General features: G+C 46.8%; 1 long non-coding RNA gene across 1 annotated transcript; it reads right to left on the bottom strand.

Annotated features, from left to right (window-relative positions):
• Positions 1-18,144: 18,144 nt before the first annotated feature.
• Positions 18,145-131,796, bottom strand: LOC120938010. Its single transcript, XR_005748773.1, has 2 exons — positions 131,622-131,796; positions 18,145-18,484 (listed from the first exon to the last, which is right to left on the bottom strand). It is a non-coding gene; the product is annotated as an uncharacterized LOC120938010 (long non-coding RNA).
• Positions 131,797-136,140: the final 4,344 nt, after the last annotated feature.

Genomic DNA, 136,140 nt, shown 5'->3' with positions numbered 1-136,140 from the left:
CATTTTGCTTTTAAATGTCCTCATTTTTTCTGAGAAATCCTCACTCTCCAACCACGGCTGATCACGATGTAAACAGGAAGAGCCGTTGATCTGATCTGACAGACGCGAGTAGAGGAGAGCCGATCGGTGGCTCTCCTGACAGGGGGGGTTTGCGCTGATTGTTTATCAGTGCAGCCCCCCCTCGTATGCCAACACTGGACCACCAGGGAGTGCCCCCCAGTGCTCAATAGAGCACAAAACGAAGAAAAAAAAAAAACACCAATAAAAATAAAAAAATGACACAATCGATGCCAATCGGTGCCCACAAATGGGCACTGACTGGCGACATGGGCACTGGCTAAAATGATGCCCAGCAATGCCATCAGTGCCACCCCTCAGTGTCCATCAGTGCCACCCAGTGTCCATCAGTGCCACCTTAGTGCCCATCTATGCCCAGTGCCCACCTATCAGTGCCCATCTGTGCCACCCATAAGTACCCATAATTGCCACCCATGAGTGCCCATCAGTGCCGCCAAAGAGTGCCCATCAGTGCCGCCTATGAGTGCCCATCAGTGCCGCCTATGAATGCCCATCAGTGCAGCATACCAGCCCCGCCTATCAGTGCCCATCAGTACCACCTTATCGGTGCCCATCAGTGCAGCCATATCAGTGCTTATCACTGCCGCCTATCGGTGCCCATCAGTGCCACCTCATCGGTGCCCATCAGAGCCACCTCATCGGTGCCCATCAGTGCCGCCATATCAGTGCCCATAATTGAAGAAGAAAACGTACTTATTTCCAAAAAAAAAATAACAGAAAAAAATAAAAAATATTTTTTTTTCAAAAATGTCGGTCTTTTTTTAGTTGTTGCGCAAAAAAATAAAAATCGCAGAGGTGATCAAATACCGCCAAAATAAAGCTCTATTTGTGGGAACAAAATGATAAAAATGTCATTTGGGTACAGTGTAGCGTGACCGCGCAATTATCATTCAAATTGCGACAGCGCTGAAAGCTAAAAATTGGCTTGGGCAGGAAGATGCGTAAGTGCCTGGTATGGAAGTGGTTAAGGGAAGGTCACCCCTGACATGCAACATTTGGCATGTACTTTTTTTGGGGGGTGAGCGGAAACCCTCTTTTCTTCTGCCTTGGCTCAAGTCCCGGCCAGCCGCCTGCCTGTTTATCTTCTTGCCTTCCCTAGTAGAGTGATATTCCTCTGCACTCCACCCAGTAGTAGCCGGGGCCCGGAGACTTGACAGGTTGTGAGGCGGGGGCGGGGGCGGCAACGGGAAGAGAGTCGCTGATTGCTGCTGTGCCGCCCAATAGGCATATTATTTGTTATGTATACATATTGGGCCTGATTCCCAAAAGAGATACGCAGACTTAACTGCTGTTCAGTCTGTGCCTAACTTTGGAAACGATCCTCAAAAGGCTTTTTCCAAAGTTAGGCAGAAAATCTGACATGTGTAAGACACTTACACGGTCAGATCTTAGGATGCAGTACCGCATCCGCCACTGGGGGCATTTCTCATTGAAATGCAGCTTTGAGTATGCAAATGAGGACTTAAGCAGATCCACAACGCTTTTCAGCACTGTGATTTCTGCGTAAGTTCCGAATTTGCTTGCGCAAAACTAGGGCTGGTTTTATAATGTGTAAAGTTAGTCACACCTTGTAAAAGCCCATTCAAGCGACGGCATTTGGTATGCATTCCTGAGGGAGAACTCCACGGCAATTTTTAAATTCAAAACCGGCATGGGTTCCCCCCCAGGAGCATACCAGGCCCTTAGGTCTGGTATGGGTTGTAAGGAGACCCCCCCACGCCGAAAAATCGACGTAGGGGGTCCCCCTACAATCCATACCAGACCCGTATCCAAAGCACGCTACCCGGCCGGTCAGGAATGGGAGTGGGGACGAGCGAGCGCCCCCCCCCCTCCTGAGCCGTGCCAGGCCGCATGCCCTCAACATGGGGGGGTTGGGTGCTCTGGGGCAGGGGGGCGCACTGCGGGCCCCCCCACCCCAGAGCACCCTGTCCCCATGTTGATGAGGACAGGACCTCTTCCCGACAACCCTTGCCGTTGGTTGTCGGGGTCTGCGGGCGGGGGGCTTATCGGAATCTGGGAGTCCCCTCAAATAAGGGGGCCCCCAGATACCGGCCCCCCACCCTAAGTGAATGGATATGGGGTACATCGTACCCCTACCCATTCACCTGTAGGCAAAAAGTAAAAGTTATTAAACACACAACACAAGGGTTTTTAAAATAATTTATTAATCTGCTCCGGAGGCCCCCCCTGTCTTCTTTATTAGCTCTAATACCAGGGGGGGCTTCTTCTTCCGCTCTCCGGGGGGGGTTTCTTCTTCCGCTCTCCGGGGGGGGCTTCTCCGCTCTCCGGGGGTCTTCTTCTCTCTCCGGGGGTCTTCTTCTATCTTCGCCGCTCTCCGCTGTTGACTCGGCGCACCCCGGTTCTTCTGCAGATGTCCGGTGCCTTCTCCTTCAGCGCTGGCTGTCTGCTATCTTTGTGTGTTAGCTCAATTACTAGCAGGCAGCCATCGCGGTCTTCTGTGACGTCAGGTTCTTCTTCTCCCCTCTTCCGATGTTGACTCGTCGCCTCTTGACACTGCAATGATGGAAGCGCGCCTTGCATCCCATTTATATAGGCATCACCGTCCCATCATGCTCCGTTAGGTACCCACGTGGTGGGTGCACGTGGGTAGGCACCCACCACGTGGGTACCTGCCGGAGCATGATGGGACGGTGATGCCTATATAAATGGGATGCAAGGCGCGCTTCCATCATTGCAGTGACAAGAGGCGACGAGTCAACATCGGAAGAGGGGAGAAGAAGAACCTGACGTCACAGAAGACCGCGATGGCTGCCTGCTAGTAATTGAGCTAACACACAAAGATAGCAGGCAGCCAGCGCTGAAGGAGAAGGCACCGGACATCTGCAGAAGAACCGGGGTTCGCCGAGTCAACAGCGGAAGAGGGGAGAAGATGGAAGAAGCCCCCCGGAGTCCGGAGAAGCCCCCCCCGGAGAGCGAAGACCCCCGGAGAGTGGAAGACCCCTGGAGAGCGGAAGAAGAAGCCCCCCCTGGTAATTGAGCTAATAACGAAGACAGGGGGGGCATCCGGAGCAGAATAATAAAATATTTTAAAAAGCCTTGTGTTGTGTGTTTATTAACTTTTACTTTTTGCCTACAGGTGAATGGATAGGGGTACGATGTACCCCATATCCATTCACTTAGGGTGGGGGGCCGGTATCTGGGGGCCCCCTTATTAAAGGGGACTCCCAGATTCCGATAAGCCTCCGCCCGCAGACCCCGACAACCAATGGCAAGGGTTGTCGGGAAGAGGTCCTGTCCTCATCAACATGGGGACAGGGTGCTCTGGGGTGGGGGGGCCCGTAGTGCGCCCCCCTGCCCCAGAGCACCCAACCCCCCCATGTTGAGGGCATGCGGCCTGGCACGGCTCAGGAGGGGGGGGGGCGCTCGCTCGTCCCCACTCCCATTCCTGACCGGCCGGGTAGCGTGCTTTGGATACGGGTCTGGTATGGATTGTAGGGGGACCCCCTACGTCGATTTTTCGACGTAGGGGGGTCTCCTTACAACCCATAACAGACCTAAGGGCCTGGTATGCTCCTGGGGGGGAACCCATGCCGGTTTTGTTTTTACAAATTGCCGTGGAGTTCTCCCTCGGGAAAGCATACCAAATGCCGTCGCTGGAATGGGCTTTTACAAGGTGTGACTAGTTTACACTTTGTAGAACCAGCCCTAATTTTACACTTGCAAAATAACACTTACGGCGCAAAAAGGAAGCTGGAAAGCTTTGTGGATCGCCTTAAGTGCTAATTTGCATACTAGAAACGGCATTTCGACTCGAAATGCCCCCAGCGGCGGATGCGGTACTGCATCCTAAGATTCGGCAGTGTAATTCAATTACACATGCCTGATCTTCTGCCTAACTTTGGAAAAAGCCTTTTGAGGATCGTTTCCAAAGTTACACACAGACTGAACAGCAGTTAAGTCGGAGTATCTCTTTTGTGGATCTGGCCCCTTATGTTTTGTTTACATGCTGCCATCTAGCGACCTTTTGTGGTAATGCATAGTTTTCTGTATTTCTTTTGTCTGATCTCTAGACACACTTCCTTTCTGTGTAATGTTCCACCCTTCTTGCTGAGTTTGTACTTCCTGTCTAATGGACACAGCTTAACAGGCCTCATGTAACATGGGCACATGTATTCTGCATAAGTAAGCTACAGACAATATCATCTTTTGAACGCACAATACTACAACCTGTTCATCTGCTGTAACCTGTCATATGTGTATTCTGATGTTTTGGATTAAAGCAACTTCTGCGAATAGAATCGGTATTGGTGAATCAAGCTATCTGATAAGGATTGTCCTCAGTGATTATATTTACTTATACAGGCCAGGCATAAAGGTCTCACAAGGGATAAATCGCTTCACAACAATCGGAGTCAGAATAGTCGCCATTACTAGTAAAAAAAAAAATATATATGTCCTAGGATTTCATTTTAAAAATCTGGTCACCGTAGTCTATAGCAACCATCACATTTCCTCTAGCATTCTACATAAAGGGTTAGCCATGCCTTCCTTCTTCTATAAACTTCGGGCCAGATCCACAAAGATCTGCCTATCTTTAGGCAGGCGTAGCGTATCTAAGATACACTACGCCGCCGTAACTTAGAGCGTACTTTCCGTATCCAGAAAGAATTTGCGCCGTAAGTTACGGCGGCGTAGTGTAAATGTGTCGGCGTAAGGGCGCGCAATTCAAATGACTAAGATGTGGGCGTGTTTTATGTTAATTCAACTTGACCCCACGTAAATGACGTTTTTTTTTAACGGCGCATGCGCCGTCCATGGGGGTATCCCAGTGCGCATGCTCGAAATGACGTCGCAAATAGTCAATGCTTTTGACATGAACGTAATTTCCGCAAAGCCCTATTCGCAAACGTTTGACGTAAACAACGGAAAATTTGACGCTGTCCCGACGTCCATACTTAACATTGCGTACGCCTCATAGACCCAGGGGTAACGTTACGCTGAAAAAAGCATTACGTAAACGACGTAAAAAAATGCGCCGGGCAGACATACGTTTGAGGATCGGCGTATCTAGCTAATTTGCATACTCTACGTGGAAATTAACGGAAGCGCCACCTAGCGGCCAGAGTAAATATGCACCTAAGATCCGATGGCGTACTAAGACGTACGTCAGTCGGATCGAGCCCACATTCAGTCGTATCTTGTTTTGTGGATACAAAACAAAGATACGACGGGGCATCGTAGAACTTACGCGGCGTATCAATAGATACGCCAGCGTAAGTTCTTTGTGGATCTGGCCCTTCTTCTTTAAACTGTAATATACTATTTTCAATGTCCACAAAGCAAGCAGTTCCACCCTTAATTTCAGATTTCCAAGTTAGAGTCCTTCTTGGACCTTGAAGAAGGGGACACCCCCGAAAGCTCGTCCATGAAAAATTATGTTAGTGCAAATAAAAAAAGTATCACAGACAGTACTCAATTTTCTCTGTCAGATTTCCAAAGAAAAGAATTAACTGGAAATTATAAAAAGACAACTACAGTTGGCAGAGATGGTTTACTTGACTGAAGGAAACACGGCAGAAGGGGATAGCGGTGGTCTCCTCTGCTCTCCATAGCTCAGCCCTGCTTCTAAAATCTCAGATGTGGGTTCTGCAGATGACCCGACCAATATATCACACTGTGGCTTCTAAAAGACTGCTATAGTTTGCTGACACTTTAAAAACAAACTGATGACTAGTGACTAATGTGCCTTCATAACAATGAATAAGAGAGCGGATGAATAGGGCTAAATGCAGCATTTGTCACGGCTAATCCTCAGCCTGAAAGCTGGAGTGCTGATTGCCTAAATTCATTATATGTGCCGTAACATCCAGTATTTTGCAAGGTACATGTGAGAAGGAATGGCTTTTTTTCTTGGATGTCTGACAAGTCATTGACCTGATCAGGGCCGCTGATAGGGGGGGACCACCATCCCTCCTGTAGGGGGCCCAGGCAACAGGGGACCGGACAGAAGAGGGAATCTTTGTGATCGGATGGAGGGGCAATTACAGAATTACTTCCCCGCACCAATCCCCCTCCCTGTTCTGCCTACTTCTGATCCCCCTCTGTGCCCCCTGTCACTGTGCTGACCTCCCCCCCCCCCACACGACACTGCTGGCTTACCTGTCTCGGAAAAAAATAACAAATTATAAAATTAAATAAATTTTAATACATTTTAGCATTCTTTAAAAAATTATATAAAAAAAGTTTAAAGATTTTTAAAAACTATTTTAAAAGGGGCAAATTCACACAGGTTCTCTGTTATGTTTGTGTCCGCTAATAATGATTTTGTTTGTGAAAATATTGTTTTGATATATTTTGGGGGGGCCCTGTCAGGTAGGCTGTACGGGGCCCCGTGATTTCCAACAGCTGCCCTGGACCTGATCACTGCTTTGGTGCAATTTATTGATACGGGTTTGCTATTAAGATATTTTTATATTACACCTGCCTTGAAAGAAACATGGAGGCTTCCATTCATCATTCTTATGTAGCGCCACCTTACTTTCAGTATGGGCACCACGCTAAAGTTAGTGGGGAATAGGAAAGGTATTTTGCTCCCATTCACAATTTTCTAAATTGGGCTGCTGTCATTCCTGAACTGTCCTGTAGGTCAGTCTGCGCTCCAGGGGTGTTGTTTCCACCCCTGGGCGACAGTTGGCGCTAGAGGGGTTCTGACAGAGCCGCTTTTCCCCAGCAGCCAACTGGAGGAGTTTTCCCTCGCGGGGCATGCTGGGGGAGAGTATATCTGTGGCAGACGCCATTTTGTGTGGTTCTTCGCGGGTTCCAGGTGCGGCACCCACCTTTAGGGTGTGCGCATCCAACGGACCCTGGCGATGGCCTTCCGGGCCGGGGTCGCATTCTACGTGGAGCTCCATATTCCTGAGAGGGGCCCTAGTGACTTACTGGGTCCCCCACTTTGCTGAGAAGATCCCAGGCTGTATGCCGTTCGATGGGGGGTCAGCTTGAGGAGAACCCGGAGGCAGGTTGTCCAACAGGGCTTGAACGAACCATCGGGGATATGGTGACTGGAATGTTGACAGGTACACTATTGCTGTCATCCGGTGACCTATGCTTAATCTACTGGGAGGATTCGCTCAATCTCAATCTGTTCATTTAGCTCATTCAAGTAATTGGCCTGTGGCAGAGGCCCTAGAGCCAGGTCTGTGGCAGAGGCCTGTTCCTCTCAGAAACCTAAAGTGACACTTGGGCTGCCAGGCTCGTGACATAAGTCTGTCCGGGGGGCACTTCACCCACTCTGGCTAGAGTGGCGACGGATTGCAATTGATACTACTGAGAGCAGGATTGCTCGGTTCATGTCTAGGCCTGATACTGCAAAGTTCTCTCTTGCTTCATCAACCTTTTCTCCTCATTTGATGTTGATGTTGGCCATGTTGGGCCTGGAAATAAAGCATTTGAAAACCTTTATTCAATGACTGGACATTCGCTCACTACTTTAAAGTGGATGTAAACCCAAAAATGTTTTGTTTTTGTTTTTGATGTCACAATGTAGAGTATAAGATTCCCTATCATCTGTGCCCAGTCTTGCCACACAGAGTTAATCCAGCTCTGAGCAATCCTCTTTTAATGTTCAGTGAAAATTAACAGACTTCCAGATAAAAACTTGCCAAATTATAAAGTCTGTTTCTCTGTTCTTGCTTTGTGTTACAGGTTATTTACATATCCTGCTAATATACAATGAACTTTGGATCACCTCATATTATGATAAACATAACATAACATATGATAAACATGTCCAAGCTCTAGATATGTAAATAATCTGTAACACAAAGCAAGAACAGAGAAACGGACTTTATAATTTGGCAAGTTTTTATCTGGAATTCTGTTAATTTTCACTGAACATTAAAAGAGGATTGCTCAGCGCTGGATTAACTCTGTGTGGCAAGACTGGGCACAGATGATAGGGAATCTTATACTCTACATTGTGACATCAAAAACAATTTTTTGGGTTTACATCCACTTTAAGCTACTCTACTTATCAACCGCACCCCTAGACAACACTGAAAGGGTAACTTAATATGCCTATCCCAACAACAATGAGGGGGTAGCGATACACTTACAATTCATCTGCAGATGCCAATTTCTTGTTTGTTATGTTGACTCTCTTGCTTCAATACTGTAAGTCTGTCGGGAGGGGCATGCCAGTGTATACCTGTGTGCAGGTTATGGCCGGCACAAAGTCAGGCATATGCGTATGATGCACGAGGACGTGCATATGTGTCTGTCACTAATGCTAGCGCCAAGTGGATTATTTAAACTGACCAGTGCTGTCTTGTCTACAGCGTCCCTGTGTAATCTGCTATTTTCAATTCTGTATCTGACTATCCATTATGGACCCGGCCTGCATCGACTGATCCAGTTATCCACCTGTACCGACTCTGGCCTGAATTCCGACTACGCTTCTGCCTACATGATTAGACCCCTTTCACACTGGGGGCATTTGCAGGCGCTATAGCGTTAAAAATAGTGCTCCCCAGTCATTCTTAGTTGGTCATCCCCTTGCTGCCCAGCCAGTCTCCACTGATCTTTTGCCTGCTGCCCAGCCAGTCTCTGCTGATCTTCTGTCTGCTCCCCAGTCATTCTTAGTTGGTCATCCCCTTGCTGCCCAGCCAGTCTTCACTGATCTTTTGCCTGCTGCCCAGCCAGTCTCTGCTGATCTTCTGTCTGCTCCCCAGTCATTCTTAGTTGGCCATCCCCTTGCTGCCCATCCAGTCCCCGCTGATCTTCTGCCTGCTGCCCAGCCAGTCTTCACTGATTCTCTGCCTGCTGCCCAGCCAGTCTTCACTGATTCTCTGCCTGCTGCCCAGCCAGTCTTCACTGATTCTCTGCCTGCTGCCCAGCCAGTCTTCACTGATTCTCTGCCTGCTGCCCAGCCAGTCTTCACTGATTCTCTGCCTGCTGCCCAGCCAGTCTTCACTGATCTTCTGCCTGCTGCCCAGCCAGTCTCTGCTGATCTTCTGTCTGCTCCCCAGTCATTCTTAGTTGGTCATCCACTTGCTGCCCATCCAGTCCCCGCTGAATTTATGCCTGCTGCCCAGCCAGTCTTCACTGATTCTCTGCCTGCTGCCCAGCCAGTCTTCACTGATTCTCTGCCTGCTGCCCAGCCAGTCTTCACTGATCTTCTGCCTGCTGCCCAGCCAGTCTCTGCTGATCTTCTGTCTGCTCCCCAGTCATTCTTAGTTGGTCATCCGCTTGCTGCCCATCCAGTCCCCGCTGATCTTCTGCCTGCTGCCCAGCCAGTCTTCACTGATCTTCTGCCTGCTGCCCAGCCAATCTTCACTGATCTTCTGCCTGTTGCCCAGCCAGTCTTCACTGATCTTCTGCCTGCTGCCCAGCCAGTCTTCACTGATCTTCTGCCTGCTGCCCAGCCAGTCTTCACTGATCTTCTGCCTGCTGCCCAGCCAGTCTTCACTGATCTTCTGCCTGCTGCCCAGCCAGTCTCCACTGATCTTTTGCCTGCTGCTCAGTCTCTGCTAAAACTCTGCTTGCTGCAGGGCTTGACTCTGTTGACGTTCAGCCTATCTACCTATACCAACTGTTGGCAAGAACTATGAGGCATTAAAGCGGGGGTTCACCCGTACATAACACTTTTTCCCCTTAGATTCCTGCTCGTTTTGTCTAGGGGAATCGGCTAGTTGTTTTAAAATATGAGCTGTACTTACCGTTTACCAGATGCATCTTCTCCGCCGCTTCCGGGTATGGGCTGCGGGACTGGGCGTTCCTATTTTGATTGACAGTCTTCCGAGGGGCTTCCGACGGTCGCATCCATCGTGTCACGATTTTTCGAAAGAAGCCGAACGTCGGTGCGCAGTATAAAGCCGCACCGACGTTCGGCTTCTTTCGGCTACTAGTGACGCGATGGATGCGACCGTCGGAAGCCTCTCGGAAGACTGTCAATCAAGAAGGAACGCCCACTCCCGAAGACCCATACCCGGAAGCGACGGAGAAGATGCATCTCGAAAACGGTAAGTACGGCTCATATTTTAAATCAACTAGCCGATTCCCCTACGGCCATAGACACACCATAGAATCTATCCGCAGATAAATCCCATCGAATGGGTTTCAGCGGATAGATTCTATGGTGTGTACACTCCGGCGGATATTTATCCGCGGATAAATCTCCCCTGGGATGGATTTCCAGCAGATGAATATTTGCTGACATGCTCAACAAATCCATCTGCTGAAGTCCATCCCAACGGATGGATCCGCTCGTCTGTACAGACTCACCGGATCCATCCGTCCAAAGGGATTCCCCGCACGCGTCGTAATGATTTGACGCATGCGTGGAATTCCTTATATGACAGCGTCGCGCCCGTCGCCGCGTCATAATCGCGGCGGCGGCGCAACACGTCATCGCCAGAGGATTTCGGCACGGATTTCAATGCGATGGTGTGTACACGCCATCGCATAGAAATCTGCTGAAATCCTCGAGAGGATTTATCCGCGGATACGGTCCGCTGGACCGTATCCGCGGATAAATCCTCTCGTGTGTATGGGGCCTACGACAAAACGAGCAGGAATCTAAGGGGAAAAATTGTTTTATGGGTGAACTCCCGCTTTAATGCCACTCTGTGTGCCTGAGACAGCTATTCCCTTTACAAGGGGCCCTGAGCCAGAGGTGTAAGAGAGGCCGTCTTCATCACTTCAGGCTCCTCCACCAAGAACGTGACAAAGTCACTGCAATGGGTCAAGTATGTACACATAGGTGTGTGCAAACTATTGTATTAGCTTGTGGGTATGTGTATTTTAAGCAAATGTAAACAGACATTTTGAAATTAATAAAATAGTTTTTTAATGTTTTAATACATTTTACATCTTATGGCAGAGCAGGTCAGAGGGAGATAGAGGGAGGTGGGGGAGAGAGTGAAGGGGGAGGTAAGAGAGAGAGTGGGATAGGAGAGGGAGAAGGGGTGAGAGAGAGAGGGGGTGAGAGAGAGAGGGTGAGAGAGAGAGGGGAGGGGATAGGAGAGGGAGAGGAGGTGAGAGAGAGGGGGGGGGGTTAAAAAGAAAGGGGGGAGAGAGGGGATGTATGTACACAAGGAGTTCTGCTTTTACTATGACTTCTCTAAGCTGAAAACTGGCTGCTGTAATAAAAGCCAATACAATGTGTTGGAGAACTTGATTTATTGCTTCTTCTAATTTTGAAGTCTTTACAACATCTATTTAAAGTATATTGCATAGCCAAAACGTTCTTTTTAGTTTAGATAGAGTAGAAAATTGTAAAACCCCTGTAAGTTTATTTATTGCTGTCTGTTGAGGAAATGTAAATTCCGGTCCTAGAGAAGGAACAGCAAGCAAAAGGAAACCTATGTTTGGGGGTTTAATACTTTATTCCGCTTAGTCATTACAACTATGACTGTAGTAACGATTAGCGCTTTTGGTGTGCTGGTCATTTTATGGTATCACCATGGCCATATGCTATCAACATTCATCATGCACCCTTTTCAACCCTTTTAAAGGTGAATATACAGGGTGGCTTACCAATGCTATCAAAAACAATTGATGAAAGACAGAAAGATGTTGATGTCACTGGAGGTTTCGAACTCTAGAGTAGAGTCTGAGTTATGGTGGCATTGTGGTGTGCGGAAGTGGAATTTAGCGGCATAGAGCGGAATTTAGTGCCTGATTGGTCAAGAATTCTGGCAGCAGAGCAATATAGTACAGAATAAGGTACACTGATTAGGGGTAAGGATTGGAACAGATGAAAGAAAATGTTTGTGTCAATGTGCGTAGACACCGTAATATATATACGGTATGGCAAACAAGTACCGTTATTTGATACACTGCCGATTTTGCAGGTTTTCCTACTTACAAAGCCGGTAGTCTTCAGTTGTGAGAGACAGAATCTAAAACAAAAATCCAGAAAATAACATTGTATGATTTTTAAGTAATTAGGGCCAGATCCACAAAGAGCCGCCGTAACTTAAATATTCTGATTTAAGTTACACTGCCGCAAAATTTCTACCTAAGTGCCCGATCCACAAAGCACTTACCTAGAAATTTTCGGCTGTGTAACTTAAATTCGGCCGGCGCAAGGCGTTCCCAATTCAAATGGGGCTAGTCCCATTTAAATTAGGCGCGCTCCCGCGCCGGACGTACTGCGCATGCTCGTGACGTCATTTTCCCGACGGGCATAGGGCGAAATTACGTTACGCCGTGTTTTGTGAATCGCGCCTGGGTAAAAAAAGTTGTGTCGGGAAAAAAAAAAGATACGGCGGGAAAAAAAAAAAAAAATCAGCGTCGCTGCAAAGAAGGGTCTACTTTTACAAGGTGTAAACAGTTTACACTTTGTAAAAGCAGCCCTAATTTTACGATTGCAACGTAAGTATTTACGGAGATTTCACGAAGCTAAACCGCTTTGTGGATCTCCGTAAGTGCTCATTTGCATACGCGAAGCGGCATTTCAACTCGAAATGCCCCCAGCGGCGGATGCGGTACTGCATCCTAAGATCCGGCAGTGTAAGTCCCTTACACATGTCGGATCTTCTGCCTATCTTTGGGAAACTGATTCTGTGGATCAGTTCCAAAGATAGAAACAGGGATACGACGGCGTATCAGTAGATACGCCGGCGTATCCCTTTTGAGGATCTGGCCCTTAATTTGCATTTTATTGCATGACATAAGTATTTAATATTTCAGAAAAGCAGAACTTAATATTTGGTGCAGAAAACTTTGTTTGCAATTACAGAGATCATACACTATCTGTAGTTCTTGACCAGGCTTGCACACACTGCAGCAGGGATTTTGGCCAACTCCTCCATAAAGAGGTTCTCTAGAATCCTTCAGGTTTTGGGGCTGTCGCTGGGCAATACAGACTTTCAGCTCCCTCCAAAGATTTTCTATTGGGTTCAGGTCTGGAGATTGGCTAGGCCACTCCAGGACCTTGGGATGCTTCTTAAGGAGCCACTCTTTAGTTGCCCTGGCTGTGTGTTTCGGGTCGTTGTCATGCTGGAAGACCCAGTCATGACCCATCTTCAATGCTTTTACTGAGGGAAGGAGGTTGTCTGCCAAGATCTCGCAATACATGTGTAGCGCCTGGTTATATTCAGATCCGGTGCTATTGGAAATTTAGGGGAAAGTTCAGAGAAATAGTTGGCTCTGAACCAGTCTAATTGTTCAAATTTGGGGCCTCTGCTCTAGCTTTGGCTGTGCTGATTGTACATGCTGTCATTGCCAGGGAGTGAGTTCCGCCCCGGGACGATAGGTGGCAGCAGTGGAGTCAAGTGCGTTTGGATATTTCTCCCCAGCAGTCAATCAGGAGGGTGTTCGCCTCGCTGTGTATGCTGGGGAGGGGTATAAAAGGGCAGACGCCATTTTTCTCGGGATCTTTCCTCGTGTGACGCCCACCATTGGGGTAGCCATTCCACAACACCCCCGCAAATGGCCCTCCTGGCCAGGGTGTGCATGTGTCGCAGTGTTCCTGGTTCCAGGACCACGTTGGCCCGGAGCAATTGATCTGCTGTGCGGACACAGTGATCGACTAGGTACCCAATCTGAAGGTGGTCCTGAGCTGTCTGTCCAATTGGAGGAAGCTGACCGATGAGGAGTCTGTCTGAAGGATACCAAGCACAAGGCTGGTGTTCCAGGAGGGGCCTGTCCATTCATCGGAGGACAACCTTGGTTCTAAAGAGGCTGGATGTTGGACGCCTGTCAGTTTCTAACTTGACTAAAATTACCCGAAGGAGATCCGGGTGCTGAATCTACTAAAAAAGGATTCCGGACCATAATTGTCTCCAACCTTTGGGAGGGTCTGTGGCAGAGAAATAATCCTAAGTTCAAGTGACACTCTGGCTGCCAGGCTGGGGAGAGAGGCCTGTCCAGATGCACTACACCCACTCCGGCTAGAGTGGTGATGTGGAATTGTCGTTGGAAGCAGGACTGTTTCCCTATCCAGTTACACCTGAATTTGCTATCTTCCATTCTGCTATCTCTTCACCTTCCATTTACTTCTATCATTTTACCCTGTTGGGTAATAAAAGCACAGAAAAGACACTTGTCGTGTGAACATTCCCTTTACTGCAGCTCTCATCAAGTCCCCTTGATGGCGGATATACAGAGGTAACGTTCCACCCAAAACAAACCAGCAGCTCTTTCGGGGGTAGTGCTACAGATGGCCCCATCTATACTCCCCTCAATACGGTGCAGTTGTCCTATCCCCTTTGCAGAAAAGCAACCCCCAATGAATGATGTTTCTACCTCCATGCTTCACGGTTGGGATGGTGTTCTTGGGGTTGTACTCATCCTTTTTCTTCCTCCAAACACAGCGAGTGGAGTTTAGGCCAAAAAGCTCTATTTTTGTCTCATCAGACACCATGACCTCCTCCCATTCCTCCTCTATCATCCAGATGGTCATTGACAAACTTCAGACAGGCCTGGACATGCGCTGGCTTGAGCAGGGGGACCTTGCGTGCGCTGCAGGATTTTAATCCATGAAGGCGTAGTGTGTTACTAATGGTTTTCTTTGAGATTGTGGTCCCAGCTCTCCATGTCATTGACCAGGTCCTGTCGTGTAGTTCTGGGCTGATCCCTCACCTTCCTCATGATGCCCCACGAGGTGAGATCTTGCATGGAGCCCTAAGACCAAGGGAGATTGACCGTCATCTCGAACTTTTTCTTTTTTCTAATAATTGTGCCAACAGTTGTTGCCTTCTCACCAAGCTGCTTGCCTATTGTCCTGTAGCCCATCCCAGCCTTGTGCAGGTCTACAATTTTATCCCTGATGTCCTTAAACAGCTCTCTGGTCTTGGCCATTGTGGAGAGGTTGTAGTCTGTTTGATTGAGTGGGTGGACAGGTGTCTTTTATACAGGTAACAAGTTCGAACAGGTGCAGTTAATACAGGTAATGAGTGGAGAACAGGAGGGCTTCTTAAAGAAAAAATAACAGGTCTGTGAGAGCCAGAATTCTTACTGATTGGTAGGTGATCAAATACTTGTCATGCAATAAAATGCTAATTAATTATTAAAAAAATCATTCAATGTGATTTTCTGGATTTCTGTTTTAGATTCCGTCTCTCGCGGTTGAAGAGTACATATGATACAAAATACAGACCTCTACATGCTTTGTAAGTAGGAAAACCTGCAAAATTGGTAGTGTATCAAATACTTGTTCTCCCCACTGTAATTAACGCTTGCTGTAGATGCGAACATCTCACCAGTTTTACGGTGGCTTAATGGTTTGGCTGAAATTTACATGCACATGTGTTATAGAAGGGCATTGTGATGGGGTTCTATTGATTGTACAGCACCTAAGCCTTTATACAGTATATGTCTTATGTAAGAGAATGTACTACCGTGAGCGTGAGCTGGGAGACCCTGGGGGCCACGACCTGGAGTCAGCTGCAGCGAAGTCCATCCACACCACTAGAGGCTCTGGTGAACACCCGCTGGCTCTTAGACTCCGCACCCTGGGGAATCTTACGTTCTAGCTCCCTATGGGATTCGTGTTGGCGCCCCCAGTGCACCTGCCTTCCTGCACCACCCAGGGTTCCAACCACAGCAGTCAGCCATAGGGTCCACTATCATAGCGATCCTGACCCAACGGTGTGCATCTGTTACCTGGACTCAGGTCACCTGACAATAGGGGCTGAGGGGGCGATGCTGACAACTTCAATTTTTTTACCTTGAAGTAGAGTTTCACCCACCCCTTTAAAAATTAAAAGCCAGCAGCTACACATATTGTAACTGCTGACTTTTAACATTAGGACACTTACCTGTCCTGGAGTCAAGTGATGTCGGCATCGCAGCCAATGTTTCTATCGGCCGGTCAGGTGCTGCTGCCGCTATTGCTGGTAACCTCAACCTTTCGGCTTCACAGCTGGGTCCCTACTGCGTATACGTGAAGTGCGCTGCACTCTCTCACTGGCCCGGCAGAAGGGGAGGGAGGAGGGGGGCCGAGCAGCTGACGTAATTTGCCACGGCCCGGTCTCCCGGAAGTGGTGCTAGGGTACCTGTAAAAAACAGGTACACGCTCCCCCCTCCCCCCTGAACGGTGCCAAATAGTGCACCGGAGGGGGGGGGGAATCAGATAGGAGGATCTAGTCTGGCATCACAGGGTGAAAGTGTCTGGAGGATATTGGAAGGAGGCAACCAATTTTCCATTTGTGAGTACAGACTGGTGAGAGAGATCCTAGAGACCGTGTACAGTTGCCATCATTCTTGTGCAAGGCTTTGGCTCATAATTCTACAACAGAAAGTTTAGTGTTCTCAAATTGTTACTAAGGGTTACTTAAGTATCCTACCATTACCCACCACCTATCCAAGTTCTTATTAAAGAGGAAGTAAACTCTACTACAGAACTTTACCTATAGGTAAGCCTATAATAAGGCTTACCTATAGGTCAGGGGTGTCAAACTCGATTTCATTGGGGGCCGCATCAGCATTATGATTGCCCTCAAAATGAACGGTTGTATCTGTATGTGCATCCCCTCCCCTTTACATTAGATGTCAAGAGCCACCCCACCATCAGAATATGAGTTCCCCACTCTCCCTTACATCACAGTGCACCCCCCTTTCCTTATGTTGCTGCTGTGAAGAAGCTGGATGCATTGCTTGAAAGCAGAAAGTAGGGGTCTGGAGTAGGACCAGAGGAGGGCTGGAGTGCTCCTGCAGCTAAGGATTTGGCACGCGGGCCTTGTGTTTGACACTTGTGCTATAGGTAGTGTAAATATCTCCTAAGCATGCACCGTTTAGGGATACGGGCTGCCAGTGAAATCACTGGTGCATGCGCTCTGAAGAAACGGCTGCCCGTGTCATGCGCGAGAGTGACATCTTCGTTGCTCCGGCCACTCACAGCGCCAGAGCCCGCGAACCCGGAAGAAACACCGGGGAAGATGTCAGCCATCTCAGTGGTGTGCGTGAGCCGCTGGAGGGCTTTATTCTAAGGTAAGTATTTCTTAATTAGTTAGTGTGCGATGCATACTAGCTCATTATGCCTTTGTCTTACAGGGTTTTTTTGTTTTACAAGAGTTTACTTCCTCTTTAAAGCATCATATAAGCATACCCCTAGACTGGTTAATGAGCCTGAAAAAGTGATTGGAAGCGTGTGCTTGGCTGCGAGGAAACTACTAGGAAAAGGATCCAGGCATCTACTTAGCGATTCCCAGGGGGCTGGAAGGGTAGTATTTAGATGGAACTGTTACTTCACCTTGCATGGTTCATTAAGCAATCTTTTCAATAAAAAATGCATTTTTTGTGACACCATCTGTTTAATATAACACTATGCCGCATACCTCCCAACCCGCCCGGATTCTGCGGGAACTTTCCGCACAGACTGCATCCTCCCGCAGTCCCGCGCAGGGGTTAATTTTCCCGCACAGGAAGAAGAACAGCACAGGAAGAAGAACAAGGTCAGAGAGGAGACATGCTTACCGGAGCGGTGTGTGGTTTGCGGCAGCTGAAGGGAAGAGGAGAACCCGACTGGCTGTGTGCACAGGTAGGAGACAACTACTGCACCAATCAGCGCCACCCCCCCCCGCGGCAAGCACCCACCCCGCTCAACAACTTCGAGATCTGCGGCAACCCCCCCTGCTCAACAACTTCGATCATGGCAATCACCCCCCCGCTCAAAAACTTTGATAGCGTCAAGGTAGGTAGGAGACAACTACTGCACCAATCAGCGCCACCCTTTCAACAACTTAGATCGCGGCAATCACCCCTCCCGCTCAAAAACTTTGATAGCGTCAAGGTAGGTAGGAGACAACTACTGCACCAATCAGCGCCACCCTTTCAACAACTTTGATCGCGGCAATCACCCCTCCCGCTCAAAAACTTTGACCGTGGCAATCCCCCCCGCTCAACAACTTCGAGATCCGCGGGAAACCCCCCCCCCCCCCCCGCTCAACAACTTAGAGATCCATTCAACAAGAATGTCCCGCAGTGGATTTTAGAAATGTTGGGAGGTATGATCTATGAACATCACAAATTTTCCTAAAGAGACTTTATATCCAGTATTTACAATTCACACATTTTTCAATCCAATGTTGGCACTTTATCTCAGACACACTGTGAACTTTTGTCCTAGTTTGGTACATAACTCCAGTCTAACCATAGCAATGCAGTATTAAGCTTTTATTAGAACAATTAGATTAATCACACCATGCCAAACATTGGAATCTAGGGTAATACTTGCTATGCAAATATGGGTCATAACTAGAAACACAACAACTTTTGTGCGAATTTTCAGTTCGTTATTCAGAGATTATCAATGTGATATCATGTTTTATATAGATCAGTGACAATTTGCTAATTGTGTATCCACCAGTTGCAGACGCCATTGCTTTAGTGTCTGGTGCTGAATCCCTTGTACTGAAGTTGAGAGATATCCTTTTCATCAGAAAATACAGTTCGATCAATCCGGGAACTGGGACTGCCCACTTTGCTCAGCCAGGACTTCCTGAAAGAGAAAAGTATATAGAGGTAATGTAAGCATGTTAGTGGCCTTATGACTATCATTACTATTAACAGATAATAATTGTTAGGAGGAATGGCCAATAAAAAAAAGAGTTGCTAAGGCCAGAGGTCAGTATGTAGAGAGATCAGGGGTCAGGAGGTAGGTGCAATCTGTATTCCCCACTGTAGGTAGCGATCGACCAAAGGGGCATTGCAGAAGGAGAAGGAAGTTGTGAGGGGCTCGGTTTTTTTATGACTTCCTGCAGTTACGGGGAGACAACTGCCTGGTTGCTGGTGCCCCACATGACCTGAGTGGCCATATTGGGCCAGGCAGAGTCTATTTAGGGTTCTGGCTCCCGGAGTGGTTGAGAGTGGTTAGTGTAGGGACAGGTTCCCTGTCTGGCAGGGACTGATCACACGACCAGGAGAATGTGATCTTATGTCTATGAGAATCTATCACATTTTGTTTTAGTTATTTAAAAAAAAAGTGTTATAACCTCGGTCAGATTATAGCTGTTATAGCTCTCTGCGCCCCCATTGGGAAGATTTCTCATCATTTTCTGTTACCTTTACTAATGCCCTCTGGAACAGGGAGTTAAAGCGGGAGTTCACCCTAAAAAAAAAATTTAACATTAGATTGATGCTCATTTTGTCAAGGGGAATCGTGTAGTTTTTTTTAAAAACGAAGCTGTACTTACCGTTGTAGAGAGCGATCTTCTCCGCCGCTTCTGGGTATGGGTCTTCGGGACTGGGCGTTCCTATTTTGATTGACAGTCTTCCGACAGGCTTCCGACGGTCGCATCCATCGCGTCACGAGTAGCCGAAAGAAGCCGAACGTCGGTGTGGCTCTATACGGCGCCTGCGCACCGACGTTCGGCTACTTTCGGAAAATCGTGACCCGATAGATGCGACCGTTGGAAGCCTGTCGAAAGACTTCAATCAAATAGGAATGCCCAGTCCCGCAGCCCATACCTGGAAGCGGCGGAGAAGATCGCTCTCTAAAACGGTAAGTACGGCTTCGATTTTAAAAATACTACCCGATTCCCCTTCACAAAATGAGCATAAATCTAATGTCAAAAATTTTCATTTCTGGGTGAACCTCCACTTTAAAGCCCTAGCAGGGATATGCAATTAGCGGACCTCCAGCTGTTGCAAAACTACAAGTCCCATCATGCCTCTGGGTGTCATGCTTGTGGCTGTGAGAGTCTTGCTATGCCTCATGGGAATTGTAGATTTGCAACAGCTGGAGGTCCACTAATTGCCTATCCCGGGCCCTAATGCCCCATACACGCAAGCGGAATTTCCGCCAGCAAAAGTTTGAGAGCAGGTTCTCAATTTTTCAGACGGAAAAAAATTCCTATTGGAAAATCCGTTCGTCTGTATGCAATTCCGACTGGAAAAAAAACATGCGTGCTCGGAAACAATTGAACTTCTATTTCTCGCCTCGTCACCGCGTTCTTAATGCTTGAAAGTTCAGAGAATTTTTGTGTGACCGTGTGTATGCAAGCTAAGCTTGAGTGGAATTCTGTCGGAAAAACCATCCAACTTTTTTCCAACGGAAATTCTGCTCGCGTGTACAGGGCATAATGCAACCCATGTGTGTTACAATGAGCTGCGATGAAAACGCACCATAGTGTGTTATGGCAAAACGCACCATAGTGTGTTATGGCAAAACTTTTGCAACATGTCCAATTTGTGGAACGTTTTGGTGATTCAGAAACCAAGAGCCTTAAAGTATTACTAAACCCAGTCATTCACTATATCTGGTCTGCCACAGTACACAGAACATGGGAACGCAATTATTTTAGTAAATATAAACTGCTAAATACACTTTCTCATCAGCAGTTAGACTAGACTAGCAGTTAGTTGACTTCTATCCGTGTCTGGTTAAAGCTTGTAGGAGGAGTTTTCATTTCCCCCCGATCCTCTGTCTGGACAGTGCTAAATGGCCCTGTGCTGATCACATGCACCCTCCCAAGAAAAAAAATCTCTCTAGCAGTACAGACCAAACTGAGCATGTGCAGAGTGTCCCCACGGCTCTGTATTATCAGGAGAAGGATTGGGGACTGTGGAAGAAGGGGAGGATCAGAGAAGACAGAATCAGACCCCATTTTTTTCACACAATGTAGAGGATTAACCCTTTAGGTTCCACAGTGAGTATAATGAGCATGCTTTACTGAATATACAGACTGATAGGTAGATTCAGTAAGAGTTAGGCCAGCTTATCAGTAGAAAAGCCGACCTATCTCAGAATCGACTCCGACTTATGTTTAAGCGTATGCTCAAACAGAGATACGCTTAAACATATCTAAGATAAGACAGCTTGCGCCGTCCTATCTTAGGTTGCAATTTTTCGGATGGCCGCTAGGTGGCGCTTCCATTGCGGTCGGCGTAGAATAAGTAAATGAGTTGATACGCCGATTCACGAATGTACGCCCGGCCGCTGCAGTAGTTTTACGCCGTTTCCGTAAGGCATTAGCAGGCCTAAAGTTATTCCATCTATTAGGTGGAATAACGATGTTAAAGTATGGCCGCCGTTCCCGCCGCGAGATTCAAATTTTTTACGTCGTTTGCGTAAGTCGTCCGCGAACCGGGATTTACGTCATTTACGTCCACGTCGAAATCAATAGGCCTGTGCGGCGTACTTAGCCGCAATGCACACTGGGAAATGTAGGCGGCCGGCGCATGCGCAGTAACAAAAAAACGTAAGGTCAAGCCTGATTAGCATTAAACACGCCCCCCTTCCACACATTTGAATTCGGCACCCTTACACCCGCCCGCTTTAGGCTACGCCGCCGTATATTAGCAGGCAAGTACATTGAGAATCATGTACTTGCCTAGCTAACTTACGGCGGCGTAGCCTAAACAGGCTAAGCTACGCCGCCGCAAGTTTGCACCCATGTTCCTGAATCTACCTATGAGTTTACTGTTGTGGGTTTAGTAACACTTTAATGCATAGATTCTATCTCTCGGCTAAAGCTGATTTCTCCACTCGTGTACTTGAATCTTGTCCTATCACTTTGTGAATACAGCACACAATCGGGAGGGGGGGTAGCCAACGTGTCTTTGGCTGGACCAGTAACTGATATATTGGATATATAATACTAAAGTCTTGGGTCACTTGATTAATGCTGGCTTTGTAATACAGAGAAGTAGCCCTTTATCACAAAGTGACCTGTAGAAAGGGTGCGCATAGACCTGGTCTCTCTAATTTGAAAAGGTTGTGCCTCTATTAGTGCCAGTTTACTGTCTCTTGTTACCCATTATATGAGCGAGACAATTGTTCTCCATCGTTTCTCAAGGCTTTTCTTTGCACCTTCCCAACTACTTTATTAGGTTGCATTGCTAAAAAAAACAGCTTTCACCGGGCCTTTGTCCCATTCAAAGCAGTAGGCTTTGAAGGTAATGATTTATATATATTTTTACCTCTCTGATTATGGAATATGGATATATGAGTTTGTGTGCAGGGCTTTTGCTTGCTATTTTGGAGAAAATACCATTTGTGCCAAAAGAGAGAGACATTATTTATTCCCTTATAGTATCTAATCACTAGTCCCACATGTCCCCCCCCCCCCCACCAGATGTCTTCTGCGTCCTCTACAGTCATACGTAGCAAAGGAAACCTATCACTAGGGAATTGTGATAGTTATTACTGTATTGTTGACCATTTGTTTTTAACATGCTAGTTGCCTGGCTGCCTTTCTGATCCATTGGCTTCAATGCCTCCAGAGTCACTGACCTAAATCTTGTATAGAGATACAGTGCTTTAAAAAAGTATTTATACCTCTTCAAATATTTCACATTTTGTTATGTTACAACCAAAAACGTAAATTTATTTTATTGGGATTTTATGTGATAGACCAGGCATCACTAAATGACGGACCCATTAGCAGTCCGTTCCGGATCGCAACCTCTGCAAATAGTTGCTTGAGTATCCTCTCCCCCACATAAATGCGCACCGCCACACCAGTTCCTTGACCTCACACTCAAGCCTCGTACACACGGCCGGGATTCTCGTCAGGAAAAAAAACGTTGTTTTTCCTGATTCGATGTCAGCAGACAGCGAACTTCAGCCCGCAGTCTGCGGAATTGGATCACAGGAGAGCAGAATGAACTTCACTCCTGTGATTAACAGAAAGACAGCCAATTGAGCTTTGGCTGTACTTCTCCTTTAAATATAACACTGGTTGGGATTTTGGAATGGAGTAACATAATACATGCTACTGCACTGTAAGTCTGAATAGAGAAAGGCACATACTTTTTCAGTGTAGTGTATAATACACCAGTACCAGTCTGAATGACAAAGGTCGCCCGTTGTTGGGTTTCAGTGCTGGAACTGTAAATGCAGACTGGTAACAGGTGCACAGAACAATGATGAATGGGTCCTCTGCTACTTACATTTGAGAGAATCTCACAGACAAAGACCCTATTTATTCTTGTGAAGAAATTAACATCAATTTTGTCAATAGTACAAAGGCATAGCAATTACATTACACAAGTTCTCACATGCCAGTAAAGAGACTCGCTTAGAAAACAAGCTGGGGATTTTATAGTATCATTGTTTCATGTTACGAAAGGGCAATACATTGATCTTCGAAAAATAGTTTATAGATACATGAGACAGACTAAAACTGGCAAGAGACACCAGACATGAAATGGAAAATCCCTCAAGGGTTTTATTCTTTTTAGCAGCGAAATTTATGTTTGAAAAGAGAAGTAATACATTTTTATAAAAAATTATATTTATTTATTTGTGTCATGGTATAAAAAAGTATTTCCATAAATACACAGGAGTCATAAAAAGCAATTCTGGCCTTAACATAAGCGACACGACTCATCAAAGATAGAGAAAATACACATAACTCATGTTATATAAACTCTTTGTGCTTTTATAGGGTTTCACATGATATCCCTACGCGTTTCGACCTTTTAATTATTGGTCTTCTTCAGGGGGATTTTTTTAATGCGGAAAAGGAAAGAGGAAAGATTCATAGATTATTTTATTTGTAAGTACATCATCATTCTTTATAGTCAATATATTGTATTACAACAGAGCAGTATATATCTACCACTTTTTGATGAGAAAACTGTGTTCTATGGCCAAAGGAATTGCTGTTTCTCTAAAAGCAAACCAAGCCTTGATGATCCCAAGATGTCCACATGCAGTTCTCCTGCCCTCCACGGACGAACCCCCACCTCCACACCACTTGCAAGAAGTCACCCTTCTATTGGACTGGGGACTGGATGGGGGGAAAGAGAGACCAGACATGACTAAGGGGTCTTTAGTGAAGTTCATCACCCCATGTAAAGGCAACCAAATTGTCTTGTGATGGTTTGAGGGTTTTCGCTCAATGGTAGTGTTTCTCAGTACGTTCAGTCCACTCCAGAAATGCTGTTTGATGCCCACTTTTATTAGTAAAACAAAAAAGACGTTTATACAGAAAGTCAGTTTCACACTCAGGGGTTTCTACCATTAACACAAACTAGTGGGTCTCTAAGCACCGCTGCTCAGGCCTGTTGCCTTGGTCCTCCAGGCCATCAAACACAGAACCTCAGTGCTCCTGTACACACATGCTGTACCTCAGCACTTTTCCAGCTCAGTCTGCTTCTACACTGTGTGTAGTGTTACCCCTGTAAGGGCCACTGTGTTTTTGGGTCTCCCCTTTCATGCCCATCCAGGCAACATGAATTGTCCAGTGCTCACAGGATTCAAGAATCAGACCAGGGTGTTTGGTTTTGTTTAGGTTTGTTAGAGGATAAACTTAGACTTCCAGGATGGCTTCAGCTAAGCCTAGCTGAGGCTGGAAAGGGATGAGTCTTCAGCTTCTCCTGACCCATCTCTCTCTGGTTTTCCTGCTTTGTCCTCTGTCCAGGGGCAGAGCCCCCCAGCACAGGAGTCCCCTCAAGGCAACTGGAAGCATTACAGCAGTAACATCATCCAAAACTGTTGCGTTTCGGCCTTAGGCCTTCATCAAAGCATCAAGATGAAGGCCTCGTACACACGATAGGTTAACCAGAGGACAACGGTCTGAAGGACCGTTGTCATAGGTTACCGACTGATGGTCCGTCACTCCTACATACCATAGGTTAAATAGGTTACACACCATAGGTTAAATAACCGATCGTGTCAGAACGCGGTGACGTAAAACACGACGTGCTGAAAAAAACGAAGTTCAATGCTTCCAAGCATGCGTCAACTTGATTCTGAGAATGCGTGGATTTTTAACCGATGGTCGTGCCTACTAACAATTGTTTTTGACCTATTGGTTAGGAATCCATAGGTTAATTTTAAAGCAAGTTGGCTTTTTTTTAACCTATGGTTAAATAACCTATGGGGCCCACACACGATTGGTTTTGACCGATGAAAACGGTCCTTCAGACCGTTGTCCTCTGGTTAACCTATCGTGTGTACGAGGCCTAAGGCCGAAACACGTCAGCATTTTTGGATGATGTTACTGCTGTAATGCTTCAAAAAATATTTTCTATAGAGAAGTTGTCGAGTTGCCGGCCTGTACTTTCTATGAATTACATGTGAGCTAAATTAGCCAGAGCACCGACTACTCCACACACCAACTATACTATATAGCGCTAGAGCTTGGATGAGTTCCCTCTTCTTCCTGTGTATGTTTGAGTTTCGTTCGGGTACACCTGTTTCCTCAAGAATTCCGAAAACTTGCCGTCACCTTAATTGACTGCTGAAAAATATTGGCCAAGGTTTGTATATGGAAGAGACTTTAGGCTGCTTCCTGCCTGGGAACTAAATATATCAATCTATAGAACAAATAATAGGAGCTTAAGGACAGTTGTAAGCTCAACATGGCGATGTTACATTCAAAATACGCCTGTGCTCCAGGTCAGGGCACAGGTACCGGGGGCTCATCGGAGAAACACATTTTTCCATCATCTTCACAAGGTTGTGTGAAAGCCAGCAGATCTACGGCGGTCACACGGGGACATGGTATAAATAACGAAGGGGCACGGCCCCAAGACAGATTACGCTACTCAATGCCCGTGGATTTCCAGGATTAATATTTAACAAAGTGAATTAATTAAATTACAAAAATAGCCATGGATTAAATCTGTGGGTTCTATTTGTATCATAAGAAAACTTGCATGGAGGTTCGGCGTGGAATGTTATGTTACTCGGCGCTCTGTCATCACATCGCCGACTCATGAAAGCTCGGCTTCCTTTTGTTTCTATTTGGTCCTGTGAACATGTTATGCTTTTCCTCTCGGTAGACTTCCGGTCTCATTGTTACTGAATAATTCCATTAGCACCAGCAGAGGTAACTGGAGCATGCACTGTTCAGCAGAGACGGGGGGATTGTAAACTACAACACAGCTACTGGGATAACATTCATTCACTTACTGAACGCACACAGCGACAACACAATAAATCAGTGTGTTGTGTCAATATTTAAGCTCCTTTCTACAATATACTGTTGGTATAGAGTAGTTATTTTCAATCAGGGTGCCTTGAGGCTTCATCAGGGGTGCCTTTTCAAAATGCCTACACATTGATCAAAAATTGTATACAAGCCAGCAGGGGCATTAAAGTTATTGTAAACCCCCCTTTTTTTAAATAACAAACATAGTTACATAGTAAGTAAGGTTGAAAAAAAGACACAAATCCATCAAGTCCAACCTATGTGTGTGATTATATGTCAGTATTACATTGTATATCCCTGTATGTTGTGTCGTTCAGGTGCTTATCTAATAGTTTCTTGAAACCATCGATGCCCCCGTTGAGACCACCGCCTGTGGAAGGGAATTCCACATCCTTGCCGCTCTTACAGTAAAGAACCCTCTACGCAGAGTTAAACCTCTTTTCTTCTCATTTTAATCAGTGGCCACGAGTCTTGTTAAACTCCCTTCTGTGAAAAAGTTTTATCCTTATTGTGGGGTCACCAGTATGGTATTGTAAATCATATCCCCTCTCAAGTGTCTTTTCTCCAGAGAGAATAAGTTCAGTGCTCGCAACCTTTTCTCATAACTAATATCCTCTAGACCATTTATTAGCTTTGTTGCCCTTCTTTGTACTCGCTCAATTTCCAGTACATCCTTTCTGAGGACTGGTGCCCAAAACTGGACAGCATACTCCAGGTGTGGCCGGACCAGAGTCCTGTAGAGCGGAAGAATATTGGGCCATATTCTCAAACAAGTTACGCCGGTGTATCTACTGATACACCGGCGTAAATCGAATTTCCCGCCGGCGTATCATTGTTTTGTATTCACAAAACAAGATACGCCGGATTTAGGCTAGGATCCGACTAGTGTAAGTCACTTACACTGTCGGATCCTAAATGTAATTCGCCACCGGCCGCTAGATGGCGTTTACGTTCAGGTCTCATTTGTTTATGCAAATGAGCCTGATACGCCGATTCCCGAACGAAATCGCGTCGCGTAACCGTCGTTTGCGTAAGCATAAGGTTACCCCTGCTATATGAGGGGTAACCTTACGCCAGTCCCATGTATGCCATGTTAAGTATGGCGTCGGGTCCGCGTCGTCTTTTCCCGTCGGGTACGTCGTTTTACTAAGTCGTTCTTGAATACGACTTTACGTCAATGACGCACACGTCGCCGTCATTGACGTTTTCCGTCGAGAACTGGAGCATGCGCACTGGTCTATTTTAAGCCCGACGCATGCGCAGTTCGAACGGCACGGGGGCGCGCTTAATTTAAATACAAGCCGCCCCCTTGGAATTACGCGGGGATACGCCGGGCCATTTACACTACGCCGCCCCAAACTACGGAGCAAGTGTTTGGTGAATACAGCACTTGCTCCTGTAAGTTGGGGCGGCGTAGTGTAAATGGCTTACGCGACGCCGCCGCAGGATCTACGAGAATATGGCCCTATCATTTTATCTCTGGAGTTAATACCCTTTTTAATGCATGCCAATATTCAGTTTGCTTTGTTAGCAGCAGCTTGGCTTTGCATGCCATTGCTGAGCCTATCATCTACTAGGACCCCCAGGTAATTTTCCATCCTAGATTCCCCCAGAGGTTCTCTTCCCAGTGTATAAATTGCATTCGTATTTTTTCCTCCCAAATGCAATATTTAACACATCATACTTACCTCCACTTGTTTTGCACAGGGTGGCCCCAATCATCGTCTTCTAGGGTCCCCCGACGGCGCTCACTGCTACTCCTCACATCGTTAAACCCCCTGGGGGTTACCTTGTGGGCGGGCTCCCGAGTCAAGCATTTGCATCCATAGACACAGAATGACAGACTCGGCCCCTCCCCCTGATGCCCGCGTCATTGGATTTGATTGACAGCATTGGGAGCCAATGGCTGCACTGCTATCAATCTATCCAATCAAGAGCCGACACAAGTATAATATGTGCGTTTTAGCATAACACCCAATTAATGGGAGACAATAGGAGAGACGGAAAAAGGGCCATCCCCAAAAAACGTACTAATTTTCAGCATGTGAGGATGTGCAAACTGGAACGCACGGGTCGATAAAGTTGTCTGCAACCGGGAACTGAGGTAGGGCCAGTGGGAAAACCGAGAGCATAAACATGTATCCCAGATGAATGTATGTTCAACTGGCAGGTGACTGGGGCTCCAATCTAAATTAGATAATTAATGACATTAGTAAAACCCAAATGGGCAAGTAGTGAATGGGGTATGGTAAAAGCCCTTAACCCAAGTAGTGAATGAATGAATGACTTGTATAGCGCAACTCATGCGAACTGAATCGCCTCTGGGCGCTTTTTCCAGCCAGGGTCTGCTTGGCTGATGCGGTCATTTTACCCCGTAGGATCGTGACACGCTTGGGACACACAGTCATACACACAGATAAACATATATATACTCGGCCAATTTGGACAAGATCCAATTTACCTACCAGCATGTCTTTAGAGTGTGGGAGGAAACCGGAGTACCCGGAGGAATCCCACACATGCACAGGGAGAACATGCAAACTCCAGGCAGATGGTGTCGTGGTCGGGATTCAAACCAGCGACCCTTTTGCTGTTAGGCGAAAGTGCTACTCACTGCACCACTGTGCTGCCCGTAGTAGCTGGGGATAATAAAGAGGCATCTCCTGTATGGAGATGACGCCCAGTAAATAAGTATGTGTAGAGCAGGATTAACCTGCAGCTGATAGCCTAAGTGAATATTCCCGATATTATCCATCCAGCCCAACCAGCTTCACGCTGGCATGACAACAGGAAGTGGTGTCCGGATCACAGTGGCAGCCGCGGCTCATTTGAAACCGGACGGAGCTTCCCATTGGTCAGCCAAGATGACATGACTCGTCTACATGTTTAGAGAATAAAGATATTCAGTGTCACTTTAAGAGACTGTGTGTACTTGCGTTGGATTCAACTTCTGTGTCTTATTGAAGAGTTAAGCTGCCTGTGGATGGCGCCAAGTCAGCCGGTGACCATACTGTCTGGACCTATCTGACTGATAGGTAGATTCAGGTAGGGACGCGCAAATCTAAGGCGGCGTAGCCTAGCGTGTTTACACTACGCCGCCTTAAGTAAGAGAGGCAAGTACTGCATTCTCAAAGTACTTGCCTCCTTACTTAGGGCGGCGTAGCGTAAATGCGGCGGGCGTAAGGGCGCCTAATTCAAATGTCTTTGAGGGGGGCGTGTTTTATGCTAATGAGGCTTGACCTCACGTTTTTTACGTTTTTATCCAACTGCGCCGGGCGCCTACATTTCCCAGTGTACATTGTGGCTAAGTACGCCGCACGGGCCTATTGATTTCGACGTGGACGTAAACGACGTAAATCCCGATTCGCGGATGACTTACGCAAACGACGTAAAAAATTTGAATCTCGCGGCGGGAACGGCGGCCATACTTTAACATTGTTATTCCACCTAATAGATGGAATAACTTTAGGCCTGTAAATGCCTTACGGAAACGGCGTAAATCTACTGCGGCGGCCGGGCGTACGTTCGTGAATCGGCGTATCAACTCATTTACATATTCCACGCCGACCGCAATGGAAGCGCCACCTAGCGGCCATCCGAAAAATTGCAACCTAAGATAGGACGACGCAAGCCGTCTTATCTTAGATATGTTTAAGCGTATCTCTGTTTAAGCATACGCTTAAACATAAGTCGGCGTAGATTCTGAGTTAGGTCGGCTTATCTACTTATAAGCCGGCCTAACTCTTACTGAATCTACCTATGAGTCTATAAGGAGGTATATGAATGCCTAAAGTGGCATCTGAAACAGAGCAACGTGAGACCAGGCTGAAATGGTGTCAGACGTTGAGAGGGTGTGTCCATGACAACCTGGGCTCACAGTAGGTGGGGTTGAGTAATGCTGGCAATCAAAGTATTGAAGCAAATGTTTTTATTAATTTTTTTAATTTCCGACCTGCCTAGTTATTTTTTATTTTTTTAAACTCGAGTTCCACTTTAAGTCCGAACCATTATATTCTAAAAAAAACCTTGCAGAGAAGATTGTAGCCCAAGTTCTGTTTCAGCATAATGTTCTTCTAAAATACAAAATCTCTCGGACATCTAAAATAAACTATGAATGTTCAGTGCTGCTTACTGCTAATTAATCATTCATAAGCAGCATTTTTTTTTTTGTGTGAAGACTGATGGTCAAAGAGAGCCGAGAATAACCGAGACTGGAGGAATTGTGCTCCGCGCCGAGAAGAGACAGAGCGCGGTTACCTGGAGAGCTGATGAAAGGGAACAAATCAAAACACTTGTCCTAATGAAAGGAACGCTGAAGATTTTGTGCCATTATTTCAATGCCAAATGGAAGTCCTTGGCCCAGATTCAGGTAGCCTTGCGCTTTTTTTACGGACTGTTTTGCCGCTGCGCCTCTGTAAATTAACTGCGCTACGCTCAATTCACGGAGCAGTAGCTCCGTAAATTGCGTGTGCGCACCGGAAAACTGCCCGGCGTAGGCGCGTGCAATTTAAATGATCCCATAGGGGGCGTGGATCATTTAAATTAGGCGCGTTCCCGCGCCGAGCGTAGTGCGCATGCTCCGTCGGGAAACTTTCCCGACGTGCATTGCGGTATATGACGTCGCAAGGACGTCATTTGCTTCAAAGTGAACGTGAATGGCGTCCAGCGCCATTCACGATTCACTTACGCAAACAACGTAAATTTCAAATTTCGCCACGCGGGAACGACGGGTATACGTAGCATTGGCTGCCCCTGCTAATAGCAGGGGCAGCCATACGCAAAAAACGACGTACGCAAACGACGTAAACTGCGTACGCAGGGCTCGCGTAGGGTTGTGAATCGCCGTTAGTATGCAATTTGCATACTATACGCTGACCACAACGGGAACGCCACCTAGCGGCCTGCGTAAGAATGCAGCCTAAGATATGACGGCATAATGCCAGTCATTTCTTAGGCTGCAGTCGGCGTATCGAGGTTCCTGAATCAGGAGCATTCGATACGCCGGGGCAAGTAAGCAATTGCGCTGCGTAACTATGGTTACGCAGATGCAATTGCTCTTTGAATCTACCCCAGTGTTGTGTGTAGAGAAACCCAAACTTAGAGCAGCAATGAGAGATTGTGCCTTTTATTGATAAGGAGGAACATGGCCTTATGGTTGTCATGATGACATAATGTCACAGTCACGATAAAAATCGCTGATCGCTGCCATTACTAGTTAAAAAAAATTATTATTAAAAATGCCATAAAACTATCCCCTATTTTGTAGACGCTATAACTTCTGCGCAAACCGATCAAAAAAAGCTTATTGCGATTTGTTTACCAAAATTATGTAGAAGAATACGTATCGGCCTAAACTGAGGAAAAAAATGTTTTTTATATGTAGCGCTACCCCCGGAGGAGCCGCTGGTTAGATTTGGGATCGGCGTATTTAAGTTACCTCTATACTGTGTCTAGGGGTGATGGTAAAGATGAGAGCAGTAATAGAATGTCCAGACCGTTGGTTGACGTTTTCAATGCTTTATTTTCTGGTCAAACACGACCAACATGTCAACTTGAGGTAGACAGGATAGGTTGGTGAAAGAAGAATAACTTCGCAGAATCGGGCTATGTATAGAGAAAGCAGTCCTGCCTTCAACAGTTGTATTTGTCTCGTCGCCACTCCAGCCGAAGTGGGTAAAGTACCCCTGGACAAACCTCTCTCACAGGTCTGGCAGCCAGAGCGCAACTTAGAACCTCTGGGAAGGAACAACTCTCTGCCACCGACTTGGCTCTAAATAAATTGGGATGTTGAGATACCTCTGCCACAGGCCTAGTGCTGGAAAGTTTATCCTCCCAGTATGTCTTTTTGGGGTCACCGATTGACAGTTTGAATATGACCTGTCAGTGTCCGGTCACCCAGATCCCCAATGGTTCGTTCGAACCCTATTGGATCACCTGCCTCCGGGTTCTCCTCAGACCGATCCCCCACCGAACAGCACCCAGCTTGGGATCTTCTCAATAGGAATGGGAACCCAGTAAGTCACTGGGATCCCCTGGCAGCATCGGTTGCTCCGGGCTATGAGAGCCCAGAGTCAGGAACTCCGCGTAGCATGTGACCCTGGCCTGGTAGGCCATATTGGTGGGGCCCGTGATGTGCGCACACCCTAAAGGTGGGTGCCGCACCTGGAACCAGGAACACACGAAGAACCCCGAACGGCCTCCGCCACAGAAATACCCCTCCCCAGCATGCCCTGCGAGGGAAAACTCCTCGAATTGGCTGCTGGGAAGAATTGGCTCCGCCTGGACCTCTCTGGCGCCACCTGCCGTCCAGAGATAGAACTGCATCTCTGGAGTACAGACTGACCCACAGGACAAATTCAAAATTGGCGACAGACAATTTTAACAAATCAATGAATGAGAGCAATAGAACTCTCTCATTCCCCCACTAAATTTAACCATAGCACCTGTACTGAAAAGTACACAGGCGCTACATACTCCCCCGACTTGAAATTACACTGTCCCCAGTGTCCTAAGGCATTCAAGCCTGAATGCCGGCCTGATATCTGCTAAACAGTAAAAAGTAGGAAGAGAGTGAAACTTAAGTGCAAACTTTGAATTACAAATATTAGTGTCCTTGAACACTACAGTAAGAACTATGGTATCACACAACACTATAATCACATACACAACCCTATCTATCTATGCTGCCCATTCTCCGACAGTGTTGATTGTAGGTGGGTCCAATAACCTGCAGAGGAAATATATAAAAAAACATACATACAAAATATATATACACTGATATATTAATAATGTTACTATTTACAAATCTCCAAGGTCAGAATTGAAAATGCACCCTCCCGTCAGAGAGTGAAATTTCCCTTCCTCCCAGGGAGTTTAACCATAAGTGCTGAGCATTACTTTTCCCTTTGATTGCAAGAAATAAAACACAATATGTACATTTCAGTCCTGCAATAAGAACCTTGCAGAACACTGTCCCTAGCGGTCAGTGCGCTGGTATCACATGGCAGTTCTAGTTTGATTCAAAAGATATAGCAGCAAGAGAGAAATGAAAAATAAAGCATTCCCCTCGCTGAGTCTTCTTTTGATGCTGTGAAGAAGTTGGCAAGGCCCCACTCTAACTGGCTGAACCCACCCCCAGAAGTTTTTCACATGTAGAATAATGTGGACCCGGAAAGGCCCAAAAAAAAAAAAAACGCAAACTTGAGCGGGGGCGAGTACCCTTGTCCAAAAACTTCTTAAAAGGAGTAGGTCAGGTAACACAGGCATGAGGCCTACTTGTAGAACCGAGGGTCTGGTAAAGAAACAATGTCACCCCTGGCAGTTGTGGATGTCACAGAAAAAGTCTGGTCTTCCTTCCCTGGGCACTTCATGACCACCCGATCACTGAAAATGTGGCGACCCCAACTCCATTCATTGAGACAATACTCAAATTTGGGTCTAAGGCCAGCAAGGTCAAAGTCTGTGCCGCATACAAATCTGGGTGCCTTCAAATGGGACCAGATCTCGTCATGGCCGCCAACTTTCTCGTTCCCGATCAACCTGGTAGAGGAGAGCGGGTGGCATGTATGGGTGTTCGTACCCGTAATTAGCAGCAACTTTTCGGATTACCACGCGCTGCAATCTGGCTAGGTTGGGCAGCGTGCGTGGGTCTTTGCGTCCCGGCAGCACAATTGCGTCCGGTGCCCTTCTGAGAGCAGGCACAGCAGGGGGCATGGGAGCGGTGAGTGAAAGAACGGAAACTGACTCACCGTCTCCCCAGGTCAGCTGCGGGACGTCCCGAGACGATACTTCAGACCCACGCGGTGTGCCCCGCCCCGAGCGTTTCTTCCTTCTCGTAGTGTTGGGGGCTCGAAATCCTCCGAACCCCTGCTGCTCAGGGAACATGGGCTCAAAAAGATGATCGATCGTGTCGTCATCCTCCGAGATAAGGGAGTCCAAGTCTGAGGAATTCAATTCTTCTGCTGGTGGGTAACCTCGGGGCTTGGCTGATGGGTCCTTTGGCCAGTCCGGTAAGGAGCGACGGGCAGGTAGGCCTCGACCGCAGCCGCGGGAAGCCTGAGCAGGGCCCTCTCCTATAGCAGTAAGCCACACTGAAACCGCTGTAGTTGAGTTGGCCTCAGGTATGGCCTCGGTCTGAGCTCTCGTCACACTGGTTGCTTAAACCATATAGTGAAGAACTTTCCCGTATTCTTTTTCTGCAGTCTAGAGCAACCCCCCCCGGCGGTCGGTCAGGCCTCCTGTGACCACCCCCCCCCCCCACGGTCGGTCGATCGGTCCCAGCACTTACCCAATCTAGGTTGTGTGCTTCCTCCGGGTGACGGCTTCACACTGGGTCTCCTTCTTTGGCTTCACAGCAGCACGGCTTCCCCTGCGTCTACTCCCTCCTCCTTGGTGGCCAATAGGATCGCTTCTCCTCTTAGTCAATCTGATCTCAGGACCGGCTTCCTGAGCCGGGATTGGCCTGGAGGAGAATCAGGAAGACAATAGTGAATTTTCATTCGCTATTGTCACACAACTGGGTGATCTGCGCCCCGAGCCCGCCCTTTTCTGAAGCCAATTAGAGCCTCAGGCTCTAGTCACATGCTTCTAAAAAAAAAAAAAAACCCTATTGGAATCTATGTGTCTAGTGCCCTGCTAGTAAATTTGGGGCCCTTGCGCATGGGTTCAGGGGGGCGTCGGCCCTGCGTCCCCGTATGCACAGGCCGCCGCTGGTCTAGAACATTTCAGCCAACTCTCCCAAGTTAAAGTCCTACTGCTGGCCAATTTTACAACGTATTATCACCTGTAGTCTCGTAAATTCTTAACCGCTTAATGACTGCCGCATGTACATATACGTCCACAGAATGGCACGTACAGGCAGAAGGGCGTACATGTACGATCGGTTCTTCCGTGGGAGCGATCCGGGATGAGGGCGCGGCTATTCGTTTCTAGCCGCCCCCTCGCGATCGCTCCAAGGAGCTAAAGAACGGGGAGAGCCGTATGTAAACACGGCTTCCCCGCACTTCACTGTGGCGGCTGCATCGATCGTGTGATCCCTTTTATAGGGAGACACGATCGATGACATCAGACCTACAGCCACACCCCCCTACAGTTGTAAACACACACTAGGTGAAACATAACTCCTTCAGCGCCCCCCTGTGGTTAAATCCCAAACTGCAACTGTCATTTTCACAATAAACAATGCAATTTAAATGCATTTTTTGCTGTGAAAATTACAATGGTCCCAAAAATGTGTCAAAATTGTCCGAAGTGTCCGCCATAATGTCGCAGTCACGAAAAAAAATCACTGATCGCCGCCATTAGTAGTAAAAAATAAATAAATAATAAAAATGCATTAAAAATATCCCCTTTTGTAAACGCTATAAATTTTGCGCAAACCAATCGATAAACGCTTATTGCGATTTTTTTTACCAAAAATAGGTAGAAGAATACGTATCGGCCTAAACTGAGGAAAAACAAAATTTTATATATGTTTTTGGGGGATATTTATTATAGCAAAAATTAAAAAATATTGCATTTTTTTCAAAATTGTCGCTCTATTTTTGTTTATAGCGCAAAAAATAAAAACCGCAGAGGTGATCAAATACCACCAAAAGAAAGCTCTATTTGTGGGGTAAAAAGGAAGCCAATTTTGTTTGGGAGCTACGTCGCACGACCGCGCAATTGTCTGTTAAAGCGACGCAGTGCCGAATCGCAAAACCTGGCCTGGGCATTTAGCTGCCTAAAGATCCGGGGCTTAAGTGGTTAATGAGAGTTTGATAGAAATGTGCTCATGACAGGAGAATGTTGCATATCAGTGAGAACAGGAACAATCACCTTATAGCAATACAAACCTAACAGAGGTTCTAACTCTTCCCTGCTCTATTAAAAGCTAAAAAAAATAACGTTGCTCTATTTTGTTGCATTGGCCATTACTGCATTGCACCACTAAACGTGTACACAAATCACAGACATTACAATCATTGCGACATACTACAGAAAACGTAACTATATGTCATGCAATTTATTTCATTTTATAAAACTTGGCACAATTGAATTTGTGCGTTCTTGGCATCCATCCATCAGACTCGTGTAGCTCACATAACAATGCATGGCTTGTTGTACTATTTATTAATTTGACTTTGTTGTGGAGTGGGTGTAGGATATATTAGCCATTGTTCTAGCATTTACCCTTTCCTCAAATTCAGGCTGTAATTATATTATACTGCAATTAATTTATAGTACAAGGACAAGTCTGCATGTTTAGCTTTAACAGAAGCACATGAAAAATGCATGAAGGATGTACGAAGAAGCATGTAAAAAAGCAATTCCTGCATTCAGTGTGCGATTCCAAATGCACATTTACATGCGTTTACAGTTTCTTTGCAAAACATTTGTGGTTTGATTTCTAGGCATAATTTTTTCTACTGAGTTGCATTTACATGCGTATAGGTGGGAAAAAAAATGCAGCATGCTGTACTTTTTTTTAAAACTTGCATGAAAGCACAACAATGGTGTAGACCGGTGGTCTCCAAACTTTGCTTGCTTTTATCCAGCCCTTGAGGTCCTATTTCATCAACTGATACCTACAAAGGGGCATAATTCCCCTCACTGACACCAAGGAAGGGTCACATTTCCTCCAAATGACAGCAACGATGAGGCAAAATTCCTCCCATTGACACCAACAATGGTGCAACATTCCTCCCAATAACACCAACAATGGGGCCCAATGACAACAACAATGTGGCATCATTTGTTTCACTCACACAAATAATGGGGCACAATTACTCTCACTAATACCAACAATGGGGCAATATTTTTCCCACTGACGCTGGGACCGTTTCTACTGCTACTGGGCACAGTCTGGCCCTCCTAAAGTCTGAAGGACAGTAAACTGGACCTAGAAAGTCTGGAGACCCGTGGTGTAGACTACGCTCACTGAAATACATTAGGCCCCTTTCACACAGGGGTGGATCAGTAATGATCCGCCCCGTGAACCTCCGCTTGCTAAGTGGGGATCGCTCCGTTGATCCCCGCTGAGCCGGCGGATGACAGGGCGGTCCCCGCACACTGTGCAGGGACCGCCCTGTCTTTTCTCCGCTCTCCCCTATGGGGGGATCGGATGAACATGGACCGTCTGTCTGTGTTCACCCAATCCGATAGACGGATGGAAAAGTAGGTTTTTCCTCCGTCACACTTTGGCGGATCGGAGCGGGTCGGATGTCAACGGGCATGTCACTGCTGACATCTGCGGCTCCATAGAGGAGCATGGAGCGCCTGTTCAGGTCCGCCTAAAAAACTGGCAGGCGGACCTGAACGGACCGCCCGTGTGAAAGAGCCCTAAGTTGTTCCTGCATATTTATTCATACTGCATCTAAAAATGCACTTGATTACATCTGGTGTAAATGAACCTTATTAACACCTGAGCAATTTGAAGCACATTTCGTGAAGTGCTTAAAAGCTTAACATCAAGATTCCCATTATATTCAATGGTGCCTGCTCACACCTGAGCATCATGACACTTGTCACTCAATGCTCCAAAAAATACACAAGCTTCTTTGGTGCAGGTGTTGCTCCTGTGACACTGCGAGGCCCTGTCACTGTGAAAATGTAGGAGAAAATGACACAGGATTTGCATTGTGGCCCCAGCCAAGAGTCAAGAGACAGGAGGTCTCACCCAGTGGTCAGAGGAGCCCCAACCAGGAGTCAAGCGACAGGGGGTCTCACCCAGTGGTCAGAGGAGCCCCAGCCAGGAGTCAAGAGACAGGAGGTCTCACCCAGTGGCCAGAGGAGCCCCAGCCATAAGTCAAGAGACAGGAGGTCTCACCCAGTGGTCAGAGGAGCCCCAACCAGGAGTATAGAGACAGTGGGTCTCACTCAGTGGTCAGAGGAGCCCCAGCGAGGAGACAGGAGGTCTCACCCAGTGGTCAGAGGAGCCCCAGCCAGGAGTCAAGAGACAGGAGGTCTCACCCAGTGGTCAGAGGAGCCCCAGCCAGGAGTCAAGAGACAGGAGGTCTCACTCAGTGGTCAGAGGAGCCCCAGCCAGGAGTCAAGAGACAGGAGGTCTCACCCAGTGGTCAATGGAGCCCCAACCAATAGTCAAGAGACAGGAGGTCTCACCCAGTGGTCAGAGGAGCCCCAGCCAGGAGTCAAGAGACAGGAGGTATCATCCAGTGGTCAGAGGAGCTCCAGCCAGAAGTCAAGAGACAGGAGGTCTCACCCAGTGGTCAACGGAGCTCCAACCAATAGTCAAGAGACAGGAGGTCTCACCCAGTGGTTAGAGAAGCCCCAGCCAGGAGTCAAGAGACAAGAGGTCTCACCCATTGGCCAGAGGAGCCCTGGCCAGGAGTCAAAGAGACAAGAGGTCTCACCCAGTGGTCAGAGGAGCTCCAACCAAGAGTCAAGAGACAGGAGGTCTCACCCAGGGGTCAGAGCTCCAGCCAGGAAACAGAAGGTTGTCAGGAGAACCCTTATCCCGAGGCCAGGAGTGGACTGTTCAGCAGGGCACCGCAACTAATGACTAAGTGAGCCAAGTGAATCAAAAGAGCTGAGCAACACAGGCAGAGGGACCGGTAAGAAAATCAGGGGTGCAGCTAACAAGGGAGCCAGGTGACTCTGCATTTTCAGTTGACTATTCATGTTGATGTGGAAGAACCCCTACATGGGCAACTGATGTTTATGTGAACTTTCCATTTTGTTCAATAAAACTGGACTGCCATACCCTAAAATACAGTTTTGACTAGCACAACTCATTGGGAAAAAGCACCTACCATGGGTATGATCATCCCAATACCAAAGTCCCTATAGACTTCAAGAGGAGCACCTGAAAACATGCATAACTCATGTTTTTGTGAAATTTCTTTCTGCCCTTTCTTTTAGTAACTAGCTTTTCATTGGCTAAAATAAAAATGCTCAAGCCTGGAAAAGCCCAAAAATGAGTATAAGCAAAAAAAAAAAAAAAATACACCAAAATTGCCTAAAAATGCTCATGCTAGGTGTGAATGGGGACTGTCAGAGACTTACCTTCCGATCCCGCCAATCCATCATTCAGGGGAAACAGCAACGTTCCCCTGTGTTTCCGCGCCATCGCGCGTCCCATGCTCGTGCGCGCGCATGCACAACGGGCGTGCACGGTAGCAGGAGCGCGCGTGTGTACGCTAATTTGGCTTGGCGCCAAATCCACTTTAAAACCCCACTGCTGTGTCCTGCACATTGCTGCCTGATCTGCAGTTTGTGAGTGAACTTGTATCTGAGACCTGATTATCTGCCTGAACTTTTGATTGAACCTTTTGACCCAGCTTGCTGACCACCCGTACCTCTCCAACCCTTGACCCGGCTTCTGTTGACTATCCTTCTGATTGATCCACCGCTGCCAGACCCACCTGCCTGCACCACGACTACGCTTCAGCCTTCCGCATTTAACCATCTGATTATACGTTGTGACCCAGCTTGCCTGACCCTGCTGTTTCCAGTTACCTACTAACCTGCTTACCCCATCAGCTTGTGCCGCTGTAGCCGCAACTCTAGTTCGGGGTTTGCTGACCCCATCCTCTGCTCCAGTGTCTTCAGCATTTCCACATCAGAGGGACTCATCTGCCTGCGTCTACTCTTCGCTACCCTGGCACTCCTACCCCGCTGTGCTCCGAGTCCGCTGTTCCTACTTCAGCAGCTCGCGAGCCAGAGCCGTAAGAGAGGCCCTCCTGCATCTAGAATCTGCTAACCAGGTACGTAACAGGGACACAAAAACAGACTCCGGCGGGAATCCATAGTTACAGTAGAAATTCTTCAACTGCTCATTCGTAGAACTGAATATTTGTACAGTTTTGCCAGGTTGGGCTTGCAGTAATTTCTGCTGACACTGAACCTTGCTCCATGCAGAGAAGTCTAGATCCGGAGAACAAGCAGAGAGGTTTTTCTGCAGCATGGACTCGCATTATAAATTATTCAGACACTGAGTGCATTAGGCTTCTCTAGTTCTCTAGCGGAGGCAAACAGAAATGGCAGAGAACTAGATGGAAGAGTGTGCAGGATGTCTGTGGATACTCTTCTAGCTGTACAAACATTGTCCTGTAGACCCTGGTGGACACCAGTAGACCCCTGATATCTCTGCTACCTAAGCTTCCGTAAAGGTTCTTGTACATATTTATATTCTGTGGGGCAGATCCACAAAGAAATTACGCCGGCGTATCTATTGATACGCCGGTGTAATTTCAAAATTCCCGCGTCATATCGTTGTTTTGAATCCTCAAAACAAGATACGACGGCATCTCGGCTAGATCCGACAGGCGTACGTCTTAGTACGCCGTCGGATCTTAGATGCAATTTTTCGGCGGCCGCTAGGTGGCGTTTCCGTCAAAATCCGCGTTGAGTATGCAAATTAGCTATTTACGGCGATCCACGAACGTACGTCCGGCCGGCGCATTTTTTACATTGTTTTCGTTCGGCTTTTTCCGGCGTATAGTTAAAGCTGCTATTATAATGCGTACTCATTGTTAAGTATGGCCGTCCTTCCCGCGTACAATTTAGAATTTTTTACGTCATTTGCGTAAGTCGTTCGCGAATAGGAATTTGCGTAGAATAAGGTCACCGTCGTAAGCATTGGCTGGTTCTGGTTTAATTTCGAGCATGCGCACTGGGATACCCCCAGGAACGGCGCATGCGCAGTTCCAAAAAAACGTTGTTTACGTCGGGTCACAACGTATTAACATAATACGTCTTTTGCCTGACGAAGAGGTCCTGTGCGACCTCGAAACGTTGCTTTTTTGGATCGCTAAATATGCAATAAATTTTTGGACGTTTTTTTAAATGATCCTTGGTGTGCTGGCGAATATGTGTGTATAGTATTAACTAGGGTTGTCCAGATACCGATACCAGTATCGGTATCGGGACCGATACCGAGTATTTGCGGGAGTACTCGTACTCGCGCAAATACCCCCGATACCTAAATAGAATACTTTCCCCCCGCCGCTGCCGCCGCGCCGCGGCATCGAGGGATATGGCTAGAGGGACATTGCTGCATATGTGAGGGACATGGCTAGAGGGACATTGCTGCATATGTGAGGGACATGGCTGCATATGTGAGGGACATGGCTAGAGGGACATGGCTGCATATGTGAGGGACATGGCTAGAGGGACATTGCTGCATATGTGAGGGACATGGCTAGAGGGACATTGCTGCATATGTGAGGGACATGGCTAGAGGGACATGGCTGCATATGTGAGGGACATGGCTAGAGGGACATGGCTGCATATGTGGGGGACATGGCTGCATTTGGGGACACATTTAAAAAAAGTATCGGTATTCGGTATCGGCGACTACTTGAAAAAAAGTATCGGTACTTGTACTCGGTCCTAAAAAAGTGGTATCGGGACAACCCTAGTATTAACATAAAACACGCCCCCATTAGATCCATTTGAATTCTTTGTGGATTAAAAAAAAAAAAGATAAGTTACGGCGGTGTAGCGTATCTTAGATACGCTGCGCCCGGCGCAGATGTATGTGGATCTGCCCCTGTATCTCTTTAGGTAACTGGGTCAAAAAACTGTAGTGATGTTGTGCCCAAAATAGCCGGTAAGCTGAAGAAATAGAAACCTATAGGAATAAAGGTGACCTGAGCTTTGTATTTTCTGTTTACATGGATCTTGTTACGATGGTCACCTTGTGATAACCAATCCAGTGGCGACTGGTGCTCACAATTTTTGGGGGGGCGCAAACAAACTTAAAAAAAAAAACATCAATTGCAGCCACTGTGCCCATCAAATGCAGCTTCTGTGCCCATCAATTGCAGCCACTGTGCCATCAAATGCAGCCACTGTGCCCATCAATTTCCGCCAGTTTGCCCCATCAAATTATGCCAGTTTGCTCCATCCTTTGTTTCAAGTTTGCCCCATCAAATGATGCCAGTTTGCCCCATCAAATTATGGCAGTTTGCCCCATCATTTGTTTCAAGTTTGCCCCATCAAATGATGCCAGTTTGCCCCATCAAATGATCCCATTTTGCCCCATCAATTGCCGCCAATTTGCCCCATCAAATGATGCCAGTTTGCCCCATCAAATGATCCCATTTTGCCCCATCAATTGCCGCCAATTTGCCCCATCAAATGATGCCAGTTTGCCCCATCAATTGCCGCCAGTTTGCCCCATCAAATGATGCCAGTTTCCCCCCCTGCCCTGCACTTACCTTTCTCGGGTCAACACCGTCCTCCACGCTCCCTCCGAGTCCTCGATATCTTCTCCCGTGCTCTTCATGTCAGAGATGCTATGATTGGACGCCTAGCGCCTGTCGCTTCAGCCAGTCAGGTGACCGGTAACCAGACCACCTGATTGGTTGAGAGGCGGGTCAGTGTTAGGGAAGTGATTCCCCAACACAGCACTGTTTAAACAGGAAAACGCACAGCAGTGCGCCAGCTGTTTAACAATTTGGAAGCCTATCAGAGCCCATAGGCTCTAATCAGGAAGCCTATTGCTCTAATAGGCACTTCCAAAACACCCCCACTGCTGTAATTAAGATGGCCGGCGCTCAACAAGGGGCCGGACACCTGAATAGTGGGCAGCAGTGGCGAAAATAGATAGATTCATGCAATGCATGAATCTATCTATTGGAGATTGACGGGTGTAGGAGAGAGGGGGCGGAGCCCCAGTGCCCACTATGGACGCACTGCCACTGAACCAATCTATCATCCCAGCACATGTTTGTTTCATTGCTTCGTCTAAAATCAGCCTTCTGAAGAAGATGGGAGTGATCAAGCTCTGATCATGTGCAGCAAAAAATGTAAAGATGGACATCTTGATATCTTACTTAAATATTTTCCATATATTTTAGGTGACTTTCTTCTATGGTCACAACACGTCCCATAAGGTTCTGTGTTTACTGGAACTCACGCACTTAACTGATCCGTCAAGTCCTGACTTTTAAGCATCTGGTAGGCCTGTCCTTTGAATTCAATATATAAATATATGTGTAGAATTATACACAACATTTGTAAATATTCATAAATGTTTTTCTTCTTCACTTATAGCACCAACTATATGCAGCACTCTTAAGTCTCTGTCAGGTCACCTGTGGCCAGGTGACAAGTGCACCCCGTGGGGGTCAGGGATGCACCACAGGGTAGTGAACCCTATAGCCGACTGCTGCAATCAGAGAGGAAGCGAAACCAAGATCGCCCAGGGCGCGGAGTCTAAGACCCAGCTTTGTGTTCACCAGAGCCTCTAGTGGTGAGGATGGCCTTCGCCACAGCTGCATCCAGGTCGCGACCCCTGGGATCCTCCGCAGAGAGAGAGAGGAAGCAGCAGGCAGGACAAACGGTAGTGATGGGTAAGCCGAGGTCAGGGCAACAGGCAGACTAGGGTAACTGAGGGACAGGCAAAAGGTCAAGGGCACAGGCAAACAGGAGAAGTCAGGGACGAGCCAAAAAACAGTACACAGGAAGATAATCGTAGCACACTGCAGACAGGAACTTGAGCAAACAACACTGCAGGCCTGTAGTGCAATGGGATGGGATGGCCTGGGTGGGGCCATACAGGAAGCAGAGGAAATAAGAAGGTAACCAGAACAGAGTCAGGCCTCTTAATGGACAGATGGAGACAGGTAAGCTACCAGACTATTGCATATCCATGACAGTCTTCTGATGAAGCTCTTCTGGGCGGAACATCTAGAGCAGAAGTGGCTGCACTCTTGTATGAATTGCATGTTGATGTGATACATTTTTATCAATTTATTAAAATTGGTTATGAAATAACAATTATGAATCTATTTTATCATGTGTGATTTCTGTTTGGCACCTTAAAAGTCCCTGCCTTTTTGTCTCCTCAATTTATCCAATTTGGGATGTGGTGCCTAATTTGGCCCTTCACTGCCCAACTTTTCCGTCTATACACAAATGTTTTGCCTTTCATTTCAATTTTAAACTGAATGGGTTGTTTTACAATCACTTTAATAATTACTATATCTACAGTTCACAGTAGTTCACAGTAGTAGGGTGATGGTCAATAAGAAGAATGCCCTTTACATTGGTGGTCAGTGGGAAGAATATTCCTTACATTGGTGGTCAATGGAAAGAATGCCCCTTACATTGGTGGACAATGGGAATAATGCTCCCTACATTGGTGGTTAGTGTAAAGAATGCTCCTTACATTGGGGGTCAATGGGTAGAATACCCCCTACATTGGTGGTCAATGTGAGAAATGCTCCTTACATTGGTGGTCAATGGAAAGAATGCCCCTTACATTGGTGGTCATGGGGAAGAATGTTCCTTACATTGGGGGTCAATGGGAAGAATGCCCCCTACATTGGTGGTCAGTGGGAAGAATGCTCCTTACATTGGGGGTCAATGGGTAGAATACCCCTTACATTGGTGGTCAATGGGAAGAATGTTCCTTACATTGGGGGTCAATGGGAAGAATGCCCCCTACATTGGTGGTCAATGGGAAGAATGCCCCTTACATTGGTGGTCAATGGGAAGAATGTTCCTTACATTGGGGGTCAATGGGAAGAATGCCCCCTACATTGGTGGTCAGTGAGAAGAATGCTCCTTACATTGGGGGTCAATGGGTAGAATACCCCTTACATTGGTGGTCAATGGGAAGAATGCTTCTTTCGTTGTTGGTAAATGGGAAGAATGCCTTTTACATTGGTGATCAGTGGGAAGAATGATGCCTACATTGGTGGTCAGTGGGAAGAATGATCCCTACGTTGGTGGTCAGTGTGAAGAATAAGAATAATCCCTACGTTGGTGGTCAGTGTGAAGAATAAGAATATACCCTACATTGGTGGTCAGTGGGAAGAATAATCCCTACATTGGTGGTCAATGGAAAAAATGTCCCTCTAAGGCCGGGTACACACGGGCAAACATGTACGATGAAACCGGTCCGTCGGACCGTTTTCACCGTACATGTCTGCCCGGGGACTTCTGTACTATGGCTGTACTAACCATCGTACAGAAGTCCGCGCGTAAACAATACGAGAGGCGTGTCCGCGCCGTCGCCGCGACGATGACGCGGCGACGTGGGCGGGCCTGCCTTTTAAATGCTTCCACGCATGCGCCAAAGTCATTCGACGCATGCGAGGGACGGCGGGTGCTCAGACATGTACGGTAGGTCTGTACTGACGACCATACATGTCCGAGCGGGCAGGATTCCAGCGGACGGTTTTAAAACAAGTCCAGGAATATTTGTCTGCTGGGAAAAGGCCCGGCGGGCAAATGTTTGCTGGAATTCTGCCCGCTCGCGCCTACACATGACCGAACATGTATGCTGAAACTGGTCCGCAGACCAGTTTCAGCATACATGTTTGGTCGTGTGTACGGGGCCTTACAGATAGGTCAAAAGACCATTGGTGTCAGTGGTTACTTCGCTGAGAGACAGGAACCCTGGTTAACAAAAGCTGCCATAGAGTATTCAGAAACTGTTGTGATTTAAATGTATTTTCTTAATTTCGCCCCAACACCCCCACCCTATCTCCAGAGACAGCTGTCTAATCTCATTACTAGCTGGAGTTAGTAGCTGGAATTTTTACTTTACTAGTACCTGGCACCTACCATGCATGCTTTCTACTCCTACAGATTGCAATTTGCTGTTATGTAATATCACGATGAGCAAAAAAACAGCAATAGTATTTCTAATTTAATAACTAAATAAATAAATAAAGGGGATTTAAGTGAGCCCATTGCTTTGCCCTGCATCATCAAGGTAAAGGTTCACTTTAAAGAGGAACTAAACTCTCTAAATTAACATGAACTATTTTTAATATTTAAGCTGCTAGCATTAGTAAAAATATAGGAAAGTATATCATATTTACTTGTTTTCAACTTTTTCAGTTGCTTCCTGGTTTCATACATCCCAGGAACTTCAAGGGCATTTTTTCTTGTCTTATCTGGAGGTGGGCTTTCTCAGCTAAGCACACCCCCCTGCCGGTGTTCTGTCAGATATGGCGACCCCGTCAGAATTGGTAACGGAAGTGACGTTCTGTCACCGCTATCTTGCTACACCCCACACTCCTCCACTGTAATGATACACCAAGAAGGGGGCAAGCAGACATCTTGTTACACCCACCGGAGTTTTGCATTTCACTGTTATTTTTAACAGTAAACAGAGCTTATAAGGTGAAATAGAGTATATAGAAATCTGACGGACTGTTTAGATGTTGAGTTTAAAAAGCAGCGGCAAACCAGCTGATATCTCAGGTTTTCTAATGTGACAGAACACCACTACTTTTATAATAGAACATATAAACGGTCCGAGGGATTTCTAAATACTATACTTCACCTTATATGCTCCATTTCCAGTTAAAATAACTGTGAAATGCAAAACTCCGGTGGGTGTAACAAGTGGTCCACTTGCCCCCCACTTGGTGTATCATTACTGTTGAGGAGTGCGGGGTGTAGCAAGATGGCGGCGACGAAACATCACTTCCGTTACCAATTCTGACGGGTCGCCTAATCTGGCGGAACACCTGCATGCCTAGGCTAAGAGGAGATGCATGCTAGGAAGTAATGATACATAAATCCTCTGCCCTTACTCAAGATGGCTGCATCTAGAAATGCTAGGGGGTTGTTTTTCAAAGTGATTTCTCAACAAAATAAAACATGGAGACATGGATGGATGGGGGAGTTTGCTTTGATTAGAAATGAATAAAATTGTGTTTTCAGTTTGTGGTGCACGGATACCATTACGTTTTGCTTTAACCACTTCCCATCCGATGTACAATTATAAATGTTCTGATGGTTAATGGTCAATACCAGGCGCAGCCATGATCCTGGTACGATTCTTTTCAGCCGGTGATCGGCTGTCATGTAAAAAGTAATCCAATCAATTTTCCAACATTCCGAAGGGCTGCGCCCCCCTCCCACTGCCACCCACGTTGGTCCTCAAACTCTCCCGATTCTCCGAAGAACCTGGAACCATAGTAAGCGGTCAGGATGTTCCCAAATCTCCTCTGTGACAAAAGTGAGGATTTTGACACTTCCGGTTTCAAAGCTGTCATTTCCTGGCTGTTACTGCCAGGGAAGCATCTAACCAAGCACAATATGTGCTTCGTTAGTTGCGTTAGATGGCAGGGAAGACATCAGGGGTCTAAAAGACCCCTGATGTCTCCATAAAGAGTGCCTGTCACTTGACCAGTTATCACCAAGGAGCTTGTTAGATTTAAAAGAAAAATGAAAAACCCCATAAAAACAATTAAAAGAAAATTAAAGCCCCCCCCCCACGCATATACACAAATGCAACTGCATACGTTGGTCCAGCACACATATGTAAATGGTGATTGCACCACACTTCACTGCAAACGTTGAAGTGACAGCAATAATTCTGAGGCCATAATTCACGATTAAGGCCCCTTTCAGACGGGGCGGATCAGTAATGATCCGCCCCGTGAACCTCCGCTTGCTCAGCGGAGATCGCTCCGTTGATCGCCGCTGAGCCGGCGGATGACAGGGCGGTCCCCGCACACTGTGCAGGGACCGCCCTATCTTTTCTCCGCACTCCCTTATGGGGGGGATCGGATGAACACGGACCGTCTGTCCGTGTTCACCCGATCCGCCAGACGGATGGAAAAGTAGGTTTTTCCTCCGTCACACTTTGGCGGATCGGAGCAGATTGGGTCGGCTCCATATAGGAGCACGGAGCGCCCGTTCAGGTCCGCCAAAAAAACTGGCAGGCGGACCTGTGAAAGAGCCCTAACTCTAATCTGATGACCTGCAGAGGCTTTTAAGGCATCACCTATGGACAATTTTAGGTACTGTAGTTTGTTGCCATTTCATAGGTGTGCACAATTTAAAATCTTAACACGTTTGGTATCTATTTACTCGATGCAACATCATCTTTTTATGTTTTACCAAAAATTGGGTGTTATATTGTGTTTGTGTGTACTGAAATTCAACTTAGTGTATATCTACCTGGAAATTTGCCTTTGATAAATAGCTCTGCTATCTCATGACAAAAAGTTAGGTCCATATATATTTGGACACAGGCACAATGTTCATACTCTTGGCTCTGTATGCCACCAGAATAAAATTAAAACAAAACAATCCAAATTAATTTGAAGTACAGACTTTCATCTTTAATTCAAGGGGTTGAACATAAATATCAAGTACAAATTTTAGGAACTGCTAACATTTTTATACACAGACCCCCCCCCCCCCATTTTCAGGGGCTCAAATGTAATTGGATAAATGAATATAATCATAAATAAAATGTTAATTTTTTATATTTTGTTGAGAATCATTTACTGGCAATGGCTGCCTGAAGTCTGGAACCCATGGACATTACCAAAGATGGTTTTCCTACTTTCTGATGCGTTGCCAGGCTCTAACTGCAGCTCAATTGGGTTGAGATTAGGTGATTGACTCGGCCATTGCAGAATATTTCACTTCTTTACCTTCAAAAGTTCCTGGGTTGCTTTTTCAGTGTGTTTTGGATCATTGTCCATCTGTACTGTGAAGCGCCATCCAATAAACTTTGCTGCATTTGGCTGAATCTGGGCTGACAGTATATCTCTAAACATTGCAGAATTCATCCGGCTGGTTCTGTCCTCTGTCACATCATCAATAGACACCAATGCCCCAGTGCCACTGGAAGCCATGCATGCCCATGCCATCACACTGCAAGCTCCACCATGTTTTACAGATGATGTTGTGTGCTTTGGATCATGAGCTGTTCTAAGCCTTCTCCTCACTTATTTCTTCCCGTCATTCTGGTACAGATTCATCTTAGTTTCATACGTCCAAAGAATGCTTTTCCAGAACTGGTCTGACTTTTTTAGATTTTTTTTTGGCAAAGTCTAATCTGACTTTTCTATTCTTCAGGCTTATGAATGGTTTGCACCTAGTGGGAACCCCCTGTATTTGCTCTGGTGAAGTCTTCTCTTGATTGTAGACTTTGACAATGATACGCCCACCTTCTGGAGAGTGTCCTTCACTTGTCCTGATGTTGTGAATGGGTTTTTCTTTACCATAGAGAGGATCCTGCGATTATCCACCACTGTTGTCTTCTGTGGACGTCCAGGCCTTTTTAGGTTGCTGAGCTCACCAGTGCGTTCTTCTTTCCTCAGAATGTACCAAACTGTTGATTTGACCACTTCTAATGTTGCTGCGATCTCTCTGATGGATTTGTTTCCTTTTTGAAACCTTTCAATGGCCTGTTTCACTTGCATGGACAGCTCCTTTGAACACATGATCTAGGTTCACGGCAATAGATTCCAAATGCAAATACCACACCCAGACCGTTTACCTGCTTAATTGATAAAGAATAACGAATGAGTAGCCCACACCTGGCTATGAAACAGCTTTTTATTCAAATGTTCAATTACTTTTGGTCCCTTGAAAAAGGGGGGTTGGCTATTCTTAAAGGGGTTGTAAAGGTTCATGTTTTTTCCCCTTAATGCATCCTATGCATTAAGGTGAAAAAACATCTGGCGATTGCAGGCCCCCCAGCCCCCCCATTTACTTACCTGAGCCCTCGAAAGTCCCGCGTCGAGAACGTGCTTGATGTTGGCCCGGTCTTCTCGGTTCTTCATTGGATAGATTGATGGCAGCGCAGCCATTAGCTTGCGCTGCTGTCAATCAACTCCAATGACATGAGGGGCGGGACCGAGTCCTGTAGTCATCGGCTTATGGACGCGGGATACAGGACTCGGGAGCGCGCCCGCAAGCTAACCCCCTTGGGAGAGCGCTTCCCATAGGGGGTTAGCTGATGCAGGGAGGAGCTGAGAGAGCCACCGAGGGACCCCAGAAGACGAGGATCGGGGGCCACTCTGTGCTTTGGATCATGAGCTGTTCTAAGCCTTCTCCTCACTTATTTCTTCCCGTCATTCTGGTACAGATTCATCTTAGTTTCATACGTCCAAAGAATGCTTTTACAGAACTGGTCTGACTTTTTTTGATTTTTTTTTTGGCAAAGTCTAATCTGACTTTTCTATTCTTCAGGCTTATGAATGGTTTGCACCTAGTGGGAACCCCCTGTATTTGCTCTGGTGAAGTCTTCTCTTGATTGTAGACTTTGACAATGATACACCCACCTTCTGGAGAGTGTCCTTCACTTGTCCTGATGTTGTGAATGGGTTTTTCTTTACCATAGAGAGGATCCTGCGATTATCCACCACTGTTGTCTTCTGTGGACGTCCAGGCCTTTTTAGGTTGCTGAGCTCACCAGTGCGTTCTTCTTTCCTCAGAATGTACCAAACTGTTGATTTGACCACTTCTAATGTTGCTGCGATCTCTCTGATGGATTTGTTTCCTTTTTGAAACCTTTCAATGGCCTGTTTCACTTGCATTGACATCTCCTTTGAACACATGATCTAGGTTAACAGCAATAGATTCCAAATGCAAATACCACACCCAGACCTTTTACCTGCTTAATTGATAAAGAATAACGAATGAGTAGCCCACACCTGGCTATGAAACAGCTTTTTATTCAAATGTTCAATTACTTTTGGTCCCTTGAAAAAGGGGGGTTGGCTATTCTTAAAGGGGTTGTAAAGGTTCATGTTTTTTCCCCTTAATGCATCCTATGCATTAAGGTGAAAAAACATCTGGCGATTGCAGGCCCCCCAGCCCCCCCATTTACTTACCTGAGCCCTCGAAAGTCCCGCGTCGAGAACGTGCTTGATGTTGGCCCGGTCTTCTCGGCTCTTCATTGGATAGATTGATGGCAGCGCAGCCATTGGCTTGCGCTGCTGTCAATCAACTCCAATGACATGAGGGGCGGGACCGAGTCCTGTAGTCATCAGCTTATGGACGCGGGATACAGGACTCGGGAGCGCGCCCGCAAGCTAACCCCCTTGGGAGAGCGCTTCCCATAGGGGGTTAGCTGATGCAGGGAGGAGCTGAGAGAGCCACCGAGGGACCCCAGAAGACGAGGATCGGGGGCCACTCTGTGCTTTGGATCATGAGCTGTTCTAAGCCTTCTCCTCACTTATTTCTTCCCATCATTCTGGTACAGATTCATCTTAGTTTCATACGTCCAAAGAATGCTTTTACAGAACTGGTCTGACTTTTTTTGATTTTTTTTTTTGGCAAAGTCTAATCTGACTTTTCTATTCTTCAGGCTTATGAATGGTTTGCACCTAGTGGGAACCCCCTGTATTTGCTCTGGTGAAGTCTTCTCTTGATTGTAGACTTTGACAATGATACGCCCACCTTCTGGAGAGTGTCCTTCACTTGTCCTGATGTTGTGAATGGGTTTTTCTTTACCATAGAGAGGATCCTGCGATTATCCACCACTGTTGTCTTCTGTGAATGTCCAGGCCTTTTTATGTTGCTGAGCTCACCAGTGCGTTATTCTTTCCTCAGAATGTACCAAACTGTTGATTTGGCCACTTCTAATGTTGCTGCTATCTCTCTGATGGATTTGTTTAGTTTTTGAAACCTTTCAATGGCCTGTTTCACTTGCATGGGCAGCTCCTTTGAACACATGATCTAGGTTCACAGCAATAGATTCCAAATGCAAATACCACACCCAGACCTTTTGCCTGCTTAATTGATGAAGAAATAACAAAGCAGTAGCCCACACCTGGCTATGAAACAGCTTTTGATTTAAATGTCCAATTACTTTTGGTCCCTTGAAAAAGGGGGGTTGGCTATTCTTAAAGGGGTTGTAATGGTTCATGTTTTTTCAGCTTAATGCATCCTATGCATCCTTTTAGCCCATATCCATTATATAACTATAGCTTGAATATGTTTGGGTAAATATCTGAAAAAAAACTAAATTGTGCCTGTGTCCAAATATACAATATTTCACAAAAGTGAGTACACCCCTCACATTTTTGTAAATATTTTATTCTATCTTTATGTGACACTGAAGAAATTACACTTTGCTACGATGTAAAGTAGTGAGCGTACAACTTGTATAACAGTGTAAAATTGTTGTCCCCTCAACACACAGCCATTAATGTCTAAACTGCTGGCAACAAAAGTGAGTACACCCCTAAGTGAAAATGGCAGAATTGGGCCCAATTAGCCATTTTCCCTCTCCGGTGTCATGTGACTCATTAGTGTTACAAGGTCTTCAAATGTGAATGGGGAGTAGGTGTGTTAAATTTGGTGTTATTGCTCTCACTCTCTCATACTGATCACTGGAAGTTCAACATGGCACCTCATGGCAAAGAACTCTCTGAGGATTTGAAAAAAAGAATACTTGCTCTACATAAAGATGGCCTAGGCTATAAGAAGATTGCCAAGACCCTGAAACTGAGCTGCAGCACGGTGGCCAAGACCATACAGCGGTTTAACAGGACGAGTTCCACTCAGAACAGTTCCCGCCATGGTCCACCAAAGAAGATAAAGTGTACGTGCTCAGCGTCATATCCAGAGGTTGTCTTTGGGAAATAGACATGTGAATGCTGCCAGCATTGCTGCAGAGGTTGAAGGGGTGGGGGGTCAGCCTGTCAGTGCTCAGACCATACGCCGCACACTGCATCAAATTGGTCTGCATGGCTGTCATCCCAGAAGGAAGCCTCTTCTAAAAATGATGCACAAGAAAGCCTGCAAACAGTTCGCTGAAGACAAGCAGATTAAGGACATAAATTACTGGAACCATGTCCTGTGGTCTGATGAGACCAAGATAAACTTATTTGCTTCAGATGGTGTCAGGCATGTGTGGCGGCAACCAGGTGAGGAGTACAAAGACAAGTGTGTCTTGCCTACAGTCAAGCATGATGGTGACAGAGTCATGGTCTGTTGCTGCATGAGTGCTGCCGGCACTGGGGAGCTACAGATCATTGAGGGAACCATGAATGCCAACATGTACTGTGACATACTGAAGCAGAGCATGATCCCCTCCCTTCAGAGACTGGGCCGCAGGGCAGTATTCCAACATGATAACGACCCCAAACACACCTCCAAGATGACCACTGCCTTGCTAAAGAAGCTGAGGGTAAATGTGATGGACTGGCCAAGCATGTCTCCAGACCTAAACCCTGTTTAACATCTGTGGGAAATCCTCAAATGGAAGGTGGAGGAGCGCAAGGTCTCTAACATCCACCAGCTCCGTGATGTCGCCATGGAGAAGTGGAAGAGGACTCCAGTGGCAACCTGTGAAGCTCTGGTGAACTCCATGCCCAAGAGGGTTAAGGCAGTGCTGGAAACTAATGGGGGTCACACAAAATATTGACACTTTGGGCCCAATTTGGACATTTTTACTTAGGGGTGTACTCACTTTTGTTGCCAGCGGTTTAGACATTAATGGCTGTGTGCTGAGTTATTTTGAGGGGACAGCAAATGTACACTGTTATACAAGCTGTACACTCACTACACAACATTGTAGCAAAGTGTTATTTCTTCAGTGTTGTCACATGGAAAGATAGAAGAAAATATTTACAAAAATGTGAGGGGTGTACTCACTTTTGTGAGATACTGTCTATGGACTTAACTGTAAAAATTTGCAACAGCTACTATTTTATTCTTCGGGGCCTCTGCTTTCAGAAAATATATAATAGTTGGGGGTCCCAATAAATTTTCTAGCAAAAATGCAAATTTTATAAAAAAAATATAATAAATTGCCCCGGTAGGCAAACGGTTAAAGAGTATTAGGTAGATTCACAAAGAGTTAGGCCGGCTTATCAGTAGATAAGCCGACCTAACTCTGAATCTACGCCGCCGTATGTTTAAGCGTATGCTCAAACAGAGATACGCTTAAACATATCTAAGATAGGCCGGCTTGCGCCGTTCTATCTTAGATTGCAATGTTTCTGTTGGCCGCTAGATGGCGCTTCCATTGCGGCCGGCGTAGATTATGTAAATGAGGGGATACGCCGATTCACGAACGAACGCAAATGTACGCCAGGCCAACGCCGTCGAGTTACGTAGTTTCCGTAAGGGATAGGCCGCCTAAAGTTAGAGCTATGCTCTAGTGGAATAACAATGTTAAGTATGGCCGCCGTTCCCGCCGCGAGGTTTGAATTTTTTACATCGTTTGCGCAAGTCGTCCGTGAATCGGGAGTTACGTCGTTTACGTCCACGTCAAAATCAATAGGCCCGCACGGCGTACTTAGTCGCAATGCGCACTGGGAAATGTAGTCGTCCGGCGCATGCGCAGTGTAAAAAAACTTCAAAAAACATGAGGTCAAGCCTCATTTCAATACTACACGCCCCCCTCCCAGTCATTTGAATTAGGCGCCCTTACGCCCGCCCGTTTTAGGCTACGCCGCCGTAGATTAGCAGGTAAGTGGTTTAAAAACCACTACTAGCCTAACTAATTTACGGCGGTGTAGCCTAAAAAGGCTAGGCTAGGCCGTCCTAAAGTTAGGCAAATGTGTGTGAATCTACCTATATGATTTTTATTTTAACTGTAATTTTTTATTTTTATTTTATTTTAGATCAATAGATCAGATAGTATGGGAGGGCTTCCCGTATTGCTACACACATTTTGCTAAAACTAAACATTAAGATTCTATTAACCTCCCTGGCGGTATGATTCTGTCAGAAAAAAGGTGCTGAAAGCGGTACCATTATTTGCAAGGAAATTTGGTGTTTTATATTGTAGGTCTGTAATTTTTAGAAATAACTCACTTAAATCTGACCAAACAAGATTCTAATAGGCATCCCGGGTATGACATTTTTTTAAAAACAAAATTATAAATTATAATATAATAAATAATTATAAATAATTATAACAAATAATAATATAATTATAATAAAAATTATTCAATAATGTAATCAAATTAAAATCACTGAAATTTGCTCAGTTGCAGAATTGTTGCTGTCATTATTTTTTTTTTTTTATGACGAATTTCCCCACAAATCGCTATCGCACAATTCTGCAAGTGATTATAATTTATTATCGCTGTTTTTTAGCTGATCTAAAACTATTTTTGACATAAAGGGACACTTTTGGTTGCTATGGACAATCTACAGTTTGCAGGGAGAAAGAAACGTTTTTATTATATAAAATGACATGCATGACACAGGACAGACCACTAGGGACAAGGGGGGTGTGTTTTTTTTACATACAGTACTGTAATCTATAAGATTACAGTATACTGTATGTAAAGTGTTTGTTTACGTTTTTAAATTTGGCGCCGTTCTCCGTCCCCGTGCGTCGTAACGTCGCAGGGAACGGAGATCGGCGTCACACGGAAGCACTATGTGAATCGAGCGAGGTCCTGCTCGCTCACACAGCGCGGTGGCATCGCTGGATCCAGGGACAAGGTAAGTAAAAAGTGCCTGTGGATTCAGCGAGGCGAGCCCGAGACTGACTCGGGGTTACCGATCGTAGCAGGAAAATCAAACCCCGAGTCAGTCTCGGGAAGACCGCCAGGGAGGTTAATAAATACAATTAAATAAAGGAAATGTTTCACAAAAGTCACATCGGGGGGGGTTTTGGGGGCCCGGGGGGGGGCCCTAATTAAAAGTCAATGGAACAATAACCAGCTCTGGTAAAACACGTTCATTTTAAGTTTTACAGGACCTGAGATAAATCAAGAGAGCGATCTCAAAGTACACCGGGTTATGTTTATGTATGTAGAAATTCTCATACGTTCGTGACGGGGATTCAGTAATTATTGTTTGATTTGCCGCCAGCCATTGTTTTAGAAAGTGTAACATTCTGTGCTGAGCTGCCTGGAAATCCATCGCTAACAAGGGCAGGGCGACGGGGGAAAACGCACACAGGGCCGACTTAATTATTACACGTTTCTGATTTTTAAACAAATTGCATCTTTGTACTTTTCATAAAATTATTCTTTAATTAAAGGAATTGTCGACTATGGGATGATTGAAAGTAGATCTAAATCTCATATAAACTTTAACATGTTAAAGTGGATGTAAACCCACAATGTCACATGTAGAGAATAAAATTTCCTACCATCTGTGCCCAGTCTTGCCACACAGAGTTAATCCAGCGCTGAGCAATCCTTTTTTTATTGTTCAGTGACAGGTTATTTACATATCTCGTGCACTAGCTTGCAGACATGCACGGCTTCTTGTCTATGTATATTCTGATGGCTGTTTACACTGAACTGTGGATCACCCCATATTTTGAAAACATATAATCAAAACACAGGAAAGAAAGCCAATCCTGGGAGAGCTGGACGGGAGAGGAGAGGAGGAGAGGGGGATGTGAATTTTGCACTTTACAGAAGCTGTGCATGTCTGCAAGCTAGTGCACGAGATATGTAAATAACCTGTCACTCAAGCAAGGACTTTGGTCTTTTTCTGGAAGTCTGTTTTATTTCACTGAACAATATGCCAGCTGAGGAGCACGATACCTCCGAGCTAGACTCCCTGTCGGGCTACGGGGATGACCACTGGTTCGAGCCCGAATTTCCCGAGTCTCAGTTTGGTGGAGGTCCCCGAGGTAACAAGTCTCGGAGGAGGAAGAAACGCTCCGGCCGGAGCGCACCGAGTCAAAGTGTCCCGCAGCTGACATGGGGAGTTGATGAGTCCAGTACCAGTGTTGCCAATCCCATGCCTGCCGTCATGCCTGTACTAAAAAGGACTTGGAGATCCCCGTGTTTTGCCTAGATTAGCCCGCTTGCAGCGCATTGTTATGCGGAAGGTCGCATGCGCCTTTAAAAAAAAACGTCATTTACGTGGGGTCAAGTTGAATTTACATAAAACACACCCACATCTTTGTCATTTGAATTCCGCTCCCTTACGCCGACACATTTACGATACGCCGCCGTAACTTTAGACGCAAGTGCTTTGTGAATACAGCACTTGCCTCTCAAAGTAGCAGCACTACGATATGCTACGCCTGCTTAAAATTACGACGATCTACGTGGATCTGGCCCTATAACTTTTGCGCAAACCAATCAGGATTTGCATATTGGTGATTTTTTTGTACCAATAATATGTAGCAGAATACATATTTACCTAAAGTGATGAAGAAATTCGATTTTTTTAATTGGATGTCTTTTATAGCAGAAAGTAAAAATATTTTCTTTTTTCTTTTAAATTGTCTTCTTTTTTCGTTTATAGTGCAAAAAATAATCAAATACCACCAAAGGAAAGCGCTATTTGTGGGGGAAAAAAAAGAACAATAATTTTATAAAGTTCCATAGATATACAGTATATGATACCAGTGGCCCAGATTCAGTAAGATTTGCGCATAAATTACGGAGGCACAGGGCCCTGCGCCCCCACAAATTTGCACCGCTGCCCTCGATTCACGGAGCAGTAGCTCCGTAAATTGCGAGGGCGCGCCGGCAAAATTGCCCGGCCTAAGCAATTTAAATGATCCCGCAGGGGGCGGGAATCATTTAAATTAGGCGCGTTCCCGCGCCGATCGTAAAGCGCATGCGCCGTCGGGAAACTTTCCCGACGTGCATTGCGGCAAATGACGTCGCAAGGACGTCATTTGCTTCAAAGTGAACGTGAATGGCGTCCAGCGCCATTCACGAATCACTTACGCAAACGACGTGAAATTCAAATTTCACGACGCGGGAACGGCGGGTATACTTTAGCATTGGCTGCCCCTACTATTAGAAGGGGCAGCCTTACGCTAAACACGCCGTACGGAAACGACGTAACTTGCGTACGCAGGGCTCCGCAACATTGTGAATCGGTGTTAGTATGCAATTTGCATACTATACACTGAGCACAATGGGAGCGCCCCCTAGCGGTCATCGCAAGAATGCAGCCTAAAATCTGCGTGGCATAAGAGCCTTATGCCACGCAGATTTTAGGCTGCAGTCGGCGTTACGATGTTCCTGAATCAGGAGCATTCGTAACGCCGGCGCAAGCAAGCAATTGCGCTGCGTAACTATGGTTACGCAGGCGCAATTGCTCTCTGAATCCGGGCGTTCTTTTTCTGCTTCAGATCCCAAAGCAATATAAAGTATATCATTGTATTATTAGAAATTCAGACTTAAATTGTCCCATGTTTGTATGTGGAAATTGAGAACATTTTTCTGGAAGGTGTGTTAGGGATGAAGCAGACAACACATGGTGGCAGGGAAGGATTGTGGGTGCGGTGTCACAGAGCAGAAGTTTTTCTCATTTTATTTTGTATCAATTCATTATGGGACACATCAATATGTTCTACATGACATCCATATGGTTAAAATAACATTGAAATATTGTTGCAATTGATATATTCTAAGCATATTTTTTAAATATATTTAACCACTTCAGCCCCGGACCATTATGCAGCTAAAAGGACCTGGCCCCATTTTGCGATTCGGCACTGCGTCGCTTTAACTGACAATTGCGCGGTCGTGCGACGTGGCTCCCAAACAAAATTGACATCCTTTTTTTCCCACAAATTGAGCTTTCTTTTGGTGGTATTTGATCACCTCTGCGGTTTTTTATTTTTTTGCGCTATAAACAAAGATAGAGCAACAATTTTGAAAAAAAATCTATATTTTTTACTTTTTGCTGTAATAAATATCCCCCAAAAATATATAACGAAACATATTTTTTCCTCAGTTTAGGCCGATACGTATTCTTCTATAACAAGCGTTTATTGATTGGTTTGCGCAAAAGTTATATCATCTACATAATAGGGGATAGTTTTATGGCATTTTTATTAATAATTCATTTTTTACTAGTAATGGTGGCAATCAGCGATTTTTATCGTGACTGCGACATTATGGAGGACACATCGAACTAGGGGTGCAACGGATCAAAAAACTCACGGTTTGGATCGTTCCTCGGATCAGGAGTCACGGATCGGATCATTTTTTCGATCGGCAAAAAAAAAATTCTCCCCCACTGTAATATACACATCTCCCGCGGCTCCGGAGCTAGGCTGAAGCCATGGCCTTTCCTAGCGTTATGGCCGCGGCTCCGGAGGTAGGCCGAAGCCGCGGCCATAACGTTAGGAAAGGCCACGGCTTCGGGCCTAGCTCCGGAGCCGTGGCCATAACATTAGGAAAGGCCGCGGCTTCGGCCTAGCTCCGGAGCCGCGGCAATCCGCGGATCACAGTGTTTTCCGATCCGAAGGGGGATCAACTGTGGGCTGGGCATGTTACGTCACTGATCGTCGTTCCCTATGACGGAACAGACGATCAGTGACAGGCTCACTAGGAAGCACGGGGAGAGGTTTGTTTACAGCTCTGTGACCCGATCACGGGACACCGGCGGCAATCAGGTCCGCGGGCACGGTCACGGATGACAGGACTGGGTCGCGAGCGCGTGTGCCCAGCCGTGCCATTCTGCCGACGTAAATAGTCGTGCGGCGGTCCTTAAGCGGTTAAAAGGAAAATAGAGTCTTTTTTCGTTAATTGTTTTACGTGTAAAACAGCTTGATGTAATATTATTTATATTAACCACTTCAGCCCCGGAAGGTTTACCCCCCGTCATGAAGGTCATTTTTTTCGATACGGCACTGCGTTACTTTAAGTGACAATTGCGTGGTCGTGCGACGTTGTACCCAAATAAAATTGATGTCCTTTTTTTCCCCACAAATATGGCTTTCTTTTGGTGGTATTTGATACCAGGAAGTGCCCATGACTTAGCGCAGATTGAAACGTGTCGGGTCATGGCCTGGCGGGAGCCCAGGCTGAGGTTGTCTCTCTCTCATACCCATAGGTGTGCGCAGCCTATTGCATTAGGGTGTGCACCCCAAAGCAATAGGGCAATGTACAGTGTCGGTAGAGCAGTGGACGATGTTCAAAGGGCAGAGACTGGTGTCAGTTTATTTTTTTATTATGACCTTTTTACAATTTTAGTATTTATTACAATATATTCAGTTTTTTTACAATATTATAATTTTTTTTGGGAGCCCCATGGGGGCCTAGGTGAAATATAAGGGGTCTAAACCGACCCCTGATGTCTCACTTTTGAGATAGAGAAAGGGACCGAGGACAGAGATTCCATAGTTCCTCTCTCTGCAGTAGCAGAGGGAATTTGCCCAGCACAGGGTCATTAGGGTGTGCCCAGGCACACCCTGTGCGCACCCCTACCCCCATAGGACTTGGTGGCCTTGCAGAACCAGGGATCTTTCCTCTCTGCCTTCCAGGAAAAAGGTATCACCGCTCCCTAAACTCACCAGAACAGATGTAGCAGCAGTTTAGAGCGAGGAAAGTCCTCCTCTCGGCTCAGTCATATGACCAGAAGAGGGAAGGAGGCTTCCCCTCACTCTGAACTGCCACTGTCAGGGGAGCACCAGGCACCGACGCGCGCTGTGTCCACCCAACATTTTTTTTTGCTTTTGTGTTGCATGCAGGGGTGCACTGACCATTCGGGCACTCGGGCACTGCCCGAGGGCCCCATACCACTAGGGGGCCCCATCAGGGTTGCCAGCCTCAGTAAAACCAGGGACAGTATGTCCCTGAAATGTCCCTTACCAGCATCCTTTTTGTCTAAAAATCCCAAGATGATTGCTGCACCGCCTCTCCAGTACCTCAGTGTGTGTATGTATACTGTGTGTATATGTGTGTGTACTGTGCGTCTGTATGTGTATTCTGTGTGTGTGTGTATATGTGTGTGTACTGTGAGTCTGTATGTATACTGTGTGTGTATATTGTGTGTCTGTGTGTATATACTGTGTATTAGGGTGACCTTGTGTCCTGTATTGCCCGGGACAGTCCCGCATTCTGCAGGTCTGTCCCGGGCAGCTTCACTCTGGGACAATACAGTGTCCCGGAATGAAACTGACACAGGTCCCAGCATGAACCCCTCAGAGCTTAAGATGTGACACCCCCCCCCCCCAACTAGTGACGAACTACAGATCACCAGCATGAACCCCTCAGAGCTGAAGATGTGACCCCCGCCCCCAAATAGTGAAGAACTACAGGTCTCAGCATAGATCTGTGAAATCTATGGGATCACACTCTAGATCTCATAGGTTCATGCTGGGAGTTTCAAATTGGGGGGGGGGGGGTCACATCCTTAGATCTCAGGGGTTCATGCTGGGACAGGTAGTGTTTTATCTTGGGGGGTGTGACCCCCTGTGAAATCAATGGGATCACACCCTTAAATTTCAGGGGTTCATGCTGGGTGTTGTAGTCCTTCAAATTTGGGGGGGTCACATCTTTAGATATTATGTGACCCCAAAAAGTGAAGGACTACAGGTCCCACCATGAACCCCTCAGAGCTGAAAATGTGACCCCCCCAAGGTGAAGAACAACAGGTCCCAGGATGAACCAGTGAAATCTATGGGGCCACAAAAAAAGGTATAAAACATTTTTTTTTTAGGAAGGGGGGTGGGGGTGTCCCTGAATGGCAGTTTGGAAATGTGTTCACCCTATTGTATGTATACTGTATGTGTGTGTGTGTATACAGTACTATGTGGCCCCATAATCTATTGCCTGGGGGCCACATAATCTCCTATTGCCGGGGGCCTCATAATCTCTATTGCCCAGGGGCCCCATAATCTCCTATTACCCGGGGGCCCCATAATCTCCTATTGCCAGGGGCCCCATAATCTACTATTGCCGGAGGCCCCATAATCTCCTATTGCCCGGGGGGGCCCCATAATCTTCTATTGCCGGGGGCCCCATAATCTTCTATTGCTGGGGGCTCCATAATCTCCTATTGCCCGGGGGCCCCATAATCTCCTGTTGCCTGAGGGCCCCATAATCTCCTATTGCCTGAGGGCCCCATAATCTCCTATTGCCCAGGGACCCCATAATCTACTATTGCCTGAGGGCCCCATAATCTCCTATTGCCCAGGGACCCCATAATCTACTATTGCCTGAGGGCCCCATAATCTCCTATTGCCGGGGGGCCCATAATTTCCTATTGCCCGGGGGCCCCATAATCTCCTATTGCCCAGGCAGGGGCCCCATAATCTCCTATTGCCCGGGGGCCCCATAATCTCCTGTTGCCTGAGGGCCCCATAATCTCCTATTGCCTGAGGGCCCCATAATCTCCTATTGCCCAGGGACCCCATAATCTACTATTGCCTGAGGGCCCCATAATCTCCTATTGCCCAGGGACCCCATAATCTACTATTGCCTGAGGGCCCCATAATCTCCTATTGCCGGGGGGCCCATAATTTCCTATTGCCCGGGGGCCCCATAATCTCCTATTGCCCAGGCAGGGGCCCCATAATCTCCTATTGCCCGGGGGCCCCATAATCTACTATTGCCGGGGGCCCCATAATCTCCTATTGCCTGAGGACCCCATAATCTCCTATTGCCTGAGGGCCCCATAATCTACTATTGCCTGAGGACCCCATAATCTCCTATTGCCTGAGGGCCCCATAATCTACTATTGCCTGAGGACCCCATAATCTCCTATTCTCTGAGGGCCCCATAATCTACTATTGCCTGAGGGCCCCATAATCTCCTATTGCCTGAGGACCCCATAATCTCCTATTGCCTGAGGGCCCCATAATCTCCTATTGCCTGAGGGCCCCATAATCTACTATTGCCTGAGGACCCCATAATCTCCTATTCTCTGAGGGCCCCATAATCTCCTATTGCCTGAGGACCCCATAATCTCCTATTGCCTGAGGGCCCCATAATCTACTATTGCCTGAGGACCCCATAATCTCCTATTCTCTGAGGGCCCCATAATCTACTATTGCCTGAGGGCCCCATAATCTACTATTGCCTGAGGGCCCCATAATCTCCTATTGCCTGAGGGCCCCATGAGTTGTCAGTCCGCCCCTGGTTGCATGATGCCGTTTATCAAAAAAAAAGACTATTGGGTGGATATAGCTAAAATGCGTCCCTCATCCCCTTCTCAGAAAGTTGGGAGGTATGCAATAAGCTGCGAGTCATTAAAATGATTTGCGGCGTCTGTTCATTCACAGTTTATCGTGGGGTTTCCACATACGGATGCCGATTTTCAGTACTGCGCTGCCTAATGAAATGTTGCCTCCGTATCTCAACCCCGAACAAGATGCCCCTTTGAAAATTGTCGATAAATAATTCAAGAATGCCACTTCCACATCTGGATTCTCTTAGCATTAGTAAAAAGCTACTTAGATAACATCAAGACATGTCAGGCTGTCAGATATTTCCTGACACGTATATTGTTGAAAGAGTCTCTATACATCTTATTACAGGCTTTCCTTCTTCATGGCTGGGGATCATGCTAGGACTCAATTCATGCTTTGTGCACAATGTAGTGATGAGATGTATTGGCATCCCAAATTCCCCCCCCCCCAAAAAAAATTCTGACATTAATTAAAAGCAGACCGGGCCTAAGGAATCCGGCAACACATTTTAACTGTATAAGATAGCAAACTGTTCACTTTCAAGCCGCATTCCTCGCAGTGCTACGCCTGCCAAACTCTGTACGTGCGCAGCACTCCCACCTCGAATTGTTTGATGAACAGAGAAGCAGGTTATTATTAATTTTTTTTGTCAAATACCATTGGGAGGCTGTACATTGCGCAAATGTTCTCCTGGAACTGCCAGAACACTGCCTTAGCAACCAAATGACATTCCCACTTCACTGTGTGCAAATCGAGTGTTACAAAAATAATAATACAGCGTTTGCTTCCAGAGATACTCGGAGCCGAGAAATAACGCACTAATTGGATTGATATCTGAAGGATGAAATGTTTCAATATCTCTGAGATTCTTTCCTTAAAGTGGAGGTTCACCCTAAAAACATGTACCGTATTTATCGGCGTATACCACGCACTTTTTTGCCCTGAAAATCAGGGAAAAATCGGGGGTGCGCGATATACGCCGATGCCCGATTCCCGCGCTGTGTTTGAACCACTGCGTCGGCATATACACTCGGGTATAGTCGGGCAGGCTCAGCTCCTCTCGCGGTCACGTCCTGTGCGTCCTGTACGTCCTTTACACGAGAGGAGCCGAGCCTGCCCGACTATACCCGAGTGTACTGCGCTCGGTATATGCCAGCACAGTGGTTCAAACACAGCGCGGGAAGCGGGGATCGAGCAGGGAGGACACCACGATGGCCGCAGAAGGACGCCGGACCGGACGAGGCCGCCGATGGACGACGGGCAGGACGCGATGGACGACGGACAAGACACCGACGAGGGGCATCCAAACTGTAAGTATTTTTTTTTTCCAGGAACTTTCCTTCAAGTTCGGGGGTGCGCGCTATACGCTGGGGAGCGTTAAAGCCAGATAAATACTGTATATAACATTACATTCTGCATACTTCCAACATTTACAGTATGCTGTTTTTTTTGCTGTACATACCATATTACTGCCATTTTCCACCCGGCGTCCGGGAGTAGGCGTTCCTATACAGAGACGCAGTGTCATGTGGGACTTCGCCCAGATGATTGACGTCTTGAGAAAAACTTCCCCCCGGCGGATAAGGAGCGTCACGAGTTTCCGAAAGTAGCCGAACTGCGATTCGGCTCTATACGGCGCCTGAGCAGTCAGCTCTACACGGCTCCTAGTTGGTGCGCAGGCGCCATCTAGAGCCGACTCAGGGCTCAGGTAAGTAAAATGGGGGGCTGGGGGGGCCCGTGTTTGCCAGGAGTTTTTTCACCTTAATGCATAGGATGCATTAAGGTGAAAAAACACAGAAGTTTACAACCCCTTTAACACTAGGGGGCGATTGAGGGGTTAAATGTGTTACCTAGGGAATGATTCTAACTGTGGGGGGGATGGAACTGACTGGGGGAGGAGACCGATCGGTGTTCCTATATACTAGGAACACACGATCTGTCTCCTCTCCCCTGACAGGACGTGGATCTACCGTATTTATCGGGGCAAAAAAATCAGGGCAAAATCGCGGGTGCGCGATATACGCCGATACCCGCTTCCCGCGCTGTGTTTGAACCACTGCACCGGCATATACCTAGCGCAGTACACTCGGGTATAGTCGGGCAGGCTCGGCTCCTCTCGCAGTCACGTCCTGTATGTCCTTTACGCGAGAGGAGCCGAGCCTTCCCGACTATACCCGAGTGTACTGCGCTCGGTATATGCCGGCGCAGTGATTCAAACTCAGCGCGGGAAGCGGGGATCGAGCGGGGAGGACACCACGATGGCCGCCGGACCGGACGAGGCCGCTGATGGACGACGGGCAGGACGCGATGGATGACGGGCAAGACACCGACGAGGGGCATCCAAACTGTATTTTTTTTTCCAGGAATTTTTCTTCAAGTTCGGGGGTGCGCGCTATACGCCGGGGCGCGCAATAGGCCGATAAATACGGTATGTGTTCACACACAGAGATCCATGTTGCTTCTCTGTCAAGAGTGATTGCAGATGCCTGGCGGACAATGCGGAAGCCGGGCACGCGCATCGGGTCCTCAGTGACGTGGAGAGGGCGCCCCCTATACCGCCGGGAAGCCGAGGATGTCATATGACGCCCGCCCTGGATGGGAGATCCCATCTGCGGGTTGTCATATGACTGTGGGCGGTATTGAAGTGATTATTCAGGTAGTATAGCACATATCTATTTAACAATTCTTAAAGCAAAATCTTAAAGCGTAACTCCACTTTTGTTGAGAAACAAATCATTCCCCTCGGGGTGATCGATGTACATTGCAAGGATTATAACAACCTTTGTTGCAGATTCCTCCCTTGGGACTACATCTCTGTGGGAAGATGCTCATTCCCACAGGGATGTAATCCCAAAGGGAAGGGGCGAGCACGCTGACTAACCCCCAGCCAGGACGGCTCGGATGATGGGGGCAAGCTCGGATGATGGGAGAAACAGGAAGTAAGAAATTCAGACAAAGAAAAAAAACATTTGGAAGGTAAATTGAAGGAAAAGGTAAGTGAACCAACAATGCACTAGCTTAAAGGAACCTATTTAGAAAATAAAAAACAAACCTTTACAACCCCTTTAAGACCATTTTTCTGATCCCCCGTCATCTGCCTGTGTTCTATAACATCCTTTAGCTGCTACAAAGTTATTTTCTATCCTGACCCCAATAGGGTGTTATGTTACATTGTGTTCAAATACCAGTTACATTGTTATATAAACATCCAATAAATCAGCTCTTAGTGCAGCGCCCTGCTGAATATGATTTGACGTGAGCACAGAACACCACCTGAGTTATGTCAGGAAAGAGGAAACAGCGCAGATTCCGATTCATAAACAAAGGATTAAACAGAACCCCACCTCCGTCAGGCCAGGAGACTGGACAATGGAAGTAAACACTTGTAAATTCCATGAAGCTCTTTCAGTCGCTTAACTCCTGTGATTCCGCCAGGGATAGGAGTGCTAAGGCATTGATGGGAATCTAGGGGGGGGTTTTATACATCTATACATGATTTATTATATTGCAGCTTATCAATAATTAGACGTTGTGGCTGCATTTGTTTTCTTTTTTAGTCTTTTTTTCTTTATTTTCATCTGGTGATCTGGGCATTAAAGTGAAATGAAAGTCTTGTTTTTTTTTTTTTGCTACTTTTATACTGCTTGCCAACCAGACGCCGTCCTTATACTGCGGTAGGTTAAGCACGGCTGCGCGAATCACCGTAGGTGTACGTCGGCCGCTTTAAGAGCTATAGGGGGCACGCTCGCGGCTCGACGCCGGAGCCGATGCGCGTGGCCGCGATGTCCACCGGTGACCCGCGATCGATTTTCAGAGAACCAGAATGGGGATCTGTCAATGTAAACAGATTCATGTTCTGTTAGGGAAGTATAGTTACATAGTAGGTGACTGGAAACAGGCACTACAAGTCTCAGCAACGGAACCTAGGACAGCTGACGCGTTTCACACTAACTTCAGTGTTTATTCGTATGAGTAAACACTGAAATTAGTGTAAAACGCGTCAGCTGTCCTAGGTTCCGTTGCTGAGACTTGTAGTGCCTGTTTCCAGTTTTTTACATTAAAGTTACGTTGGATTGGAGTGCGGCTGTCCTGATCATCTTTTGTTCTTATTTGCCATGTGCATTGCTTTGCACCCAACAAGACCTGCCTAGAGCGGCAATCTCTGTCTCCTCACATAGTAGGTGAGGTTGAAAAAAGACACAAGTCCATCAAGTCCAACCTATGTGTGTGATTATATGTCAGTATTACATTGTACAGTGGAACCTTGGATTACGGGCATAATCCGTTCCAGGAGAAGGCTTGTAATCCAAAGTACTTGCATATCAAAGGGGGTTTCCCCATTGAAGTCAATGGAAACTAAAATAATTTGTTCCGCATTGCCTTCTATGGCATGCAATACCATATGTGGCCAGAGGCGGGGGGTGCCAGAGAGCCTCGGAAACGGCTGAAAAGTCCAGAGGACAGTTTGGCTGACCTCGGCAAATCTCAGAAAGACTCCATTCACGAGCCTTTCCGAGGTCAGCCAAACCGTCTTCGGGCCTTTCCGGCTGTTTCCGAACGGCGCTGATCTAATGCCCCCCCACCTAGACCAAAAGCGGTACTTCACAACGATTTGGCCTGAATCCTGCTTGTTTTGCGAGACACCACTTGCAAACCGAGTTAGGATTTTAGTAAATACAGCGCTCGTATTGTGAAAAACTTGTTAACCGCGTTACTCGCAATCTGAGGTTCCACTGTATATCCCTGTATGTTGTGGTCGTTTAGGTGCTTATATAATATTTTTTTTTTATTTTTTTTTATCGATGTTTTTTTAACCGAGGGGAAAACCGGGAATCCGCTCGGTCCCTTTTCCCCTGCTGTGTGCTGCTGGATTGGCATCACTTCCGGGTCAGGGTTCAGCGGGAGGATGCGCGCGTTTGAGACATGCGCGTCTCTTCTTCAGGCACAGGAGGGGCCATCTCGCAAAGGGGAATATGAGCACAAGTGGGCCGGCTGAAAATGATCCTATTGGCTAACTTTTTAACTGAGGAAACCAATGTCATTCGGGATATACAAACAATAGGTGCAGTCTGAAATCTATAAGCAGCAATAAGGGATGATGATAATGATAATAAAACATATTTTACAACAAGGATCAGAAGGGATATATGTGTTAGAGAGAGGGATTAATAATTAGGTAAAGCGCTGCCGCGAAAGGGAGAGCGCACAAGAACTATGCACGTGCATATACTCGTGAACAATACAAAAGTATTAATATATGAAGATGTATATAAATAGATATGGATATGAACACCAAGTTTGGGGTGTAATGGGTGAACAGAGAGCATGCAGACACATATATAGAAATACGAACTGTCTGCATGCTGTATGGCGGGTCCATATCTGTGTATTAAAGCAGGGGTTCACCCGAAAAACTAATTTTTAACATTAGATTGAGGCTAATTGTGGGAAGCACAATCGGGTTTTTTTTTTTTTTTAAATCAATGCAGTACATACCGTTTTAGAGATAGATGTTCTCCGCGGCTTCCGGGTATGTCTTCTGCGGGACTGGGCGTTCCTATTTGATTGACAGCCGTCCGACCGTCGCATACAGCGCGTCACGAGTTGCCGAAAGTAGCCAAACGTCGGTGCGCAGGCGCCGTATAGAGCCGCACCGACGTTCGGCTTCTTTCGGGAACTCGTGACGCGCTGTATGCGACGGTCGGAAGGCTGTCAATCAAATAGGAACGCCCGCAGACCATACTCGGAAGCCGCGGAGAACATCTATCTCTGAAACGGTAAGTAATGCATTGATTTAAAAAAAAACACCCGATTCTGCTTTCCACAATTAGCCTCAATCTAATGTTAAAAATGTGTTTTTCGGGTGAACCCCCGCTTTAAGCTAGGGAGATGCAAATGAGTGGAAAATCATATCCTCTCAAACTGCAGAAGAGATTTGATATTGTAAAAAGATATTAAAAGATATTAAAAATACAACTACACATATTTTAACCACTTCCGGACCGCCTCATGTACATTTACGTCAGCAGAATGGCACGGACAGGCACATGTACATACCTGTACGTGCTCTGCTTGACGTGGCTCGGGGGTCTGATCGGGCCCCCCCGGTACTTGCGGCGGTCCCCGTGGCTTCAGGAGCGATCCGGGACGACGGCGCGGCTATTCGTTTATAGCCGCTCCGTCGCGATCGCTCCCCGGAGCTGAGGAACGGGGAGAGCCTTATGTAAACACGGCTTCCCCGTGCTTCACTGTGGCGGCGCATCGATCGAGTGATCCTTTTTATAGGGAGACTCGATCGATGACGTCAGTCCTACAGCCACACCCCCCTACAGTTGTAAACACACACTAGGTGAACCCTAACTCCTACAGCTCCCCCTGTGGTTAACTCCCAAACTGCAACTGTCATTTTCACAATAAACAATGCAATTTAAATGCATTTTTTGCTGTGAAAAAGACAATGGTCCCAAAAATGTGTCAAAATTGTCCGAAGTGTCCGCCACAATGTCGCAGTCACGAAAAAAATCGCTGATCGCCGCCATTAGTAGTAAAAAAAAAAAAATTAATAAAAATGCAATAAAACTATCCCCTATTTTGTAAACGCTATACATTTTGCGCAAACCAACCGATAAACGCTTATTGCGATTTTTTTTACCAAAAATAGGTAGAAGAATACGTATCGGCCTAAACTGAGGAAAAAAAATTTTTTAGATATGTTTTTGGGGAATATTTATTATAGCAAAAAGTAAAAAATATTGAATTTTTTTCAAAATTGTCGCTCTTTTTTTGTTTATAGCGCAAAAAATAAAAACCGCAGAGGTGATCAAATACCACCAAAAATAAAGCTCTATTTGTGGGGAAAAAAAGGACGCCAATTTTGTTTGGGAGCCACGTCGCACGACCGTGCAATTGTCTGTTAAAGCGACGCAGTGCCGAATTGTAAAAACACCTTGGGTCTTTAGGCAGCATATTGGTCCGGTCCTTAAGTGGTTAAGAATATTTAGAAAATATTTAAAAAATATTTAAAACCTTTTTTAAAAATATATTTCAAAAAAATTTTTTAATTTATTTAAAAAAAATACAGTAACATTTCTTAAAGCGGATCTCCACTCTAAAGTGGAGTCCCGCTGATCGGAACCCTCCCCCCCTCCGGTGTCACATTTGACACCTTTCAGGGGGGAGGGGGGTGCAGATACCTGTCTACAGACAGGTATCTGCACCCACTTCCGGCCCTACGATACGGGCAAAGGACGGGTTTTTTCTCCGCTTCCCGTCCGTCCCCCGTTGTATGCTGGGAACACTCGGCTCCCAGCACACAGCGGGAGCCAATCGGCGGGCGCAGCGCAACTCGCGCATGCGCCGTAGGGAACCGGGCAGTGAAGCCGGAGCGCTTCACTTCCTGGTTCCCTCACCGTGGATGGAGGGGGGAGCAGCAGGGTGACGAGCGATCGGCTCGTCATCTGCTGCGATCACCGCTGGACTCCAGGACAGGTAAGTGTCCTTATATTAAAAGTCAGCAGCTGCAGTATTTGTAGCTGCTGGCTTTTAATATATTTTTGGGGTGGCACATCCGCTTTAAGGAAAATCCAAAGCATGGGGGGGCGCTTAAAAAGATGAGAATCTGTATTAAAAATAATCAGAATATAATACTAAGGAATATTATGGTCACTACCAGAAAATTATTATAATAAAATATTAATTTCGATGCCTTCGTTCAGGCCACAGGGCGAGAGGCTATCTAAGGTGTAAATCCAATAATTTTCCCTTTCGCATAGCTTTTTGTAGCGTTCTGCTTGGGGGAAAATGCTTGGAAATAGCCTCTACAACCCATACTCGGAGCCCTTCCGAGGACTGTTGGTGAAATTCTTTAAAGTGACGGGCCACACTGTACTTGGCAAGCCCCTTTTCTACAAAATTCTGGTGTTCACTGAACCTTTTACGGAGGGTGCGGATGGTGCGACCCACGTAAAAAAGCCCACAGGGACAGGTAAGACAGTACACTACATACTCCGATGAACATGTGAAGAAATCGGGTATAGTGTACTGTTTGCCCCTGCACATAAAGTTTTTTTGTTTATGTGTGACATGCTTGCAAGTGAGACAACAAGCCTTTCTACATTGGTACATTTCCTTGATATTAACTACTTAAGGACCGGACCAATATGCAGCTAAATGACCCAAGGGGTTTTTACAATTCGGCACTGCGTCGCTTTAACAGACAATTGCGCGGTCGTGCGACGTGGCTCCCAAAAAAAATTGGCGTCCTTTTTTCCCCAAAAATAGAGCTTTCTTTTGGTGGTATTTGATCACCTCTGCGGTTTTTATTTTTTGCGCTATAAACAAAAATAGAGCGACAATTTTGAAAAAAATGCAATATTTTTTACTTTTTGCTATAATAAATATCCCCCAAAAACATATATAAAAACATTTTTTTTCCTCAGTTTAGGCCGATACGTATTCGTTTACCTATTTTTGGTAAAAAAAATCGCAATAAGCGTTTATCGATTGGTTTGCGCAAAATTTATAGCGTTTACAAAATAGGGGATAGTTTTATTGCATTTTTATTAATTATTTTTTTTTTACTACTAATGGCGGCGATCAGCGATTTTTTTCGTGACTGCGACATTATGGCGGACACTTCGGACAATTTTGACACATTTTTGGGACCACTGTCATTTTCACAGCAAAAAATGCATTTAAATTGCATTGTTTATTGTGAAAATGACAGTTGCAGTTTGGGAGTTAACCACAGGGGGCGCTGTAGGAGTTAGTGTTCACTTTGTGTGTGTTTACAACTGTAGGGGGGTGTGGCTGTAGGACTGACGTCATCGATCGAGTCTCCCTTATATAAGGGATCACTCGATCGATACGCCGCCACAGTGAAGCACGGGGAAGCCGTGTTTACATACGCTCTCCCCGTTCTTCAGCTCCGGGGAACGATCGCGACGGAGCGGCTATAAACGAATAGCCGCGCCGTCGTCCCGGATCGCTCCCCAAGGGGATCCGACCGCCGCATGTAGCGGGGGGGTCCCGATCGGCCCCCCGACCCACGTCTAGGCAGGCATGTACAGGTACGTTGATGTGCCTGTCCGTGCCATTCTGCCGACGTATATCTACATGCGGCGGACGGGAAGTGGTTAAAGAATGTGAGGGAAGCACTGGCTCGGGGCCCTGTAGTTATAATTTTACTGCGTGCTATTTTTGTTTTGATGTTCCTAGCCCGACGATAACTGACCAATGGGTGGTCAGAGATGACAGATTTCAGATGTGGGTCCTCCATTAGTATGGGCCAATGTTTTGATAAAATTCTCTCCATTTTTCTGAACTGGCTATGAAACTGAGTTACAAAGCGAACTGATTGTGGGTTATCATCAGACTTTTTTGCTTTGGGATTTATTAGATCAGTGTTCAGAAAATGTTGAAAAGCCCCCTCAACAAGTTGATCGGGGTAGTCTTTGTCTAGAAATTTGTTTTTGAGTTTTTGTCCATGTGTGATATAATCTTGTGGGTGCAATTGTGTTTCAACTGACAAAACTGACTTTTAGGAATGTTATTGACCCAGCGGGGATGGTGACAGCTGTCATAATGTAGATATGAGTTCCCAGCAGTGGGCTTCATATAATTTTGGGAATAGATGGTATTGTCATCATCGTGAGACAATTCCAAATCCAGAAAGACCAAAGATTTTTCATCCGTAACTGAAGTGAATTACAAGCCCATATTGTTTGAATTGCAGTATTGCAAAAGTTGTGCAATTAAACTATCAGGTCCATCCCATATAATGATAATATCGTCGATGTATCGACCGTAGAAAATTAAATGTGCAGCAAAGGGGTTGTTATGCCAGATGTTGAATTGTTCCCAATAACCCATCGTAAGGTTGGCATAACTCGGGGCAAAGTTGGCCCCCATTGCTGTTCCTTGTATTTGGATGTAGAATTCACCATCAGTTTCAAAGTAATTCCTAGTTAAACAAAAATTCAAGAGGTCTAGAATGAAGTGTGCTTGTCGAGAGTTGAACATGGGGTCTTCATTAAGGTAATACTGCGTGTGCAGCAGCCAATCATAAACTGCCCTGTTCGCAAGTGTGAATTGGGCCTAAATGCCCCCTTCCTTCCATAACTGCACATGCCTTCGCTCCCCACAGTGCCATAAGAGGGCAAAAGGGGCAAAAGCCCCCCCCCACTGCAATGGTTACTCATTTAGTCTAGGGATGCAGGGGGGGTTTATTATCCTATTCCTAGATTCACTAGCAATCTGCATTCCATTAGGTTCATTGACAGATGAGACATCAGGTGTCTTTTACCCGTAATGTCTCATTAAAGAAAAGCTGTCACATAGGGGACTTTGTGTCATCTACATGGTGAAAAAAAAGATTTGCAAAACCCCCCAAAAAATGTTTTAAGTGTCCCCACCACTACATACATGCAGATACCATAGGCATGCCACCCTAATCACTCTGTGAAGTGCAGATTTCCCCTACTGCCCGGGGTTCCCCTGTGTTGCGCTCCCCCACCCCACCCCATAGTGCTGCTGGCTTCCCTCCTCTTCTCTTCTGAAACCTCCCAGAATGTTTCAGGATGGAGAGTGGGGGAAGGGGCTAGTCAATATGTCATTTACCGCCCCTTCTTTTTCCAAATGAACACAGTGAACAAAACTCACTGTGTTAATTCATAACAGACGCATAGTAAACTGAGCATAGTAGAGTGTGAGTCGGGATGTAAGGGGGGGCTGAGAGCGTACAGGTGTGAGGGGGTGTGAGGGGGGCTGAGAGCATACAGGTGTGAAGGGGGCTGAGAGTGTACAGGTGTGAGGGGGTGTGAGGGGGGCTGAGAGCATACAGGTGTGAAGGGGGCTGAGAGTGTACAGGTGTGAGGGGGTGTGAGGGAGGCTGAGAGCGTACAGGTGTGAGGATGGGTGTGAGGGGGGCTGAGAGCATACAGGTGTGAAGGGGGGATGAGAGCATACAGGTGTGAGGATGGGTGTGAGGGGGGCTGAGAGCGTACAGGTGTGAGGATGGGTATGAGGGGGGCTGAGAGCGTAAAGGTGTGAGGGGGGCTGAGAGCATAAAAGTGTGAGTCGGGATGTAAGGGGGGGCTGAGAGCGTACAGGTGTGAGGGGGTGTGAGGGGGGCTGAGAGCATACAGGTGTGAAGGGGGCTGAGAGTGTACAGGTGTGAGGGGGTGTGAGGGAGGCTGAGAGCGTACAGGTGTGAGGATGGGTGTGAGAGGGGCTGAGAGCATACAGGTGTGATGGGGGGATGAGAGCATACAGGTGTGAGGATGGGTGTGAGGGGGGCTGAGAGCGTACAGGTGTGAAGGGGGGATGAGAGCGTACAGGTGTGAGGATGGGTATGAGGGGGGCTGAGAGCGTACAGGTGTGAGGGGGGCTGAGAGCATAAAAGTGTGAGGATGGGTGTGAGGGGGGCTGAGAGCGTACAGGTGTGTGGAGGGCTGAGAGCGTACAGGTGTGTGGAGGGCTGAGAGCGTACAGGTGTGTGGAGGGCTGAGAGCGTACAGGTGTGTGGAGGGCTGAGAGCGTACAGGTGTGAGGAGGGCTGAGAGCGTACAGGTGTGTGGAGGGCTGAGAGCATACAGGTGTGTGGAGGGCTGAGAGCGTACAGGTGTGGGGGCGGCTGAGAGCGTACAGGTGTGAGGGGGGTTGGGAGCGTACAGGTGTGGGGGGGCTGAGAGCGTACAGGTGTGAGGAGGGCTGAGAGCGTACAGGTGTGGGGGGGCTGAGAACGTACAGGTGTGGGGGGGGGCTGAGACAGTACAGGTGTGAGGGGGGTTGGGAGAGTAACGAATACAAATTTATCCGAAGTTATGAATTATCCAAAATAGCGAATGCCGTATCTAAACGAATTGAACGTAACAAAGTATGAATAACAAATAATAATAAAAACATTATTATTATTATTGATTATTAATTTGTTCCGTTCCATTTGTTTAGATGCGGCATTCGTTTTTTCGGATAATTCGTAACTTCGGATACATTTTAAATTTCAATACCTATAATTTAATAGTTAGTTTTTATTAGTTAGTTAGTTATTCTTTTGAATTCTTTTATTTTTTTTCTTATTTTCGAATTTACGAATTGCAAACAAATGAATTTTTCGGCAGTGCACATGTCTAGGGATCAGTGCTAAAAAAAAATACGGCAGGGAAGGGGTTAACATTAGGGCCGATCAAAAGGTTAAATGTGTTCTAGGGTTCTGTGTGGGAGGTGCTTTAACTGGGGGAAGACAGGGATCCATGTTCCTGTTTAGCAGAAACACAAGGGGCTAGATTCAGCATTGATTTACGCCGGCGTATCTATAGATACGCCGCGTAAATTCAAAGCTGCGCCGGTGTATCTTTTTTTCTGTATTCAGAAAGCAAGATACGCCGACATTAGCCTAAGATCCGACTGGCGTAAGTCTCTTACACCGTCGTATCTTAGGGTGCATAATTACGCTGGCCGCTAGGTGGCGCTTCCGTCGTTTTCGGCGTAGAATATGCAAATGACCTAGATACGCCGATTCACAAATTTACGTACGCCCGGCGCTATTTTTTTACATAGTTTACGTTAGGCTTTTTCGGCGTAAGGTTGCTCCTGCTATTATGAGGAGTACGCAATGTTAAAGCGGGGGTTCACCCTGTTAAAAAAAAAAAAAATGTTTTTTTTTATTATTCCATTACTTTCGGCATCGTAGCGCGAGCTACGGTATGCCGGTCCTAAATTTTTAATCCCCGTACTCACTGTGCTATCGTTGATTGAAGAATCCGGGGAATGGGCGTTCCTATGGTGAGAGAAGGTGATTGACGGCCGGCCCTGGCACGTCACGCTTCTCCGGAAATAGCCGAAATAGGCTTGGCTATTCACGGCGCCTGCACATAGCCTGTGCGCAGGCGCTGTGAATAGCCGAGACCTACTCCGGCTGTCTTCGGGGAGCGTGACGTGCCAGAGCCGGCCGTCAATCATCCTCCCTCTCCATAGGCACGCCCATTCCCCGCGGGAGTCGGATTCTTCAATCAACAATAGCACAGTGAGTACGGGGATTAAAAATTTAAGACCGGCATACCGTAGCTCGCGCTACGATGCCGAAAGTAATGGAATAATGAGGTGAAGGAGGGTGAACTACCGCTTTAAGTATGGATGTCGTTCCCGCGTCGAATTTTGGATTTTTTACGTCGTTTGCGTAAGTCGTTCGCGAATAGGGCTGGACGTAATTTACGTTCACGTCGAAACCAATAACGTCCTTGCGGCGTACTTTGGAGCAATGCACACTGGGAAATTCCACGGACGGCGCATGCGTCGTTCGGGAAAAACGTCAATCACGTCGGGTCACCACCCATTTACATAAAACACGCCCCCCTCATACTCATTTAAATTAGGCGGGCTTACGCCAGCCCCATTTACGCTACGCCGCCACAACTTACGGAGCAAGTGCTTTGTGAATACTGCACTTGCCCGTGTAAGTTGCGGCGGCGTAGCGTAAATAACATACGCTACGCCCGCACAAACTTACGGCGGGCTACTTGAATCTAGCCCAAGATCTCTATCTTCCCTTGTCACAGAACGGAGATCTGCCTTGTTTACATAAGCAGACCGCCGTTCTGCCTCTCTCGGAAATGATCGGTGGGTCTTCCAGACCCACTGATTGGCTCCCGCTGTGTCCAATCACAGCGGGAACCAGGAGTGGGTCACCGGCGACGAGCGCGAGCACCCCAGACCGGGAAGTGCAAAATGACGTAGCTGTACAGGATTTTGCACAGGGAAGCACGGCGGTTAATAAAACCTTTTGGATTCCTCACCCAGATGTGCCGCTGTTTACTTAACACCCCGTTCTCTGATCCTGTCTAGGAAAGGTCGGCCGGCCCCTTTAACACATTTTTGTTAACACTTCTCAGGCCATATGATCCGTATTATATAATTACACAGGGAACACATCCAGTGGGATGGAATTCAGCACATATCAATGTAAAATACATTTAGCTCCAGAATAAGCCAAATAAATGATTTCCAGACTCGCTGTAAATATTTATAAAATCTGCAGGGGATAGGAAATCTTATAGCGCTTGAATTGTCATTACATTTATCCCCCACCCAGTCAAAAGGAGGGGGGGAGTATATATATATATATTTTATCTGGAAATGATGTATAAATATTTCAATATGTTGAAAACGTTTTTCAGATCCTGAATGTTGAAATTGCTTATTATGGATCGGTTACTTCATAAGGAACGTGTTAACGTCCTATTTGCATATGACAACAGAATGTAATTGGGGCTGATTGCAGTTATAGGACCCCTAATCAGCAGTAATTGGTCAAATCTGCCCATACATCCAGAGGCACCTATTTAAGCTTGTTTATACTAGTTGTACGTTAAAATAATTTATTTAACACGAGGACTGGTGTCTGTAAAGTGTCGGCAGTGGGGGGAGGGGGGTGTATTGCATCATTACACTGCAAAGAACCGTTTATCCGTTACTGTCTTTTTTTTTATTTATTTATGTTCATTTTTTATTAAAGTGATAAAGTTTCAGATTCAAAAGAAAAACAAACAAGTTATACTTACCTGCTATGTGCATTGTGCAATGGTTTTGCACAGCGGAGCCCCGATCCTTTACTTCTGGGGTCCCAGCGCTCCTTGCTCCTACACCCCCCCCCCCCCACCACCAGCTGTCCCCACAGCAAGCCACTTTCTATGAAGCACTCGCGCTCGCTCGCTCCCGAGCTTTCTCTGTGTGTCCTGGCTGTGATCGACAGCAGCGGGGGCGGGAGCCTCTGTAAAAGGCAGCGGGAGCAGAAAGTCTCTTTATGAGGTAGCCGGAGCCTCTGTATAAGGGAGCGGAAGTCTCTGTATAAAGGAGGGGAAGCTGAAGCCTCTGTATAAGGGAGCGGAAGTCTCTGTAAAAAAGAGGTGGAGCGGAAGCCTCTGTATAAGGGAGCAGGAGCAGAAGTCTCTGTATAAAGGAGCGGAAGACTCTGTATAAAGGAGCAGGAGCAGAAGCCTCTGTATAAAGGAGCAGGAGCGGAAGCCTCTGTATAAAGGAACAGGAGCGGAAGACTCTGTATAAAGGAACAGAAGCGGAAGCCTCTGTATAAAGGAGCAGGAGTGGAAGTCTCTGTATAAGGGAGACGAAACCTCTGTATAAGGGAGCGGAAGCATCTGTATAAAGGAGCGGAAGTCTTTGTATAAGGGAGCGGGAGTGGAAGTCTCTGTATAAGGTAGCCGGAGTCTCTGTATAAAGGAGCGGAAGTCTCTGTATAAAGGAGGGGGAGCAGAAGTCTCTGTATAAGGTAGCCGGAGCCTCTGTATAAGGGAGCGGAAGTCTCTGTATAAAGGAGCGGGAGCGGAAGTCTCTGTATAAAAGAGCGGAAGTCTCTGTACAGCAGAAGACTGTATAAAGGAGTGGGAGAGGAAGACTCTGTATAAAGGAGCAGGAGCGGAAGACTCTGTATAAAGGAGCGGAAGACTCTGTATAAAGGAGCAGGAGCGGAAGACTCTGTATAAAGGAGCGGAAGACTCTGTATAAAGGAGCAGGAGCGGAAGACTCTGTATAAAGGAGCAGGAGCGGAAGCCTCTGTATAAAGGAGCAGGAGCGGAAGCCTCTGTATAAAGGAGTGGAAGACTTTGTATAAAGGAGCAGGAGCGGAAGACTCTGTATAAGGGAGCAGGAGTGGAAGTCTCTGTATAAGGGAGACGAAACCTCTGTATAAGGGAGCGGAAGCATCTGTATAAAGGAGCGGAAGTCTTTGTATAAGGGAGCGGGAGTGGAAGTCTCTGTATAAGGTAGCCGGAGTCTCTGTATAAAGGAGCGGAAGTCTCTGTATAAAGGAGGGGGAGCAGAAGTCTCTGTATAAGGTAGCCGGAGCCTCTGTATAAGGGAGCGGAAGTCTCTGTATAAAGGAGCGGGAGCGGAAGTCTCTGTATAAGGTAGCCGGAGCCTCTGTATAAGGGAGCGGAAGTCTCTGTATAAAGGAGCGGGAGCGGAAGACTCTGTATAAGGGAGCAGGAGCAAAAGTCTCTGTATAAGGGAGCGGAAGCCTCTGTATAAGGGAGTGGGAGCGGAAGCCTCTTTATAAAGAAGCGGGAGCAGAAGACTGTATAAAGGAGTGGGAGAGGAAGACTCTGTATAAAGGAGCGGGAGCAGAAGACTGTATAAAGGAGTGGGAGAGGAAGACTCTGTATAAAGGAGCGGGAGCAGAAGACTGTATAAAGGAGCAGGAGAAGAAGACTCTGTATAAAGGAGTGGAAGACTGTATAAAGGAGCAGGAGAAGAAGACTCTGTATAAAGGAGCGGGAGAGGAAGACTGTATAAAGGAGCAGGAGAAGAAGACTCTGTATAAACGAGCGGGAGAGGAAGACTGTATAAAGGAGCAGGAGAAGAAGACTCTGTATAAACGAGCGGGAGAAGAAGACTCTTTATAAAGGAGCGGAAGACTCTATAAATGAGCGGGAGCGGAAGACTGTATAAAGGAGCAGGAGAAGAAGACTCTGTATAAAGGAGCGGGAGAGGAAGACTCTGTATAAGGGAGCAGGAGCGGAAGCCTCTTTATAAAGGAGCGGAAGACTCTATAAATGAGCGGGAGCGGAAGACTGTATAAAGGAGCCTCTTTATAAGGGAAGAGAGGAAGACTCTGTATGAGGGAGTGGAAGCCTCTGCATAAGGGGGGCTCGGGGGGGAAGCTGCATACTAAAAAAGGTTGTAAAAGCAGAAGTTTTTTCTATCTTACTGCATTCTATGCATTAGGATAAAAAACCTTCTGTGTGCAGCAGCCCCCCTCAGGCCCCCTAATACTTACCTGAGCCCCATCTCTATCCAGTGATGTCCACGATTGCCTCGGCCGTCTGTGACTCTCCCTCCCGATTGGCTGAGACACAGCATCAGTGCCATCGGATAACACTGCTGTCATTCAAAGTCAGTTAGCCAATCAGGAGAGAGAGGGGGCGGGCCGAACCGTCTCCTTATCTTGATGGAGCTGCAGCTCGGCTCGGGTGCCCCCATAGCTAACTGCTTGCTGTGGGGGCACTCGACAGGATGGAGGGGCCATCAGAGCTGAAGAGGGATCGGGTCTGTTCTGTGCAAAACCATTACACAGAGCAGGTAAGTATAATATGTTTGTTGTTTTTATAGAAAACAAAACTTTACAATCACTTGAAGGTTTTTTACCTTAATGCAGGGAATGCATGCAGAAAGTGGATATTATGTATGCGAGCACTAAAATTAATATTAGGGTATTTTTTTCCTAAAAATATACATTTGATAAACAGCTCTGCAAATATTATACAACATAAAAAATGCAATTCCCATCATTTTATTCTCCAGGGCCTCTGATTTTAGAAAATATGTCATGTCATGGTTTGGGGACTCTAAGGGCTAGATTCAGCAAGGATTTACGCCGGCGTATCTATAGATACGCAGCGTAAATTCAAAGCTGCGCCGGCGTATCTTCTTTCTGTATTCAGAAAGCAAGATACGCCAAAATTAGCCTAATGCCGCGTACACACCATCACTTTATGTGATGGAAAAAAATGACGTTTTTAAAAACGTCACTTTAATTGACTGTGTGTGGGGGAAAACGTTGTTTTATGTCTTGTAAAAAACGACCAAAAAAAATTGAAGCATGCTTCAATTTTATGTGTCGTTTTTCAAAAGTGCACTTTTTACTTCACAGAAATTGACCGTGTGTAGCAAAAAACTTCGTTTTCTAAGACGTTTTTTCATCCACGCATGCCCAGAAGCTACTTATGAAGCAAGCTTCAATGGTAAAACGTGGTGGAACGTAACCTCACTTTGCAAGATCATTGTGAGAAAAACGATGGTGTGTAGGCAACTTCGTCTTTGAAAATTGAAGTTTCAAAAACGTCATTTTTTACTTCACAGAAAGTGTCGTTTTTTTTCATCACATAAAGTGATGGTGTGTACGCGGCATAAGATCCGACTGGCGTAAGTCTCTTACACCGTCGTATCTTAGGGTGCATATTTACACTGGCCGCTAGGTGGTGCTTCCGTCGTTTTTGGCGTAGAATATGCAAATGCCCTAGATACGCCGATTCACAAACATACGTGCGCCCGGCGGAATTATTTACGTTGCTTGCGTAAGGCTTTTCCGGCGTAACGTTGCTCCTGCTTCTATGAGGCGTACGCAATGTTAAGTATGGACGTCGTTCACGCGTCGAATTTTGAATTTTTTACGTCATTTGCGTAAGTCGTTCGCGAATAGGGCTGGACGTAATTTACGTTCACGTCGAAAGCAATGACGATTTGCGGCGGAATTTCGAGCATGCGCACTGGGATTCTTTCACGAACGGCGCATGCGACGTTCGTAAAAAGCGTAAAATACGCGGGGTCAACAATAATTTAAATAAAACACGCCCACATCATCCCCATTTGAATTAGGCGGGTTTACGCCGGCCCACATACGTTACGCCGCCGTAACTTAGGGCGCAAGTTCTTTATGAATATGGAACTTGCGCCCTAATTTACGGCGGCGTAACGTATCGGAGAGCTACCTGATTCTAGCCCTAAATATTTTTCGAGCAAAGATTGATGATTTTAACTCATGGATGACATTTTTTTAAATTTCACTCCACATAAAGTAGTTAAAAAATGTTTTTTATATTTATAATTTATTTTTTAATTGCTTTTGAAAGTTCTTAAAGTGGAGGTTCACCCGAAAACTTAATTTTTAACATTAGATTGAGGCTCATTTTGTCAAAGGGGAATCGGGTAGTTTTTTTTAAATCGAAGCAGTACTTACCGTTTTAGAGAGCGATCTTCTCCGCCGCTTCCGGGTATGGTCTTCGGGACTGGGCGTTCCTATTTGATTGACAGGCTTCCGACGGTCGCATACATCGCGTCATTATTTTCCGAAAGAAGCCAAACGTTGGTGCGCAGGCGCCGTATAGAGCCGCACCGACGTTCGGCTTCTTTCGGCTTCTCGTGACGCAATGTATGTGACCGTCGGAAGCCTGTCGGAAGCCTGTCAATCAAATAGGAACGCCCAGTCCCGAAGACAATACCTGGAAGCGGCGGAAAAACTGTAAGTACTGCTTCGATTTAAAAAAACTACCCGATTCCCCTTGACAAAATGAGCCTGAATCTAATGTTAAAAAAAAAATTTCGGGTGAACTCCCGCTTTAATGCTCTTGTAATTTAGATGTAGGTGTATGTTGATATTACTAATGGTTCTTGTGTTTTATGTTTTTCTTTAAAATAGTTAAAGGTTAAAAAGCGTTGTTGCTTACATATATCAAATGCTTTGATTTCTTTTTTTAACACGTAGGTGCTGTCATAGGTCGGGAGTGTTTGGAGCCACGCAGGAATTGTGAAGCCTGGAAACATTTAGGGAATTATTGTATTATTATGTTCCATAGAAAAAAAACTAAATAAAAGCCAAGTTATGTTTATATGATCAGTCAGTTTAAACCCAGGATGTTGATAAAGAGAACTTAATGATTTTGACGGGGCGTGAGCCTTGGCGAAAACTGTTGGATTTTTTTATTTTTTATTAGCATCTCATATAAACAGAATATGGTATAAGAAAATAAACAGGGAATATACTAACATTTTATATTCTGGTAATAATGCTAAAACTGCTTTCCAGCTTTTCTTTCTAGGGAATCGTTTTTATTGCATGATCCTTCATTATGGGTATTTCTAGATCCAATACATTTTCTTAAGGGTTCTCCTAATGCCCAACTTTAGACCCGGTTCACTCTGGGGCGACTCGTCAGGCGACGCAGCCGCCTGACAAGTCGCGTCCCATTCTAGTGAATAGAACCGTTCTAATAGGAGCGACGCAAGTCGCTCCGACTTAGAAAAAGGTTCTTGTACGACTTCAGGGGCGACTTGCATTGACTTCTATACAGAAGTCATTTTGCAAGTCGCCTTAGAAGTCGTCTTCAGGTCGCCTGGCCGAGTCGCCCCCGAAGTCGTGCCGCCCCTGTGTGAACCGGCTCTTAGGCTAAACCTTTATTTTATACATAGGCTCCCCAAGTGATGAAAAAAGCAGCACTGACAATACTCACCTTTACTCCAGAGCTGCCCCCTCAGTACTTTTCTTTACTAATGCCGCGTACAGACGATCGGACATTCTGACAACAAAACCGTGGATGTTGGTTCAAACTTGTCTTGTCTTACACACGGTCACTCAAATGTTGTCTAAAATTTCGAGCATCAAGAACGTGGTGACGTACAATACGTTTAAAGGTACTAGAAAAGGGAAGTTTAATACCAGTCGTGTTAGTAGAAGTTTGGTGAGAGACGATTCGCGCTTTTCAGCCTCATTGTTTTCAGTCCGTTACAGCGTGACAAATGTGCTACTGTGTTTCCCCGAAAATAAGACCTACCCCGAAAAATAAGACCTACCCCGATTTTCAGGAAGGGCTGCAATATAAGCCCTACCCTGAAAATAAGCCCTAGTTTAGAGTGCTGGGGAAATACTAGAGTCCACTATATTACACTATTATATAGTGTAGTTGTGCCAAGTACCCTTTGGTATAGCGCTGACCTCCCTGTGCTCTCATCTGTACTTGTGCTGCTCTCCTCTTCCCCTCTCCTCCCAGCGGGGGATCTCGGGCCTCCCTCCCTCTGCATTCCTTAGAGCTGGGAAGAGGCTTTCGGCGGGAAACGGAATCGCCGAGCAGCGCTCAGCTGATGTCATGCTGATCTGCTCTTCTGAAAGCTGTCAGGGGGAATCTCCGGCCCCCCTCCCTCTGTATTGCTTAGAGCTCCGGCGGGGAACAGAATCGCTGAGCAGCGATCAGCTGATGTCGTGCTGCTCTGCTCTGCTGCAAGCTGTCAGCGAGGGATCTCGGGCCCCCCTCCCTCTGCAGTGCTTGAAGAGGGGAAGAGAGCTTCAAAGGGTTACAGATGCGCCCAGTACTAGAAATAGGTATGTGGCACAATTGAATTGCAGACATACACATTATACAATATGCAGTGCTGTAAATTTTAGGAATTTCCACAGGGGATTTCTGACAGGCAGGGGGGGGGGGTGGAGAGAAGACAGCATATAAGACCTACCCCGAAAATAAGCCCTTGTCTGTTTTTGGCTGACAAAATTAATATAAGACCCAGGCTTATTTTCGGGGAAACACGGTATCTCCATTACGAACGCTAGTCTTACCAGCCAGAGCGCTTCCATCTCGTACTTGATTCAGAGCACAAGTGGAATTTTCTGTGTCGGAATTGGCTAAACATGATCAGAATTTCCGAGAACAGCTTTTATTGTCGGGAAAAATTGAGAACCAGCTCTCAAAAATTTGTTGTCACAAATTCCAACAGCAAATGTCCGATGGAGCCTACACACGGTTGGATATTCCGACAACAAGAACACATCGAACATTTGTTGTGGGAAATTCCAACCGCGTGTACGCAGCATTAAAGATGGCCTCAGTCTTCCAGAATAAATAATGGGCAGCGTGGCTCACACTGGAAGACTGAGGACTCGTGGCCATGACCCTGCCCCCCCCTAGGAGGCATCGCCACAGCACTCTTCATTTACCATGTCATGGTGCATAGGTTAGTGCTGACATCATCATGTCAGTGCGATTTTCCCTCAAGTAGGACTGCCCAACTTAGAGAAGTGATGAAGATGACCCTGTAGCTTCACATGATCAGCCTGAAAAAATGTAACTACAAAATCAAAAAGCATAAAATACAGCCACCAGGGGCAATAGAGTGAACGGAAGAGAGCCGGGGGTGATGGCGCCATACACATGATCGAAAATTCTGACAACAAAACCGTGGATTTTTTTCCAACTGAATTTTGGCTCAAACTTGTCTTCTGAACGTCAAGAATGCTGTGACATACAACACTACGACGAGCCAAGAAAAATGAAGTTCAATGATTCCAAGCATGCGTAGGATTTTTGTGCGTCGGAATTGCAGTAGAATTTCCGACAAGAACTTTTGCTGTCGGAAAAATTGAGAACCAGCTCTCAAATTTTTCTTGTCAGAAATTCCGACAGCAAATGTCCGATGGAGCCTACACACGGTAGCTCACATCGAACATTTGTTGTCGGAAATGCGGCATTAGACTCTAAATCCAATTCGGCATTGCTGAGTTGGTGACCCCACTTTTCTCATCTGCAGTTACTACTGACTGGATAATGAAGGAGAAGCAAAAAAATTATAGTCATCCCCCTGCCGGCATCTGTCCACCTTAGCCAATCAGAGGAAGCCTTTTTTTTTCATTCATAAAATTACAAGGACCAAATAAAAAGATAAAAAAAAAAAAAATTACAAGGCCTCCTGTGAATGGCTGCCCAACTTGATTTTGTTCCAGAATTTGGGAGGTCCCCATCCCATTGCCAGACCACAGTAGTTAATGCTAGATACAGTTTACATATCGCTGGCAGCTGGCGTATGTATTATTGAGGGAAATCATTTATTTAAAACATTTTGGTTCAAATTACTAAAAGTTCAATGAAACCTGGAGTTAGGTATTAACAACTAGTCTCCTCCTCAAAACAACCTTGGGCGTGTGAACAAAATGGAGGATTCAGGAGTGTCCATGCTTTCAGTTGCCTGGTGAGGGCCCTCAAATATCTGTATGACCCCAGTGATGGCCAATACAGGAAACTCTACGATCTCAGTGATGGCCAATACAAGAACTTCTAGGACTCCAGTGATGATTGATACATAAACCTCTACAACCCCAGTGATAACCCATACAAGAACCTTCAAAACCCCAGTAATGGCCCATACAAGAATTTTTACAATCCCAGTGATGGCCAATACAAGGACCTCTACAACCCCAGTGATGGCCAATACAAGAGCCTCTACAACCCCAGTGATGGCCAATACAAGAGCCTCTACGACCCCAGTGATGGCCAATACAAGAACCTCTACAATCCCAGTGATGGCCAATAAAAGAACCTCTACAACCCCAGTGATAGCCAATACAAGAGCCTATACAATCCCAGTGATGGCCAATACAAGAGAACCTCTACAACCCCAGTGATGACCAATACAAGAACCTCTACAACCCAAGTGATGACCAATACAAGAACCTCTACAACCCCAGTGATGGCCAAGAAAATCGCCTCTACAACCCCAGTGATGACCAATACAAGAACCTCTACAACCCCAGTGATGGCCAAGAAAATCGCCTCTACAACCCCAGTGATGGCCAAAACAAGATCCTCTATAACCCCAGTAATGGCCAATACAAGATCCTCTACAACCCCAGTGATGGCCAATACAAGAACCTCTACAACCCCAGTGATGGCCAACCAATAAAATTGCCTCTACAACCCCAGTGATGGCCAAAACAATATCCTCTACAACCCCAGTGATGGCCAATACAAGAACCTCTACAACCCCAGTGATGGCCAATACAAGAATCACTACAACCCCAGTGATGGCCAATACAAGATCCTCTACAACCCCAGTGATGGCCAATACAAGATCCTCTACAACCCCAGTGATGGCCAATACAAGATCCTCTACAACCCCAGTGATGGCTGATATAAGATCCTCTACAACCCCAGTGATGGCCAATACAAGAAACTCTACAACCCCAGTGATGGCCAATACAAGAACCTCTACAACCCCAGTGATGGCCAATACAAGATCCTCTACAACCCCAGTGATGGCTTAAGCTACTTTCACACTGGGATGCCTGGCCATTAGCCCTAAAAAGACCCTCTTTTTAGCAGCGCTTTTAGCGCTGTTTTAGCGGCACTTTTCGGGGCCACTACTGCAGCACTTTTTACTAAATAAAAAAATTGTATAAAAAAATGTTTTTCTGTGCTTTCAAAAAGTAATTTTCAGGTGCTTTGTAAGCGATGCCCGTTCATTGCATCCTGTTTCATGGGCAAGGTGTTTTGGGACCGCTAAATACAGTGCTTCTTGCAGGACCTTTCGTAACGCCCTGCAAGTGCACCGCCCCAAGACACGCTTCAATGAATGGGAGGCGATTTTCAGAGGCTATTTCTAGCGCTAAAGTGCCTGAAAACTGCCTCAATGTGAAAGTACTATGGTGGGACTGCGAGTCAACCAAACTCCTTGACAACCCTGTTCCCATGACCAGTCCTTCCGCTCAGATAGTGAAGTGCTAGTAAGGCCCTATTCAAACCTGCACATTTCGTAAGCACTCACAGAATCATATGAAAAATGCTTAATGGCATCCCAAACATGGGCAGCAGATGCAGGTTTTTGCACATGGCAAAACTCCCCACAAATGCACCAGAACGCGCAAAACTCTTTGTCCACAAAGGAGCATGAGCTTCCTAGGTGCATTTGTCATGCGTAGTGCAGCCCATTCTAGCGAATAGGCTGTCCTATGCGCATTGTGCAGGAACACATGAATGACGTGCAAAAGTGCATATTCCCGCTATACTAGGTATGGAAGGGGCCTAAGAGAAGATCTGCGTAACATGAGTGACGCAACACTGATTGTACCCTAAGTGTCAGGTACCATTTGAGGGTAAGGTATATAGAGGAGCACCTGAGATGAGATTTGGGAGGGAGAACAACTATTGCTAGTGATGGCAGAATGTAGAGGGTCACCTACGCAATTTTGACTTCCCTCAGGACTCTCGATATACAAAGATATTTCTGAATGAGGAAAATATTTTAATGCATTCAAAAAGTCTTCCAGCACAGTAGAAGGTTTATGTTCTTTAGAAATGAATGTTGTGACATTTTAAAACGCTGATGTGACCCGTTTATGGAGATGCCTATTTTTGGAACCCTTAGATCAGTGCATAGCTTTTTCAAATCTGTATTCTACCATGCGTGGGGGTATTTATTCTATTAAGTAATTAAAGGGAATGAGTATGAATACAGCATGTTCATTTAATTTTTTTTTATCAATTATTGTATGTTGTACTGAAAAATAATACTTGAAAAAAAAATTACATTTTGAAATAATGCATATGAATGTTACATTTTTAATTTTTGCTAGGCTTGCCCTAAGTATACTTTTGCTCATTGCATTTCCTGTGATCATCAGCTCTATCTAGTGGCCATAATGCAAAACGTGGGTAGTATAAAAGGTGCCCCACCCTATTTTTTTTTTTTTAACAAATCAGGAGTGCTTTATTGAACAGACAATACAATACAGGTATACCCCACTTTTAAGTACACAATGGGACCAGAGCATGTATGTAAAACGAAAATGAACTTAAAGTGAAGCAATACCTTTCTTCACTTCTGGGGTGTCAGGGGCTGTAGGGGGGTGTCAGGGACTATAGTAGGGGTGTCAGGGACTGTAGTGGGGGTGTCAGGGAGTGTTTTTCCAAGTAGCAGGGAATCTGAACTATCCGTGCACGGATTACTCAGCTGCAGCTTTAGCTTGAGAGCCACTTTACATACACTCACAGGTATGTCCTTACTCGCGAGTGTATGTAAAGTGAGTGTACTTAAAGCGGGGTATGCCTGTACAGCATAATTGGGCTCATAATCAGAGTGCAATGCCATATCCGAGTAACAGTCAAATACAAGATAACGAGACCCAACCGTACATTACCATGATGTATATACCCCTTACATTACCAGAAATAAAAATGTTACAAATAAAATATGAAAACTGACACATGTATGTGTGAACCAGAATAATAGCTGGTAAAAGATCAGTCAATTTGTCCAACAACAATGAAAAAGACGGACATAGTCAGCAGCAGTCAACTTGATGTCCAAGAAGACCAAACTTTCTCACACTTCCATGACTTTAGTACAACAGATGTCCTACTTCACTTACTTACCACCTTAACAAAAACCTTAGTATCCCCCCAACCTCTGCCCATTAAATTGAAACCACACCATTGCTTGTTGGGGAAAAAATAGGCCGTAGCAGCCTGATTTATTAACATAATATATTTTAACACAAACTAAGCAAGAACATCTGCTAACTTAAACTACCTGAAGTTGGTCCCCGCAGGCAAAGCCTCTATCCTTCCGTAAACTATATATATATATATAAACATATATATATATGCCCTTTTTGATGCACTCCGGTCTTCGGATTCCTCTGCAGGCCTCAAGCCGAACAGGCTCAAAGGCGTCTCACGACCGTAGTGCTCCATACTCCATTCTTCCAGCTAACCTCCGTTAACTGGCATCACCCTCATCATCGCCTGTCACCGACAGGTCATTAATTTCATTCTCAAAGTCTATTCCTTACCCGCAGGGACCAACCAACGCTGCCACGACAACCCATTTTTTGAACCTGTAACAAAATATAAAGAAAACAAACACACACACACAAATCACACATACTACAACCCCCCATGATGCTCTACTACTACCATAAGGGGTGGGTGGGCGGGAACTTTCCTCCGCGCTGTGTTGCCGGGAGGGCGGGAACCAAACATTAAATAAACTCCCTTCCCCCGCCCCCCGGGTACTGACAGCCAACCATTGATTTTGCTGTCCCCTGTGACGTCAGTCATGCCAGCCCTCCACCGAGTCCACTGCGTTCCCCTGCTCTGGGCTTTTCTGGAACAACCCCCGATTAATATACATCTATACATTGGTAAGGCAGCATCTACCATTGCTTCCCAGGAGGACACCGCAGGGGGAGAAGAGGAGGTCCACTTAACCACTTGCTTACTGGGCACATATACCCCCCTCCTGCCCAGGTGAAATTTCAGCTTCCGGCACTGCGTCGCTTTAACTGACAATTGCGTGGTCATGCGACGTGGCTCCCAAACAAAATTGACGTCCTTTTTTCCCCACAAGTAGAGCTTTCTTTTGGTGGTATTTGATCACCTCTGCGGTTTTTATTTTTTGCGTTATAAACAAAAAAGAACGACAATTTAAAAAAAATACAATATTTTTTACTTGTTGCTATAATAAATATCCCAATTTAAAAATGTTTTCAGTCTAGGCCGATACGTATTATTCTACATATTTTTGGTAAAAAAAAAAAAATCACAATAAGCGACTGGTTTGCACAAAAGTTATAGCGCCTACAAAATAGGGGACAGAATTATTATTTTTTATTATTTTTTTTTCACTAGTAATGACGGCGATCTGCGATTTTTATTGGGACTGCTACATTATGGTGGACACTTTTGACACATTTTTGGCACCATTCACATTTATACTGCGATTAGTGCTATAAATATGCACTAATTACGGTATAAATGTGACTGGCATTGAAGGGGTTAACACTAGGGGTGAGGAAGGGGTTAAATGTGTACCCTGCATAGTGTTCTAACTGTGGGGGAAGGGGGGTGACTGGGGGAGGTGACCGATCTGTGTCCCTATGTACAAGAGACACAGATCGGTCTCCTCTCTCCCTGACAGGACGCTGTCTCTGTGACAGCCAGCAATGAGAAATGATCTCATATGTTTACATATGAGATCATCTCTCATTGGCCGCACAGATCGCCTACCAAACGGCCACTCCGATTGGCGGTTCACGGCGATCTGTGATTGGCTGTGTCCAAGGGACACAGGCAGCACAGAGTTTCCCCGCTGCGCGCTCGGGAGCGCGGAAAGGGGCGGACGTCAATTGACGTCCTGTTGGATTTTCAGGTCCGCGCTGTAGCCGTCATTCGGCTATAGCGCGGGCCTCAGGTGGTTAAAAAGGATTCCTTTTTTTTGCATAGTATAGGAGTGTTGCGCTACCCCCGAAGGAGCCTCTGGTTAGATTTGGGACGGCATAATTAAGTTACCTCTGTGATGTGTCTAGGTGTGATGATGACGGTGAGAGCAGTGACGGAATGTCCAAACAGTTGGTTGACGTTTTCAATGCTTTTATTTCTGGTCCAACACGACCAACAGTCAACTTGAGGTAGACAGTATAAGTTGGTGAAAGGAGAATAAACTTCGCAGATTCGGGCTATGGATAGAGAAAGCAGTCCTGCTTCCAATAATTACACTTTCACGTCGCCACTCCAGCCAGAGTGGGTAAAGTGCCCCTGGACAGACCCCTCTCACAGGCCTGGCAGCCAGAGTGCCACTTAGATCTTCTGGGAAGGAACAAGTCTCTGCCACCGACTTGGCTCTAATAGAATTTGGATTGGTAGTGAGATCTCTGCCACAGGCCTAGTACACAAGAACATGAGATAGTAGCGCGAATCCTCCCAGACTATAACTCGCCTGAATCTTTCTCAGGTAGACTTCTTAGCTTGGGGTTACCGACTGACAGTTTGCAGCATACAACCTGTCAGTGTCCGGTCGCCCAGATCCCCGATGGTTCGTTCAAGCCCTATTGGATCACCTGCCTCCGGGTTTTCCTCAGACCGATCCCCCACCGAACAGCACAACTCGCTTGGCATCTTCTCAATAGAGATGGGGGACCCAGTAAGTCACTGGGGCCCCTTAGCAGCATCAGTTGCTCCGGGCCATGAGGGCCCAGAGTCAGGAACTCCGCATAGCACGTTCGCCCCGGTCTGGTAGGCCATATGGCCGTGGCCCGTGATGTGCGCAAACCCTAAAGGTGGGTGCCGCACCTGGAACCAGGAACCCGCGAAGAACCCCGAGCAATGGCCTCTGCCACAGAAATACCCCTCCCCAGCATGCTCCGCGAGGAAAAAACTGCTCTAATTGGCTTCTGGGGAGAAGCGGCTCCGCCTGGACCCCTCTGACGCTACCTGCCACCCAGAGATGAAACTGCATCTCTGGAGCACAGAATGACCCACAGGACAGTTCAGGGCTGGCGACAGCCGAAATTTTGCGAATCAATATAGATGAGAGCAAGTAACTCTCTCATCCCACAACTAAATTTAATATAGCACCTGTACTGATGAAAAGTACACAGGCGCTACAGGAGGTATGAGATCAGTGCCGTCTTTATGTTGATTGGACCCTGGGCCAATTGCCCCCCCCCCATGCAATTTTGCTCTCCACCTGCTCTGAGACATACAATAAATATTAGCTGGACTTAAAATCAGTTTACTGTATCAGATCAGGCAGTGATTGCAATTGGTTGCCAGAGGTTACAGCATATCATTACCACTTACTGACTGGTTGCTAAAGGTTACAGCACACATTACGGCTCACTGATTAGTTGCTAGAGGTTACAGCACAAAATGTCTTCTTGTTGATTGGTTGCTAGAGATTACTGTACAGTAATATTGCTCACTTGTTGCTAGAGGTTACAGCACATCATCTCTTCACTGCAGAGGGGCATGATATGCATATGAATGCCACCTTTATTTCGATATGAATTCCGCCGGCCTCAGCTATTTACGTATGAATCTCGCTGCTATTTACATATGAATGATCCCGTTATTTACATATGAAAGCCAGTTATTTACATGTAAACACAGGGTCTGTAGGTGAGTCATCTGTACACAACAATAGGGCAGAGCTGGGCAGCATTAGTAGCAGCACTGAGATATCAGGACACAGCACGGGACTAAAACTTCAAAGGACAAGGGAATTTAAACTGGGATAGTTGGCAAGTATGAGGCAGCTGCTTTGGGTCCCACAACAATGACAGGGCCCAGGGCAGCTTCCCCTTTTGCTCTGCCTTAATGATGGCCCTGTATGAGTTTAACAGTTTGGTATGATAGGACCGTTGCTCATCCTCATGAATCCCCAAAGGTGCCAACTCCAGGGAAGCCAAAAGCGTCAACTGCAGCCTGAGATTAATTACTTCAGATACATTCAAACTGAATTTCGCAATATTCGGGCAAGCCCAGAACATGGGCAAGAAGGACCCTAGATGAGCCCGACACCGAGGATATTGCGGGTTGGGTTTCGGATACATGTTAAGGAGTCTCACAGGGGTATAGTACACTCTGCAGAAACTTGACTTGAATAAATGTATCCCTGGAACAGATCATCAATTTAGGGCCACTCTCCAACCAATCATCCCAGCTCTCCCTATCCAAGGTGGGAATGTCAGCTCTCCACATCTTCCACACTCGCTCCAACTTAGCGGAGTCGGTATTAAGGAGCGGACCATATAATGTGGAAAGAGGTTTACCAATATCACCCTGAGCAAGTCATTTCTCATTTGGGTTGGCCGTGCCACACCCTATTAGTTATAAGCACACAATACTAAAGCACTTGGGGGGTTATCCTCAAAAGAGATACTCCGACTTAACTGCTGTTCAGTCTGTGTGTAACTTTGGAAACGATCCTCAAAAGGCTTTTTCCAAAGTTACACAGAAGATCCGGCATGTGTAATTGAATTACACTGCCTAATTTTAGGATGCAGTACCGCATCCGCCGCTGGGGGCATTTCGAGTCGAAATGCCATTGCTAGTATGCAAATTAGCACTTAAGGCGATCCACAAAGCTTTCTAGCTTCCTTTTTGCGCCGTAAGTGTTATTTTGCAAGTGTAAAATTAGGGCTCGTTTTACAAAGTGTAAAGTTAGTAACACCTTGTAAAGGCCCATTCCAGCGACGGCATTTGGTATGCTTTCCCGAGGGAGAACTCCACGTCAATTTGTAAACAACAAAACCGGCATGGGTTCCCCCCCAGGAGCATACCAGGCCCTTAGGTCTGTTATGGGTTGTAAGGAGACCCCCCCCACGCCGAAAAATTGACGTAGGGGGTCCCCCTACAATCCATACCAGACCCGTATCCAAAGCACGCTACCCGGCCGGCCAGGAAGGGAGTGGGGACGAGCGAGCGCCCCCCCCCTCCTGAGCCGTGCCAGGCCGCGTGCCCTCAACATGGGGGGGTTGGGTGCTCTGGGGCAGGGGGGCGCACTGCGGGGCCCCCCACCTCAGAGCACCCTGTCCCCATGTTGATGAGGACAGGACCTCTTCCCGACAACCCTTGCCATTGGTTGTCGGGGTCTGCGGGCGGAGGCTTATCGGAATCTGGGAGTCCCCTTTAATAAGGGGGCCCCCAGATACCGGCCCCCCACCCTAAGTGAATGGATATGGGGTACATCGTACCCCTATCCATTCACCTGTAGGCAAAAAGTAAAATGTAGTAAACACACAACACAAGGCTTTTTAAAATAGTTTATTATTCTGCTCCGGAGGCCCCCCCTGTCTTCGTTATTAGCTCAATTACCAGGGGGGGCTTCTTCTTCCACTCTCCGGGGGTCTTCTCCGCTCTCCGGGGGTCTTCTCCGCTCTCCGGGGGTCTTCTCCGGACTCCGGGGGGCTTCTTCCATCTTCTCCCCTCTTCCGCTCTTGACTCGGCGAACCCCGGTTCTTCTTCAGCTCTCCGGTGCCTTCTTCTTCAGCGCTGGCTGCCTGCTATGTTTGTGTGTTAGCTCGATTTCAAACAGGCAGCCGGCGCGGTCTTCTGTGGCGTCATCTTCTCTTCTGGTCTTCTGTTCTTCCGATGTTGCCTCGTCGCCTGTTGTCGCTGTAATGATGGAAGCGCGCCTTGCATCACATTTATATAGGCATCACCGTCCCATCATGCTCCGGCAGGTACCCACGTGGTGGGTGCCTACCCACGTGCACCCACCACGTGGGTACCTACCGGAGCATGATGGGACGGTGATGCCTATATAAATGTGATGCAAGGCGCGCTTCCATCATTACAGCGACAACAGGCGACGAGGCAACATCGGAAGAACAGAAGACCAGAAGAGAAGATGACGCCACAGAAGACCGCGCCGGCTGCCGGGTCTGGTATGGATTGTAGGGGGACCCCCTACGTCAATTTTTCGGCGTGGGGGGGTCTCCTTACAACCCATAACAGACCTAAGGGCCTGGTATGCTCCTGGGGGGGAACCCATGCCGGTTTTGTTGTTTACAAATTGACGTGGAGTTCTCCCTCGGGAAAGCATACCAAATGCCGTCGCTGGAATGGGCCTTTACAAGGTGTTACTAACTTTACACTTTGTAAAACGAGCCCTAATTTTACACTTGCAAAATAACACTTACGGCGCAAAAAGGAAGCTAGAAAGCTTTGTGGATCGCCTTAAGTGCTAATTTGCATACTAGCAACGGCATTTCGACTCGAAATGCCCCCAGCGGCGGATGCGGTACTGCATCCTAAAATTAGGCAGTGTAATTCAATTACACATGCCGGATCTTCTGTGTAACTTTGGAAAAAGCCTTTTGAGGATCGTTTCCAAAGTTACACACAGACTGAACAGCAGTTAAGTCGGAGTATCTCTTTTGAGGATAACCCCCTAGGTGTCAAATAATGACAAGTACATATGAACAAACACATTCATTTTTACATAAAATAGAAAGATTATATAGTATATAAAACACTTTAAAAAGGTGAAAAGATTCTGAATCATTAGTATAGGTGTACCCAAAGCAAATATCCAGCCTGACACCCTGCATCTCCGATCTCGGTAAAGAGCCTCAGGCGGAGGCTCTTTACATGTGATCAGCCGTGTCCAATCACGGCTGATCACGATGTAAACAGGAAGAGCCGTTGGTCGGCTGACAGATGCGAGTAGAGGAGAGCCGATCGGTGGCTCTCCTGACAGGGGGGGTATACGCTGATTGTTTATCAGCGCAGCCCCCCCGCGGATGCCCACACTGGACCACCAGGAAAGCCACCAGGGAAGGGGGCAACATGTGGATGGCCAGGTATGTACCACGCCATCCACGTGTTAAAAAAATATTTGCAATAGATGCCAATCAGTGCCCACTAATGGGCATTGACTGGCAACATGGACAGAACATAGGAAACATTTAAAAAAGTGATGCCCAGCAATGCCACCATCAGTATCATCAGTACCGCCCCTCAGTGTCACCTCTCAGTGACCATCCATGCCCATCAGTGCCACCTATCAGTGCCACCCATAAGTGCCCATCAGTGCCGCCTATGAGTGCCCATTAGTGCCGCCTATGAGTGCCCATCAGTGCTGCATACCAGCGCCACCTATCAGTGCCGCCTATCAGTGACCATCATCAGTGGCACCTTTATCAGTGCCACCTCATTGGTGCCACCTTATCGGTGCCCATCAGTGCCACCCTTATCAGTGCCCATTAGTGCAGCCATATCAGTGCCCGTAATTAAAGAAGAAAATTAACTTATTTACAAAAAAAAATTAACAGAAAAAACTAAAAACTTTTTATTTTTTTGGTATTTTTTTAGTTGGCAGAGGTGATCAAATACCACCAAAATAAAGCTCTATTTGTGGGAACAAAATGATAAAAAAATTGTTTTGGTACAGTGTAGCATGACCGCGCAATTGTCATTCAAATTGCGACAGTGCTGAAAGCTGAAAATTGGCCTGGGCAGGAAGGGGCGTATGTGCCTGGTATGGAAGTGGTTAAGGGCATTATGGAACAGGAAGTCAACTGTGTTTAAGAGAATGCTAAAGTTCAGAACCAGAACTTGTCAAATTGTATTTTTTATTACTCATAAATTCCTAAAACCTTTACATACAACCAGGAAATTCAAGTGATTGATGTTTTGTACAATTGAGAATTACTGTACAGTACAATTTAAAAAAAATGTAAGTTCATGGTAATGAAAATTTATGTGTTTTGCCAAGTAACGGAAAGGTGGGGTTCGTAAGAGTCATTTGGGATCCTGAAGCCTCTGTCAACGCTCACATGTTAAACTATGTGCAGTCAGAAGAGCATTCCACTATTATTCCATTCAGCAGACAGGCCCATTGTATGTCTGGGTTGGGCTATAGTCAGACAATTAGAAAGAAATCTATTTTTTGCAACCTGATTTTGTCTCATTTGTAGTTAAGCTCCTCCTGGAGTGAAATCACATCTAGTACTCAATGTTCTTTGTTTATTTGGCGCAGGAAAAGTTCTCCACCTATTGAGATCACTCTGTGGAGGTGGAGGAACTGGATGGGGTTCAGCCTAGCTTCAAAAGAGGTTGTAAAATATCATATCTATGAATACCATAGTGGTGCTAATCAACGAGGCCCAGGCCTAGGGCAGCACTTTGCAGGGGGGCAGTATGGAAAGTGTCCCCGCCGGCAGGGATAGACTGGCCATTGGGACTACAGGGAGTTTCCCGGTGGGCCGATGGCTCAGTGGGCCGGCTTCAGTGACAGCGGACCGCCTCCCCCCTCCGCTCCTCTGTCTCTCCCTTCCCGCAGCGCTCACCTCCTCTCTCTTCCTGCAACGCTCACCTGGGGGGAACAGAGAAGCAGAGGGAGGACCAGAGGAGCACGGGGGACAATAGAGGAGCATGGGGGAGGGGACAGGCAGCTGACTCAACAGCTATGGCCTGGGAGTTTCTCACTTCTGCCTAATCTTGTCCCATAAGGGGGGCACTGAACTGATTCTTTGCCCCGGGTGAAATAATGTCTAGCTTCCCCACTGGTACTGCCTATAAGAGTACCAGTACCAGCTGTACTCTAATAAAGTAGAATGGCTAGTGGCGGGGGAGAGGGGGCTTGGGTGGCCGGGGGGGGGGGGGGGAGTTGTCCGGCTGCCATGGGAGAGACCTGTCAAAGTGGGCCAGTCTGGATGAAGTTCAGGGCCAAATTTTTGTTCCAGTTCAGCCCTGCCCGCCGGCTTGCGCTACACTGTTAGTGTAAAGCAAGCTGCTTCTAATTTTGACTGTCCCATCCGCCTGGACCACAAACCTTCCTCACTGTGCTATACGTTTTCTGCTGCACCATTGGCATGGTTTTAATTTTCTTAGTCCTCCCCATAAAAGTAGAACTATAGGCAACACTTTTCATTTTGGATAAAGTAAGGGAGGGTTATAGCCCCTGTCAATTTAATTTTTGCCATCCCTGTCCCATTCCAGAGAGTTCCCTTCACTTCCTGCCCCATAGCCAAACAGGAAGTAAGAGGAAATCTATGCAAATGAAGGGAATCCATTGCTCCCCCAGGCCCTAAGACTCCATTCACACCTGAGCGACAGCCGCGTTCGGCGGTAGCGGCGTATTTTGCCGCGGGTGTGAAACTTTCAATTTTTTTTTTTTCAAAAGTCTTCCCATTGCTGTCAATGGGAAAACGCCACTGTCGCCTGAAAAAAAAGGTCCGGGACTTTTTTTCAGGCGACAGGCGTTCGGCGTCTATGAGATGTGAACCATCTCCATAGACAGCAATGGGAATTCTCCCCTTTAGCGGCAGAAGCGTCCGGCGTCGGGCGTTTTGTCGCTCAGGTGTGAATGCAGCCTAAGAACTAGTGTCCCCACTCTAAAAAAAGGGGTGTGGCCTTGACAGGAAGGGGTGGGTCATATTTAAATTAGGGGGTGCACAAGTTTAGTGAGGCCTAGGGCAGCACAAAACCTAAATACACTACTCAGAGGCGGCTCTCTAATTAGGCAAATTAGGTCGCCTAAGGCCGCGTACACACCAGTTTCCGCGGACATGTCCTAACGTGTGTACGGCCTAGCGGACAGGTTTCCAGCAGACAAAAGTTTCTTAGCAAGCTAAGAAACTTGTCTGCTGGAAACATGTCCGTCGGACATGTCCGATGGTTAGTACACCTAATCGGACATGTCCGCTGGTTATGACGTGTAACCAGCGTCCCGAAATCCCGCGAATGCATCGAATTGATTTGACGTATGCGTGGAAGCATTGCACTTCCCTGTTTGAAAACTTCTACGTCACCGCGTTCTCTGTCCGCGGGGATTTTGGTCTGATGGTGTGTACACACATCAGACCAAAATCTCCCAGGAGACATGTCCGATGAAAACGGTCCGCGGACCGTTTTCATCGGACATGTCTCCTCGTGTGTAAGGGGGCCTAAGGCCTCGCACTCGCGGCTGCCTAATTTGCCTGTGATTAATACTAATGTTGGCATCATCAGATCTCTCTATTACCCCTCTCTCTTTCTCACCTCCCCCTCTCTCCCCCCTCTTGCATTGGTTGAACATGTCTGATGGGTGAGGAGGGTGCCCTGGAAGTTTTGCTGATCACCTGTGTGCTAGTTCCGCGCATTTTCTGCAGCCATTTTTCTTGCTTGAATTATTTTTCCCATTATGGGCGTAGGTGGGGCCTCATGTCTAAGTTTTGCCTAGGACCTCACAAAGCCTAGAGCCGCCTCTGACACTACTGGTGCTAATATGCTGTCAGTTTAATTCATTTTATTCAGCTTGGAAATTAAGTTTGAAATGTCAAACCAATGCCAACCAGTTCCAACCCCAGAGGGGGACGAGAACCCACTGTGCAGGGACCCCGAGGAGGACCGAAAATGCTGGCGGTGCAGCTGCTACAGGCACACATCCAAAAACTGTGGGCAGTCTGGATTCAAAAACCCCTCTAGGCCAGAGTTAAACTACCGACTCCCGGGGCAGAGAGATGACCCTAGGGCCAACAACCCAAAGTCCCAGCAAGTCAAAGTACATGGTCAGGCTGAGCCCAGCCCCCTTAGTTAACAAACAAGAAGCCCCATGCCTGGCTGACATTGAGTCAGAGGTCATGGTTATGGTGTACGTTTTCTATGTGCAGAGATTTGGAACACAAGAACAGTTAGATAGCTGCTGGCTATCCTTCAGAGAGGCCAATTCTGGTTGAAGGTCTCAGGCCTCATACACACGACCGAGTTTCTCGGCAAAAACCAGCAAGAAACTTGCTGGGAGATATTTTTTTGCTGAGGAAACCGGTCGTGTGTACATTTTCGTTGAGGAAACTGTTGAGAAACTCGACGAGCCAAAAAGAGAGCATGTTCTCTATTTCCTTGACTGGAATGGAGAAACTTGGCTTGTCGAGTTCCTCGGAACAAGGAACTCGACGAGGAAAACAATGTGTTTCGCCCGTCGAGTTCCTCGGTCGTGTGTGTACGAGGCTTCACATGGTTGAGGATCCAAATCGAAGATCAGGTGGTAGAGAAGGTAGGGGTAGTAATGACATGCATGAACATTTTGAAAGACCTGGACTTACCTCACCTATTGGCTAAATATGAACATTTGGGCCACCAGGCGCTGGCCTATGGGCTGTGTGGCTTTGAGTGCTCCAGGCCTATGAGGACCTTTCACTTCTGAGAAACGCACGGTATCGTGCGGAGTCCCTCAAGGATCCCCCCTGTCGCCTGTGTTATTCAACATCTATCTTCGCCCTCTTTTTGAGATTATTAGCAGTCAAAAACTGCTCTACCACTCATATGCAGACGACACGCAACTATATTTCCGCATTTGCAATAAAAAGGATCATCACCTCAATCTAGAGACATGCCTCTCTTTGATAGAGGACTGGATGACAAAGAGTTATCTCAAACTCAACGGAGCGAAAACAGAACTTCTCCTGTTTCACGCCAAGCGTATGAATCAACCTACAACAACTTGGACCCCCCCGCCCATTCTGGGCAAAATCATCACCCCTAGCGCCAAAGTCAAAAGTCTCGGGGTCATCTTTGACTCTCACATGACATTGGACGCACAAATAGGGTCAGTAGTCAGCGGATCTCACCATCTGCTGCGCCTACTACGCAGACTTACTCCTTTTATTCCCAAGGAAGACATAGCGGTCGTGGTGGGAGCTATTGTAAACTCAAGATTGGACTATGCAAATGCCCTTTACCTCGGACTCCCCAAGTACCAAATCGCTCGTCTACAAGTCGTTCAAAATACGGCCGCTAGACTTGTGACTGGGAAAAAACCTTGGGAATCAATCTCACCTTCACTGAGAGCCCTTCACTGGTTACCAGTAAAAGACAGAATCACTTTTAAAGCACTCTGTCTAACGCATAGATGTATCTATGGGAATGCTCCCCATTATCTATGCGAAAAAATAAAAGCTCATAATCCCAATCGCGTTCTGCGTTCCACCAATCAAAATTTCCTCCAGATACCCAAAGCCAGATACAAGTCCAAAGGAGAAAGGAGATTCGCGGTCCAAGGGCCTAGACTATGGAACGCTTTACCAACCAGCATTCGGTTGGAGGAGAATCACTTAGCATTCAGGAGAAAGATCAAGACTCATCTCTTTTGATACCAAAGGAGACAGGAACAACAAGCGCCCAGAGGCGATTAAATTCGCATGTGCTGCGCTATATAAGTTTTCATTCATTCATTCATTCAACCAAGAAGCAACCAGAACAAGTATGAGTAGTCCATACATCCCCCAAGCAAAAGTTACTCTTGGCAAGAGGTGGTCTGGTCACTCCCAGTTGGGGCCCACTAGAAATGAGAGGGAGCCACCGTTATATTAGAACGATGAAAAGATTTTGTGATGTTAGGAGAGTGTCTGATGGGCCGTAACCTATCCAAGGTCCATTAGGGAAGAGTGAAACTCGTCAACCTGGGAACAGCACCGACATCGCTGCCCAGACACGCCATCTTGGCTGATCTCTACACAGTGCCTCGCTACAAGGCCTTTTTCTCTCAATCAATAGGTACTGGAACTCAACCACAACGCCCCAAGGGGCAGATCCTCAAAGAAATTTCGCCGGCGTATCTATTGATACGCCGCGTAATTTCAAATTTTGCGCGTCGTATCTTTGTTTTGGTATCCACCAAACAAGATACGACGGCATCTGTGTTAGATCCGACAGGCGTACGCCTTAGTACGCCGTCGGATCTAAGATGCAATTTTCCGGCGTCCGCTGGGTGGCGTTCACGTCGTAATCCGTGTAGAGTATGCAAATTAGCTTTTTCCGACGATCCACGAACGTACGAGCGGCCGTCGCATTCTTTTACGTTGTTTCCGTTCGGCTTTTTCCGGGGTATAGTTAAAGCTGCTATCTGGTGGCATACTCAATGTTAAGTATGGCCGTCGTTCCCGCGTATAATTTTGAAAATTTTACGTCGTTTGCGTAAGTCGCCCGTGAATGGGGCTGGACGCCATTTACGTTCACGACGAAAACAATGACGTCCTTGCGACGTCATTTGGAGCAATGCACCATGGGAGTTTTGACGGACGGGGCATGCGCAGTTAGTTCGGCGCGGGGACGCGCTTCATTTAAATGAAACACGCCCCCTACTCGCCGCATTTGAATTCCGCGCCCTTACGCCGAGAGAAATACACTACGCCGCCGTAACTTACGGCGAAAATTCTTTCTGGATTCATACCAAAGCCAGGTAAGTTACGGCGGCGTAGCGTATCTCAGATACTCTGCGACGGTGCAGATCTTTGAGGATCTGCCCCCAAATGTTTTACAAAAAAAAATTTGTGAACTTCTATTGCTTGTATTATAATTTGAGACAGGTAGCTAGATTCAGAAAGACCGCCTTAACTTTGCGGCGGCATAGTGTATCGTGTTTGCACTAAGCCGCCGTAAGTTAGCGAGGCAAGTACATGATTCACAAAGGCACTCTGTCTTGGGCCATAGTGGTTGGCTCGACTCGAGAGTGTACATAGCCCTGATTTATTTAGATCTTATTATCATGTTATCATCATTCTATTATCATGTTATTGTGATTATTACTATTATGTCAATTTTTGGTATGATTTTAAATACTGCCTCTATGCTGTAATGATCATTCTGCGGCGTCTATGCAGTATTCGTCTTGTTATGTGTTGCGGCTTCCGCGATTGGCTGTTTCCTGCCGCGTGTTAGCCGGGACTGTACCCATATCGAGGCTTGGTTCTTATATTGTGTATATAAGCGCGACACGTCATTGCGTCGCCCGTTCCCCAGACGACGTCACATACTGACGAAACGTACGTCGGGAGGAGGAGACGCTTTGACGTGCTGCGTCTAGGTCCCGAAGGACGGGCGTTCGTAGTAGCCGGCCGGCTCGAAATTTTATATGCTGATTTTATCTGTTCCTATGTAAGTGCAATCTACCTTATTAAATCTCTTTACCTACGGTACATCACTATGTGGAATTTATCTTTTTTATGGTGATTTACTCGGCTATGCTGTGTGAGAGAGTCGTTTGCTTTGGTTGATGCTTTTTGGAGTTAACCCCTAAAGGCCCTGGCTGGGTTTGGCCACAAGCTCTCTAATAACCTACATCTGGTAAGAGTCCCCCTTATTTGGTGATTCTTTTTGGTGGAGGCTTTTCCCTTGGTGTGCCTATATTCGTTTTATCTACGGTACATCACCATTTGTTGCTTATACATTTACTTTCATGCTCCTTGGATCTTGGATCTATCCACCTACCTTGGAGGAATACCATCCGGACTTCCATTAAAGACCCTAGCTGGGGGATTCCAGCTGCAAGCCTTGTTTGCTTGCCCTTTTGGTAAGCGCATAGACATTTATTCATTTACTGCACCGGTGGAGGATTTTTGTTTGTTCAGTCACGGGCACAACTTCATTCAACAATCTATTCACTCAAAATTGAACTTTTTATTATATACTTTTATCATTTATGATTTTTTTGTATACTTATGGACACTTTTTATAATTATATCAATCTAATTGATATTTTACACTCACTTATGGTTAGCGCAACTTATTTGTTTTGTTTTTGATCTTATATTGTGTGTATATCACAATTTTTGTTGCAGCTTATTTTATTTTACATATATTTACATTTGTTGTTTATTTAGTTAGTTTAGCGCAGTATCACATTTTTTCTTGTTTATTCTGTTATATACCAAGTTACTGCAGCTTCCCTTTTCAATCAAATTTTTATCTATTTTCATTTTCACAATGGATGTTTTTGACTATAGGGCTTCCAAAAAGGTTGATACCTCTGGAGTTTTTGAGTCATATAAAAGTGATGAGGGTGACCTAACCGGCATTTTTACTAGACTTAAAAATTTAACCATTTCAGAAACTCACACTCAGTGGGACATAGCTTATTTAGAGACCTATGTTAAAGAAAATATGGTCCCACGCAGTCTCAGATGGGAAGTTGCACCCCAAAAAGGTGACACCCAGCTTGACGATTGATTTAAATATTTCAATGATGCTGGGGTCAAGTTTCTCTGTTTTTTGATCGCTAGAAAGCGTGTTAAACTCACTAGACTAGATGAAGAGATCAAAGCCATCGCAGAGAAACTTGTCCCCCTACGAGAATCAGTTGAATATAAGGACAAATCAGAGTCTCTTTCTAAATTTCTGGAGAAAGAAGATAGAGACCAGAAAAATAAGAAAAAGAAAAAGTACAACAGAGATCTCTCAGATTATCATAATGGGGAGATTTTCTCCTGGCAAAAGAAAATTTTGGAGGAAAACAGGATTAGAAGTGGGGAAGCAGAGATGGAAACGAACCAATCACAGGCATCCACTTCAGCCACTAATCTTGTTAATACCCAACCTTCAACAAGAGGTCGTCCTGCTTTTCAGGGTGCTAGGAGAAGGGGTTCGCATTCATCACCCTTTAGAGCACCTAATCAGGGTAGGGGAGGTTCTTCACAATCACAATCACAACCTCTTCCACCTAGAAACTCCAAACCATCACATGGCTCAGGTAGAGGTGGTAACCGGGGAAATTTTTATCCCAATCAGGGGCGCCCACCCGTAATTTACCCTCAGGGTTATCCACAATATACTAGTGGCCCACCACCCCCCCCCCTTCTTTCCTCCCTCTCAGGGTTTTCCTTACTTTCAACCCCCTAATTATGCCCATCATGTTGGTTTAAATCAATATAATCCACCTAGCACCCAGGATAAGGACTTCTCCTATCAGGTAGATACACAAAATCGCTTCTACCCACTTCGCGATAAAGAGGGACCTAGTGATTATTTTGGCAGGAATAATAGCAATCACCCTCTACAAGGAAGCTTATCTGAGGTTGTTAACATTGCCTATCCTCTGAATAGTGCGGGCCCCTCTGGCCCTATGCCCCAACAGTGGGGTTTTCACAGGCCCAGCCAGGGCGTGAAACGTGCGGGCGACCCAGGAGAGGAGTCAGAGGAGGGCGAAGGGTACGAGTCAAAAAGGCAAAAGTTTTAGCAGGATCAGGCATCTATAACTTGAGTACTGTTGTCTTGAATCAATCTGAAAAGCTTATCCTGGATAAAGGCCTCAAATATGCCTTACCCCGGAAATTGAATAAATTTGAAACCTACATTGATATTCATAAGTTTATTCGCAAAGTGCATATCAAAAGGTATATGATTTCCAATCCTATTCCCAACAATCAAGCCCAATTGGGAGGTTTTGTGCATACTAGTCTCTCTAATGCATCCCTATACAATCCTTCAACCACTATGGCTCCTGCTATTAAGGTTTTTAGGGATGCTCTATTGAAAGATCTAGAATTGCTCCCTGTTAAAAATAGTAGAGTCGACCAGGACCTTTTGGTTGGTCTAAACTCTTTGTGTGATAATAAAGATATTGTCATTAGGCCCGCCGACAAGGGTGGGGGTATTGTTGTCCTTAATCGTTCAGATTATTTATTCGAAATGAATAGAATTTTGGAGGATCGCGATACTTATACCCCCCTGAAATCCGACCCTAAGAACAATTATTTGGAACAACTTGATCGTATTGTAAAGTATGGCTATAGGGAAGGTATCATCACCAAAAAGGAGAGGGCCTATTTGGTCCCTTTGGCCCCTAGAACACCAATAATATATTATCTCCCCAAGATTCATAAAAGTCAAACCTGCCCCCCGGGACGCCCCATAGTGAGTGGGATTGATTCCCTCACTTCCCGGGTGGGCAGGTATATAGACTTTTTCCTCCAACCGTTGGTGGCAGCGATGCCCTCACTCCTTAAAGATTCACGGCATACCATCAATATTCTGTCCAGCCTTAAACCATCTCCCAATGTATGGCTCGTCACTGCGGACGTTACATCATTATATACCATAATTCCGCATGACCTAGGATTATTTGCTGTGGAATATTACCTGAGGCGAGATTCGGGCCTGTTTGACGAACAAATCTGTTTCATTTTGGATTTGCTCCATTTTGCAGCCTCTCGCAATTATTTTTGGTTCCAGAACCAGTTCTACCGTCAAGATAGAGGTGTGGCGATGGGGGCTAAATATGCCCCCAGTTTGGCCAACCTCTTTATGGCCCTATGGGAGGAGGATGTCGTCTATGTTAGCCAGACACCACAGCTTAAGCTGTGGAAGAGGTACATTGACGACATCCTCCTCCTGTGGGAGGGGTCTCTTGTAGATCTACAAGCCTATATGGAGCTATTAAATAACAACTCTAGGGGCATCCATTTAGACTTTGAGGCAAGCCAGTCCAGTATTAGCTTTTTAGATTTGAAGATTTCTATTTTGGGCGACAAATTTGTTACATCTACTCATTTCAAAAAAACGGACCGTAACTCATACATTCCAGTCGACAGTTGTCATCACAAGTCCTGGTTACAGTCTGTACCCAAGAGCCAATATCTGAGAATCAGGCGGAACTGTACCAATCAGCAGGAGTTCCTTCAACAGAGTGGTCTCCTGACTGAAAGGTTTTTAGAAAAGGGATACTCATTGGGCCCTCTTATGGCCACTTTGGATGAGGTAAAGACTATTGATAGAGAAACCCTTCTTATCACAAAACCCCCCAAAGAAAAGAACTTATCCTTGGTCCCATTTCTGACTACTTTTTCGACTCAACATCATAGTGTCAAGAAACTAGTCAGAAAACACTGGCATATTTTACAAAATGATTCCATACTTGGTCCTGTTCTACCCTCTGCACCACAAGTTATTTTCAGAGGTGTTTCAGCTTTGAGACACAGACTGGCCCCTAATGTCATAGAACCACCTCCTTCGAGGATGACATTTTTGGATTCCTTTACAGGGTTTTATCAATGTAGGAATTGTCGGGTGTGCTCCCTTAATGGGTGCACACATAGACGAACTCACGTTTTTTCTTCTACATCTACCTCAGAGGAACATAAGATCAAACCATTCATAACCTGTTCTACTGTAGGGGTAGTGTACTTGCTCCAATGCCCATGTGGGTTACAATATATTGGCAGAACGAAAAGACCTCTTTCAGTTAGGCTTAATGAGCACATTACGAATATCCTAAATGGATTTACCAACCACTCAGTGTCTAAACACTATTTATTATCACACAACAAAGACCCCTCCAAAACAGTCTTTCTGGGGATTGACAAGTATACCCCACACTGGCGAGGGGGTTCTTTGGTTAGAAGTATTTCTAGACTTGAAATGGGATGGATCCATAAGGTTAAATGCTATACTCCCCATGGATTAAATGTGGAGGTAGATGTCAATGCATTTATTAATAATGCTTAACTAATTTGTAATCATTGCTTTTATATCAAGTACATTGATTTCACTATATGACAATTTGAGTTGAGCCCTTCATAGGCTGTATTTGTTATATGACAACTCGAGTCGAGCCCTTCATAGGCTGTATTTTTTGTGGACCCCTAATGGGGTGAGCTCCACTATTTTACACGTAATCTCGAGCATATACGCCTTGATTCCCCCCTATTCCCCTTATGGTTATATGTGGATTTGGAGGGGGATGTCTGCTAATAACTATGATATATGTGTTAGTAGTGTCATCCAAAGACCTCCCCCTTTTGGGCATTATATTATATTTAAATATACTTTTATTTCAATTTTATTCATTATCATTAATTTTGTTATGGCCCTTTAAGGGAGTTCCTGTACTGTACAACTAGGGTTTTTTATACCCAGCCAGCTGGCTGTTTCATCAACCTATATGTAGTGAGTTTGATCTCCCTTTTATATATCTGTCGTTATATTATAATATCTTATAATTAGAATTTTTGGGCCCCATTCTTCTATGCGTGGTAATTGGCACTCTGTCTTGGGCCATAGTGGTTGGCTCGACTCGAGAGTGTACATAGCCCTGATTTATTTAGATCTTATTATCATGTTATCATCATTCTATTATCATGTTATTGTGATTATTACTATTATGTCAATTTTTGGTATGATTTTAAATACTGCCTCTATGCTGTAATGATCATTCTGCGGCGTCTATGCAGTATTCGTCTTGTTATGTGTTGCGGCTTCCGCGATTGGCTGTTTCCTGCCGCGTGTTAGCCGGGACTGTACCCATATCGAGGCTTGGTTCTTATATTGTGTATATAAGCGCGACACGTCATTGCGTCGCCCGTTCCCCAGACGACGTCACATACTGACGAAACGTACATCGGGAGGAGGAGACGCTTTGACGTGCTGCGTCTAGGTCCCGAAGGACGGGCGTTCGTAGTAGCCGGCCGGCTCGAAATTTTATATGCTGATTTTATCTGTTCCTATGTAAGTGCAATCTACCTTATTAAATCTCTTTACCTACGGTACATCACTATGTGGAATTTATCTTTTTTATGGTGATTTACTCGGCTATGCTGTGTGAGAGAGTCGTTTGCTTTGGTTGATGCTTTTTGGAGTTAACCCCTAAAGGCCCTGGCTGGGTTTGGCCACAAGCTCTCTAATAACCTACATCTGGTAAGAGTCCCCCTTATTTGGTGATTCTTTTTGGTGGAGGCTTTTCCCTTGGTGTGCCTATATTCGTTTTATCTACGGTACATCACCATTTGTTGCTTATACATTTACTTTCATGCTCCTTGGATCTTGGATCTATCCACCTACCTTGGAGGAATACCATCCGGACTTCCATTAAAGACCCTAGCTGGGGGATTCCAGCTGCAAGCCTTGTTTGCTTGCCCTTCTGGTAAGCGCATAGACATTTATTCATTTACTGCACCGGTGGAGGATTTTTGTTTGTTCAGTCACGGGCACAACTTCATTCAACAATCTATTCACTCAAAATTGAACTTTTTATTATAAACTTTTATCATTTATGATTTTTTTGTATACTTATGGACACTTTTTATAATTATATCAATCAAATTGATATTTTACACTCACTTATGGTTAGCGCAACTTATTTGTTTTGTTTATGATTCACAAAGTAATTGCCTGCTAAGTTACAGCGGCGTAGCGTAAATCGGGCCGGCGTAAGCGCGCCTAATTCAAATTCGGCTGAGGGGGCGTGTTTTATGTTAATGGGGGGTGACCTGACGTGATTGACGTATTATACGAACGGAGCATGCGCTGTCCGTGTACATATCCCAGTGTGCATTGCGGCAAAGCACGCCGCACGGTCCTATTGGTTTCGACGTGGACGTAAATTACGTCCAGCCCTATTCACGGATGACTTACGCAAACGACGTAAAATTTTCAAATTTCGACGCGGGAACGACGGCCATACTTAACATTACTATTCCAGCTATTTGATGGAATAACTTTAGGCCTGAAAATGCGTTACGTAAACGGCGTATTTTTACTGCGTCGGGCAAGCGTACGTTCGTGAATCGGCGGAACTACTCATTTACATATTCTAGGCCGACCGCAATGGAAGCACCACCTAGCGGTCAGCCTAAAAATTACACTTTAGGATACGATGGTGTAAGACACTTATGACATTTGCGTCGGCGCAGATTCTGATACGCCGGCCTAAATCTTTCTGAATCTGCCCAAGGATGGATGTTTGTGCAGCTTTGGATTATCAGATGTTATGTCAATTACATGGATCAGCAAGCAGGAGAGGTGCGAGGGCCACATAAAATGGCCCGGATTCGGCCCGCGGGCCTTGTGTTTGCCACCTGTGCATTAGATGGAACCGCATTATATTTCTACAGTAAAGCACCTTAACTTTTTTGTTTTGTCATCTTTGTTAGTCACCAGGATGACTCACTCCTTGTTTTGATTACCCTGATGATGTCACTTCCTGTCTTATCAACCAACGCACCTTTCTAAATTATGGAAATTGTTTCCAATTAGCATTGAAAACAACCAATTTACATTGACAACGATTGTCGCTGACAGAATCAGCAATCTGTAAATTAAAGTAGAAGTCTAGTCAAAAGCTAACTAAGTTTAAAGTGATTGTAAGGCTGCATTCACACCTTGACGTACATACGCCTGAAGCGCGACGCTTGTGCCGCTGGAGGGGCGAATTTCCATTGATGTCTATGAGATGGTTCACATCTCACGCCGAACGCCGAAACGCCGTACGCCTGAAAACAAGTCCCGGACCTTTTTTTTCAGGCGGCATTGGCGTTCGGGCATAGACATCAATGGAAATTATCTGTTAAAAAAAAAAAAAAAAGTAAACAAATCGCGGCAAAATACGCCGCGTAACAATGTGAATGCATAAAGGTTTATTTAAAATTTTTTAACCACTTCAGCCCTGGAAGACTTTCCCCCTTAAAGGGGTTGTAAAGGAAAAAATGTTTTTTCATAATAAGCAGCATCCTTTACCTGCAGACATTCCTCTTTTCACTTCCTCATTGTTTGTTTTTGCTCAGAAGTTGCTCTATTTCTTCTCTGTTCTGTTCACTTCCTGATTGTCTGATTGTTACTCACCACCGTGATGGGAGGCTTTACTGCGGTGGTCAGTAACGTGCTCACCCCCTCCTGGGAACTACATCTGTGCGGCAGGACGCTCTCTACGTGTTAGAGACTTCAAGGAGGTGTGAATTACTGGGCGTGCCGCAATGCATACTGGGAAATGTAGTTCTTACATGAACGAACGATGCAAACCAGGAAGTGAATGAGAGAACAGAAACTAGAACGCCGGAGGTGATATAGATGAAGGAATTTAATAGGTATTTACTCGTTTTTTAACAGAATCATTACACTATTCTGTCTGTCTACCTTGCAGACATTTATTTTAGGCAAAAATATTTTTTCCTTTACAACTCCTTTAATGACTGGACCATTTTTTGTGATACGGCACTTAACTGACAATTGCGCGGTCGTGCAACGCTTTCCCCACAAATAGAGCTTTCTTTTGGTGGTATTTGATCACCTCGGTGGTTTTTATTTTTTGTGCTATAAACAGCAAAAGACTGACAATTTAGAAAAAAAAAAAAAAATATATATATATATATATATATATCTTTTTTTTACTTTTTGCTGTAATAAATATCCAATAAAAAAAAAAAAACTCTACATATTTTTGGTAAAAAAAAATCGCAATAAGCGTATATTAATTGGTTTTCTCAAAAGTTATAGGGCCAGATTTAGGTACATTTGCAGCGGTCTAACGTATACCATTTACGCTACACCGCCGCAAGTTTTAAGCACAAGTGCTTGATTCACAAAGCACTTGCTTGTAAACTTGCGGCGGCGTAGCGTAAATGCATCCGGCGCAAGCCCGCCTAATTCAAATGGGGTGTGTATCATTTAAATTAGGCGCGTTCCCGCGCCGAACGTACTGCGCATGCTCCGTTTTGAAATTTCCCGCCGTGCTTTGCGCGAAATGACGTTGCACCGATGTAATCTTTTGAACGGCGACGTGAGTTACGTCCATTCCTATTCACTGACGACTTACGCAAAAAAAAAAAATTAAAATTCGACTCGGGAACGACGGCCATACTTTAACATGGGCAGTCTAAATATAAGCCATGAAATAGCAGCCGTAACTATGCGCCGGGAAAAGCCGACTAGCGACGACGTAAGAGAATGCGACGAACGCGCGTACCTTCGTGGATTGCCGTAAACAGCTAATTAGCATACCCGACGCGGAAAACGACGCAAACTCCACCCAGCGGGCGCCAAAGTATTACACCTACGATCCGAAGGCGTACAAAGTATACACCTGTCGGATCGAAGCCTAAAGCCTTGGTTTGAGAATTCAATCTAAAGATACGACGCAGCAAATTTGAAAATACGCCGGCGTATCAGTAGATACGCCGGCATATTTCTACTGTGAATCTGCCCCATAGTGTCTACAAATATATGGGATAGATTTATGGCATTTTTATTAATATTTCTTTTTTTTTACTAGTAGTGGCAGCGATCTGTGATTTTTAGCGAGACTGCGACATTGCGGCGGACAGATCGGACACTTTTTTGGGACCATTGACATTTATACAGCGATCAGAGCCAAAAATAGCCACTAATTCCTGTATAATTGTCACTGGCAGGGAACGGGTTAAGACTAGGGGGCGATCAAGGGGTTAAATGTGTTCCCTCGTGAGTGTTTCTAACTATGGAGGGGATGGGACTGACTGGAGGAGGAGGAGACATATCGCTGTTCCTAATTACTAGGAACAGCATATCTGTCTCTCCTCCCCTGTCAGAACAGGGATGTGTGTGATTACATCCCCATTCTGGCTCTCGTGGCTGCGATCGTGGGTGGTCGGAGGACATCGCGGACATCGTGTCCCCCGCCGTGCAGTGGGCACGCTTGCCTGCTATGACTCTTAAAGGAGCCAATGTACCCATTCGTCAGTTCGCGGGAACGAGCCAACGTAAATGTGGGTGAGCTGGTCGGTAAGTGGTTAGATAACAAACATGTCATACTTACCTCCACTGTGCAAGGGTTTTGCACAGAGCGGCCCGATCCTTATTTTTTGGGGTGCCATGGCAGTGCTCCTGGCCCCTCCTCTTCATCGAGTGCCCCCCACGGAGAGTCGCTTTCCTTGGAGGCACTCGTGCGGGCGTGCTCCCGAGTCCTGCAGCAGCATCCATTGACACAGAGAGCAGGACTCAGCCCCGCCCCCTGGCTCCCACGTCACTGGATTTGATTGACAGCAGCGGGAGCCAGTGTCTCCTGCTGCTGTCAATCTATCCAATGAGGACCCGAGACAGCGGCTGTAGCTGCTGGGCTCATCCTCAATGCTGAAACGATTGAGTTTGTTTTAACCACTTCAATACTGGACACTTTCACCCCCTTCATTCCCAGGACAATTTTCAGCTTTCAGCGCTGTCACACTTTGAATGACAATTGCGCAGTCATACAACACTATACGTATATAATTATTTTTTTTATTTATTTTTTTCACACAAATATAGCTTGCTAATATTTTACATTTTTTTTGCTAAACAAATGAAAAACAAAAAATATTTTAGTTTATGTAATAATATTTTGCAAATAAGTAATTTTTCTCCTTCATTGATGGGCTGCACTAATATGCAGCACTGATGAGGAGGCACTTATGAGGCTGCACTGATGGGTGGCACTGATAGGTGCCCCTGTTTGGCACTAATGGGCACCACTGATAGGCAGCACTGATGGGTAGTAATATGTGGCACTGATAGGTGCCACTCATGGGCACTGATTGGAATTGATGGGGCTGCACTGATAATCAAGACACCGATGATCAGTACCCTGATTATCTGTGTACATGTCCCCTGTCACACTTGCCTGTAACCATCTCTGCTTTCCTCATGCTGTGACAGCGCGTGAGGAAAGGAATGCCGATAACCGGCAAGTGTGTTTACATTGTAATCAGATGTGATTGGACACAGCTGATCACATGATAAAGGGCCTCTGTGATTGGCCCTTTACTGTGATCTGTGATGCACGGTGTCCAAGGCACACAGCGATCACAGGTCCTTCCCGTTGCGTGTACCAGGGGGCATGCGGGAAGCTCGTTCTCAGGATGGGCGTCTATAGACACCCTCCCGGAAATGTGTGACCGCGCTGTAGCCGTCATTTGGTTATAGTTCGACCGGCAAGAGGTTAAACCTGCTCCCACCCCTATTCTAAGCCCCATACTAACTACCCTGTAGAGGAAAGATGTGTATACTTACCCAATCTAAGGGCACTTGAGTCTGGTCTAGTGATTGGGTTTTAGAGGAAAGGAGGAACAACGGATGCCTCATAGTAAGTCTATGGATGATGCCACCACCCAGGCTCTGCAGTGATTGCTGTTGCCATTCCTCTACACTGAAGTCGGCCACTGGGGAGATCACGTGACCAGACCAGAGCGTGACCAGACCAGAGCGTCCTTAGACTAGGTAAGTGTATACACATCTTTCCTTTACAGCAGGGGTTGTTAAATTTACGAGCTAAAGAGGGCCCCACATGTGGCCCCTGAGAGGGCCACACATTTCAATATATGTACTGTAATGCTTGAAACTGTAGACCTAATAAAGGGAATGAGGGTCAGATACGCTTAAGTTAGGCTAAGATACGAGCGGCGTAAGTCTCCTACGCCGTCGTATCTTAGGGTGCAATATTTAGGCTGGCCGCTAGGTGGCGCTTCCGTTGAGTTTGGCGTAGAATATGCAAATGACTAGATACACCGATTCAGAAACGTACGTGCGCCCGGCGCATTTTTTTTACGTCGTTTACGTACGGCTTTTTCCGGCGTAAAGTTAGTCGAACAAATAGCTGGCCTAGTCAATGTTAAGTATGGCCGTCGTTCCCGCGTCGAAATTTGAAATTTTTACGTTGTTTGCGTAAGTCGTCCGTGAATGGGGCTGGACGTAATTTACGTTCACGTCGAAACCAATACGTCCTTGCGGCGTACTTTGGAGCAATGCACACTGGGATATGTCCACGGACGGCGCATGCGCCGTTCGTAAAAAACGTCAATCACGTCGGGTCACCAATCATTTATATAAAACACGCCCCCTCATCCTCATTTGAATTAGGCGCGCTTACGCCGGCCCCATTTACGCTACGCCGCCGTAACTTAGAAAGCAAGTGCTTTGTGAATACAGTACTTGCCTCTCTGACTTACGGCGGCGTAGCGTAAATACGATACGCTGCGCCGCCTCAAAGATGCGCCCGGCTACCTGAATCTGGCTAATAATGTACTATAGGGCCACAGGTTGGGCACCGGGGCTTTATAGGGTAGTTAGTATAGGGCTTAGAATGGGGGTGGGAGAAGGTTTGAGCTAGCTCTTGATCAGACTTCTACTTTAATAAAGTCTACGCATCAAGGTGTTCATCTACAGTTTTCTCTTCCATAACATTTCCAAGATTCAGGCTGATCTATAAATGTAGCAAATAGCAAAACAAAACGTTCACAAGGGATGCATTCTGTTATTTTGTTTCCATCCGGTATTGGAGTTGTTACTATGAGGTTGACATCTAGTGAGCAAATGTTGAACTGCAGGAGAAAAGGTAACTAGATAGAGCAGTATTGCCTTGTTTCCACTGAACGGAACGGTTTCGGGTCAGTAGATTTGGAACGATTTAGAACGGACCGGTCTATTCTCGTGAGCGTTTCCACTGCAAATCGGACCGTCGGGACCATACAGGATTTAGAAAAAATGCCTAGCACATCCACCAATCAGTGGAATGTATTGCATCTCCGCCCTAATGGAACCGTTCCATTTTCTATGGCCCCACATCTGAAGCAGGACCCAGAATGGTCCGGTACGGTTCGGTTTTATGGCACGCTTTCATAATGGAAACACCCAAAATAGCGTACCGAACCGAACCGTACCGATCCGCTCAGTGGAAACGAGGCATTAGGGTTGATGGTAGGCTGGAGGCTGAATGGGGTGTTGGGGGTTTGGATGGTAATTTGCTGCTGAGCTCAAAATTTCTAGTACTACTCCTGATCACAGGAAATTATGCTACTGGGAGGTATTATTTTTCTGTCTGAGGTTTTACAGGGGTATGTTCAAAAAACCAAAGTCAATTGCAGCACCCACACATTTTTTTTATTTATTCCTGGGCACAGGTGACGCTGCATTCCTGGGTACAGGTGAAGCTGCATTGCTGGGCACAGGTGACGCTGCATTCCTGGGTACAGGTGACGCTGCATTGCTGAGCACAGGTGAAGCTGCATTGCTGAGCACAGGTGACGCTGCATTGCTGGGCACAGGTGACACTGAATTCCTGGGCACAGGTGAGTCTGCATTCCTGGGTACAGATGACGCTGCATTCCTGGGAACAGGTGATGCTGCATTTCTCGGTACAGGTGGGGATGCATTCCTGGGTACAGGTGGGGATGCATTCCTGGGTACAGGTAAGGCTGCATTGCTTGGCACTGGTGAGGCTGAATTCCTGGAATCAGGTGAGGCTGCATTGCTGGGCACAGGTGATGCTGCATTCCTGGGCACAGGTGACGCTGCATTCCTGGGTACAGGTGACGCTGCATTCCTGGGCAGATGAGGCTGTTATCCTGGGCACAGGTGAGGCTGCATATCTGGGCACTAGTGAGCCTACATTACTGGGCACTAGTGAGCCTGCATTACTGGGCACTCGTGAGGCTGCATTGCTGGGCACGGGTCCTTTTTTCTTTTCTTTTGGTGGTATTTGATCACTTTTGCGTTTTTTATTTGTTGCACTATAAACAAAAAAAGACTGACAATTTTGAAAAAAAATCGAATTTTTTACTTTATGCTATGAAACATTCCAAATAAAAAAAAAAATGGACAAAATGCACAAAAAGTTAATGGCCCGGATTCACATACATCGGCGCATATTTAGGCGGGCCTAGCGTATCTAATATACGCTACGCCGACGCAGTGCACAGAGGCAAGCACTGGATTCACAAAGCACCCGCTCCCACTCGCTCTTAAAGATACGCTGGGTTTCCTCGGCATAAGCCAGCATAGGTGGAAGTGGGCGTGAGCCATGCTAATGAGGCGTGATCCCATGCAAATGATGGGCTGAGCGCCAGAAAGATACGAATCGCCAACCCAGTGCGCATCCCAGTGCGCATGCTCAGAATCACGTCGAAACAACTGCCTAAGATATGTCGAATTACTGCCTACAACGTGAACGTAACCTACGCCTAGTCATATTCACGTACAACATAAACGACAAAACATACGACGGCTGTGTTCCCTGGTCCATACCTTTGCATGAGTTGCGCCTCCTATATGGGGAATAACTTTACGCCGCAAACCGCGTATATTATGCGCCGGGCGCAACTAAGTTTCTGAATCGGCGTATCTCCCTCATTTGCATATGTGCATAGAAAATCAATGGGAGTGGCAAATGCACCCAGCGTAAATATGCGCCCACGATACGATGGCGTAGGCAAGTTACGTCGGTCGTAGGAAGCCTATTTTTAGGCGTATCTCAGATTGTGGGCACGGCGCACAGATACAACAGCGCATAGTTACACTTACGCAGCGTATCTCGAGATACATCGGCGTAAGTGCTTTGTGAATCCTGGCTATAGTGTCTACAAAATAGGGGGTATATTCATGGATTTTTTTTTGTTTATTATTAATGATGGTGATCAGTGATTTTTAGCGGGACTGCAATATTACGGCGGACAAATCGGACACTTTTGACACTTTTTGCAGACCAGTGACACTAATACAGTGATCAGTGCTAACAAAAAAAATGCACTGTCACTGCACTAATGAAACTGACAGGTAAGGGGTTAACATCAGGGGCAATCAAAGGGTTAAGCATGCTCCTAGGGAGTGCTTTCTAACTGTGTGGGGGAGGTGCTTTGACTGGGGGAAGACAGAGAATTGTGTTCATGCTTCGCAGAAACACAAGAGCTCCATCTTCCCCTCACAGAATGGCAGCCTGCCTTGTTTCCATAGGCAGACCGCCGTTCTGCCTCTCCTGAGAAAGATCGGCAGGTCCTGGCAGACATCGGGGCTTGGCACCCAATGCACTTCTCCATCTATCTAGACTCAGTCTCGGCCTATCAGCCGGTAACCCGAACCAAAACTACCTGAAGGAGATCCAGGTGTTGAATCTGTTAAGGAGGATTCCGGACCACTATTGTCTCCATTGTGTTCAACCATTGGGAGGGTCTGTGGCAGAGACTTAACCCCACGTTCGAGTGACATTCTGGCTGCCAGGCTGGTGAGAGAGGCCTGTCCAGGTGCGCTACATTCACTCCGGCTGGAGTGGTGAGACAGAATTATTCATTGGAAGCAGGATGGTTTCCCATTTACATACACCTGGTCTGCTATTCTTAATTTCTACTATCTCTTCACCAAGTTCTACTGTTGGACTGGCCATTGGGACTACAGGGAGGTTCCCGGTGGGCCGATGGCTCCTCTGTCTCTCCCTCCGCGCAGCGCTCACCTGGGGGGAACAAAGAAGCAGGGGGGGCGACAGAGGAGCAAGGGGGAGGGGACAGACAGCTGACTCAACAGCTATGGCCTGGGAGTTTCTCACTTCTGCCTAATCTTGTCCCATAAGGGGGGGCACCTAACTGATTCTTTGCCCCGGGTGAAATAATGTCTAGCTTCCCCACTGGTACTGCCTAGAAGAGTACCAGTAACAGCCGTTCTACTCTAATAAAGTAGAACGGCTAGTGAAGGGGGAGAGGGGGTGTGGCTGGGGGGGGGTGCAGGAGTTGTCCGGCCGCCATGGGAGAGACCTGTCAAAGTGGGCCAGTCTGGATGAAGTCCAGGGCCAAATTTCTGTCCCAGTCCAGGCCTGCCCGGCTGGGTAATAAAAGCACAGAAAAGACGCCTGTTGTGTGGACATTCCGTTTAATACACTCTCTTCAAGTACCCTAGATGGCGGAGAAAACATGAGGTAACATGCCACCCAAAACAAACCAGCAGCTCCTTCGGGGGTAGTGCTACATAATGTATGTAAATAAAAACTTTTTTTTTAGGTTTTGAATAGAGTGGGGTAGATTTAGACCCTCTGCCAAGTTATTATTATGGTCTGGTATTATTTGGTATTATTGCCCTAACACTGAACAGAGGCACTGCTGGGAAAATGAGTGTTCCGCCAATCGTGGAACAGTCTGAGGAGGAGGCACGGCTTTTGAATTATGGATGCCTGCAGCCTGGAAGCCAAAATCTGAAAAGAAAGTAAGGTAGGGAGATCGTCTTGGCCGGCACAGTTGAGGCATGTGGTAGCACAGTGGAGGCATGTGGTGTCACAGTGGAGGCATGTGGTGGCACAGTGGAGGCATGTAATGGCACAGTGGAGGCATGTAATGGCACAGTGGAGGCATGTAATGTAATGGCACAGTGGAGGCATGTAATGGCACAGTGGAGGCATGTAATGGCACAGTGGAGGCATGTAATGTAATGGCACAGTGGAGGCATGTAATGGCACAGTGGAGGCATGTAATGTAATGGCACAGTGGAGGCATGTAATGGCACAGTGGAGGCATGTAATGTAATGGCACAGTGAGGCATGTAATGTAATGGCACAGTGAGATCTGAAGAAAGCCTGTTTCTGTCAGCGGTTGTTCCTGTCAGCGGTTGTTCTGGCTACCCCTCAGCTTCCAGAAAGACTAGTAGGAAGGGGGTCGTCTTATACGGCGAGTATATCCCAAAACCAAAATTTTTCCTGGAAAAATTGGGGGTCGTCTTATACGCCGGCAAATATGGTAACTCTCTGACCCCCTCTAAATTTACACTAGCACCTTTTCTGAACCAGGCGCTACAATTATAATACAGTCATTACAAGTCACTATCGTAATGTATCCTTCTTTAAGAATTTGCCGCCATCAGAACAAGATGACTTCTTTTTATTAGCAATGTGCTTTGATAAATAACCTCTTATGCATGGGAAAAAAAGCTGATGTCCTAAAAGTTTTTGCATTTCCTGATGAATTTGATGGGTGGAGTGGATATCAGACAACAAGCAAATTGATTTAGGAAGAGTGTTTTTTTTTTCTGCACAGCCAGGCAGGAGCTATTATGTGTATTTTTAGCCTTGCACGGTAATGGTTATTCGCTGCAGCAACAGGATACGCTCTGCCTTCCTCCCACTCTAGGTGGATTTGAAGTTTTCCCAGACTAGTGGACAAAAAACCTTGGGCTAGATTCAGGTACCTGTTATGGCAGCGTATCTCCAGATAATCCGTAATTTCAAATCTGCGCCGGCGTATCGTTACGCCGATTCTCAAAGGCAGATACGCTCAAAAAATAGGCTTCCTCCGCCGACGTAACTTGAATACGGCGGCGTATAATTGTGTGCAATTCTACGCTGGCCGCTAGGGGCGCTTCCGTTGTTTTCAGCGTAGAATATGCAAATTACCTAGATACGCCGATTCACAAACATACGTACGGCCGGCGCAATTTGTTTACGTTAGGCTTTTTCTGGGTAATAGGGCTGGACGTAATTTACGTTCACGTCGAAACCAATACGTCGTTGCGGCGTACTTGGGAGCAATGCACACTGGGATATGTACACGGACGGCGCATGCGCCGTCCGTACAAAACGTAAATCACGTCAGGTCATCATAGATTTACATAAAACACGCCCCCCCTTCCACATTTGAATTACGCGCGCTTACGCCGGCCCCATTTACGCTATGCCGCCGCAACTTACGGAGCAAGTGCTTTGTGAATACTGCACTTGCTCCTGTAAGTTACGGCGGCGTAGCGTAAATACGATACGCTGCGCCGCCGTGGGAACAAGCGCAGGTACCTGAATCTAGCCGCTTGACATTCACTGGATGGTGGAAACATCATGGACACGGCACCCTAAACACAAGGTGAGCCTCACTACTTCACCGGAATAAAATTCAGGTAAGATCTGATAACACTCCGACAGACACAAATAAACTAACACACAGCGCAAAGACGCATTCTACATTTGGGGCTCTTTTTTCTTACTTTATTGAAATGTCACAAAGGTGTTGATTTACTAAAACTGGAGAGTGCAAAATATGGTGCAGCTCTGCATAGACACCAATCAGCTTCCAGCTTTTATTGGCAGAGCTTAAATGGTCAATAAAGGATTTTTTTTTTCTTTAAAATAACAAACATGTTCACTGTGCAGTTCGTTTTGCACAGAGTGTCCCCGATCCTCGTCTTCTGGGGGCCCTCGGCAGCTGTCTCTGGTCCTCCCCGCAATAACTCATCACATTCATGCAAGAGCGCTCACATGGTGATGAGTCCTTGCGAACGCTCTCCTGTGATACAGCGAGCGGCCATAGCCGCTCGCTGTATCACTCGGCCCGCCGCGTCACTGGATGTGATTGACAGCAGCGCCAGCCAATGGCTGCGCTGCTCTCAATCCATCTGCTCTAGCCAATCAGCGGCCAGGCTGAGCAGCAAAGAGGATCTCGGGACTGAGCGCGGGACTTTCAAGGGGTCAGGTAAGTAAAACGGGGGCTTGGCCTCATCAGATGTTTTTTCACCTTAACCACTTAAGGACCGCCTAACGCCGATATACGTCAGCAGAATGGCACGGCTGGGCACAATCAAGGAAGGGTACGTCCCCTTTAAGGGCCCAGCCGTGGCCCAGCCATGACCTGTTTCGAAGCTTCGTGACCCCAGCCGAGGAACCCGTGGACCTGATCGCCGCCGGTGTCCCACGATCAGTCACAGGAGCTGAAGAACGGGGAGAGGTGTGTGTAAACGCCCCTTCCCCGTTCTTCACAGTGGCAGTGTCACTGATCGTCTGTTCCCTGAAAAAGGGAAAGAAGATCAATGACGTCACAAGTCCAGCACTGATCGCTATAAAAATGCCAATGGTACCAAAAATGTGTCAAAAGTGTCCGCCATAATGTCGCAGTACCGAAAAAAAAAATCGCTGATCGCCGCCATTACTAGTAATAAAAAAAATATTAATAAAAATGCCATAAAAATACCCCCTATTTTGTAAACGCTATAACTTTTGCGCAAACCAATCAATAAACGCTTATTGCAATTTTTTTTTACGAAAAATATGTAGAAGAATACATATTGTCCTAAACTGAGAAAAAAATATGTGTTTTTATATATTTTTGGGGGATATTTATTATAGCAAAAAGTTAAAAATATAATTTTTTTTCAAAATTGTCGCTCTATTTTTGTTTATAGCGCAAAAACTAAAAACCGCAGAGGTGATCAAATACCACCAAAAGAAAGCTCTATTTATGGGGAAAAAAGGACGCCAATTTTGTTTGGGAGCCACGTCGCACGACCGCGCAATTGTCAGTTAAAGCGACGCAGCGCCGAATCGCAAAAAGTGCTCTGGTCTTTGGGCAGCAATATGGTCCGGGGGTTAAGCGGTTAAACAAGATGTGGTTAGAAGGTGATTGGCTAACATGCACATCTGCACCAGATTCTGCACTCTCCAGTTTTAGTAAATTCCCCCTCAACTCTGACTTTTGCCACCATCTACCCCGTTGCCTCAACCAGTTGTCATGAATCAGATGTGACCAGAACTGCGTGGATAGCAACAGAGGAAAACCAAACGCTTGTTAAGTGAAAATAAAAACAGAAACAAACCAGCTAACAGACCGGGACCCACAAATAACAAACTCAGACAGGAATATACAATAAATGGGGAATACCGGAATCATAAACATTAGCCAGGCCAGGGTCATTCACAGGAGATCAGCAGATGGGGGCAAGGAACAGGACAGGAGAGGGAGAAGGTGGATGGGATCAGGCTGCAGGGCAGGGATGCAAGGTAACAGGAGGGACAGGATCAGAATCAGGATCAGATGCACAGGGTGACAGGATCAGAATCAGGATCAGATGCACAGGGTGACAGGATCAGAATCAGGATCAGATGCACAGGGTGACAGGATCAGGTACACAGGTTAAATGTTACAGGACTGGGTTCACTGGCAGCAGGTCACAAGGACGATACCAAGTATGTGAAAGCTTGCCGGGTATTTATACACAGCTGTAATCAGCTTCAGATGACGCCTGATCGTAGAGGATATTGTTGGCTCCATACTGCCAAGAGACACCAGCTGGTGGACACCGGTACTATGGCCCAAGAATCTAACAGTGCCACCAGTGGGTGAAACCTTTCATTACAGTTGCTAACTGTTAGAAGACACATGCTGGTGGACACCAGGGGCCAGATTCAGATAGATCAGCGGATCTTTAGATCCGCGTAATCTATCTGATTTAAGATCCGCTGCCGCAAGTTTTTGAGGCAAGTGGGTAATTCACAAAACACTTACCTCCAAACTTGCGGCGGCGGATCGTAAATCCCCCGGCGGAATTCAAATTCCGCGGCTAGGGGGAGTGTAGTATTTAAATCAGGCGCGTCCCCGCGCCGATTTAAATGCGCATGCGCCGTCCGCGAATTTTCCCGGCGTGCATTGCTCCCAATGATGTCGCTAGGACGTCATTGGTTTCGGCGTGAGCGTAGCTTGCGACGAGCGGTTTTGTGAATCGACGTACGCAAACGACGTTAAAAAAACAAAAATTCAACGCGGGAACGATGGCCATACTTAACATTGGCTGCGCCTCATAGAAGCAGGGGTAACTATGCGCCGGGAAAACCCTTACGTAAACGTCGTAAAAACACTGCGTCGGGCCCGCGTACGTTCGTGAATTGGCGTATTTTGCTGATTTACATATTCTCGCCGTAAATCAGCGAGAACGCCCCCAGCGGCCATTTTTAAATTGCAGTTAAGATCCGACGGTGTAACACAGTTACACCTGTCGGATCTTAGGCATATCTATGCGTAACTGATTCTATGGGCCAGATTCACGTAGCGCAGCGGATCTATAGATCCGCTCGTTCTACGTGAATTTAGATCCGCTCCCGCAAGTTTGGGAGGCAAGTGGCTAATTCACAAACAACTTACCTCCAAACTTGCGACGGCGGATCCTAACTTCCCCGGCGGAATTCTAATTCCGGGGGCTGGGGGAGTGTACTATTTAAATCAGGCGCGCTCCCGCGCCGATTTAAATACGCATGCGCCGTCCGGGGAATTTCCCGGCGTGCATTGCTCCCACTGACGTCAATAGGACGTCAGTGGTTGCGACGTGAGCGGGACTTGCGACGCGCGTGTTCGTGAATCGGCGTACGCAAACGACGTAGGAAATTTCAAATTCGACGCGGGAACGACGGCCATACTTAACAATACTTACCCCTGCTTTTAGCAGGGGTAAGTATACGACGGGTACCGCGCTACGGAAACGACGTAAAAACACAGCGTCGGGTCCGCGTACGTTCGTGAATTTCGCGTATCTCGCTGATTTACATATTATTCAGTGTAAATCAGCGGGAACGCCCCCGGCGCCATTTTTAAATCCAAAAAAAGATCCGACAGTGTAACACAGTGTGACACTGTCGGATCTCAGCCCTATCTATGCGTAACTGGTTCTATGAATCAGGTGCATAGATAGGACCAGTAAAAATCAGAGATACGATGGTGTATCTGAGATACTCCATCGTATCTCTTTGTGAATCTGGCCCTATGAATCAGTCGCATAGTTACGACCGGCCTAACTCAGAGATACGACGGTGTATCTCTATGTGAATCTGGCCCCAGTACTGCAATCCACAGGACCACCAGCGCCACCAATGGGTGAAACCTTTCCTGACAACAGTCCTGGTCAAGCACTCCACTTCTACTGGGCGCAGATTTCCAGGTCATGACAGCAACTAATATACAGTAGAAGTATCTGGTGTGATAGAAAAAGTGCAATATAATAGTAACTGTATTATGCAAATCTTATTGGTTCTTTGCACCATCCTCCTATATAAGCCAAAGGGCTACACTATGATAACAGAAATGCTGCCACCACTACTAATAACAATAACAGATTGAGTCAGATCTCAGCGTTCCATTCTACTTCTCTTGTTAAATCTTTCACCACCCTCGGATGTGTGCCTGGATCTGCCCCCGCAGAGATGAAGTCTTGTTGCCGTGGTTACCACAATGCTGCTCATCCCACCAACAAGGGCTATATTTTAAATAAATTGGTATACTTTGCATTGAACCCCGTGTTGTGAATCGTGCAATGCTGTGGACGTCGCTGAAAATTGCTGAAAAGCTAAGGGAGGTTTTCTGAAGACGCAAGTGTGTGGTGAATCAGTACTTGTCACTTGAAATAATAATTTTCAGCATTGGTTCTCTTATTGGCGTACCACACGCTGTCTTCTTTCTTCCCACTCTATATTTTACACTCAGGCACATGACATTGAAATCATTGCTAAGATTTCACCATGAAGCTAATTTTCTCCCTCCCTTCTCCTTCCATTCCGCACCCAATGCTGTACAATCATGGCCATTCACAAAGGTGTCCAACCTTTCTATTGTGTGCAACAGATTAATATGACTCTAGCTTGCTGGAATTGTTCAGATCTCATAAAAAAAGCATTGCTAGCGTAACCGTCAAGTGTGCGCATGCTCAGCAACAAATCAGTCTAGACCAGCCATTCTCCACCAGGGTTCCATGGACCCCTCGGATTCTTTCAGAGGTTACTGGGGATTCCTTAACTACTTCAATGCCAGGCACTTACACCCCCTTCCTGCCCAAGCCAATTTTCAGCTTTCAGCGCTGTCGCTGTTTAAATGACAATTGCGGGAGCTGCGGTGGCTCAACGCGATCGGCACTGCGCTGACAAGCCAAGACTACCTGAACCAACCACTTACCCATATCTATGTCCTAGTCTCCCCCCTTTCCATAAATAAAAACTCCACACATATTATCCTTGAATGGACGTAGGGGTCGGCCACAGCTTTATTTGTTAAAACATAAACAACATCTGTTTAACCTTAATACCATCTTATGGTAAATTACCAAGGGGGGGGGAAGCAACCAGCCAGCCGCCGGCCTAAACCGACGGGCATAAAAGCCTTCCCCCTTTTCCTTTATTATTATTACCGCCAGCTGTGACTTAACAATAAATATCTCACTTAGACACGATAACAAGGCCTGTAAAACCAAAGCCATAAAACGTAAACCGTACGGGATAACCACCGTCATAACACCACCGTAACATTTGTTACTCGCACATTTCCATATTTTTTTTTTTTTTTTTTTTAACAATATATATCCTTTTATTTCCTTTGTTTTTTTTTTTTTTTTAAACCACCTAAGCTGTTGGATAAAACGGGAAAAAACCAGGGGAGGGAGGGCGGGAATCTCACTTGCTGGGGGCTGCTGCAGGTAAGAGGAAGAAGGTGGGAGGGAAATCCCCCCTTAAAGCCTTGGTCACATGCTCCCCAAAACCCACCCCCTCGTTCTTGTTTAATTGGTCCTGTCTGCCTTGTAAAACCCACCCTCCCAGAGGGAGGGAGGGAGGAAGGGGGGGAACTAAAGGGGAGAGACATTTAACCCTTTCCTGGACTGTCCCATTACCTCAGGCAGTCCGTGGCACCTAGCCCTACTTGGGCCGGTGCCCACCAGACTACCTGAACCAACCACTTACCCATATCTATGTCCTAGTCTCCCCCCTTTCCATAAATAAAAACTCCACACATATTATCCTTGAATGGACGTAGGGGTCGGCCACAGCTTTATTTGTTAAAACATAAACAACATCTGTTTAACCTTAATACCATCTTATGGTAAATTACCAAGGGGGGGGGAAGCAACCAGCCAGCCGCCGGCCTAAACCGACGGGCATAAAAGCCTTCCCCCTTTTCCTTTATTATTATTACCGCCACAGGAGGAGCACAGCCCCTCAAACTGGGCTCCGACCCCCACCCAAAATATAAAGGGCCTGTTCTATGCCGTCCTGAAGACCAGACAAAAATATATCGAACCCGATATCGTTAAGATGGACTCCATCCTGACCCATGAGCCGCCTGTTGTCCCCTTCCAGCTGCCTGTGCCTCACCACTACCCCTGATCTGGCCCTGACGTACCGGGACATGCGTGCGTTAATTGTCCTACGAGCCCTCTCAATTGCTGCCGCATCCCTATCCTCCTGCCAGGTGACCCGAGGGATAATTTCAGACCAGACCAACATCATTTCTGAAAAAAGAAAAACCATCCGTTCCAAATCCATTCTCATCAGGGTAATGATTTCCGGAACCCGCAGGGAGCGGATGTCGTTCCCCCCCTGCATGGATAACAAACACCACCGGCGTCCGAGACACGCCGCCAATTTGAATTGCTTCCATCAGTATCCGCGACCAGGGGAGACCCCCAATACCTCTCCAATGAACCTGCACCGGAAACGGGACCTGCCGCCCGGCCGACAAATGGCCCTCTGCGCGGCCCGATGGATATAAGAATGGCCCAGAATGTGCACCACCGGCGCACCAGGACCTGAAAAAGGGGAAAAAACATTATAACAACAATTCCGGGCGAACATAGCCTGCATAGCACCCCGACTTCCACCTACCAATTCTTTGAATGTCACCCATCCCAATCCGGCCCTTGCCGCTTCCGTAGCCGCGCCAATTCTGAACGAATGTGTGCCAAAATCGCTCGCTGAAAACCCCGCAGCCACAAGGCAGCGTTTGAAAACCGCACTGAACTGGAGCCGCGTAAAGGGGGGGGGGGGGGGCCCCAGAAGCATGCACCAAAATTTTTTTTCCCAACAGGACTCACCTTCAGGAACTGCGTTACCATGGCAACTGGACAGAGCGTCCCCCCCACCGCCCCAAGGCGTAGCCAAGAACCTTTCCCAAGCTGGTCTGTTTTGGACTTTCTCCCCGGACTTGTACCACCCCGTTAGACAGTAGGACGTCATCCCTAAAAAGGCCCCGGGACCAGTAGCCGAGGACGCCACCAGTTCGCTTACCCGTAACGCTCCGAAAAAAGCCAAGCAAAACGCCGTAGAAAAAGGAGCCCCTCGTAAGGAGAGGAACATACCGTAAACGTTGCCCCGACAAGAGAATTCAGCAAGGCAAAGGAAATTGGACGCCTACCGTTCCTTTTCCCGTGCACCTTCCGCCAACCCTTTAAAGCTTGCAAGACACTGAAATGTTTTGTGCAATCCTGTCAACCGCGAAGCTTTAGGTGAAATTTTTTTTTTTTTTTTTTTATCCTTGAACCAACTCCCCCCATGCGGCGTTGAGCCACCGCAGCGGAACATCCAGAAAGCTCCAAACACAAGAGACAATCCACCGTACCTGAAAACGGACCCTCCCACAGGAAGCCACGTCCCTGTCACCCGCCACCCCCGACCAGGCATTCCATGCCTTACCATGATTGGACCAGGTAGCCGGAGTCACCGAAGCAGCAATGAGGGGCATCAAATTCCCGACACCAGGGTCCACAGGGATCTCGGGCAAGGCAGACCGTCAGTGATCCGCCCCCGGGCAAACATTCCGAAACTCCTGGAAACGAAAACGAGACAGTAAGTCAGCGATAACGTTATCTACACCGGGAACATGACGAGACCTGAACCAGATATTATATTCCAGACACCTGAGTACCAGGTGACGGAGCAGGGCCAAAACCGGCAGCGAAGAGGAAGACAGACCATTGATGCAATGCACTACACTGCTATTGTCGGTCCAGACGCAGACCTTCTTGTCCCTGAGCTGCTCCCCCCAAAGTTCAACCGCCACCACGATGGGAAAAAGCTCAAGGAGAGTCAGGCTGCGACATAAACCCTGCTCCTGCCACTCTAAAGGCCACGACTCTGCGCTCCAACTTGACCCGAGAATAGCGCCGTACCCAACCGAACCAGCCGCATCGGTGAAAAGAGACAATTCCTGATTGCCTACTTCGTCCGACAGGAAGCACGTGCACCCGTTGTATGTGCCCAAAAAACGCCGCCACACTGACAGGTCCGCTCTTAGTGAAGAAGTCGGTCGTATGCGATGCTCCGGCCTCTTGGCACCCCTGGTGGCCAGAGACAGCCGACGCGAAAAAACCCGACCCATTGGCATGATACGGCATGCAAAGACGAGGAGGCCCAACAGCGACTGCAATTGGCGCAGAGTAACTTTTTCAACCGTGCAAAACCCGTTAATCAAACCCAATAGCTTCTCGAGCTTGTCCGCCGGTAACCTAAAGACCATCTCGAGGGAATCGATTTCAATGCCCGTTTTTTCAGCGGAAAGCGGAACCCCAAACCGGCTCATCAAAGCACAGAAAGAGTCAAGTAGAAAACGACACTGAGAGGATTCGGCCGGGGCAACTATCAGGAAGTCATGCAGATAGTGAATGATGGATCTACAACCCGTTGCACATCGCACCACCCATTCCAAAAATGAACTGAACATTTCGAAGTAGTGGCACGATATGGAACAGCCCACAGGCAAACAAGTGTCATAATAGAAGAGGCCATCCACGCAGCAACCCAGAAGGTGGTAACAATCCGGGTGCACCGGCAGCAACCTGAAAGCAAATTCATTGTCAGTTTTAGCCATCAGGGCACCTATGCCAGCCCGTCGGACCAACAATACAGCCTTATCAAAGGAGACATAGGAAACAGACGCCTCCTCTTTAGAGATGCCGTCGTTAACCGATGAACCCCTGGGATAAGATAAATGGTGGATTAACCGAAACTTACCGCTCTCCTTCTTGGGTACCACTCCCAAGGGAGAAACCCTCAGATTAGGAAACGGCGGGGATAAAAATGGACCCTCAATGCGACCCAAATTGACCTCCTTACTAACCTTGTCCCGCAGAGCATCCGGGTAAAGAGTAGCCGATATCAAATTGCCAGACAGTTGGTGTGAATCTGAGGGAATGAAGGGGATAAGAAAACCATACAAAAAACCGATGCGCAACAATTCTGCCTCTGATCTATTGGGGTAACGGTCTAGCCAGGGGAGCATCTCTTCCACGCTCACCGGCGTCTTTCCCTTCAACAGGCCCTGCAACCCTTTGCGCCGGTTTTGCTCCGCGGGGGCAGCGAACTGCTCCGTGGGCACCACCGCAAGAGGAACACTCGTGCTTAAACTTGCACAAGCCGTAGAACTTGCAATGACCCTCGTTAAAGAGCCAGCACGTTCCGGGTCTCTTTGTGGCCGCTGCGCCCTGCTGGTTTGCTGAGGAGGCAGCGGCCCCGCCAAGAAAGGGAGTCTGTCTCTGCGCCATCATAAGCCGCAGCCAGACATCCGTCGCTTTGCAGCCCCATCCCACCTCGGGTTGTAACGCCAAGCGCCTTCTGAACTCTTCGTCATATTTCCACCAGGCGCTGCCGCCATGTGACTTGTAGGCATTGTATACTGAGTCCAAATACACGAAGAGCTCCGAACAGCGTCCGGGGTGTTTTTCCCCCATAATACCCCCCAGCACAGCGAAAGCCTGCAGCCAGTTACCTATCGTCCTGGCCACCCGGGGTCTACGCTCGAATGACTTGTCAGTATATGGCTTGCGCTCCCTATCAATGGTGTGCTGATCAGCTGAAACCAAAGACCATATATCTATGTACTTATTCTCCCATATCTTTTGTTTGATGTCTTCACTACCGTGCGCCCCTAGCGGGCTAATCCCACAGAAAAAGGCCTCCTTGTGCACACCGGCCCTTGGCGGAGACGGGGGCCGTTTACCCGAAGGAGGAGAAACCACCCCCTGGGAGCCGGGCTCCAGCTGCGTCAATAAAGCCCTTAAAGCCGGTACCAAAGCATGCGCCCCACCCCCGGCCCCCCAGATCCCTGCGAAGTCAAACTCACCGTTAACTGCCGAAGATGGAGGAGGAGGAGGGACCACTGGAGGTATGGCAGCTGACACCACTGAAGAATCGGATGCGGGAACGGGCGGAAGGAAAGCCGGAACTGAAGAGGGAGCCACCAAAACCGTCGTGGCCACGGGAGCCACAGAGGATGCTGGCACGCCGGACGGCTGGTCCGCGTGAGAAGGCCGCCTGGAGCGCCTCGATGAACCCTGTCTAGACCTAAGCCTGCCCTCGCGGTCCCTCGATCGGCTCCTGGAGGAACCACCAGATGAGGATGGTGACCCCCACCGGGAGGATCTGGATCTCCGGCAGTACCTGCTGTGACGCCTGGGGGATCTGTGGCGACGGCTTCTGCTGTACCGGCCGTGCCGCCCAGAGCTGCGCGACAAGGATCTGGAGTGTGACCGCATCTCCCGTCTACGGGACCGATCGCTCCTGTGACCCGCGGAACGGGGGGGGGGGGGATGGGGGGGTGTTCAGCCGAGGAGAGGGAGGCACTGTCCGGATCTGGGCCTGCAGCTGAAGGTGCCTGAGGGGGGGTTGTGAGCACATGGCCAGGATGGGACAGCACATCCACTGCTAAATCAGTGGAGGGAAGAGCTGCAGTGGAGGGGACAACTGCAGCAGCAGGGGTGGAGGGGGGGGGGGGGTCAGCAACTAAGCCAGCCTCCTCGCTACTCGAGGAGCTGGAACCACTCACCACAGCATTGCCCATGATGGAAAACAGGGAGGGGGACAGGCACACACTTTGTGCAGGCACCCGAGGATCAGAAGAGGAAGGGGGCGGGGCTACGGCGCCGCCGCGCGCAGGCCACGCCCCCTCGGGCGGAGGCCACGCCCCCTCCACCCGTTTTTCCCAAATCAGGTACAGCGGTGCCTCTGCGCCGCTGTAAAGCCTTGGGGGGACTGGGACTCAGCCTCACAGGCGGTCGGGTGGCCCTGCGAGGAGCCCGCCGACCCCTTACCTGATCATCCGCAGTCGGGCACGGCGAGGGGGACGGTCCAGGCATCCCCAGGTCGGCGGTGATGCGAGCCAGGAAGCCTCCATCGGACCGCACCCGCTCCCGGATCAAACCCAGCAGATCTTCAGCCATGACACAGCCAAGGAAGGTAATCTCACTTGCTGGGGGCTGCTGCAGGTAAGAGGAAGAAGGTGGGAGGGAAATCCCCCCTTAAAGCCTTGGTCACATGCTCCCCAAAACCCACCCCCTCGTTCTTGTTTAATTGGTCCTGTCTGCCTTGTAAAACCCACCCTCCCAGAGGGAGGGAGGGAGGAAGGGGGGGAACTAAAGGGGAGAGACATTTAACCCTTTCCTGGACTGTCCCATTACCTCAGGCAGTCCGTGGCACCTAGCCCTACTTGGGCCGGTGCCCACCATCACCTCTGCAGCTAGGGGTTCGAGTCCTGGTCTCGGCTACATGTGAATTGAGTTTGGTGGTCTCAGCCCGGCTCCCGGTAGGTGTGCTATGCGAGGTAAGCCTGCGCTTAGTACGCCCACCCCCCTCCCACAAAAACCACCACACTTACACGCACTCGAAATTGGGTTAACATGCACGCCCTTTGACCACGCAGTCTCTAAAAAGAGAGGCGAAGGACTAACGGGGGTGGTTGAGCGGGCTAATCCTCTCACTCCCTTATAGGGAGTCCCTCTGCCCCGTGTGGGAGGACCCCCTCACGCACCTGCCATTGCCACCCGGGGCATGGAGAAAGGTGGCAGATTGCCTCTGGCCTGCCTACTCCCAACTCCTGAAGTCCAGCTCCTCTCTCGAGTACTTTAAAAAAAAAAAAAAATTACAATTGCGCGGTCAAGCTACGCTGTACCCAAACAGATTTTTTTTCATTTTGTAGACACAAATAGAGCTTTCTTTTGGTGGTATTTGATCACCTCTGCTGTTTTTATTTTTTGCTAAACAGATAAAAAAAAGACCAAAAATGTTGATTTTTTTTGTAAATAAGTACATTTTCTCCTTCACTGATGGGCACTGATAAGGCGGCACTGATAAGGTGGCACCATTAAGGTGGCATTGATGGGTACTGATATGCGGCATTGATGGGTGGCACTGATATACAGCACTGATAGGCAGCACTGATGGGCACTCATGGGTGGCATTGGTGGACACTGATGGGCACTGAAGAAGGCTGCACTGATAGGTACTTCTGAGTTGCACTGATAGGCGGCACTTCTGGGCACTGATAAGCAGCACTGCAGGCTGCACTGATAGGTACTTATGAGTGGCACTGATAGGCGGCACTGCTGGGCACTGATAAGCGACACTGCTGGGCACTGATACGTGGCACTGATGGGCACTGATAAGCGGCACTGATGGCACTGGAAGGCATTAGGGATGGGCACTGATTGGCAGCTGCCTGGTCACTGATTGGCATTTCCCTGGTGATCCTGGGTGGGCATCCGAGGGGGGCTGTGCTGATAAACAATCAGCACAGACCCCCCTGTCAGGAGAGCAGCCGATCGGCTCTCCTCCACTCGCATCTATCAGGCGATTGAGGAAAAGCCGATCAACGGATAATCCTGTTTACATTGTGATTCGACACGGCCGATCACATGGTAAAGAGCCTCCGTCAGAGGCTCTTTACCGAGATCAGTGTAGCGATGTGTCAGACTGGCACACCACAGCATTGAAAGACCACGCAATTGTCCATTAACATAATGCAGTGCCCTATCGCAAAAAAAGGCCAAGTCATGAAGGGTGGGGGGGGGGGGATAAAGCTTCCGGAGCTTAAGTGGTTAATATAGGCTTACCTATAGGTAGAAGTCAACCATGGGACTTTACGCCGACTCAATGACTGAAACGGAGAACTTGCTCTTCAGCGATCTTTCACTGTGAAATACATTTCTAAATAACTCCACTTATCCCCGCATGCCACCTACAAACAACAACACATTAAACTTCCACCTGAAGAAGCATAACAAACACAGCATTACATTATCAGAAAACAACATCTAATAATCATTATGATACAAAAAGAAGCCTGTTTACTGGTATGAAGAATACTCACTTCTAAGAACTATTCCTGGGAAAAAATATCCCAGCATGCACAAGGGTCATTTTCAATTTTGCATGCAGAATATTCCCATCACACGTAAGAAGAGGAGAGAAAACCGCTGCGATTTCAAATCCCCTGACTGGTAAAGTGGCGAAACGATGTGTCAGAACGGACGACTGTCGCTCTCCAGGCTAGCGGGACCGAGTGCCATGGGGACAGAGTCCAGTGTAAGTTCACCTACAAACGATGCAATATTTTTATGGAATTTTTATTTTATTACATTTTTTACTAGTAAAGGCGGCGATCAGCAATTTTTAGCGGGACTGTGACATTGCGGCGGACAAATCAGACACCTAACTGACACTTTTTACACTTTATGGGGACCAGTGACACAAATACAGCGATCAATACAAAAAAATGCACTGTAGTAATGACAGTGGCAGGGAAGCGGGTTAACATCAGGGGCGATTAAGGGGTTAAGTGTGTCCCTAGGGGGTGCTTACTAACTGTGGGGGGGTTGCAATGATTGGGGGAAGACAGAGATCCACAAGATCTCCATCTTGTTCCCTTGCAGAATGGCGATCTGCCTTGTTTACAGAGGCAGATCACCATTCTGCCTCTCACAGGGATGATCGCGGGTGGCAGGAGAACATGGGAGGACCTGATGATTGACATCCCCCGCTAGCCAATCACGGTGCAATTTCACCATCTAGTGGCTATTAAACCAAACTATATACAGGTACATAGTTTTGCGCAAAACAGCTCCACATTGCCGCAGTAAATACACGGTGGCTGGTTGAAAATTGATGCAGTAAAATACCTTATTTCAGAGCGTTGCTGTGCGCTCACTTGACCTCCCGCCGCTCTCCTCCTGGCTGTAGTCAATGGGGAATCTCAGCCCCTCCCACTGTAGTCTTCGGATCGGGGAAGTTGAGCGCCGGGAGGTCACGTGAACGCTCAGCCGCACTCTGAAATAAGGTATTTTCCTGCATAATTAAAAAAAAAACACAGATACTGCACTATTTATCCTTCTGTAACAGAGGGGGTTCCAGGATTTGTAAATTGTGACTTTAAAACCACTTTACTTAAAGTGAAACTCGAAGAACTGGATCACATGATGGTGGTATTGTGGCTCCAAGACCTGTAGTTTGTAGTTTCATTGCCTAGCAGGTGTCTGTCAGCAGCCAGCAGTTCCTGGTAATTAGTCATTACCTGATGCTGGCTGCTGGGAGGGTATTTAGTCCCTTCTCTGCTACTCCATTTTGCGTTGGTGTTATGTGCCTCATAACCTGTTACTCTATTCCTGATCCTTGCCCACCTTCTTGAACCTGCTCCCCTGTACCCTCTTCCTGTCCTGACTTGTTCACTTCTCCTTCGGCTTGATCTTCCATGCATGACCGCAGCTGACAACACCTATTCTAGTCATCTGTATATAATTCGTTAGCTTAGTTGGTTGGTTTTGGTAGTTTGCTTATTAACTAGTTTTGGTTCACAGCCTGGGTTTTGATATTTTTTGTGTATTGGATGTGTGTTTATCTTGCTGTTTCACTGGCACTGTCTTTTAATAAATCACATTATTTTATAATATACTTCTGCCTTGTGTTCTTTGTGCAAGTCCTCACATTTTTGGTCACACCTGTTTCAAAGGATACCAGTTTTTGGTATTCCCTACACCTGTATTGTGCGGAGGACACCAAAGAACAGTCCACTGCCGCAGAGTGCTTTCTGCAAATAGAGAATCAGGTAAGTAAAATTGCTTCTCGCTGCAGAGAGGGGACATTTTATTACTCTTTGGGTACAGGTGGATTACTTCCATGGGCCATAGCTCCCGACAATTAAAGCTCTGGCCTGTGTAGTAAGGTGACCAGAAATCCAGGGACATTACTAGTAATGGCGGCAATCAGCGACTCTCTGTCCGCCGCTGCCGCCCGCCTCACAGCCTGTCAAGTCTTACTCTCCGGGCCCCGGCTACTACTGGGTGGGGAGCGGAGGAAGATCACTCTGCCAGGGAAGGCAAGGAGATAAGCAGGCAGGCGGCTGGCCGGGACTTGAGCCAAGGCAGAAGAAGATGCGAGCGAAGCTGAATGGGCATACACCCGAAACTGAAGAAATATTCCCTCCGCTCCGACCAGCACATGCTCATCAGAAAGGGGCACAGATCATGGAAAAAAATACACCCCCATAAGTTAGTAGGACCAGCACACCCCTATCAGATTTTTTTTTTAATTCTGACCTGACTGTCTTTGAAATTGCCCCAGCCCTTATTCAAATCTATTCCAGGGACAAAACTGGGGACAGATTTGGTCCGGGGACAGTGTCCTCAATCCGGGGACTGTCCCCTGAAACCGGGGATGTCTGATCACCCTACTGTGTAGGGCTATCCCCAGCAGAAGAAGGAGAATTGCCGATTTTGGTGTGAAACAAGGAAATTGTTGCCTGTGGAAGGTTTCAGCTTGGGGTGTTGGCACAGTGACCAGAAGAAACCATGGTGAGATGTATGGTAAGGGATGGATGGATAAATGGAGCCTGGCAGCCATTGAGGGCTGTGTGGCATAAGGGGACAAGAGCTAGGTATTATGGGCCAGATTCACAAAAGGGATACGACGGCGTTTCTCCTGATACGCAGTCGTATCCCTGTTTCCATCTATGTGACTGCTTCATAGAATCAGTTACGCATAGATATCCCTAAGATCCGACAGGTGTAATTGTTTTACACTGTCGGATCTTAGGATGCAGTTCCCGCGGCCGCCGCTGGGGGGAGTTCGCGTCGTAAACCAGCGTCGGGTATGCAAATTAGGAGTTACGGCGATCCACAAAGCTTTTTCCCGTCGTTACGTCGCCGCGAGTGTTAGTTTTCCATCGCAAAGATAGGGCACCTTTTACAAAGTGGAAAATTACTCCACCATGTAAAAGTATACCCGTCTTTCCCGCGTCGCTTTTGAATTTTTTTTTATTTTTTATTTTTCCCGTCGCAAGACTTTTTACATACACCTGACCCCTGCACTCTGCACATTACATACACCTGACCCCTGCACTCTGCACATTACATACACCTGACCCCTGCACTCTGCACATTACATACACCTGACCCCTGCACTCTGCACATTACATACACCTGATCCCTGCCCATTACAAACACCTGACCCCTGCACTCTGCACATTACATACACCTGACCCCTGCACTCTGCACATTACATACACCTGACCCCTGCACTCTGCACATTACATACACCTGACCCCTGCCCATTACAAACACCTGACCCCTGCACTCTGCACATTACATACACCTGACCCCCTGCCCATTACAAACACCTGACCCCTGCACATTACATACACCTGACCCCTGCACTCTGCACATTACATACACCTGACCCCTGCACTCTGCACATTACATACACCTGACCCCTGCACTCTGCACATTACATACACCTGACCCCTGCACTCTGCACATTACATACACCTGACCCCTGCACTCTGCACATTACATACACCTGACCCCTGCCCATTACATACACCTGACCCCTGCACTCTGCACATTACATACACCTGATCCCTGCACTCTGTATGCAACAACTTTGCCACCCCCTTCCGTTTGCTGTGTCCCAGTCAAGTAGGCAGCCCCCGATCTGTTGAACAGGCTCAAAAGCGACAGCCAAATGAAGGAAAGGATTCATGGGTGGCAAGCTGCGAGCGCACACTTAGTACAACACTACTTTCTACAGAAGTGGGTTCTGTTAAATACATATTATTAGTAAATGTTATTTGCAGGTTTATGATTTCAGGTTTTCTGGTCCATTGGCAACGTCTCTCATAAAAATAATAAGCTGCAAGGTTTCCAATCTACTTTTCAGCCATCCCTAAACAAATGTTTAGTAGGGTTGAAACAATTCTCTCTCTTCTACTTTTACGAGGGTTCTTCAAAGGTTACAATTAGAGAACACCAGAGGATCTGTAACAGTAACAACATTGTGCAGTGCCAGTCATCTGGAAAACAGACCTTCTGGCAACGTGAGACCTTGAACTGCGGAGGCCAAAAAGGAATTCTCTCATCTCCAAAAACTTCACGGCTGAAGCTTTTACATTCGTTCATCAGCACTTGCCGGGTTCAAGGCTCTCATTTAGTAGAAGAATTCTGTCCGTCCCTGCATAGTCACTTACTTAAACCGCTTCCATACCGGGCTTTTATACCCACCTCCATACCGGGCTTTTATACCCACCTCCATACCGGGCTTTTATACACACCTCAATACCAGGCCTATTCTGGCACTTCTCTC

The sequence above is a fragment of the Rana temporaria genome, chromosome 4 (genome assembly GCF_905171775.1).
Source record: "Rana temporaria chromosome 4, aRanTem1.1, whole genome shotgun sequence".
Lineage (NCBI taxonomy): Eukaryota > Metazoa > Chordata > Amphibia > Anura > Ranidae > Rana > Rana temporaria.
This window is presented reverse-complemented; position numbering and strand designations above follow the sequence as displayed.